Source organism: Echiichthys vipera, assembly GCF_963691815.1.
Source record: "Echiichthys vipera genome assembly, chromosome: X".
NCBI lineage: Eukaryota > Metazoa > Chordata > Actinopteri > Perciformes > Trachinidae > Echiichthys > Echiichthys vipera.
This window is the reverse complement of record NC_139825.1, coordinates 17,468,554-17,612,732: the sequence shown is the minus strand read 5'-3', so window position 1 is coordinate 17,612,732 and position 144,179 is coordinate 17,468,554. Positions and strand designations below refer to the sequence as shown.

The following is a 144,179-nucleotide window of genomic DNA, read 5'->3' as shown; positions in this document are numbered from 1 at the left end:
AATACACCATCCTGTGATGTAATCCATCAGCACAAAGGCTAGAATTTGATATCCGTGAAAGAAGCAGTGGTCTAGCAGAACCCTGGGACCCAGGTGAAGCTGGTGGTACTGTGGCCTGTGGCCCCCCCGTGGCCCTGCTGGGTTTGTTTTAGCTTTAGTTTCAGCCCTCAGCTCTCCACATCTCTGCTGAGCTCCGCTCATCTTCCCTCCGGTGTCCTGCAGTTCCCATGGCCTTGTGCGCCCTCCTCCCAGGCCTCACCCTGAACCAGGAAGTGACTTCGCTATCACACACAGTTTTTGTGTTTGTGTGTATGTGCATGTGTGTGCATACAGGACTGTTGCAGGAGGGATGCCTCTGAAGTCAAGAGGACTCTGAACAGGCGTTGCTCTCAGTTTTGATCTCTGGAAAGAAATGCTAAGCACAACAGCACTTTCCTTATTTCCCCTTCTGCGCTGCAGGATCAGTGTTACTCTCTCGAGCTTCGCACTCTGCCTGTGACAAAGGTCAGATCAGGATCTCTGATAACTGCAAGGTCTTAAGGGTCATTTCAAGAGGAAAATTGAGAAAAAACAATGATAAACATGAACATGTGGTTTAGATTAAAAGTACAGATTTCAAATTAGGTTGAAGTTAATATGAATACATGATTTGTTGCTTAGTTTGAGTTTGAGGTTTTTTCATTTGGAAGAAACTTGATGAGAAATATATCCATTTGCATCTTAATTATGTCCTTGTGCTTTTTACCCATGGATATTACTGATTCGACAAATAGTAATTCACCTCTTTCATGTCACATTTACAGTCTGTTTTATTTGTGTTTATTTCACGGTCAGTTACATGGAGGTGCAGGTGGATTTTTGGCTTTAGACTCTTTGTGGCTGTTTAATGGTTGAGGAACATTTATTTACTCAGAAAACACTGAGCTGTCTTGGTTGTTTTTAAAGCCGGGAGGGCGGCTCGATCAGCTGGAGCTGACACACCATGAGATGTGTTTTCTCTGCTGTTCTGTCAAAAATGCTCTTGATAATGACATGAGAATGACACAAAAGATACTGTAAGTCGTCTCAGGTTTTGTGATGCCAGTATAACTTCTGTTGATCAGCAGACTGTCACAATTTATGTCACTTTTCTCAGACAGCTTTTACTTTTTCTTCTCCTTCATCTCTCTGCTGCTGTAAAACCCTGCTGCCCCTATAATTCATGACTGTCATCTGTCTCTGTCGTTGTGTTGTCAGCGAGGTCACGGGTCAGGCAGTTAGCTGCAGCTTTGCCAGATTGGAATGGCCCAGAGGCAAAGAGAGACAGAAACTGAAAGGGACAGAGGGAAAGAGAAAATTAAATAAATGAAATAGTTCTGCCTGGTGTGCATTGTCATATGACACAAATTAACTAGAGTACTTGTAACATTGCTGAACCAAAAGCAGATTAATTTATGTCACTCACTACATGACCAAAAGTATGTGGATTATTATACACACATGTGATTGTTGAACATCTCATTGCATCACCCTTAACATGCTGCTTTCCACATGATTTTGTAAACTGACTGCAGTGATAATCTCCCATTCAGCAACAAGAGCATTAATGATTTTTGGTGATAAATCATGCCGTTTAAAAGTATATGATACTAGTACCCTTAAGTTGATACTGATACCTATAGAGTACTTCATTTGATACCTTTTTTTTGTACTTCATTTGATACCCATCATTCAAACTTTTACACAAAAACATTTTGAAGGTGTTTAAATGATTAATATATGTAACTATATAACTGTAGTTTGACTGGAAAAGTTTCAATACTACATGGCACTGGGTTATTACGGCAAATACCTTTTTAAAGGTATTGCGTACTGAGAGTGTTATTTTGTGTGTTATTATTCATCCCAAATGTGTTAGATGGGGTTGAGGTCATTGCTCTGTGTCAGGACAGTCCAATTATTTCATACCAAATTCAGAAAACCATATTTGATGATTATTTATAGTTAAAACAGGAAAGCAGACTATTGAGAAATATTGTTGCTGTCTGTAGAATTTAGACACATTACATTTCATACTAAATGAGAGAGAAATCCAAAAATACACTGAAGTGTGTGTATTGTCACTTTTGGCCATATAGTGGTAATAGATTACTTGATTTTTACCTGTTTCCCAGTACAATGTCACTCACTCACAACACATCTTGCTTCAGATTGACTGCTACTTTGTGCAAGCTAGCTTTAGGATCTGCTGTCAAAGAGTCTGACCTCATTCAGCTTCCTGCTCAGACTAATTCATGTGGCATTGACCTTTCGGCCTCCACTTTACTGAGCCGAAACCTCCCCTTCTCTCGCTTCTTTTCACCCTTTTCTCTCTCACTCCTTTAAACTTCCATACTTATGTTACTGTGGACCTACAACCAGTGAAATGCAGTAAAAGAGACAGCCACCTCAGTGGAAATTGTATTGCAAAATCTTCTCCTGTCTCATCCTGTCAAAGCTGTTGTCTTATCATAGCACCCAACATACATGAGAATTTCTTCTGAACTGAGCATTGTGTATACCTCACACACTGCCATTATTCAGAATTACTTCTCCTGTTTTTTTCCCCTCTAAGCAGTTACACACAATATGCATGACATTGCCGCAGCAACAGCAGAGTGAGTCAGCATTAGTGGAGCCTTTTTCAGACATTTTTCCTAGAAACAATGTTACCTGTCAAGTTCCATCATTTGAGAGTCAGAGTCTCTAATGGCCACACTCTTCACATCAATGCCACATTCATCTTGTTCTCTTTCTATCTGTCTATCCTTAAAACTTGTCACCTCTTGAACTTTGTGCACAGAGAAAATTTCTGCTGCAACAGAGGCCCGAGGCACGTCACCATGTGTCAGTCTCCTGCATACCTGTGTCCTTATGTTGTGTGTGTGTTTGCCATTGTTTCCACAGGAGAGTTGACGGCTCGAGAGGAACCTGACGAACAGCAGTGTGACGGGATAAAGAGGATAAAGCTCTTTCTACAGAGCCAGGTGAAAGGGCAAAACTTCAAAGAAAAAAGAGTAAAGTGCTTTAGATGAAAAGTGTCTGTTATTGCAATCATCCCAGCAGCCTATGAAGTGTATAAACAGAATACTCTTAAAATAAACTCTGGCATAATGATACAATTGGTTCCCAATTTAAAGATTGTTAATAAGTGCATGTGAAATATTCACTTGATTTAAAGGGACACTACCCTTTTTAATCCAGGTCTTCCAGCAGATTTCCGGCATATCTCCAACTTCTGTCACAGAGACAGGCCAAGCACTCTTAAACTGAGCACAATGCAGACATGAAACAGGACTGGATTAAAATCAACAAAATATCTCTTTAACTGAATTATACAAAAAGTTTTTTAATTGACAAACATGCAGTTTTTGCGAAATCTTATATCTTTGTTGGTGTTGGATATTATCTGCAATTTGTCTAGAATTGTACAAAGATCATAACAGAATAATCTTTGGGAAAAATGTAATTTATGTTATGCTAATATGTGAGAATAATTTGATAACAACGCCATTAGATTCAAGTTTGATCTTATTTAAATCTCATTGTTCATTTCTTAACTGACTTCAGTGTTAATCATCTGACAGTTGCCCGTTCTTGCCTCGTTCACAGGGCTTCTTATTATCGATTCCAAACTCATCTTACTGAAGGTGAGTTTTTACATTTGTCACTGAAATTGAAAGTGGAATTGCATTACTCCCTTGCCATGCATTGCAATGTTTGTCTTTGTGTTTATATTTTTAAGAATAAAAGCTATTCATATCTGTTCACGGGGGGAAACTACCACATCATTGAGATTTAGCCTTAAACCGTGATGTTATTTATCAACTAATTTAAGTTCATTTGACAAAGAATTGTAAGGTTTTATTTTCCTTTAAATAAATCCAATTTAGTCTTTTTTTGCTGTAATTGTTTAATGCTAGAAGTTGTAAAAACAAATCAAACCATCTATATCTTTACTAGTGTATTAATCCCAGCAGAGTTCAATTCGTTCTGTTTGTGGCATTCATTCTATTGGACTGTAAAAGAAAGTGTTTGCATGTTAAGTACGCACTTCCTCTAACTGTGACAAAAACAGTTACATTGTAACAGATAAAGAGAACAGGAACTTGTCTATTTCTTCATTATTTCTTCCCTCTTTAAGATCAGCTGACGGGGAAAGGTGACATGGCTGCATATGGACAGACTCAGTACGGCCCTGCCCTCCAGCCTGCAGGGCCATACACTCCTTACACTCACCACACACAGGGCTACAGTATGCCATCTTACAGTGAGTACAAACATACACTTATATATATAAATGCATGCATTATAAGAAACAATCATACAGTTGCAGCTAAATCAAAGATTATTTACATCAGTACATTGTGTTACAGAGATAGATAGTTATACTTCCGTATTTGTAATCCCTACTGTGCTGTTGTTGTTTTTTATCACTCCACGGTGGAAATACAGACATACACAACAAATGATTACAAAAAATATTTACAAATGTTTTTTCGTATGAAATAGTAAATCTGTATGTTGGCTGTTTCTTTATGAATCAAACCAATTTATCATGATGACATCTCTTCATACTTAGACATTAAAACAGAAGATGGCCTGAGTCACTCTCCAGGACAGACGGGAATACTGGGATACTCAAACTTCAGCAGCACTCCTCCCAGTCAGAATCTCTACAGCTACTCACATGCACACGGTTAGTCTGACCCACTGTGTGTACTCAATGAATGAACACACATACACACCATCTTTGATTTCAACCTCAACGGAAGGAGCTTCCATCCTTGTGCTGTCATCCTCCTCTCCTCTCCTCTCCTCTCCTCTCCTCTCCTCTCCTCTCCTCTTTCTTCTTCTTCTCTCTGCCACACCTGTTCTCCATTAGCTGCGGTCTGGACTCCTGGCGTCAAAAGTCTCCCCACCCCTCCTCGTATCTCGGGGTCAGGCCCCCTTTCTTCACTCGGACCAACAACACAGCATGCAAGTGCTTGTGTCTGTTAGAGAGAAAGAGACAGTGAGAAAACATATAGACAGAGGTAAAGAAGAAAGGAAAAAACAACAGAGAGAATAAGAGATGGACAAAGGGTCTTTGCCAAAAAACAAAAATTAAGTATGTGCAGCTCTCTGCCCACGCATGGCTGTGTGTGTCTTTGTGACTGTGTGTGTGTATCTGTGCTGTACGCATTCCTCAGTCCTCCGGCGCCCAAAGCATGACTCGCTCAGTGCGACTTTATGGCTTTGAAAGCAGCGTGAAATTGACCTTATGTGTGAGAAGGGAGAGGTTAAGGTGCATTATACGGAGGTGAGTAGGTTTAATGTTGCAGACTGGGGGACGACCCTGTTTCGACTGTATGGAGGAGACAAAGGAGAGACGAAACCGGATTAAACAGCAAACATATGAGGTCTGGTTCTACATACTGTATTTATACTATATATATACGGGTATACTCTCTAATAATTTGAATATTAGATAATCTCTATATCATATTGGGTCACTGCATTCACATACCATATCTATTTTTTAAAGAGATAGTTTTTTCAATTTTTTTTCTGCTCTTTATTTTTGTAGGTTTTGGATTTAGCTTTGATGGGGTTATTGTTAAAGCACTGTACTCACCAAGTTACTCGCAGAGATCCGGGAACACAGGCAAGCACCACAATCAGACAGGGCAAGAACAGTGTTCACACACTCAGTGTTCACCAATAGTAGTAGTAATAGTTAATCCAAACATATTTGAACCACTTTATTTGGAGGGAAAACCAGAAAGTCAGGGTACTTTCTAATTTCTCAGGAAAACTGTTCACAAATAGAGTGAGTGTTAGTGGTTAGTTCTACAGTTAGAAAGACTGAAGTGAAAAAGAGAGAGAATAAATTGACGTAGCCAATTTTCCCCATTTTCTATTTATTTCTTTATATAAATTTATATATGAAAATCTGCAAAATAATTTGAATGCTCTTATACACTCTTGAATCTTAAATGAGGGGTCCCTGGTATATTCAGGTCTCAATTCTTTGGAAATAATCAAGGGCCAGGTTCCAAAAATGAGACTCAAGTTGTATCAGTATTGCTAACCCCAAGCTTGCTCAGTTGTCATGGAAATGATTATGTTGAAGTTGTTGCGTATGATCCTAGAACTGTCTCTGTTCTATTTGTTTTTTAGCCCTTCCCAGATAACTCTAGTTTTCCATATCCCATATCCCAGAGAATGTTCAGATGTCAGACATTATACGGGAATGTAAATATTCATGTAAACACATTTGTGATGAAACCTCTTACAAACGGCACAGCCTGACATGACTGTGCTCTGTTGGAGCATGACTGTTGAACCAACAAACAGCTTTTTTATCAGTGTAGTTTGAGTTTGAAAGACACTGTTCCTAAACAAAATAAATTTGTTTGAATATTTTTATGTATAAATCATTAACTGCAAACTTCAAACGGTAATAAACTGCCACAACAACCAAATGTTTGTAGGATTTCAAAATGTTTCCATGTCATCCATTATGTTGTACACAATGCACTAGCAAGCTCACGCACACACACGCACAGGCACAGGCACAGGCACACGCACACGCACACTCACACACACACACACACACACACACACACACACACACACACACACACACACACACACACACACACACACACACACACACACACACACACACACACACACACACATACACACACACACATACACACACACACACACACACACATACACACGCACACACATACACATACACATACACATACACATACACGTACACATACACATACACATACACATACACACACACACACACACACAAGCCATCGGAACACATACTGTACACTGTGTGTACAACTGAAACCAAATGGGGACTATGGGAACCTTTTCGTGTTTACTCGAGAGACCTCCTGTATTTTTCCTTTAGTCACTTTGAAGATTGTTGTTGTCCGGGGAGGTTTCTGTGTGGTTCTTCCATTGAATAATTTTCCTCCTGTTTGTCATGCACTGTGGAGAATAAGAAATGGGGAGCAAGTGGGAGCAGTAGTGGACTAATGGTACTGTAGACTTTAGGGAGTGAATCTTTAAAAATATATTAGGGCTGTTCATGTCAGAGAAGAGGAGAGTAGATTTTGATTATACCCAAAGATTTACAGCTAGCAGTCAAAACCAAACAGGGTAGGTCCTTTGCAGGAAAGAGTACAACTTCAACTTTAACACCTACAAGTGCTGAATGACATGGTACTAACTGTACTGTCTTACTGTGCATAACAGCAAAAAACACCCATTCAATAAACAATGTGGTGATGAACAAAGCAATTATTTGCCACGGTTAACCTGTTTTCTTTTTGAATAAAGATATTCTAATTGCAATGTACACAATTGTCTCCAGGAACAACTCTCAAGAAAGGTCTTGTCAATAACAGGCCCAGGCATCACACGTCTTCAGACAATAGCAACACTGGCGAGAGCTGTCTAGACTGTGGGAGGAGCACACACATGAAACCCACACAGGCAGCAGGTGCTGCTCAAAGTTTTCACTTATCGAGTGAACTATCTCAACATGATGGATTGGCACAAAATTCTATACAGACATTTATGGTTCCTAGAGGATTAATTTACCTGTAGTGCCAACATGAGGTAGAAATTTGTGATTCGACAGATATATTTTGACAACCTGAAATTTAGTTCAGACATTACCGCCAGGATGATATGAACTGGTGATCCCTCCACATTTCATCTAGTGCCATCAGTGTGAGGTGGTAAGCACTGCTGCCTCACAACAAGTAGGTCCTGGGTTTGAGGCTTTGTGTGAAGTTTGCAAGGGTATTCCTCCAGTTTTCCCCACTACAAGGATGCAAATCCTTTGGTGCATAAATATCTACCCAAATGCAGGAAATAAAGTGTTAAAAGGATGTATGTGCTCTTGCCCTACACCATAAAAGTACTGGCATTACCACTGCATTTGCCCACTGCTCCTACACATTCCTCGTATAAATGTCCTTGGCAAATAAAAAATTTCCTATTAGGGACCAGATTCCTTGTATCAATCCCAGCTGTACAAACACTTTCTGTCAGCAGTCGTGTTTAAATGTCACCACATGGTCAATAAGCACTGAGTAAGTTGGCCGATGTTCCTCTAGAGTGTACCATTCTAGACCTTCTGTAATACCCAGCTAGCTGACAAACAGGAGGAACGTGATGACAATTAGAAATGCCAGAGCTAGATAGAGATAAATTTACAAGAGAAAATATGAATTGGACAAACAAACAGCATTGACCGACATGACAGAAAGGTGCAGGCTGAGAAAGCGTCACTGTGGGTTGAAATTGCTTGGAGGAAGACATTCCTGCTTTGGCTTGATTAGACTGAGAAGATTCCCAGAGCAGCCATCAAGAAAGACAGCAGCTGCAGCAGCAGCAGCAGACTTTCCCACCTGTATTGTTATGTCAAAAATACATAAATCTCACTTCCAGCTCCTGCAGCACTGAGCTGTCATTGAGGAAGGAGTCAAAATTTACTGCTCTTTGCAGTTTCACAGATCAGATCGGATATTGTGAAATTATATCCAAAGTTGATTCATTAATGCAAGTTGGAAAACAGTCAAATGTTTCACTGGTTTGTAATTGTTCTCTATCCTGCATGATTAATTGTTTCCTGAAAGTTTGACCTTCACATAATTTCTCAGGTGGCGGTATTTCATCTGGAATTTTTCAAGGCACCCATGCAATCTCAAGTTCAACCCCATTCAACTCTGCCCAACAAGTGAGTAATGTACCTCTAGCAATAATAGCAATCTTGACAAATGACATCTTAACGGGAGACACTATGTATGAAACACTAACAAACCCCTTTGTAAAAATGTTGCAGTATAGATAGGCATATAGGGGCTACTGAGGTGGAGATTTCTGGCTGGAGTATGAGGGGGAAAAAAATCATTTTGAGAATTGTTTTATAAAATGCAATATTTTTGCCTGTAGAGTCTTATATCAATCCTATTGTTCACACTGACTAATTAAAGTCATCGTTTACATTTTGACAGGAGTTTTCAGCGTACTCAAGTTACAGTCAGAGTCAGTACTCGCCGTATTATAACTCACATCACTACAACAGCCCCTACCTAACCAGCAGCAGCATCAGCCCCCCTGCCATCACAGCTCCATTAGCCTATCAGCATCCAGAACACCCCGTCATGCTGCCCAATCACAGCCCAGATTCACACACAGGTAAGAAGTGCATTTTGTCTGGATCTTGATGACATGTAGATTTTTTTTTTTTTTTTTTTTTTTCCAAATGAACATATAATAACAAAAACACAAGCAATGGATATTGACTGCCTACCTGTCTTCAAACTCACTATGGAGTTATTTCTGTATTTTCTTTTGAATTACAGACATGTATGCATAATTCATTAATTAAATGTGGTCTGATCTTTCACAAGACAAATACACACTATGTAAACTAAAACACTCAAATAATTGTTTTTTTCTGAATTTGGGTATAATCTAATATAATAATCTTCATATTAAAAATCCTAATAGGAAATAGGCCAGAAAAATGCTTAGCTTTGCATTCAAAATAATGGTTACTGACACTCATCTCCTCAGTACTTCAGATAAAGCAGGATGGCAAAAAAACTATTTAAAAAGGTGAAAAAGAAACTCTGGTTGACTTGCAATTTACTGGCACTGTATTGACATGGAGTGTACTGTATGGGGTGTAACATATTCTCTTGATTGTGAGATCAAACATCAAGAGTATATAGAATAGAAAGACAGTGCCTGCCACATTAGTTTTAAAAGCATGTTCAATTTAATTTTGCCAGTTTTAATTTCGCTGATTTTTATCTCTTCTGTGCCATTGTTTTATCATTGTGGTGTATGTGGTATTAGAGGGACATTTCAGTGATATAGTACTGCACTTCCATAAAGTTTGGTGACTTTCAAAAGACAGCTTCTTTTTTTTTAAACAGTCAATATTTTTGCAGCAGAGACTAGTTTTAGTCAACTATACTTCCCATAATGCACCTCAAAAGCTTCCTTTGTTTGCTCCCTGACTAGTAAATCAAATAAAGAGTTCCCTTGTTAACATGCTCTTGAGTTAATGAATCAAAGTCTGAATCTTTGAAAAAGGTGGTTCTATCCGGCTGACGTAACACCCTTTCAAAATAACACCCTGTCCAAACGCTCCGTTGAAATAAAAGAGACACAACGACCGAACATGTAAACAATTACGATCACCTCTAACGTTAGCTAGGAATTTTTTGCATCCATAGGAAAGAGGTGAAATGCCGATTATGTCGTTTTTTAAAAACTCAGATCTGTTCAAACAACGGGGAGCACGGTACTGCCGGAAATCACATTTTGAAAGGGAATTACGTCACGACTTAACAGCCGGATAGAGACTGATGAGTAACTTTGTTTGTGTGTGTGTGTGTGTGTGCGCGCGCGCATGTTTGTGTGTGTGTGTGTGTGTTCTAGGAGAGTATCACCCGCCACCCAGCCCCCCCACGCCAGGCAAAGAGGAGGGGGTCCCAGCACGAAGGGGGTCAGATGGGAAGTTGAGAGGGAGAAAAAGAGTCAGCGACCCCGCTCCACCTTTGGATTCTGATATAGAGGTAAACACACACTCATACAGTGTTGAAAATTATCAGTATTTCTCTGCAATATGTATCTTTCTCTCTCTCTCTCTCTCTCTCTCTCTCTCTCTCTCTCTCTCTCTCTCTCTCTCTCTCTCTCTCTCTCACACACACACACACACACACACACACACACACACACACACACACAAACAAACTTTCACGAGGTTAACATTACATATCTGTTATTTCACTGCAGCGTGTGTTTATCTGGGACCTGGATGAAACCATCATCATTTTCCATTCGCTCCTCACGGGAACCTTCTCCTCACGATTTGGCAAGGTAGGGTGATACAGCCCCTCCCTTTGTCATTTACTGTAACAACTACGTGCTGTAGCTCATCACTGTTTGACAACAATTAATCATACTGCAGGTAGGCACAGTTTGGCAGCAAACCCTCACAATAACAATCTTGTTCTAGTCAAATCACCCTTTGTCTCATTGATCGAGTGCTTATTTGACTAACAGTCAAGGCTTTGGCTGCCTGAGCTAAGTCCACGACCTTTGGGTCTCGTCCCTGAGCATTTTCACACGCTGGCTGTTTTGCCTTTTTGCCCTCTTGTTTCTTTTCATAATGCACCGAGGCTGTTTAGCTACTCCGGCATCCTGCGGCGTGATTGACAGCCGGTGGGACCTTTACATAACAGACAGGCAGCTGATAAGGGGCGGACAGTGGTGTGTTTCTTGGTTTTGGCTGGGGATGCGTGTTTTGAATTCTCACGGTCCCCCTGCGGGTTGACACAAAGCTGATCGTAGTTTGAGAGCAGTGTTTCTGATCGGTTCAGCCCCTGGCAGGCCATGCATGCCTTTGTTTCTTTTTCTTTCTTCTCTGCCACAGAGAGTGGTGGGGCAGGGGGAGTAAAAAGGGAGGAAGAAACAATGAAAGAGAGAGAGTGAGAGAGTGGATGTGTTGAAATGTGACTCATGTGCCAAACATTCCTGATTCCTCCCACCACCCAAACACCCCGCTGCTGGAGCTCAGTTGGACAGACTCTGACATCAAAACTCAAACATGCAGCAGAGGAATGAAATGAGTGACAGCGGAAAAACAGATTAACAGTCCAACGCGTCAAGATGGCTTACAAGCTAGCAACACTTTTTTATCCCTTCCTCTCAAATTAGCTAACTCATCCTACTCTGACAACTTTAATGTCATTTTTTTTCTGGCATCAATTAACTCTGCTTTATGTCAACTTTCAACCCAGACTCATCCCATTAGGGTCAGCCTATTAAACGCTTATCGTAAACAAATGTTTTGGACCTTTAAGTAAAGACAAGTTTGGGCCTAGCCTGCGGGAAAGACTAATGGATGTGTTGAAAGACAGTTGTTTTCACCAGCTTTGTGTTCCAGAGGTGAATGGAGATCCACATGAGGAGCTGATTCCCTCCCCTGTTACAGCTCTTCCATTATCTCATCTATCATACAGCACCCCCCTCTGTCCTCTTGTGTGTTTTTCCATATTAAACATCCTGCATAAGAGTAAAGGTGGGAACTGAATGTTTTAGGTGCCTTTTTTTGTTTTATTTGCAAATTCTTCTCTGGGATTATCAGAAAGAAGCTTTTATTTGTCTCTCTGTATAGAGCAGCTTTTGTTTTTTTGAGGAAGTTGATTATAGACCGTTATCTCACTGGAAAGACAAGCAGAATAATCCTTCCTTAATCCTTAATCATTTAACCTCTACTTCTTCACCCATTCCATTCATCTCTTCCTCTGCTGTCCAGTGTTTTCTCCTTGTCATTCTCCTACTCCTCCTACTGAACTTTTTTCGCCCTTCCTCCTTAATTACCTTTTTTCGCTTTACACCTTTTTTCTTGAGGGAGGTGTTTTGCAATTGTAATTCCAGCTTGTGTCATCAAGCCCATGTCTTCCATTTTAAGCCAGAAGACATCACTGCTTGTCATTTCAGATGCACTAATCTAACGTTCACCTTTGGCTGACACCCCCTGCTTCTCCTGTCTTACTGCCAAAGATGAGACAACAATACGCCACACATTCACACACAAACCTGCTTTTGTAGTCTTGAACAACAACACGCCCAAGCTGTTTGTCAGCTCGCACATTATGATTCATGTGTTATTCTCTGGGTGATGATTTATGATTTGCTTATTAAAAACAAAACAGAGGCTGGTGTAACGCAACACCTGAGTATTTGTTTGGGGTTTTTTCCAATGTGCAAGAAAAAGAACAGAAAAACAGTGGTGAACGAAGGTGAAAGACCAACTTAAAAAAAAGAGCAATAACTGACCGAGTGAAATCTTCAACACCCTATTGTTTTAAAACTAATAAATCCCCTGCAGTTATATCGCATAGACTTTTATTTTATTCAGTCCATTGATTTACTGTGGTGTTAGCATGCTACAGTAAATACCATACCTCCACTTTCCTCCTAAGTTATTGTCATGCTGATGTTTACATTTAGGTCAAAGCACTGCCTCAAAGTCTGGTCAGCTAGCGCGGCTGTGGACTCTTAGTCTTGTTTGTGCATCTTTGCATGGTAAACCGATTTAAAAAACATTGGTCAGCAATAAATATTTGTAGTTTATGGAGCTAAAACTTGCAAAGACACTGATATGGTTGGTTAAGCCTTGAGATGCTTGAATGAGTTAATGAGTTGTTTTTTCATTAAGTTTGCTTTGGGGATAACGATGACCTGGACAAATGAGAACATTCACAGGCATTAAGTTTACGCTTAAAGTCAGCAGTGAATTCAATTAATAAGATTTATTTAGTCTGAGATGAAGAGAGCTAAAACAAATAAGTCAAAAAAGAGTTGTAAATTAGCGGAGAGTTTGATTGATGGATAAATGTTCACACCTGCTCCTCCCTGAAACCTGTTTATGTCAATCCAGTTGATGAGTTTTCAGAGGAAAAGAAAGTAAAGCTGTTCAGAGAGACAAGCAGGCGTCTGCACTGACAAGGCGAGAACCATAACAAGAGGAACCATGTTCAATAATCCAATAAAACTCACTGAACGATTTAGGCAATCAGTCTCAGCTTGAGCTCACGATTGTATTATTTCACTACTTAATAAAGGTGCAGCCCCGTGTTGTCCTGACATCTAATTTATTAACTAGGTCAAACCACAAGCTGTAGTTTAAAGACCAGTTTTCTTTCATTTTAATGTGTTGAAGTGTATGTGCCTGAGGGAATTTTGTTACCACAGTATATATATATATATATATATAACGGATGCAGAAGTCTACACAACAATTTTAAAACTGTGTAATGTGGCTTTCAAAGCAAGTTATTGTATTAATTCCAGGGTTGGTGTGTGTGTGTGTGTGTGTGTGTGTGTGTGTGTGTGTGTGTGTGTGTGTGTGTGTGTGTGTGTGTGTGTGTGTGTGTGTGTGTGTGTGTGTGTGTGTGTGTGTGTGTGTGTGTGTGTGTGTGTGTGTTCGTGTGTGTGTGTGTGCATTAGGACTCCTCAAAGGCAGTGTCTCTTGGTTTGTGGATGGAGGAGATGATCTTCAACCTGGCTGACTCGAGACTCTTCTTCAATGACTTGGAGGTGAGTTTTTAAATTTGAGTGATTATTGGCCTGTATTAAATAAGTTTGAGTGGAGCTTGTTTAGTAAAATTGCAGGATTAAAATCTGGTTTGGTAACTCTTGCCCCCTTAAACCTTATCCCTCATATATCTCATATACTCATTGCAGCCCTTCATCTCATCTTTTTTTACAACTTGGATATTTTTCTACATTTCATTCTACGGAGATGGAAAATAGCAGCAGTGAAAACATATCCAACAGTTTAAACTGGCATACTAGAAAACCTTCCCTGCAACAGCATAGCAAAGGGTTTGCCATTTGGGTGCTGTTTTCTTACCTGGCATAAAGCACAGTGGCAGTCATTGTAGAAATCCCCTCACACTCAAACTTCTATCCTCTATTAATTCTTACTACAGTATTTTTCCAAACAATTTACCTCCTCAGTTGAGCAAGAATATTAAAAGGAAGGGTGGTTAACTGCTAGAACACATGCTCCTACAGTTATAGTTGAAGCAGGTTAGCTTCAAAATCCACCAAAGTTAACATGAACAATGGTGAAACCACTAAAAATGATGACTCCTCAAAAGAAAATTTCATTAAGTGGTCATTAAAATGCTGTTTTACAACCTGCTAGTGAAAAGTTCATGCTGTATGTTCCTTCATCCTAAATACTTTGGCCTTGTTCTGTCAAAGAAAAAAGATTAGAGAGGGATGGAGAGAGCGAGAGAACAAGTACACGTTGTGCTGTAATTATAGGTGTGTGCCTGAGCATCCGCGAGGAAAATTAGTCAAATGGGAGGAGGAACAGTTGAGAAGAGGGAAAGGAGCCAACAAAGCCATTTGCAAACCTGGTTCTTATCCCCTCTTTTGTTGTCAGGGTTCAGTAAATCTCTAAAGCATAGGCTACAACGGGCTGACAACTGCTGTTAAGACTTGAGGTATAATTATGTTGTCCTTCCTATGTCAGTAGCTACATCAGTGGCTACGTGTATTATGGCTGCTGTCACAATTGTAATACCACCAGAAGGTCCCATATTAGCAAGACCACCTGATTAATCAAAGTCAGAATTCCCATTAGAAATGTTCCTCTAACTATGTGATTATTATGGCTGTATTTCACTTTATTTCCAGCCTTTCGAAACTGGTTTGAAATGAGAAATCTCTGTAGGCACTGAGTGGAGCTGCTCTGAGTTTCAGTGCATATATGAGGCTCTACAGCAAAGGGGTCACTTGTATTATATGGTCCGTCTGTAGCGGCTTTGCAGGGGTGGATGGCACCTGAGTTGCAGGGGGGTTGTAGCCCCTGGGAATTGAGTTATTTGGAGATGGAGGGAAGATGAGGTAGTGTCTCCGTCTGGCTTTAAGTTGGCTGAAAGGTGATAGTAGACCCTGTCTGCCCTGGGCCTCTGTGTGGCTTCTAGAAGTTATACTAGGACTCGTTTCTTTTCACAAACATGTGCATGTTTGTGTATCATGTGTATATGAAAGATAGAAGGTTGTGGGATTTAGAGGCTTGAAGCTGAACTAAAGAAAAAGAAAGAAGAGATATTCAGTCATTGTTAGACTTCCTTCTCCTGGCCGATGATGATGATGATGGCTTTGTGCTTCTCGTTTTTGTTTTCTGTCCTACAAATTTAACAACTGTTTTCAAGTTTCTGATTTAACTGTATTGCTGAAGGTGTTTTGGCCATAGCTACTTGTTTAAGCTACAGTGTGGTTAAAATCCCTGCGGTTTGGTTGGTTGCACAAATGTCCAATAGAGAGTAACAATATGCACCCACTGTGCTTGTCAAAGACAATGGGCGGATTTTTTTTAACCAAAATGTTTGTTGCACTATAAAAAAATGAAGATTTAATTTACTTGAATTTTCAACATGGTTTTATTAACTATCCTTATCCTGTGTCCCGACACCTTATTTCCTCCTTCCTCGTCTTTTATTTTAGCTGTTTTTTTAAATAATTTCTGTAACTGCTGTCACTCCCGCAGGCTCCTATAAAGAGGAGAGACCTGCCTGTACAGGGCTTCGCTCTGAAATGGATCTCTTGATATATCCGCTCTCCTTTTCATTTCCCAGGAATGTGACCAGGTTCATATTGATGACGTGGCATCAGACGACAACGGACAGGACCTGAGGTAAAGCGTCTACTGTGTTACTGTACATAGAGCTCTGCTGAGAGACTCTGACAGTTCTGCTGTGGCTTGTGAACCAGACTTGCCCTCTGGGTTTTAATGCACAGGAGGAAAAAAAAAGCAGGGAGATGGGACAAAGAGTTTGTGTGCCTCTGTGTTTTCATGCATGCAAGCATATGAATGTCTTTTATTTTCCCGACTTCCACAGCCATATAATATGTCGCAGGATTATCCAACGCTTTCATTTCTCATCAAAATATCTCTTTATCATTCCCTCCGTCTCCCTCAGTCCAGACATTTTATTGCATAAACTTGTTGAAGCACTTTAAGATACTTTTAGGAGTGATTTGAGAAAGAGCCAGACTGTACCAAAGTACTTTTTTGGAGTATTAATTTTATTGAACTTGGCCCTTTTCATTCTCAAAGATGTTTTTATATTTATCTTAGCTGTGCTGAATGTATATACTTCATGATTTCTTACTGACCAAGCTTTTTCATCCACGACTACGATTTTCAATTTTACAGCCTTTCTTGTCCCTGAAGTTTTTGTGGTTGCACTGGCTCACCTCCCTAAATGTGATGAATGGTTTAAGCACTGCCTTCTTGTCCATAACCTGAATAGCTTGAATCAATTCATACAGCAAGAAACTTTATCCATGAATATAGATGTACCAGTTCCTAGAGTATCCCCACTGAACCACAGATGATAGTGCTACTATAAGATGCTCTGGAAAAATTAATTTAGTGTCTTTATGATCTATATCCTGACTATTTCCTGTATTGTGATCCCGCAGCACTTACAACTTTGTGTCGGACGGCTTCCAGAGCCCAGCGGGGGCCGGCTCTCTGTGCCTGGGGTCAGGGGTTCATGGAGGGGTGGACTGGATGAGGAAACTGGCTTTCCGATACCGCAGAGTCAAGGAAATCTACAACACCTACAAGAATAATGTTGGGGGTAAGTTCCGCTCTTATTTTATTTAACATTGCTGTGTATGTTAATAGGTTATAAGGGTGTTTTGGTTTTCTAGCAACATAATCAGAACAAATAATGACAGAAACAAAGTGCTGCTAGAACCACAAGCTCATGTTAAATTTGAACTCCGCTCGGTTATACAAGCTTCCTGCTTCAGGAAAGTACATTTTGTATTAAAAAGCATATCACCTACTTTATTAATTGAATCATGATTTGGTGAAAATCGGAAGGGAAGGTCACAGGTTTATTTGTCATTTGGAATCATGAGTGAGTAGTTGTTGTTCAATATGGACCCTTGTGTGCTGCTGATTACAGCTGGCTCTTTTACCTTTTGGCTCGAGGATGTTGTGTGAGAATCGTCCTACCAAAGACCGCAGACAGAATTGAGATTTGGCAACGTCTCAGTGAATTAAATTTCTTTATGCGTTGGAGCTGTACAAGTTTACATCCTCCTTGTTTTGTTTCAAAGACTGACCATCAAGCGTGTGCTTCTCCCTGATGGGCAGGTTTGCTGGGCAGCCCCAAGCGAGAGGAGTGGTTACAGCTGAGGAGAGAGATGGAGGTCCTGACTGACCTGTGGCTGACTCAAGCACTCAAAGCCCTGGCTCTAATCAACTCCAGGTCAGTTTGTGCTGTTTTGGCTTCATTTTCATCAGCAGGCTGAATGATATTAGCTGTCAGCTGTACACTTTTTTTGTATTATTATGATTTTTCTCAATATCTCATTATGAGTTTTATGTCTTGTCCTGTTCCAGACCTAACTGTGTGAATGTGTTGGTAACCACCACCCAGCTCATCCCAGCCCTCTCCAAGGTGTTACTGTACGGTCTGGGTTCAGCTTTCCCCATAGAGAACATATACAGTGCCACCAAGACAGGTGAGGAAAATTTAGGAATATGACAATCGCGATTAATCCAAACTCCAAGTGTTTCTTCAAAGGTAATATTTTAAACTTTCATTTTCACTCTTTCCAAAGGCAAAGAAAGCTGTTTTGAGCGTGTCTCTCAGAGGTTTGGTCGGAGAGCAGTGTATGTGGTGATAGGAGACGGAGCCGAAGAAGAGTCCGTGGCCAAGAAGGTATAACTCAGTCTGTTTTTTTTATGACTGTGACTTACAAAAAATGGACCTCATCTAATCAGTTAACTTTAAGACACACTCAATTTCTTCTGCTTCTGTCTTAGTATTTTTTTCTAATCTTTGCATTGAAATGTCTGACTTTTCCTGGATTTGGCAGTTCAGCAAATCATTCTTTTTTTGCATTAAGCTTTTGTACATAATAGGCCAACATGTTATCCACATGTACTTTGTCAATACTATAATCCCCCTCCAAACCACAGTCCATAATTCCCATCTGCACTGCATGTGTAGGAGTGCTGTAACTTGCTTAAGTATTCCCTTTCCCTATCTCCACTCTCGCCCAAGACGACTGCGATTGGTTTAGAGAAATACAAACAAATCCAAGCATTTTTTTCCCCCTATCCCAGAATGATATGCTGGTGTAGCCAGATCATACTCTAGCAATGAAGTATGGAAATTCGAGATTTAGTTTGCTTGTTTACATTAAACATAGATATAATTCAGATTTTATTTTTGTTTCCTCAGAAGAACATGCCGTTCTGGAGGGTGTCCTGTCGGGCCGATCTAGAGGCTCTGAGCCATGCACTGGAGCTTGACTACCTCTAGAGGGGGCCAGCTGTCACGCTGTGCTCTTCCACCCAAATCAAATCAAATCCTGAGTGCAGCCTGTAGGTGGAACTGCACCAAGAGACTGATTCAGAGTCAGCATGAGCACCCAGGTGGACAATTTCACTTTAAAGCCAAAGGAACTGTGAGGATTTCAAAGCGAGGCTGCAGTAAAAATGACACACAAACAATGAGGCCAAAAGCGCTGGACCAAAATAACAGACCAAAGACAAATAAGGGACCAAAGCTTGATAACTAACCCAAAGGAACTAATAGTAAAAATACTTTTAAAAAAAACTTTACTTTTTTTTAAAATTCAGTTCATCTCTACTTTATGAAAGGTGTCCCAATTTCCTCTATAAGAAGGTGATGCACTGAATGCAAAATTGTACATCCTGTCTATTGAACACAGTGAGTATGTCTGCATGGATGCAAAGCTCAGATTGTTAGATCGTTTGTTCTGCTGTGTCTTTTTTTGTTAATGTGTTGTGAGACTAAACCTGTTTTCCACTGACCAATACTATTTTAAAGATAAAATTAGAAACAAAGTTAAAGTTATGATGTTGTGTGGGATCGACTTTGCCTTCATTATTATTTTGGAATTGTATTATTCATATGTTGGCTAGATAGATGTCAGATAATATTCTCCTCATAGGTAGAGGCTATTGCAAATAGTCTGATTGTATTTCACCATTAAAATGTGAGCTATTTATTATTGGTTAAATTCACAACACAGTGAGGTCCCTCAGCATAAAAATATCCCCTTCAAAGACTAAAACTATGTTCTTGTAAAAATGTTTTGATTAGAAGTTGTCTTGAAGATGCTGTATTATAGGCTGGTTCTTGAATCCTTGCTTTTTTTCCCTTTTCTGGGTTGTATATGTTGTCATGTTTTAACTCTACTTCTTTTCTGTCCTTGTTTAATTTTTCTAATAGCCTGTTTGTAATATAGATGAACTGGTATGGTTGTGCATGTGCTGATTACATTGCCTGTCAGCTTAGCAATGATTTGTATATAATGCTTTATTGTTGATTATTTTTGACGGACAGTTAAAATAGATGAATAAAAATAAATTAATTGCATTGTTGGGAACGGTGAGTTGAGTTTCATTACATTACATAGTTACTCAACCCAGAGCTGTATTAAACAAGAGGGACTGTATTAGAATGAATTAAGAATAATCATTGTGTGAATTGCAAGTAGTTACCAAAAAGGGTATGAAAAGCATTTAATTCAGCTTGAAATACAGTGACCTCATTGTAGGAAAGTTCCCCCTCTTCAGGGCAGAAAAAGAACTGCAATAACATAAATCTTTATACTTTGGGTTTAACAGTCAGAAGAAATGTGACAAAGTGTGAGCAAAAAGCACAACCCTAGGAAAAGTGTTTGAAGGAAAAACAGTGTTTATTTCATATCTTGAACACATAAATAACAAAATAAATAATCAATAAATATAATTTACATTCACAGTTCTATCATACAAAGCAAGACATAAAGAACAATAAAGTGTAATACCCAAATGTGACACCAAAAAAAAAAAAAAGCATGTAAGCTCAGTTAATAGAGACCATCTTAAAGCCTCTGATAGTGGAGTTGATGTTTGAGAGGGACAGGCTGGCCTGTAGCATCTTTGTTCCAACCTTGTTGGGGATGAAGGTGATGTGCTGTGTCATGCTACCTCCTGGGCGCAGTGGGAGCATCCTGCAGGAAGACAGAGCAGAAGAAAAGAGTTCACAAAATGCCGAAGTGCTATGAAGTGATCTCAAATGGTTGACTCTGGCTCCAATTTTATTTTAATCTACAATTATTACCGTGTGAATGTAAGATTATTTTGTCAATAATCACATACTAATAAAGTAGCCTTAAATAACCCTGCTGTGCCTGGACATAATTATCTGCCACGATCTCCACAGAGCAGCAGAACATTTTGTTGATTTTCCTAGCCACGCCTTACTGAACACAAACATAAGTGGGACAATACAAGTGGAACAAGCCTACATTCCTTCAACAAAGACACACTGCACTGTCATGTACTGCAGCTACATGTAAACAGTGACACTCCTATGTTTGAGCATTCCTAAGCTCATTGATTTTGCAGCCATCCATGATGTGCATAAAAAAACTAAAGACAAGAAATAATTCTTACCTGAACTGAGCCTTGCCCTGGATCAGCCCTGCCCCAGCTACAGTCAGTATTCCACCCACTGGGTGAGAAAATGGGTTGGTGAAGGTCACTGTGGCAGTCTGCTCTTTTTTAGGCACAATGGAATCTTCATCTGCAATCTGAAGGAGAAACTGGTGTTAAATCAACCCTCAAATAACTCTGAAGTGAGTCAATGTCAATGTATTCTGTATGTTTGCTACAGAAGCTTTATGATGCTTGAATTGAGTGTATACATTATGACTTTGTCTGTGATTACATATTTAGTAGCTAAATGTTGGATTTTTTGCTATAAGTCTACTAAAGTTATGCATGTTTGAGCAAGTTTGTGAATTACTGTACCTGTATGGTGAGCTGTGCACTGGTGATATTGAACTCGTCTGAGGCCAAGAACCGCTCCCGACTGGCCAAATCCTCCAGGACTACTGCAAGATTGATCAGGTCGTCTCCCACCACATCCTCATACTGGACTGGGAGGATCTGCTGGTGAATAACCTTTCCTGGAGAGACAGAGGGAGAAAGAGACAGCAATTGAAACCACAACAGTCTTTCACAAGTGAAAATCTGAGTCTACAGATGAGTGAAAACTGTATTTACCCTCCATGGGTGCCAGTTGTACGACACCTTGTGTTTCCCAGAAGGTGTCCGAGGGGCTGTTGTTGTATTCTTTAGCCTGGGCGTTAATATACACCTTCATCATCTTTGCAAGCCTCTGCTTGTTGATGACTTTCACTGTGAAGCAGATAGGCTCCCCGGCAAGAGGAGCTTTATCCAGATTCAGGAAGACTAACACACCCTTGGATGAACCTGTGAAATAAACATGTGGAAAGTCAGACATGAGACGACAGGTGTTTAAACAGATCACAAGTCTGAATAATGTGTTAAAAATTCAAAATTACCTCTGCTCAATGTTGAGTCCTCTGATATTGTGGAGCTTCTTGATGAAAGTGTTGAAGTTGGGCCTGTAGTTAAAAAAAATCAAAAGAATAATGTGAGCATTTATGCCTTAGAGCACACATTATGAAGCAATCTCTAAAATAGCAAATGAGCAAATGAATGAATTTAATTTTTTCCCCTCATACTTCTGATGTATTTGTAGTCTCCTGTGATGTTCTGGTGTCTGGGAAAGCCAACAGCTTTAGTGCAGATAAGGGCTCCCACTCTTTCTGTGTCCTTACTGATGTTGACCACCCGACCCTTGCTCACTATGATTGAGTGGACGTCTGCGTTCACCTCAGCGTAGACAAAGGGGATATCAAAAAACAGGTCAATACGCCGATCCTTGATTGCGTTGACTGGGGCTGGGCCACAGCAGAAGACTCCTAGCACAAAAGAAGGAAGAAAATAAGGTTATAGCGATGTTTTTTCATGAAAACAAGTTCAGACAAGAGCAAAGAAGGGAGACACACCTCCGCTCCTCTCCTGGGGGGTAGGGTCCAGAACCTGCCAGCCATCCATTCCAGATCCTAGATCCTTGCGAGTCATCCAGCACTCCACCCACACATGGAAGTTCCTGTAAAGAAGAGCCAAAATAACATATCATAAAGCATGAATAGACTTTTGCTTCACGAAATAAAGGTCATCATCTCTTTCAGCGAATTCAAAAGGTGATTTTAAAGTCCCATATTGTAAAAAGTGTGTCTTCTTTGATTAAACAGCTGGTCAAGGTGCTATATATAAAAAAAATAATCAGTACGTATGTAGAAATTGTGCTTTTAAGCAAGCCACCAGGACTTCTGAGTGGTTTTGAAGTCACGCGTATACTATATATAGGTAAAAGGTGCCGCTACAGCGCTGTTACAGTCAAATGACTGTAACGGCACTGAGAGCATAGGTGTGGAGGACCCAGAAACACTGATTAATCAGAGCAGACAAGGCTATTTTGGGAGGGGGGCTTAGAAAAGAGACAGACGCTAAAACAGAGCATTTCCGACAATGGGTGAATATAGGTATATTCAGACAGACAATCTGAAAGAATAATGTTTTTTTGTTGTTTATTTACAGAAAGACATGTAGACATGTTCTAGTAGAATCCCAAAATACAAATATGAACCTGAAAATGAGCACAGTATGGGACCTTTAATTAGCCAGGGTCACTGTCATAAAATCAGTTGATCATATTAGAAACTGAAATTCATATTTACCATATGCTGTCTTTGTTGAAGTTCAGCTTCTGCCCTGTTTCACTGTAGTACTCCTCAATTACCAGATTGTCATTAGTGTCGTGAGCAGAGTTGAAGTTTGTGACGACACGGCAAGGAATGCCAAGAACTCTCATGACTGAAAGATGTATAATTAAAAAACAGACGGGTGTTAACAGACTGATGAACATATCTGAACATTGCGTAATGGATAAAAATGGTACGTAAACTAGACTGATAAGACATCAACCATGATGTCATCCTTTTTTGTACTGTTATTAAAGAATATATTAAAGTAAATAATAAATAAATACAATTACCTGTACACATGACAGCTGCAAACACCCAGCACTGTCCATACTTGACTGGGCTGTAACCAGACTCAGCCCACTGTGTCAAGATGTCCCCACTCCCAGTCCACAAGGAGGGATTAACTCCTTGTTTGTAGTCACCTTTCCATTTCCCTTTCAGCACACCACGGTCGTCTTCACAGTTGATCTGAACATAAAAGAGAAGATTAATATATATAATTAAATAATATAATTCTCCCTCTTTCCCAAACATCATAAAGCAAGCTGGAGCATCTCACATCTCCTGAGATGATTCTGTTTCACAGTGGCAGTTTAATAACTACCTTGATTGCCTTTTCTGTAACAATTACAGTGTGCATGCGTGTGATATTCAGCTTTTAGAACTTTACAGAATGGGTCCCAGTTCAAGCCACAGCATGCTTTTAATATGCAGTGGCGAGCCTAAGCATGGGCGAGGCTCCTTTATTGATATTCTTGATGTTTACATGTTCAATTTGTGTTTATACCCTGAATCTGTTTGCACTCACCATGGCAGACACGACCCGACTGATGTAGACAGGGTTGTTTCGATTCAGGTAGTCCGTTCTTCTGTTTTTTTGGTGCTGAGGGCTGACTAGGAGCAGATTCAGGCAGGCATCCAGAACGCCGGGCTCAAACTTCACAGGTAGAGAGAAAGAGAATTAAATTAAAATTGAATGCCAATCTAGAGCATTTTATAATAAATACATGCTTAATGTTTAATCCAACTGAAGGATTAAAGGTAAATGATATTCTGCAAGTGGACACAAGCATTGCTTTAGAATGAAACACCCTTTGAGGAAAATGTATTGTTTGTAATATCGGCCTGAATAAATAAAACTGACTTGACTTAAAATCCAACAGCCCTGTGGTAAATACTACATTTATCTATTATTTATTGGATATAAACTATATTACATGCTATTCAGACATCTGGTTGGATTGAATAGTTACAAATGATGGCAAATGACTTTAAGGTTTAGTTAAGAGAAAAAAATACCGGTCACATATCTAATAAGAAAAAATGTTTCAAACTAAAATGTTTTATAATTTCAATTGGACTTAAAGTAATACTGGGAAATATTAAATTGAATGGAAGAGGTAATGTTGATTTACATTTGTGGTAAACAAGTTTCATTCATCAGTAGCTCAGACCTGAAACACTGTGATTGATATTTAAGGGATAATAATTATATTATAAATGAACGACAGGAAGGCCATTATTCCTGATTATGGACACCTCATTATCCCATGTATATCATGGTCACTCACCAAAGTGAGTATTAATAATATTAATATTAATTTATATTTTAATGTGTTTTCCAAAATGTAGTAATGGGCATTACCCCTTACTTAATTTAGTAGGCAGTGTGCATATACTGATTAAGTATGAAGTTGAACCCAACCTAAGAAATTTCCACAGAGTTGAATCAGCACTTCTGCTGTAAATAACATGTTGATTATTTTCTTGAACATTTGCAAATATTCTGAACTACAGATGTCGTTTTCATACCTGATCAAACGACCATGGTCTTGACACAATGTTCATAGCTGTCCCGATAAACAGCAGCCCAGAGTCGTTCAGGATGTACTCTTCTCTCTGGTCCTCAAAGGGAATATACACAGTATCCTCTGCCAGAAATAGACCTGACATTTAGTACATCCAGTTTAAAATGCATCGCTGTATACACCATAAATAGTTTAGGTTTAGTTTTTCCTAAATATGCTAAAGCTGGTGCCAGACATTTGCCCTGATGAACCCTTATCTCTCAGGTATGAGAGCCAGTCACACATCACATCACCACTATACTGTGGTAATCAGACTTCCATAAGAGGAACTAATAAGTGATTAAAGGTGATGAATCATGAACTCGTTCAGCCACACAAACCATATCTAAGTAAATTTCTGCTTTGGTTTGCTGCAATATTTAAGCAACCAAAGTTCCGTCTGCAGAACTTTGTATGAACTTCATAAAAGCCATTCATCAATTCACTGGGTTGACTCACCACGACACCAGGGATTACAGAGAAGGATGAATTTGCCCAAAGTGCTGATCTTCTTGCTGCCTTTAGTGAACACACTCAGCGTAAATCTGTAGCGGCCTACTGAGGCAGAGGCAGGGGAGGAGATAAATATGGAGGGGTTCTCAGGGTTCAGGTCCTCTGGGTCAATATAGGCTTTCCAACGGGAGGAACAAACCTTCTTGGAGAAAGTGACTGGCATTACAACATACAGGCGGCCTGAAAAGAGAGGAGAGAAAGGTAATTAGGCAAAGGGATTTTAAATTGTGGTTCAGTCTGGTTGCATACAACAGCGATTCATAAAATAAATCTGATCTAAAGTCTAAATGTAAACTACCTAGCATGACTTTGATCCTGACAGAGTCAGTCTTAGGGTTGAAGGCTCGGCCCATCAGCTGCAGACTGACTCTGAATGGGGCTCCTCTTCGCAGCACCAGGGCTTTGGAGCTGCTGAAACCCTCTGTCCTGTGTCTCTCCATGTTTTCAGATTTTTCCAGGCTGACATTTCGTATTTTCAAGTCTGCAAATCAAGGGAAAAAAAGAATAAAGAATTTGCTAAAGGAAAGATAACACAAAAATCAGAAAGATAAAGAACAAAAAGGCAAGTTAGAGTTAAATGATAAAACAACAAAATGAGCAGGAAAAAAAGGAGCTTGCGTTTTTGAAAACAAATCTCACCTTCCATTTGTTAGTGTCTCTTTTTCAATGCAAAGCTCTTATGTCCCTGCTGTGATTATAAGCTGTGTTATATAAACCTTTGCCCAACCCTCTGAAAGCATGTCACACATGGTTATTTAAAAGTAAACTGGTTTTCTTCAATTGTTACTAAGGCCCTCAAGTTATGTGTACCAAAACATACCACAAAAAAGGACACCCCTCCTTGATTTTGCAGGTGTACCATTTCATACGTAAAATAAACTGTGTGTGAGTAATCAGACCTACCCAGTTCAACAGAACAGAGATGATTGTATCAGTTTGTTGGGCGTGGACTCTTGTAAGACGCTGCAACGTTTTGCAATACAGACATGAAACCTGTAGCAGCAGCAGTAATGCTGTTTTTATGAGCACAAGCTAACCTTATCCTAAACCAATCCTAATCTTGTGAAAAAAAAATGGTACGTAAACTAGACTGATAAGACATCAACCATGATGTCATCCTTTTTTGTACTGTTATTAAAGAATATAGTAAAGTAAATAATAAATAAAAACAACTACCTGTACACATGACAGCTGCAAACCCCCAGCACTGTCCATACTTGACTGGGCTGTAACCAGACTCAGCCCACTGTGTCAAGATGTCCCCACTCCCAGTCCACAAGGAGGGATTAACTCCTTGTTTGTAGTCACCTTCCCATTTCCCGTTCAGCACACCACGGTCGTCTTCACAGTTGATCTGAACATAAAAGAGGGTGATGCTTCCCAGGAAACCTAAACTTGTGAAAACTTGTGAAATCAATAAAGAATGCCTGGGTTGTATTCTTTTATACTTTTCCCTGAATGTTTTTCTTTGTTTGTTTGTTTCTTTCATCTTTAAATGTGTAGTTTCAGGGTTATAATCTTTTAGTTTATCTGCATTTATCTGTTATTCTGCACCTTTTGAGTCTGCTTGTTTCTAAATTAATTCAAAAATAATTTTGTAATTATTCATTGTGTGTAGATCTACTGTATATAGTTTTAGAAATGGGCATTGCCAGAAAATGTATTAATATTGATTGTTTATTTTCTATGACGGGCATTTAAAGAATGTCTCTTGATCACTATCACTATTTTTCTGTACTAATCCAGTGACCTTCTATATAAAGTAGAGCCATGATACCACAGATATGGTATGTACTCGTGCAGTGGGCAACATAGAATATATATTGAAATATACAGGAAATGTCTAGTTTTAGTCTTTGTCAATTTGGTCAAATTTGTCAACACAGTGAGCGTAAGGAGGCATCGGTGCATATGTTTATTGGAAATGTCTCTTAAATGCATGCAATGAAAGACAGTCAAAGTGTATCAGAAGGGTAATGTAGTTCAGGCCCCTTGTTGACTTACTAAGTCAGATTAGACTACCAAAAGATCATGCTAACTGTGAAAAGCTCACATCTTAAATTTGATTTTATTAAACAGGCATTGTTTTGATCCAGACCACAAAGCAAAAGTTATAGTTCCTTCGTGTCTGCACACAAATGCCCTTTTATCCACTGCCTGCTGCCTTGACATGGTTGCGCAAGGACAAAGTGACTTCTGCCCCAGTGTAAGCATGGGAGTTTACTTGATTAGTGTTTTCGTTGATGTTTAGACTTGCCTCAAAGAGAAAATAGCATGCATTCATTTATAATGACAGGTATGTACAGTATATTGGGTGGAAGGCATTTTTGGAGGATGAATATTGACTTGAAGTCACGACAGGGATCATTGAAGTATTAATGCAGAGTGATTTCCTTTCAGAGTGTTATATTAGTATGTATATTATTAGATTAACACTGTTGCATAAATATGTAAGCAGATCTCAGATATTGTAGCTGGTAAAGAGGGAGCTAATTTTATTTGTTTAATATACTGTTGGTTCATTTCTTTAAGAACTATAACTATAACTTAAGGCAAAGCTCTCAATCTACCGGTCAATCTTCGTTCCTACCCTCACCTATCGTCATGAAAACTGGGTCATGACTGAAAGAATGAGGTCCCGGGTACAAGCGGTCGAAATGGGTTTTCTCAGGAGGGTGGCTGGAGTCTCCCTTAGAGATAGGCTGAGAAGTTCAGCCATCAGTGAGGAACTCGGAGTAGAGCCGCTGCTCCTTTGCGTTGAAAGAAGCCAGTTGAGGTGGTTCGGGCCTCTAGTAAGGATGACCCCTGGGCGCCTCCCTAGGGAGATGTTCCAGGCACGTCCAGCTGGGAGGAGGCCTCGGGGAAGACCCAGGACTAGGTGGAGAGATTATATCTCCACACTGGCCTGTGAACGCCTCGGGATCCCCCAGTTAGAGCTGGTTAATGTGGCCCGGGAAAGGGAAGTTTGGGGTCCCCTGCTAAAGCTGCTGCCCCTGCGACCCGACCCCGGATAAGCGCCTCATAGATACAATTTCTTTGAACAACCACAACATTAGAATAATGTTTACACGTTAATGCATCAATAGCAATGCCGAGGGCATAAATACCTTTTAGTGCTTTTATTTTGATATTTAAATAATATTTTGTTGGTAATGCATTTTGAATGCATGGCTTTACTATGTGGTGTTACTACTTTTCTAAGTACAGAATGTTAATACGTGGTCGTACGTTAATAGGATGTTTAAAATTTACTCTCACATCATTTCATATATAATACCTAAATTAGAAATGGCATTTCTAAAATTACTCACCAAAGTTTGGAATGTAGTTTTACTGCACAACCAGGAACAGTAACGACATACATATGCAGTTCCCTCCCCTCTATAATAGTGAATACCTAAAACAATTAAATAAAACAGATCTTGTTTAGTCACAAAATGCAGACTTTTATTATTTACTTTTACCCGTGGCATCAACAACACCGCACTAGTTAACTGAGCTGAATTTACCTAGGAACCTAAGTTATAAAGCGGCAGTACGGCAGATTTTTCGCTGTGACACTACATTCTGGACCGTGTGTGCAACATGCATTTGCTTCCGGTCGGCTCTACCGAACGTCATGGCAGGTCCAGATTTGATAAAAACGCTCCTGTATACCGTCAATAATCTTCTGCAGCAGGAGAAGTACAAAGCGGCATTGGCAGTGTTGAAAGGATTCAGAAACGGCGCCGTGTGAGTGAAACATTCACTAAAGTAACCAACGAGCAAAGCTGCTTTACCACAGTTAACTTCTTCAGCTGCCCCGGAACCACCGCGGTGACCGAAGGCAGCATAGTGTTAGCACAAAAGCAGATTTTATTGACTATACTAAAAGCGCTCAGGGTACTTGTTGTGTTCTGTTATTTATTTTAAATTCTGAAGGAATTCATATTTTGGATACTGAAATATACCAATAAGTTTATAATTGTTTAAATTTAATAAATATGCACAAAATATATTATGTATTTAATAGGAATATATGAGAAATAGATCGTATTCTTTAAGCTACAATTGTTGAGTAAAGCTTGAAAAAATTAAGTTCGGAAAAAATAATGTATGAAAGAGGAAGCTGTTAACTAACAATGAATAATGGAGAAGGGCTGAGATTAAACAAGTGTATACTTATTCCCACTTCTTTTTGGACACGTCAAAAAAGAAAAGTCAAGCATTTGTTATTCATGTATCTTTATGCTTTCTAGTTGTGTAGTATTATTATTATTGTCTATGATCTTTTCTGTTTTCTCTTTTACATGTTTGAAATATAAAAAAAATCAGAACAATTATATCAAAGGTTGGTTGACCTCGTTTTGTAGCCAGTTGCCAGACACACTGACGTTAGTGTGTTTTCTTCCACTCAGATATGGGGCCAAAATCAGAGCACCACATGCTCTGGTAATGACATTTCTGTTCAGAAGTGGCAGGTAAGAATTTGAGCTTTAATTTACTTTTTTAAGCAACAGTACCTTGCTACTTACAATACACCGCATATCTCTTAAAGACATACAGTCACTCCGCTATTGTACACATTACACCAGGCATCTCCAATCCTGGGCGGCACAGTTATGTGGTGGTTAGCACTGTCGCCTCACAGCAAGAGGGTTCCTGGTTCCAATCCTCTTTCTTCTGTGTGGAGTTTGGATGTTCCCCCTGTGTCTGTGTGGGTTTTCTCCGGGTTCTCCGGTTTCCGCCCACAGTCCAAAGACATGCCTGTGTTAGGTTAATTGATGACTCTAAATTGCCCGTAGGTGTGAATGTTTGTCTGTCTCTGTTTGTCTCTATGTACCCTGTGATAGACTGCCGCCCCGACCAAAGTGTACCCCACCTCACGCCCGATGTCAGCTGGGACTGCGACCCCGATAGGGACAAGCAGTTGAAGATGGATGGATGTATCTCCAATCCTGCTCCTTGAGGGCCGCTGTCCTGCATGTTTTATGTTTCTCCCCGCTGAAACACCTGAGTCTAATGATTATCAAACCTGTGACAAGCTTCAGCTGCTTGATTACGAGAAGAGCATTAGACTCAGGTGCATTAGGGCAGGGAGAAACTTAAAACATGTAGGGCAGCGGCCCTCTAGGAGCATGATTGGAGATGCCTTTATTACACTCACACAACAGCATACACAAATAGGAGGGGTTGGGGGTCCAGTTCCCCACAGACTGATCTACTGCTGCCACCGTCTAAGTCTCAACAAGTTTTTCTTCTCTGATAGTTTGAAGGACAAGCTCAAAGCCATTTTGAAGGCCACGTACACCCACTCCCGCAACCTGGCATGCTTTGTTTTCACATACAAAGGACTGCAAGCCTTGCAAGAGAAGTGCCAGGGAAAGAGTTTGCAGTCTCACTCGTTTCTGGCTGCCTGTGTTGGAGGATGGTTAGTGTTTGGAGATAACAACAACATCAATAGCCAGGTATCATAAGTGCAAAAATCCCTTGTTGTAAAATTAGCTCATACCTTGATCCTATTTGTACATTTAAAAGCATTTTTATACTAAACTCAAGACTGTTATTTCTCAAGTAAATGTGTTTGATTTGTTAAAACTCTGTTCTTCTCTAGATCAACATGTACTTGCTGTCCAGGATCCTGTTCGCCCTGTCTCGGCTGGCTGTGGAGAAAGGATTTATCCCCCAGCCTAAACACGACCCTTTTCCACTCTTCGCCACTCTGGTGTGGGGCATTGTCTTGTGGCTATTTGAATATTACCCTCACACCCTCCAGCACTCACTGCAGTCCTCAATGAACTACCTTTACCACGACAGCAATGTGTGGCATGACATAACAGACTTCCTTGTTTATAATAAGCCAAGGACTGTTGCTTAGAAAACATTTTTTTTAGTATGGACCAGCTTTCTGCAAAACATGATTTACATTCTTGTGTTGTTATTAATAAAATATTGATATAATTAGTTAATCAGTTATTAGTAATCCAAAAAAGAATTGTGCCTTTTTTAAATTATTGCTAGATTATAGTTTGTACTGTTGCCTTTTTTTGGGGTTCATTGTTTGATTTAATAACATAATATATCTTGTGTGTCAACTCACACCAAATGTCCAGCTAGAGACCGGTATATTTACATTATTACAGTATTATTAGACAAATAAACAGGATCTACCTTAAATAGCAATGCATTTTTTTTCCTGTTGAGATTTTGGGTGATTGTACAATTTTCCAATTTAATTTCCCGATCTATGTCACCAAATACAGCTGTCACGGAATAAAAGAAAAAAAAGATGTTAAATGCTTAACAGGCTAAAACGTGTTATTTGTTCTGAACCTGCTGTTGCACTGAGACACAAATATGCCAATGTCAGAAATATCAGCAAGTGATTTGGTATAAAATACTATTGAGAGTTTGTGATTAGTTATGTATAATAGGAGTTGAAATAATTTGGTTAAAGTCCAACTGCCTCATTGGAGGACAGTTTTTGTTGGGTGTTGTTATGGACCACCAAATGCACTGATGAAGTATCTGGAGCAAATTTGTGAAATGTTACACTGTATGTGACACGAAAAAGGAAATTTACTTTTTAGCTGACTTGAATATTGATTGGACTGTAAGGAGTTGTGCACTGAGAAATAAGTTGCTTTCGTTAGCAGATACATATTACTTGACAGTAGTCAAAAACCCAACAAGAGTATATTGTGAAATTGATGGCACAAAATCAGAAACCTGTATTGATTCAATTTTTTACAAATTTGAACTATGTTCCACAGCTATTTCAATTCAATATATGCTTCCTTTAGGAAATATTATAAGGAAGCACTTCATAAATTTTCATTGTTATGCTGATGATACACAATTATATTTGTCGATCAAACCAGAAGAAACCGATCAGTTAGATAAACTTCAAATGTGCATTAAGGAAATAAAAAGCCGGATGACCTGTAATTTTCTGATGTTAAACTCAGACAAAACTGAAGTTATTGTACTTGGCCCCGAAGTCCTCCGAAACTCAATAGCTAAAGATATTGTTACTCTGGATGATGTTGTGTTGTCCTCCAGCACCACTGTAAGCAATCTGGGTGTTATTTTTGATCAGGATATGTCCATCGATTCTCACATAAAACTAACAACAAGGACTGCATATTTTCACCTGCGTAATATTGCGTGAAAAAAAATAAATATATATATATATATAGAATTGTTACTTCTAGGCTGGACTACTGCAACTCCTTATTATCAGGCTGCTCCAATAAGTCTGTTAAGAGTCTCCAGTTGGTCCAAAATGCTGCAGCTCGTGTACTAACTAAAACAAATGGAAGAGAACATATTTCTCCTGTATTATCTTCTTTGCACTGGCTACCTGTAAAATCTATAATAGAATGTAAAATCCTTCTCCTTACCTACAAAGCTCTTATTGGTCAGGCTCCGTCGTATCTTAAAGAGCTCATAGTACCATAATATGAATGTTTGTGAGGTATGTTGTACTTTTATTGTAATTTGTAAACCAACAAATGTAAGTTATGAAATTGTAGAGATCCCAGGAAGAGTAGCGACTGTCTAAGACTGAAGCTCATGGGGATCTTAATAAACATAAACTGTAGAACAACCTTTATATATATATTAGGCAGTTAATAAAAAACTAAAATGATTACTTATGTTTAAAAAATGGCAGCTCTTAATTTGTTTTTAGTCAGTGTGGCACTACTGAGCGTCTTACGACTAGCTGAATTATGGAGTCTTCTGTGTTGTAATGAAGCACTGCCTGTGTTATTACCAATGAAGCGAAAACTGCTGGCACAAGAAATACTGGATGTGCAAGTTTAAAATATTGTTAATGTACTGAACTTCATGTTTAAAAGATGAGGGTGTGCCATAATTATTTATTATATATATATATATATATATATATATATATATATATATATATATAGCTTTAGCTCTAGCAGGAGACCCCAAACTTCCCTTTCCTGGGCCACATTAACCAGCTCTAACTGGGGGATCCCGAGGCGTTCCCAGGCCAGTGTGGAGATATAATCTCTCCACCTGGTCCTGGGTCTTCCCCGAGGCCTCCTCCCAGCTGGACGTGCCTGGAACACCTCCCTAGGAAGGCGCCCAGGGGGGGATCCTTACTAGATGCCCGAACCACCTCAACTGGCTTCTTTCAACGCAAAGGAGCAGCGGCTCTACTCCGAGTTCCTCGCGGATGGCTGAACTTCTCAGCCTATCTCTAAGGGAGACTCCAGCCACCCTTCTGAGAAAACCCATTTCGGCCGCTTCTACCCGCGACCTTGTTCTTTCAGTCATGATCCGGTTTTCATGACCATAGGTGAGGGTAGGAACAAAGATTGACCGGTAGATCGAGAGCTTTGCCTTCTGGCTCAGCTCTCTTTTCATCACGATGCGGTAGAGTGACTGCAACACCGCCCCCCCTGCTCCGATTCTCCAGCCAAATTCACGCTCCATCGTCCCCTCACTCGTGAACATGATCCAGAGGTACTTGAACTCCTTCACTTGGGGTAAGGACTCATTCCCTTCCTGGAGTAAGCAATCCACCGGTTTCATGCTGAGAGCCATGGCCTCAGATTTAGAGGTGCTGATCCTCAACCTCTCCCCACCACGACTACGCTTCGATATCCTGTCCGTGAAAATCACAAACAGGATTGGTGACAAAGCGCACCCCTGGCGGAGGCCAACCCCCACCAGGAACGAATCTGACTTACTGCAGAGGATCCAGACACAGCTCTCGCTTTGGGTGTACAGAGATTGGATGGCCCACAGAAGTGACCCCCTCACCCCCAATCACACCTCTCCAGATGTCTCCATCATTGCCCACGTGGGCGTTGAAGTCCCCCAGCAGAACTATGGAGTCCCCTACCGGAGCCCCATGCAGGACTCCATTCAGGGTCTCCAAGAAGGCCGAATACTCTGAACTGCTGTTCGGTGCATATGCACAGACAACAGTCAGAGTTTTCCCCCCTACCACCTGCATGCGTAAGGAGGCGACCCTCTCGCGGCGCTCAGCCGGGGGTTTGTGAGTATCCTCACACCCGGGCGGCGCCTCACACCCTTGGCAACTCCAGAGAAGAATAGGGTCCAACCCCTATCCAGGAGTACGGTTCCAGAACCGAGACTGTGTGTGGAGGTAAGCCCCACCAGATCTAACTGGTAGTGCTCCACCTCCCGCACAAGCTCCGGCTCCTCCCCCGACAGAGAGGTGATATTCCACGTCCCCAGAGCCAGCCTCTGCCGCCCGTGTCTGGTCCGTCGAGGCCCCTCAACTTCACTGCACCCGTGCAGCAGCGCACCCGACCCAAGTGGTTCCTCCTGCGAGTGGTGGGCCCACAGGATGGAGAGGAGGGAGGTGCCACGTCACTTTTTGGGGCTGTGCCCGGCCGGGCTCCGTGGCAAACCCTCGCCAGCAAGCCCTCTGTCTGGGCCTGGCTCCACACGGGGGCCCCGGGCTTCCTCCGGGCAGGGTCTCTCTTCCTCTTCCTTGTTTGTCCATTGAGTCTTTGTGAACCATTCTTAGTCCGGCCCCTCGCCTGAGACCACTCTGCCATGGGAGACCCTACCAGGAGCACTAGGCTCCGGACAACACAGGTTCACAGGGACACACAAACCTCTACACCATGATAAGGTGATCGTTCGTGATCGTTCGAAAAGTGTGTGGAAATGTGTGACGGGTACTGTGCATGCATGTAAGAAATGTGATAATAAATAACACTTCACAACTGTCCTGCAGGAGCCCAGTGTTTAAATCATTTTATTACTGATTTTTTTCATTCAATCCAGTCCAATGTTACATGAAACCCATTTTCCAAATAAATAGTATTCAACCATTGACTTGTACTTATCAAAAAAGTTACAGCTTCAAAAAACAGTGATTACACTATCAACATGATTTACAATGCAATCAGTACAACTAAACACTATGTTGCATATTTCTATACATTTAACTGCTCCGTGATCTGGAACAAAGCAGTGATTAAACAGTGAAGTGGTTAATTCAGCCAGTTTGGAGTGTCAAGGTGCTATATTTTTAGTTGTAATCTGTTAAAAAAAATAATAATTCAACAGTAAACGTCAATCACAAACCTTTTTTTAAACTCTTCACATCTGCACACCAGTGGATACACACTGAGTTTTGTCTGTATTACTAAGGTAGGGTAGGGTAAGGTAAGGGGAAACGTCAGATAATGTGAAAAATCTGACACAATTAAGAATAAAGTGAGCAGTAACTGGTATTAACTGATGGGCAATAAACCTGCCAGGTCAGTGAGCTAGAGCTTTTTTTTTGTAGTACCAGAATTGACTTTATGAAATGACATACGGCCACATGGTCCAGACATGGGCGAAATTCATGTGCAACACTTGGATGGACACGGCCTCTTACATTTCACTGGGAACTTAAAGTGAATTTGCTGAAACTGAATTTGAAATTAAGATTTAATGATCTGGCATACACATTGGAATTGTGCAATGTACACTGTGCTGCCTACAGACACACAACACAACTTGATGCTTACAAATCATTAAAATATACAGATTTAAATTTTGTTCAGATTTTTGCATTCAAGATTGAAGCAGCTGAGCTACCTCGTTTGTACCCCACAGTGTTACCCACTAATATAATAAAGGACAACTAACAACTTCATAGTGACAACTGATGTGAAATGTGCAATCAATTATGGGATGTTAAGAATTGATTACACTTGGTGCCTTAGACTTAAATCAAATGGTTTACAAAAAAATAATTAAATTAAATCCTTTGGTAGAATGGTTCTATAGTCATTTTCTTTAAGTGAGAATCTACCTCATACTAAAAGAGAAACTTTAAGTCTGACGTTATAGGAGCTAATTTTTGGAAAAGACATGAAATATGCTAATATACTACTGTACAAATCTGAATACCCTATAAAACTAGGGCCACCTATGGTACATAAATTCAAATCTTAATTATCAGCTAATGCCTGCAACTCAAAGAGGTCCACTGCTTGGGTGAACTAAATGTATTAAGATATTAAACACATTTCTAGTTTGTAAGTACATTTACATAAACTGCATTAGTCACTTCACACATTAAACAGCTGGGATTCAGTATCTTCATTATCGGTTTAGGATAATACTTAATTCTGGACATCTACCAGAGAATTGGCTACCTTTCAGTGGGAATTCAAGAAATCAGTGTTCCCTGTTACACAATACACCTTAAAGCTCCCACTTCATTAGTAACAGCTCAGAATTATCAAGAAAAGTCTTCACTCTTTCCTGTCTTCCTGACTGGTAAAGGAAGTAACCATTTATGGTCAAATAGGCCGATGTTACATACAGCACAGAGTATTTTGGGAAGGCAAAGTTTTCAAATCAAATCACAACCAAACTAGTTTCACCATATACACTTGCAGATATGCAAATGTCCTCTATTTTATACAGAGAATTTAAATCAATTGTAAATGCTGAAACTTACCAAAGAGTTATAAAATGATCAAACAAATCAGTTTGGCTCTATTATTGGCAAAATTGTTTTCTACAAAACTATTGCACATAAAAATACAACCTCTCTTAAGAACAATCACAACCATCTTCCCACTCACTGAACGATGTGCAAACTAGTTCAAAGTTTCAACTTACTCACCCGTCAAAATTAGCATGATCATATTTGTCAAAGTTATTAAAGAAACTGCGTATGTGCTACAGGAGTCAGTCAGCTATTAAAAAATGCATCCATCCATCCTTTTTCTCATCAAAGAAAAATAAAAGCTGAGTCTGAAAAATCAAAAAACATATGTACCTTTGATGTAACTTTTAGATATGAACCTTTTTATTTTATGTCAAAATACACAAATATGTTTTTTTTTTCTTCTCTTAAATTATTAATTGTAGTGCATAGACCAAACTCGGCAGCTCTAAAGAAGTAACTACTGCACTGATTCACAGATGTACGTGTAGAAACTGCACTTGTGTAACGTACAAGTGCAGACATGACAGGGTGAGAAGGGCGTCTCTTCTGCCTTTGTTGCCTGATAGAGGGCTGACCAGGGCTAAGTGAGATCAGCTGCATTAGGGTGGAACTGATCATGCAGGTGAGAAGTCAAACAGAGTGAGGAGGATTCACAGGTCTCTTGTGGGATAAATTCATTTGTGACAAAACAGCTTAGAAACAGTTGTTACTGAATATGATAATGTGATAGAAAATAAAGATTTGTACCTCCATCTACCAGTTTATAAGGAGAATTTGAGAATCCATTTCTCATATCTTAAATGGATCTGGCTCCTCCAAGCAATCCTGCAGCTACTGCTCTTATTGCATCACTCCTGCCCAAAGCCTTCTGTCTCCTCTATTGCGAACATGAGCTTCTCCTTCAGCTGCTCATAGCTCTTGTAAGGAGGGAGGTCCAGACGATTAAAGCTGCATGAAGAAAAAAGAAAGAAAGACTCTTCACAGAAATGTATTGGATTATTTGTGTAATCTCCAACATTATAATGTTGCATCTCTTAACCCATACAGGTGAAACAAAGTATCTCAAATGATTATGATTACTGAACTTTCTTTTTTTTACATAACTGCTGATAAAATACATATTTTCGTGTTCAGTGTTATTTTGACTTATTTGGCTAGAAATGTTTACTTATTTCACTGCTGCACAAATTTCACCTGACACTGCAAAAGAGCATCTGCTAAATAAACACTGTGTAAACCATGTGTCTCAAACTGATTCACAAAAGTGCCACTAGGGCTGCAGGTTTTCATTCCAACCAAGCAAGAACACACCTGACTCGACCTATTCAATCGCATGAATTGCCTTCACACAGTTGATTTGTTGGCTCAGGTGTGTTCTTGCTTGTTTGGAATGAAAACCTGCAACGACAGTGGTCCTTTCATGGATTAGTTTGAGACGCGTGCTGTAAACTGTATTACTCAAGGTACAGCAACAATGCATTCTTACACAGTATTATACAACTTAAAATGCCGAATTAAAGCCTTACATAACGTAAGGCTGGTGACTGGTTGAATCAGAAATGACTAAGAGGGTTTGGTCATAAAGGTTTAATTCTGTCAATCAATCTGTACATCCGGGGCCACATGCAGAGATTATGTGTATGCACAAAAAACATACATATGCCTTATTTCACACATTAGCTGGCATTTATAGTAAGAATGTACATACTTCAGAGCAGCGATAGCTTTGGGTGATACAATAAAGAGCAAATTGAACATAAATTGACAGAAAACATTGTTTTTAAAATGTTTGCCAAATTTACTGTTATTATTTTAACTGCACAGTGTTCTGTAAAATGTCAATCAAAGAAGAATTTATAAAATTAACTTCAATTTAAAACTATTTACGTTTGGGCCATCATCTCCCTGTTAACCATTGTTTCATTTTATCCTGAATTGTGAAGCATTTTTTAAAGTCAGTTTCAACATGAAACCTACGAATGAATCATTGCTCACCCTTCTGACATTTAAAAAGAATGATCATTGAGATATTACCACAACGATAGTTTGCTGAAATGTGATGAATTAGTGGTTAGCACACTACAAATAGCTACAGACATGCGTAGTGACATGCAACACAGTCGGTGAAATTGCACCTTTTTGCCATACTGAAGGGGGCACAACTATCAATAGAGCGTTTCTACATCCATTTTGGACTGGTGCGGAAATAAGAATAGTGCATGTGCACCCAGTTCCACAATGATTTAGATTTATAAAAGCGGAATCAGACGTATGTGTGGCTTTATAAATCAGACCAAAAGCATCCTTTTTTTTTGGTCTTTGGGCTTAGTGAATACACTAAGGTTGTCACAAAACCAGAATTTAAAGCCTCTATACAATACTAGTATAATACATACATACATACATACATACATGTATTGTTTTTTAAAGCGTCGATACTTTTGATACAATCGAATGTGGACATATCGTTTTAAACATGGTAATGAAAAGTTTTAGAAAAGTATCAATACGTTTGACAACCTTAGACTGTACACAGAGATTTATGCATGTGGCACAAGGTCAAATACCTGAAGCCTGAGGACTTCTATGGAAGTAGAAGTAGAATAAATGGCCTTACCATGTGTGGCTTCGTGGAAGCCAGTTCTCTTTGCCCACTTTCTCAATGCAGAACTTTTGAGGTCCGTTGCTTCCTATATTAATAACAAGCATAAAGAAAATTAAATCAAGAAGTCAATCTGATGTAATAGACAGTGTGTGAGTGTGTATGTGTCAATTTTGCATACCCATCAGGTCCGCGAAGCCACCCACAGGAAGGCGACAGGTTCCTGTGACAAACTGCAGCAGTCTCATCCTCTTCTCGTTGTCCATCTCCTTTACAAACTGTCAACAGATCATTCTGTGTTAGTACCACTTAGCAAATACAGATTAATATACTTATATAATTCTCCTCAATTCACAGTTTTTCTTTGCTTTATTAAGAGTTTTGTTCTTTGTTCCCAGTAAAGTCGCAGTCTCTGAAGCAACAGCAAAAAGTCATCCAATCCTAAAAGGTTTTAGTCATGAATTCAAGGAGAGGCAACATCCAATTGCACGCCGACTGTGCAGTATTAATACTACTATAGCAAAAAAAACAAAAAAACAAGTGAGCAACTGTATGTACCAACCTGCCAGAACCAGAGGATCTGTTTGCTGCTTCGGGCATAGTGTCTGTAGATTGTGTTTCTCTGCCAGTCCACCAGGTCTATCTCCTGCATCCCACACAGCATCACCTACAGGCAAGATGGAAGCGAAATCTTAATTATGAAGACATCCCTGATCCCCGCAGAATCATCACTTTGAAGAACCAACACTGCCTCAAACATCAAACTTTACTGCATTAGTAAACATTGTAGATAATAAGTCTAGTACTTCTAATTCTTTTGCATCAAAGTATTGAAGGTATTGCTGCGGCAACACTTCATTGAAGCCCTCAAAGAATGACTGAGTCTGCTCCTCCACACCTCTGGACAGCCTCCATTCTGCCACCAACCTGCATACAGAAATATGAAGATAGACATAATGAGACAATTAAATAATATAAAGTATATCGCACTGAAAGAGTGAAGATTCATTGTTCATTGCATAAAAAAGAGGTAGATAACTATTCTAAGTTCTGTGATCAATTAAAAAGTGTAATATCTAATTAAAAGTTTGGAGTGATAATGTAAACTTTTTCTTCTTTAAATGCTGTCATTATACTGCTGTGAATGTTTATTTATTAGGGCTAGAGCACCGACGAAGTCGGCGAGGACCGTATTGTAATTGGAATGATTATTATTATTATTTTTCCTCTTAAATTGCATTTTTGAGGGCCTAAACATATATCTTTTTTTTTTAACTTTTCATAAAGATCAGAAGTGGTGAAAAATTGGCAAATTAGCTCGATAGCGTCCACTTGAATGTTGCCAAAGTCAAGCCCCTCAATACACTTTCACCTAATGTACATTAGGAGTGGAACGGTTCACAAAATCCACTGTTCGGTTCATATCACGGTTTTTGGTTCGGTTGTTTTTTTCTATTTCTTTTAGATTCTAAAAATACGATGTATCAGATCTATAGCCTAATAATTAGATTATTTTTTAATCAGATATTCTTAAGGACATGCAATCATGCAAAAACTGAAATAATGAGGCAGCTTGTTTAGAGATTACTGTAACAATTAAGGGGATGTGAGATTTTGAAACAGTAGGGGAGACTGCTGCATTTACGCATTTATATATATTTATTTGGCAATAAGGTAAAGAATTGTTTGCTCTTAGGTAATAATATAAACATTAAAATATGCACAAACAGCAATCACTGAACTGACTGCAATAGGCTACATCAGGGCTATTCAATTAATTTGGAATTGGGGCCGGTTGGCGAAGATGATCCAAAATGAGGAGCTGGAAACACACATACGACATGGAGTACATAAATTGTCTTTATTTTATCAGTGTAAATATTAGTCATAGGCCTCAAAGTGCAACAAGCTTGTCAAAAACAATCCTTGTTAAATGAAAAAGCTGTGAACTAAAGGTTTTCACTCAATTATTGGACTAAAGTACAAGTTTAAGGCTCTTGTCCTTTACTTGAGTATTTTATTTACATGCTACTCTATTCTTGTACTCCACTATAAATTAGTGGAAATATTCTGCTTTTTACTCCACTACATTTATCTGATTACTTCAGTTACTAGTTACTTTACCAGGCTGACAAGTACATATTAAACACTAGTTTATTAATAAAAAACTGGACTGACACAAATAGTGGCATGATTTTTCTGAAAATGTCTTATCCTCTTTCCACTCAGATATGGCTGCAGAGTAAACACAGGCTTAACATTGAGAGAAACTAAAACTTCTCTGTCCATTCACTGGTGAACTGGCGGTTTTCTGTGACAACCTTTCTTTTTTTCAAAGTATAAAGAGACATTGATGTGGTGATTTAACCATGGATTTAACCCATAGACTTTATTCAACCAGACAGAAACGACTGAGGACAACAACAGAGCGGAGCTTGGCGAGCTGTTGCCAAGAGGATTCAGAAACCCAAAAGATGAGCGTAGCGGGAGCGTGCGTAGTGATAGCTGCGCACCTACAGGGAGCGCATGGAGCAAGTCTCCCAGCTCGTCGGGATTTTACGCTCTGACTTGGATACAAGAAGGGACAGTGGTCATGAAGGCTTACGCTACCTTGCGCCTCATAAACCAAACGGTAAACACGTGTCCCGAACAGTGACATGCGTACTGAACAGGACAGATTTTTTTAATAAACCGTTCCAGCCCTAATGTACATGTATGAAAATTGGTAAGCATGTGAAGAATGCAGAGACACACAAAATATCTTCTTGGAGGTACGCCCTGAACACAACAAGAAGTCTGCCATTTAATTTGAAAATGTCATTTTTGGACATTTTTTTCAAAAACTTTGCACTGTACTTTAACGAACTCCTCCTAGAGATTTCAGCAGAATGACTTCAGAGTTGGTCTGTACACCTTCAAGACATAGGCGATGCTAAATTGCAGAGCATACGCGTTTTCATCAATCAGCTTGGCCTTGGCTGGGCCCTGCAGCACACCAGGTGCTCAGAACTTTTCCAAACTTCACATGTTTGATAAGACACCCGCCCTGAACACATAATTAGGACAATTTTGAATCACTTTCATAGTGCCCCCTACGGGCAATAGGAAGTTACATTTTATATATTTTGATGTTCTTTTCCTAGACGGTTGACCACATCCACCTCAAATCCTATCAGCACATACTTAAGACCTTCATGATGCTTAATCATGTAGCTTTCTGCTTTTCATCAAACTCTGTTGTTGTGGTGACTATCCCTCGCTGTGAAACAGGAAGTGGTTGTAACTTCAACATACATTGTCCAATATGCTACTACACCACATTTCCCAGAGATGAAAAGAGTCACGGCCTGAGGACAACTACATGCCAATATCCACTAACAGACACAGCGCCGCCTACTGGCAGCAGGGAAACAAATTGACAAATATCAACCAATTTACATGAAACTTACATTGTGGGTTCTACACTTGATGTAGGGAAACACAATGGATGTTTTGTGTATGTTGGGTAATGGCATGGCAGGCATTTTGTGACACTCGCCATAAACAGGAAGTCACTCTAACTTCAGCATATATTGTCCAAACTGCACCCCATTTCCCAGAGATGATTAGAGTCGAGGCCTGAGGACAACTACATGCCAATATCGACTAACAGACACAGCGCCATCTACTGGCAACATGAAATCAGACTTGTATGACAAAATTAATCAGAATTACATGAAATTCTCAATATCTAAAGCAAACTGCTGCGAGTGCCGGCAACCAGCAACCTCCCCAACATGCACCGGGTGCGAGGGCCTGTTCATCTCTGCTTGCAGCTTTAATTATAGTATTTATTATGTCCATTACACATCACAGGAAAATGTGAAAAGCACTTGGTTCACATACAGTACTGTCTATTATATTGTCAGAGTTTGACTGTAGGGCACATCAATGAGTTATCCTATTGAAAGTCAGCTTGGATAAAACTAGGGACTATAGTGTGGGGGTTGAAGACACATGGTGGATGATAAACAGCAGAGGATGCAGCTGTACCTGATGTATTCCTCCTTATTTTCCTCAGTTACTTGGATGTTCCCTCCATCTGGTTTCAGCTCGTGGGTGGTGACCTCCCCGAGGATCTCCTTGTCAACGGAGAAGAACATCTCCAGACCACACTCCTCTATGTTATTATCCCTGCATGCCAGAGAGAAATTATCATTATTAACAATAACAAAATCAACTTATCAGTACCTCCACATACATTTCTATGTTTGTTTGTAACAGAAGTGCATGTAGGGTAGTATACACAGCCACTGTGCCAGACAGTCTCCATTGGTTACCTAGCAACTGGTCCGGACTGAGCAATAGTCTGGCACATAACCCAGGTATCGAACTTTAATCTAACTCCTGGCAAAAAAAAGCAAATAAGCGCATTTCCCAAAATTGATTACTTTTCCTTTAAAACCTGTGAGGAACCCAAGATCCCATTCATGTTCTGCTTGTTAAACAGTTGATAGATACATTGCTATTAAACACATTCGGTGAGGATTTTTTATTTTTTTATTATCAAGCAGGAAAAACCTCTGAAAATTACCACCATGCCATTTTAAGTGACATAAACATGCTACCGAGTCCGTCATTCCACCTATGCAAACCCTCCCCATTTTCTACGTGTCCACCAGTTACCCACCAACAAAGTCACACATTATCTCTAGTATCCCAAGACCTACTTGATCCAGATGAGTGAGTTGTAAAACTCTGGATCTATGGACTCCAGGTCTTTGAGAGCCAGAGGTTTGTTCAGAATGCGCTTGTAGAAGGGCAGGGAGAAACCTGTGTCGATGAATTTGCCATGGAACAAGGCCTAGAAAGGAAAAATACAGGACAGTTGGGTGTACAAATTTATTAAAAACAACAGCCAGATACAAACAGAAAAAAACAGTTGGTACCATGGCAATGAAGCGTCCTATGAACTTGAAGTACTTGAGGTGATCAGGGTTGATGTAGGAGGCAGGGTTGATCTGCAGACAGTAGTTATCCTTGCCAGCATACTCAAACAAACAGTACATGGGGTTCAGTACTTCATGAGAGAGTAAGAAGAACCATTCCCTGAAAATAAAACCACAGATGACCATAAAACACAATTAAGTGAAAGTGGTCTAACCACCTCAACCAGTATGGTTGAGGTGGTTTGCAAAATCTTGTAGATCAGGATTTCAATGAGATATAAGGAGATGTGCTTTCATTACTACAACATCTTTTGTGAGGTAAGGACAGTGTCAAAAAGATACAAATAAGGAAAAAACACACCTTAGTAGCAGTGACACAATTGTAATTGTACAAAAATTCAGTTGACATTACCTGGCCACACCTCCATAGTCCAAGCCTTCCTCTCCAGGGAAAATTATCCACAGTCTCCGCCTCAAATCTTGAGGATGGAAGCTCATGATCTTTGAATGCAGAAAAATAATTATAACAGGTACACACCTCAAACATTAACAAGACAATACTGTTAAACAGAGAAAGAGAAAAAAGAAGACAGCATCTTGAGATGATCACCTGTTGGAATGAATCCTCAAACAAGGTTTTCCGGGAGACATTAATCTTAATATGCTGAGGCATCGACAATTGCTGAGAGTTGGGGGAAAGGGGAGGATAAGAACTTTACAAATACTTTCACATTTTAGACCATTTGAAGTGAACATTAACTTTATCTTTGCACATTCAGAGACATGACACAAAGTAGCCACACAACAACAATTGTGGGAAGTAACATTTTAACACCTGTTGTGCAGCACATACCTGACACCAGAACCTGAAGTACTGCACTTTGGCTTTGAAGTCTCTGACATATGTTATCTGTGGCCCATTCTCACTGTGGAAAAGACCAGAAGACCCATTTTCAATGTCCATTCAAGCAGCACATTTTGTTGATGTATCTATGGCAAGGAAAGTGATGTGAAACTATGCTGCCACTGAGCCTGTGAATGTTCTCATTTGTCCAGGTCATCGTTGTGGACCAGTCCCAGCCTGGTCAGATGCGTACATGAACTGATGAAGCCTCTTGGATGAGAGGTGAAACGTCTTCCTAGATAAATAACCAAGTCCAGTTGCTTTTGACTGAAATTGCTTTGGGGATATGCTGCCACTGTATAGCGTATATGCTGTTTAGGGATGCTCTAATCAGGCTTTTTATCATTGTAATAAGGATAATCCATGTGATACCAATCAATTCAGTTCAATTCAATTTTATTTATAATGCCAAATCATAACAAAAGTTATCTCAGGACACTTTACAGGGTAGGTATAGACCACACTCTATGATTGAAATCAATGATTTAAATGCATCTAATCTAAACTTCAGACAACAGCTCCTGGACAAGTATCAGTTTGGGAAAAAAACAAATGACCTGTAGCTCCACTTGTAAGCAGTGCCTAAAATTAACACCATTTAAACAAGAACTTACAGTGAAGATTTCCCTGTGCGAGGGTCAATGTAGGTTGTGGTTCGCCTGTTGTGGTCTACAAAGTAGGGAATACCATCCACAGTGAACCTCATCTCCCAACCCTCTGGCAGTGGCTTGTCATTCAGCAGCCTGAACAGTACAAAAACACATGAATATATACATTAAATACATTAATTGTTAAAGACATAAATGGATACACACAACTTACACTGCAATGAAATTGGTTAATCAAATTACAAAAGAAAATGTGCACTAATAACTGAGATACACAAACAGGAGCATTAACTATTTATGTACAAATAAAACAGCAGACATATTAATGTGTGAATATTAAATGGTCGTCGTGAAGAAGAATTCCCTAACACTGAGGTTTTCTTGATATAACCATGTTTGCCTGATATTTGACTTGTATTCTCTTCAGTGTGATATGAACATTCAATAAATTTCGATCAAATAATTCAAGAATGTGGAAATATCATAAATATCAAATATCTATAAGTATGCCCCATTAAAATTAAAAAAAACCTCCATACTGCTCAACAGTTATTAACTAGTGACATGAAACTGTTTGGTCAGATGCTTTCCTTTGTGGACACATAACGTCCCTTTTGAAGACTCTTATAGCAATTATCCCCTAAAACCAATCATGTTTGTGAATACTACCAATATATTTGACAAAGCTTTTAGTTGTTAAACGTTTCTACATTCTACAATTGTACACTTTCAAAATTGTTAGTATGCGTTTGTGCTGTCATTATCCACCATTTGTTTCTAAGCATAAAAGAATAACCACATGTGTGTCACTCCATCATTCTCCATACTTCAGTAGAAATACTGGAGCTGAGCAAGTTGCTGACACATTAGCGCCTCTTACAGACAATTAAAACTGTAGCTAAGTTAGTCAGCATTATTTATAGTCAGTTTATTAATAAGGTATGACAGTATCAAGATACACATTACAAAACACACAGGCTCAGGCATCTCACCCTTGTGTCCTGGGGTCCTCCCACTGTGTCGCCCGAGTCGGGTGATGAACAAAATACACTCTGCCGTTGGTGTCTGTTCTTTTCTCTGACATAAGAAAAACAATCAATTCAATGTTATGCATCTTTTCAGTGACAACAACAAGAAGAAATGCTCCAATGCAAGGTGCTGTTTACCCCAACCATGTGGCAAAGGTCCCAGTGGGTCAAACTCTTTGTTGGCTGTGGCTGCCAACTGGTCCTGGAGCTGAGCCAGAGAGAGAAAGGGACACATGCTGATAAAGTCTAAAAAATCTGCCTTTGACAAAGCCTTTTAAAGCAAACAGAACTGTAGTGTAGTTCAAATGTAACATAAAGCAAGTGTAATTGATTTCATCGCATTCGTATCTCTGTTCCCACAGTGTTAACATTTGAAGTTCCTCAACCAAGCGACCTAAAACATGCTAGCCATAGCTATCTATTGCTAGGATCATACAGAGAGTCATGCAGTCCTCCCCATTTGAGTCCATTTCAGACCTAAGAGCCAAACATGTTCGCCTTACTGTTACTTCACTTGGATATTGAGCTTTAGTATGCAGAACGATTTATGTGCAAGGTTCAACACTGAAATGTAGTTTTCACATTCATATTTATCAACACTGGGAGGTGGGGTGGGGGGTGGGGGGGGGTTTGTTTGTTTGTTTTTAATGGTAGAAGGAGAAGATGTCAATTATTACTCAAAGCAGAGTATTTCTGCTTGGTCATTGGTCATTAATCATGTCCGGACTGGATCTTTAAGTAAATTAAAACAAACTAGACCTGCAAGCAGGTATCAACGGGGTCCAAGCCCTCGGGCAACTCAGGCCCGTTGACCTGCGGAGGTGATGCAATTCGGACCTGCAGGTCCACAGGCAACGATACAAATCGCAGCTTCAGCGCAGTACAGACAGTAGTTTGAATTAGTATTTGAATTAGTGGATATTGCGTTTGTTCACAAAATGCATGCATTACTCAATTTTTCACAACGGCCCCAGCTTGTGTGGGAATGAGGTTGTCAGATTTTGCACAGACCCTCAGTGGAGCATGGGAAGTAACTTTTACAAGTTGTATGATAATCAGAGAAATTCTGCATAGTAACGCACCACTTCTTGTTTTGACTAAAACGCACAGGAAGTCCCCTATAACTTCCACATTTTGATAATTTTTGATTGTAGGGACAGAAAGATTATGTGTGCAAAATTTCATGCTGATGGGACTCTCGGCCTAGGATGAGTTTGCAAAAGTAGTTTTTGAATATTTTTGCATGGTTGGTGTGTTTTTCAATTTTGCTTAACAGCACCAACTAATGTCTGATTGATCTCAAATTTTGCACATAGCCTCAAGTTACCATGAAGAACTATCAGTCTGGGTTTGATGTTAATCGGACTAATTATTGCAGAGATATACACACTTCCTGTTTTGATTACAACATACAGGAAGTTCTTCCTTTCTAACTCACACATGTTTTGGACTATTACAATTCTTTTGATAACTTTTCATCAAGATTATTGAAAGATAATTCCTGCAAAGTTTTGTGGTGATCGGACTTAGCCTAGGAGGAGTTTAAAAAAAATTGTATTTTTTTAGTTTTTGCAAAAGAAATGTGCCACGGTCTAAATCCCAAGATTCAGCGCCTTACAGAGAACATGTGGACGTAAGAAATCTATATTTGCGATAAACGATGTAGAGGCCAAAAAGCCTTTTCCTTGATTTTAGCGCCACCTTGTGGTGGACATGTGTCAAGTTTGGTGTGTTCTGCAGGGGCCCCAGTCTATACATCCCCTAAAAGTTTTGTTTACATAACGGTTAATGCTGTGATACGGTGATATTCAAAACAGCTCCACCTCCTGGATGGTTGATGTCATATTTTTCTCAAAGCTTCAGACGAGCAGCAGAAACTATTGTTGTAAGTTTCTTGTTAACCTGACTTATAACTGCTATGACATGATGAATTCTGCATTATAGCGCCACCTAGTGGTTGGCTGTTGTCAAAGTTTGTAACAGGCCTCAGTAAGACACAGAAAACTAGATTACTAAGTTTTGTGTTGATCAGACACAATTTGGAGAAGATATGCAGCACTTCCCGTTTTGACTGTAATCTACAGGAAATTGTTCCTTTACAATTTGTGCCTGAACGCCACATATTTCCAGTTTAATGGCAAATTTTACAGACAAAACACAGCTGTGCCATGGGTTCACCAGTATCCCCTATTGTGGCAAATCTATACATGGGGGAGGTAGAGGACAAGGCTTTGAACTCCTTCAAAAGGAATAACACAGAGCCATTGGTTCAGATATGTGGACGACACATGGGTTAAAATCAAATCCAAAGAGGTGCCAACTTTTACCGAACATATAAACTCAGTGGACAGAAAAATCAAGTTCACCAGAGAAGAAGTCGAGGACAACAGTTGCCTTTCTTAGACTGTGACGTCCATATGGAGAATGACAGAAGCCTCCACATTGGGGTATACAGAAAACCCACTCACACAGATCAATATCTACTGTTTGTCTCCCACCACCCCCTGGCACACAAGCTTGGAGTTATCAGAACACTGCAGCATAGAGCTGATAACGTACCCACCAGCTCACAGGCCCAAGGGGAAGAACGCAAACACCTGAGAGGCGCCCTCACAACTTGTGGTTACCCCAGCTGGACATTTGTGAAAACAGCAGCTGCTTCCAGAAAGAAAACCAAAGTGGTTGAGAAAGAAAAACAAAACAAGAGAAACAACAAAGTCATCCCGTATGTGGCTGGGGTATCAGAGAAACTCAGGAGGATCTTCAACAAACACTGCCTCCCTGTGTATTTCAAACCCAGTAACACACTCAGACAGAGACTTGTACATCCCAAGGACAGAACACCACACACCCACAAAAGCAATTTGGTTTATGCTGTCCAATGCAACGAGGAATGCAAAGATCTCTTCATTGGAGGTGGTCTGAGATACCACTTATCTCCAATTTATAATGCTGCCCTTTCATCCCTTCCCAGGAGATTCAACAATCTGACCTCAAAGAACAACTGTTCACAAATGGCCTCCTGTGACTCCAACGACTGTCGTTAAGACTCAATAGAGCACTAACGAAGTCCAAACCAACTTCCCACCAACGACTGTCACTCCAACGAATGTCGTTGGCACTTGGAGCACAAAGGGTTCCAGTGACATCATCGGCCTCGTGCACGGCCTCACTAGATGCTAAATACCTGGATCTGCACATCAGTTAGTTGGACCAGTCCCAGCCTGGTCAGATGCATGAATGAACTGATGAAGCCTCTTGGATGAGAGGTGAAACGTCTTCCAAGACAAACAACAGAGTCCAGTTGCTTTTGACTTAAATTTCACAGGCTTTTGATCAGGAACATCAAAATATGATGTGTACCAAGTTTCATCTTGATCAGACACTAGGAGGAGTTTGAAAAAGTAGCTTTCACATATAGGAAGATTAAGTAGAATTTTAAATGTGCGAGGTACGATGTGGGAGTTAGAGGCAAAAACGAATTCCACTTGATCATAGCCCAGCCTGCTGGTGAACATGTTTCATTTTTGGTGTCTGCTGTGTGTGCAGGGGTCTGAACCAAAGTTCAAAGTCTCACCTCCATAACTTGTACAGTGTAGGCTGCAGTATGAGTTTTACCGATGGAAAAAAAAATGAATACAAATCCTTGCGAAAACAATAAGGTTCCCAATACCACTGGTACTGGGCCACGCTGGTGCTTGCATTGCATGGCCCCCTAATAAATGTTCAAACTGTGCTTTATGTGCAGTGAATGAAAAAACAGTAAAACAGTGACTGCTCTCACCCCATAAATGAACCTCTGGTTAAACTGCTGCATGGCTCCCTGCAGCTGGCTGCGCTGGTGCTGCCACTCTTCATAGTTACGCACCGACTCCTGTGTGGGGCGTTGCCACGTAGTAGTTCGGGTTATGTGGTCAACATAGTACACCCTACCCATCGGGTCCACCCTGCGCTCCCACCTACAGAACAGGGAAAGTAAAAGACAATGAAGGCTCCTGACAGCCATAATAATCTGTTCTAGTATCTTAATAAAGTCACTGACATTACATTTAAAAGGACAATGTGACTAAAAAAAAGAGTGTAACTCTTCAGTAATGATTCAAGTGGTTATGAAATATGCCTGTACTAATCGGAGATCATTTGTATGCTACTATAACAAAAAATAGATCAAATGTGTTGGTACCCTGTGGGCAGAGGATCAGGCCTTTCCCAGGTTGTCCTTTTCTCAATGTGATCCACATAGTACATTCTTCCGTTCTGGTCCACCCTTTGCTCCCACCTACAGAGACAGGTGAGTGAACAAAGACAAAGCACAGGAAGGGAGGTCAACTACAGAACAAACAAATTCTGTCATTTGAAAAACAGAATTATTTAAAATACCTAAAAATGTTGCTATCTAATACAACAACAACAACAAAGAAAGATTTTAAAAGCTGGAGTCTAATATGCCCGTTAACAGCAAAGACTTGCAGAACCAAGAGTAGTCACTTGCTCATTTACCCTGGTGGTAAGGGACCGTTAGTAATGGGTGTGATTCTGGGAGTTGTTGTGGCCAGTGCTGCTGAGGCAGAAGTCCCTGGTTTGGGGCCACTTGCTGTCTGTGAAGAACCTGCTGATGCTGATGCTGCTACAGCGCTTGAGTCATCCTGCTGATTTGAACACCCACTAGCTGACGCCTGAGAGGAGCCATCGGAAGCTAGACCTTCACTCAGCTCACTAGGGGAGGAACTGCTAGAAGAAGCTGGGGAGGGGAGAGGGAGGATGGCAGAAAAGAATCTGTGAATTATTTTGCAGATATTTATTTGCTTTGATTGAAGTCGTTTAACACAATGCACACACTATTTCTGTATATGAAAGAAAATCAACTATATGTGAGAATTTGAAATGACTGGTATGTCAAATTGTATATTGTAAAGTCTTTGATATCTTGTGTCGTTCCTACTTGGTGAGGCTGCTGGTCTACGAGGTGTATGAGGAGGAGGTCGGGCTGGTCTGGGAGGGCACGAGGCATTAGAGCCCCCTGGAGATCGGGAAGGAGAACCCGTACCATTGACAGCATTGCCATTAGGTACAATAATCCACTCCTCTGAGTCACTGGAGGGAGATGTGTCCCTGCTTGACCTGGGGATCAAGATATTTTCTAGGTCAGTTATTCTATAGTTATAAAATTAGTATTTTATATGTTAACAAAAAAACTTCATAAGATATATGCTATTATTTTTACCAAACACCTATCCTAAGATTTGCACAAAAAAGCATGTATAGGCCTGTAAAGTTTACTGAACCTGTTGCCAGTGTCGCCATTTTGTCTTGCATTTCCATTTGGAACAGAAGCTGGAATGACAGGGAACAAGGTGACAAGTGACAACAATTATAACTTGGGATGTTACTCCTGCAGCAGTTGGTTATTTAAGAATTGTGAGATATGTACTAAGTAAAAATAAATTTGTCAGTGCTTTCAGGCATATTATTGCCATTTCTGAAAACGTTCTTGTTACTTAACAGCTGACATATATATGATGATCTCTATATATCTGTGATGAGCCAAGATAGCCGATGTATCAACCAGGCTCTATAAAGAAGTCTAATCCGGAGCCAAATAAATTGATATCTGCAGTTGTAACAGACTTTTTTCACTAACACTGATGACTGTCGAATAAACTATGAAGGGAAAGGGAGGGAGAATCTCTTAGTAACTGCTAAATTACTGAATTATGTTTGTTTATGTTCTCCAAATGTTCATGTGGTCAAGCTAGTATAGTGGATTTTTGTCTGCGTGTGGTTCCGTACCATGTTCTTTCTCTGCTGAGGCAAAGGTTTCTGGATCTACCTGCATGCCGTCCAGACAGACTGACAGGTCACCTACAACATCCTGTGAGTCTCTGTCAGAGCACAGCTGCAATGTCTGCACCACCTCACATACTGGGGAGGGTACAGAATATATTGTTAAACAGGTGCTTATAATTTGCTCATAACATTGACCCATCACAACAAAATGAAAACAGATGATGCTACGACTGCTCTGAGGTCATTTACTCATTTTTCCCAATGAAAAATCTGAGATTAAAATTAAAAGACATTTTCACTTAGGGCCACCCTCACCGGCCTTTCATAATCGTCTCATTCTCAAGTGTTAGGGAAGAATTTATTATGATGCCGGAAAAGAAAAGAAAATGCCAGAGTCCTTTATGTCTGATACTGAAGGAGTTTAATTACTTGACCAAGGAGAAACAGAAGAGTCGTCAACACAAAGTAGTGCATAAAGCTACCTCAATTCTGAAACAGAAAACCCAGATTCTTATACTAGGAAGGTGGATCGAGACAGCAATGAGATGTGCTTAAATCTTGCTAAATGCATAAACATGACTTTAAGGAAGTGGCTGTGAGTGTTATCATTTAAGTCTACAGAGTCAGATTGGAGGCGCCAAGGGAATCGTGGCCTTGGCAGGCTCCAGGGAGTTGTCAGGGCAGCCTGACTGCCACAGAAATAATCAGAACAGATATTATACTACTATACTAACAAGGATTGGACATGAACCCAAACTGTCTAGGGAAAAATGTAATTATCCCTATAATCAAGGTTGTGGTTGCTCTTCTCAGTCCTGCTGGTGAAACTATGGGGCTCTAAAGACGGCAGTGTCAGTCAACTCTGTCAGCTCAAACCACTTTGGTCACAGTGGGGTGTAACAAGCAGCATGGTCGCAAGTACCTAGTAGTTAGGTTTTTAAAATCGTATTTAGTATTGTCAAATGGAAAGTAATTGGCAGCTTTATATAGAATATGGAACATAATTTAATGTCACATAGTTTGAACATGCCAATGTGAGTTATTGTACTAGGCGGTAATCAACTCCAAGCTAGAAGAAGGTCATAATTTAAAAGGTGAGGCCTCTACCGCAGTGAAAAAAATAACCCATTAAGTACTGTGTACATTGGTTGTTAAGCTTATCAAAGCGCAATAAAACATTCTCATAACAAACACAGGCACATATACACACATATAACACATATAACAGTGTGTTCAACATCTGCCAAATATAATATGCTGCTGATAAGACACACAAAATTAATACTGAAAGGGAGATTCCAAGGGATACAACTTTCCATCAACCTGAAATAGATAGACATGTGGTGGGAGCATTGTCCTGATTACTAGGGCTGCAGCTATTGAATCTTTTTTGTAATAGAGTATTCTACCGATTATCTCATCGATTAATCGAGTAATCGAATAAAAAAATATATATATTATGTCTGGGGTAGGCCTACTATGTGTGGTAACCTAACAGGTGTGTGTGTGTGTGTGTGTGTGTTTACCATGAATAAGTTTATTATTTCAACAATTCAAAGTGGTGCATAAAATTCTACGTGATGCACGTGTTTACTCAGCTTTCAAAGAAATAGCTTTATTTAGAAAATGAACCAGAGATAGATATTCTTAGGAAGAGCGACTCGCTGTCTTTCTGTTTACTGTTACAACAAGCAATAGACAAAATGCCACTGACACATTTCCTCAAACAAAAGTATAAAGACTGATCAGGTAGGGGACTTTTGATTTTAACATTCATAAAAAAGTAAACATAGAGGCATTCACGAGGACAGCTAATGTAACACATTCTCTTCCTGTTTCTCTGTCACTACGGCAACCGCCCTCCTTAAACCTGAACAGTGGCGCTTGGTGAAGTGGCGCCAATTACGGGCTGCTTTGGGCTCAGACGCTGAATCATCGATCTCGTGCTGTTGTGGAATAGGAGTTCTAGTTAGCAGTGGACACATTGCACCTTTTTGGCTTCTTTTTTAAGTGTGAAATGATCCTCTGCCTTTTCTGGATGTAGTGATGTGCATCCGCAAAAACAGTCCGTGTGGAACAATGATCCCTGCACTGAACAGGCCGCATAACGCGTGAGATAGGAATTAAAGGAATCATTCAGGAAGAGATTTTGCCTTTTTTGTAATCGAGTCACTCGAGTTATTGTTTCAGCCCTACTGATTACCTCATAATATTCTGTGGGAATCCACCGAAAGAGCCTAGAAATATTAGCCTCATACATACTTGACTTAAAAGATTCTTTTTTGACTTTAAACACAAGATTATCACTTACAAGAAAGAATGTAGTGGGAACTTACGTTTCAGGTCGTTAGCCTTGAGGGTCTCACTGATCTCCAGGATGGCCATTCCCAACAGGATGTCTGCTTTCAGTGTCTGGTGGCTCCAAACACGAAAGATCAGCTTACTGACCGGAGTCACAATTCTGAGGAAAAGTGAGAATAACACAAATTATTTATTTTTTTAAAGTTGGGGAGGTATTATATTAAGTATATATTCCTAACATATGTGTGTGAAGCAATGGTAAACCATTCCTTCTGGGATTTAGGGTGGTAATACACATAATCTATATACTTACAGATTTGATGCAATCTATGATTTTGAGATATAGTGCTCTAATTATATATGATATATATCTTTATTTATAAAATACCCCTGAGATAATTAGTTTTACCAGTAACTAACTCATTGGTACACGCTAGGACCTATTTCAATGGCACCATGATAAGGAAGTAAGTGTTGGGGGCATTAACTTTGTTAACTCAGCTGCTATTTTTATTCATATACATCAGATATTCAAAAAAAAACTTCCAAGTATTAAGTTTATCCTTATTGACAGAATCACCAAATTCCCAGCTCAGTAACTTAACACCATAAACAGACTGACTAAAATATAGACAACAAACATAGACTCTACACTTACAACATGCCAACTAAAATATAGACATAAACACCCACAATGCTTTATGTAGATTTAGTTAAAATAAAAATAACATTCCTATTATCAACTCGCACATCACCCAATAATTAATTCACTATTTGTTAAACTGATTTCTCTCTGGTGACAAACACGACAGTCATACTCACACTGTGACAGCATGCCTCCATTTGGGACTGTGTGTGTTGTTGCACTTCTCAGTCCTCTTCGATTGGCCATCCACGGCTAATTCAACATACGGGCTGGGACCAAACCAGTTCTTTTTGTTTTCCTTTAGCTTAGCTGAAAGCACTTGAAATCAGAAAACAACACAGTGAACTAGCTGTTATTTAACTTTCTGTAGATTTAATCATAATTTATTAGAGGTTGCATTTTGTAAAGATGCAGACAGCTTGCTTATATCATGAACATATAAATAAAAACCACCACTTCCTTTAGCTTCCCAGTACTGAACACAAAACACAACAGCAGTCGGTGACAGTTCTTAAAGTACGTTTTCACTATACTCGCTCCTAAGACAAAGTCAAACAGTACTGAAAACTACAGCTTTATAAATTTGTGTCTATTTTTATTGATAGATGAGCTTACAAATCTTTCAGTGATAACTCATAACTTACCTGTGACCTGTAATTGGGCCTTCATGGCTCATCCTTAACACTGCAGCCTTGTCGAAGGGACCTGCACCTGCAACCAGTGACGTCAGATGAAAACATGGGACACTCTATGCGGGTAACCTACATACAGAATCACTCTGCAACCTAAAAGTGATTAGGGTTAGGGCATAGCTTTGCTTGGAATAGCAATATCGACTGGTGAGACAATCTAATTAAGACAAGGGGATATGTTTGGTAGTTTCAGCAATCTGTAGATAATAAAATAGTATGTTTGTAGTGATTCTGACTCACTAACTTGTTGATCTTCAGTAAAAGCTAAACTAAATATTTCAGGTGAATTTGCTTCATAGTATGAATTTAAGCTAAACTGTATTTCATTTTAAGATTATTTCAACTGTATATGATCCCACTGACAGTCTTGTAATTATGGCCTGACTTTCTGACTCATCATATGCAGTATTACTTTAAAACTCTACACAATCTATATCAAATTTGTATAATTTAAATTCTTCAAAAATACAAACTTCACCAAAATGCACACCACTAACTGCGCTGCTTGTCAGCAGAAAAGACGGGCAACTGCTTGGGGCCCCAGGCCAGTAGGAGGCCCCCGAGGGCTGACAAACTTTAAACTACAGCAGTGACAATGCGCAAATATTGTGACTTTAGGAGACCTGACCTCCCTAAAGGTTCCCCACCTGACTCCACCCACTCTTGTTGCAATTTTGTTTTGTTTTTTTTAACCCGGTTGCAAGTTAAATACATGATTAAGTTTAAACAAACCTAATGACAACTAGAATATGCAGTTTTGAAATTCAAAAAATTACATTTTGCAATCGTTTTGTTGTCCGATTAATAATAACATAAAGATGATGGACGCTGATTAAATGGGGCCCCTTGTGAATTTTAGCTTTAAAGCCCCCAACAGACTCTAGAATCGCCTCTGCTTTTAATCTCAGCTATTTCAAGAAACCGCCGTGTAACGTTGCCTTTCATAACGGAAATCCCGTCCCCTAGTTTTAAAGCTAAATTAAGTCTCACTAAACCTCCCTTGCTAATCTTTGACAATATCCCTTGACAAGCCAGGGAGGTAGTTTCAAAAGCAATACAACGTGAGTACATACATATGTTTTAACAAACGAGAAAGACGTGGAATAAACAGCAACATCAAGTTGTCAAAGAGGCGACGTGTTCCCTGCACCATGAAAGTAGAACAACTGTAGCTTCATCTGTCAAGTTAGCAGGGGGGTTAGCCAGCAGGTTTGTTGTCAAGACAACTTAAAAAAAACACTAGCCTTTTGTAAGGTGACGGCTCGACTGTGCTATTTCTAAAAAGTATTATTGGCTACAATGTTATAGTTTTGTTAATAACAGAGAAGTTCCAGCACCTGAGGGCAACTTTGTTCGCCGACGTCCTGAACACCGAGAGGCTTAGTTAACGTTAGCTTACGTGCATTAACTAACGGTAGTCATGCAAACACCAAAGCGGTTACTTGAGCAGCTTCGATCGTTCAGTCGAGGTAATCTCACAAATTTCATTCAGTGAAAAACCCGACGGCCATACCTGACAGAAGCAGATAAAAGGACCAACCAGACTTCAGCTGCAGCCTCGGTTGTTGACAGGTAGCTGCCTCGGCACAGCCCCGTGTTCCGCTAGCCAGAACAAGACCAGCTTTTCCGGTGCGAGCTTTTCACAGTAAAATTCTATCTCCACAATAGACAGTATCATCTTTACATCAGGGGTCTTCAACGTTTTTAGGCAAAGCACCCCTAAGCTGAAAGAAACAAGAAGCAGGGACCCTATGGTGCGCGGATTTAACATTTAATCGAATAACACTCCTATTTGATTTAAGATATCGATTGTAGGCTACCATTTCTGCTAGTCAAAATCAATTCTTACTAATCAGAATGATAATTGAAGATATCCCCATTGATATTCTTCCTATCTACAATCGTCATTTCAGATATCCACAACACCATTCTTACGTCAAAATGACATTATGGATAACTGGAATGTTGTTGTTTTTTTTTTTTGGGGGGGGGGGGGGTTCTGAAATTAAAAGTTGAATATGGAGAATGAGCAGAACACCGCCATCTAGTGTCTCAAGATCGTAGTCACAACAACCAAAAATAATTCCACCACTCAGGTTGCCATGTTCGTCAGACCTGGCCCAGTAGCCTCCGGAGTCTGTTTGAACCCATCCCCTCCGTCAAATCGCACCATAAAAACAAGTATTGCAGAGGAGTTTGACTGACAACTGAAACTCCATTTCACCCAGTGCCAGCCTACAGTAGCTGCACCCAACAACAGACAACCCTTGCAACCCACAATACCGGCCGCTATTGGCTGGTACAATGTAGACTGAATGTGACAGGAATACATTGTCAAACCCATCAAAAAATGTTTCAAATATTTTTTCAGACTACATTTTTTTTATTATGGAAAAGCAATACTTTCATTCTGTACCCCTCAAATGCCCGTGGGTGTATTATTATTATTATTATTATTATTATTATTATTATTATTATTATTATTATTATTATTATTTCAATATAGCTTTTAAAGAAGATTCTACAGATTCAACCTTTGAACTTATGACTAGTAACAGTTGGATTGTATATCTGAAATGGGAGTTTTTCCTGGTAAGAATTACATTAGGACGTGGAATGTAATCTCTCTGTCGGGGAAGGAGCCGGAGCTTGCGCGGGAGGTGGAGCGCTATCAGTTAGATCTGGTGGGGCTTACCTCCACGCACAGTCTCGGTTCTGGAACCGTACTCCTGGATAGGGGTTGGACCCTATTCTTCTCTGGAGTTGCCAAGGGTGTGAGGCGCCGCCCGGGTGTGAGGATACTCACAAACCCCCGGCTGAGCGCCGCGAGAGGGTCGCCTCCTTACGCATGCAGGTGGTAGGGGGGAAAACTCTGACTGTTGTCTGTGCATATGCACCAAACAGCAGTTCAGAGTATTCGGCCTTCTTGGAGACCCTGAATGGAGTCCTGCATGGGGCTCCGGTAGGGGACTCCATAGTTCTACTGGGAGACTTCAACGCCCACACGGACAATCAGAGTGGTCGTCAGTTATTAGACTTCTGTGCTAGTCACAGATTGTCTATAACTGACACCATGTTCGGACATAAGGATGCTCATAAGTGTACGTGGTACCAGAGCACCCTAGGCCAAAGGTCGATGATTGATTTTGTGATTGTATCATCTGATCTGAGGCCGTATGTTTCGGACACTCGAGTGAAGAGAGGGGCAGAACTGTCAACTGATCACCATCTGGTGATGAGTTGGGTCAGAGGATGGGGGAAGATTCTGGACAGACCAGGTAACCCCAAACAAGTAGTGCGGGTGAACTGGGAACGTCTGGAGGAGGCCCCTGTCCGAGAGATCTTCAACTCACACCTCCGGGGGAGCTTTTCTGGCATCCCTGTGGAGGTTGGGGGCATTGAACCGGAGTGGGCAATGTTCAAAGCTTCCATTGCTGAAGCTGCAGCGGTGAGCTGTGGCCTCAAGGTCCTAGGTGCCTCAAGGGGCGGTAACCCTCGAACACCATTGTGGACACCGGTGGTCAGGGAAGCTGTCCGACTGAAGAAGGAGGCCTTCTGGGATATGTTATCCCAGAAGACTCCGGAGACAGTTGCAAGGTACCGACAGGCCGGAGGGGCTGCATCCTTTGCTGTGTCAGAGGCAAAGCAGCTGGTGTGGGAAGAGTTCGGAGAAGTCATGGAAAAGGACTTTCGGGCGGCACCAAGGTGCTTCTGGAAAACCATTCGACATCTCAGGAGGGGGAAACAGGGAACCGTCCAAGCTGTTTACAGTAAGGACGGTACGCTGGTGACCTCAACCAATGAGGTAACCGGGCGGTGGATGGAGCACTTTGAGGAACTCCTTAATACAACTAAAACGCCCTCTTTTGTAGAGGCAGAGCTGGAGGCTGATAGGGAATCATTGTCAATATCCCTGGCGGAAGTCACTGAGGTAGTCAAACAACTCCACAGTGGCAAAGCCCCAGGGGTTGATGAGATTCGTCCAGAAATGCTGAAAGCTTTGGGTTTGGAGGGGCTGTCTTGGTTGACACGTCTCTTCAACATTGCGTGGAAATCTGGGACAGTGCCAAGGGAGTGGCAGACTGGGGTGGTGGTTCCTCTGTTTAAAGAGGGGGACCAGAGGGTGTGTGCCAATTACAGGGGTATCACACTACTCAGCCTCCCTGGTAAACTCTACTCCAAGGTGCTGGAAAAGAGAGTTTGTCCAATAGTCGAACCTCAGATTGAAGAGGAACAATGTGGATTCTGTCCTGGACGTGGAACAACGAACCAGCTCTTCATTCTCGCAAGGATCCTGGAGGGGGTCTGGGAGTATGCCTATCCAGTCTACATGTGTTTTGTGGATCCAGAGAAGGCATATGACCAGGTCCCTCGGGAGATACTGTAGGAGGTGCTGCGGGAGTATGGGGTGAGGGGGTCACTTCTGTGGGCCATCCAATCTCTGTACACCTAAAGCGAGAGCTGTGTCAGGATCCTCGGGCAGTAAGTCGGATTTGTTCCCGGTGGGGGTTGGCCGTCGCCAGTGGTGCGCTTTGTCACCAATCCTGTGCGTGATTTTCATGGACAGGATATTTGTTGTTGTGGGGAGGGGTTGCAGTTCGGTGGGCTGAGGATCTCGTCTCTGCTTTTTGCAGATGATGTGGTCCTGATGGCATCGTTAGTCAGTGACCTTCCGCACTCACTGGATTGGTTCGCAGCCGAGTGTGAAACGGCTAGGATGAGGATCAGCACCTCTAAATCTGAGGCCATTGCTCTCAGCAGGCGACCGGTGGATAGCTTACTCCAGGTAGGGAATGAGTCCTTACCCCAAGTGAAGGAGTTCAAGTACCTCTGGATCATGTTCACGAGTGAGGGGATGATGGAGCCTGAGTTTGGCCGGAGAATCGGAGCAGGGGGGGCGGTGTTGCAGTTGCTCTACCGCACCATTGTTACAAAAAGAGAGCTGAGCTGGAAGGCAAAGCTCTCAATCTACCGGTCAATCTTCGTTCCTACCCTCACCTATGGTCATGAAAACTGGGTCATGACTGAAAGAATGAGGTCGCGGGTACAAGCGGCCGAAATGGGTTTTCTCAGGAGGGGGGCTGGAGTCTCCCTTAGAGATAGCGTGAGAAGTTCAGCCATCCGTGAGGATCTCGGAGTAGAGCCGCTGCTCCTTCGCGTTGAAAGGAGCCAGTTGAGATGGTTCAGGCATCAAGTAAGGATGCCCGCTGGGCGCCTCCCTAGGGAAGTGTTCCAAGCACGTCCAGCTGGAAGGAGGCCTTGGGGAAGACCCAGGACCAGGTGGAGAGATTATATCTCCACACTGGCCTGGGAACGCCTCGGGATCCCCCAGTTAGAGCTGGTTAATGTGGCCCGGGAAAGGGAAGTTTGGGGTCCCCTGCTAAAGCTGCTGCCCCCGCGACCCGACCCCGGATAAGCGGATGAAGATGAGATGAGATGAGAATTACATTACCGATGTCCAGAATATTCATAATAGATAATAGATGATAGAATTACATCTAAATGTAATTGTATGAAAGCCCAATACACATGAATGGCAAAAGTGGCGTCATTAGTACTGGCAAGAATTACGTTTTGGATATCTGAAATGACAATTGTAGATAGGAAGAATATCAATGTGAGTATCAATGAAGCTATGTTATGTTTATTTCTGTTGATTCCAAAGAAAAGGGAAGTTATAAATCATGGTCAGGGATGTAGATATTTTGTGTTGAGATGAACACAGCCTTTCAAATCACTAGCAATAATAGAATAAAACAAAAAATCTATGTATAACTATAGTGCTTAAAACTTGTTCTCTCTTAGATTGAACTTTAATCTACCAATGCCTTATCAATTAAATTCAATTAAATTGTATTTATATTGCCAGATTTAAACAAAAGTTATCTCAGAACACTTTGCAGAGTAGGTATAGACCACACTCTATGACTTATTTATGATTTACATAGACCGAACCATTGCTCCATAGAGTACGGTGGCAACTAAAACCTTCGGTATAACAGACAGGAACGTCAGACAGACCCAGCTCTGTGGAGGACGGACAGAGTATCTGGAAAAGTATTATTATCCCCCGGCAGACTAGGCCTATAGCAGCATAATTAAGTAGAACAAAATCAGCTTAAAAATAACAACATAGCTAAGGGCTCGTTAACCCTAGCAGTAAGCTTTATCAAAAAGGAAAGTTTTAGGTTTACTCTTAAATATGGGGACAGCGTCTGCCTCCCGAATAACACTTGGTAGTTGGTTCCACAGGAGAGGAGCTTGGTAGCTGAAGGTTCTGCCTCCCATTCTTCTTTTGGAGACTCTGGATACGACAAGTAGCCCTGCATTCTCAGAGCGCAGCGATTTAGTCGGGTAATACAGTACTATGAGCTCTTTAAGATAAGACGGAGCCTGACCAATAAGAGCTTTGTACGTAAGGAGAAGAATTTTAAATTCTATTCTGGATTTTACAGGTAGCCAGTGCAAAGAAACTAATAGAAGGTTGTTAGTAATTTTTACCAGTGCTGGCTCAGTGCTATGATTCACGCTAAATTCTGACTGAAAGTCCTCAAATAACTCATTATTATGTAAAAAGTCACACAGCTGATTGGCAACTAATTTCTCAAGGATCTTAGAGAGAAAAGTAAGGTTAGACATAGGTCTATAGTTGGCTAGTACCTCAGGATCAAGACTGGGCTTTTTAAGAAGAGGTTTAATTACAGCTACTTTAATAGACTATGGTACATAACCTGCTGATAAAGACATGTGCTAACTAAAGGTAACACTTGAGACGTGTAACCATCAGTGTTGTTAGTTGAGTCTTTGTCAGTTGAATTTTGAATTTACTTCCTTGATTAATATCAATCATTTGTATATTTGATCTTATTTATGTATCTATGTAAACAGGACCTTGTGTAAAAAAAAAGGTATTTATAACAAGGCATTTAAAAGAGCCTTTTGAAATAACTGAAAAAATAATAAATAACAACACATCAAAAACAGAAAGCTAAAGTTTCCCTTTAAGATGAGTAAAATAAAATATTTCAATTGCTTCAATATTACTGTGTAAATAAAAGCCATAGCTGTCCCCCTCAATTTGTACCTTCATTTTTAAATGTAGGTGCTAATTTATTTACAGTTAACAAAGATGGACACTGCATGAAGTTAAAACCATTCAAACTCAATAAAGCGGTGTGATTTAGCTTTTCAGTATCAATATGCAGTTTATGTTATTAGAGAACACAGCATTTTCAGGTCTGCTATTCAGTTACCTGTTTTTCAAGGTAGATGAGGTTACAGCTTCTATTTTGTTTTGTTGCTCGTTTGTTTTCACATTTTAAAAAAAACATAAATTATTATTATATCATCTTTATTCTTGGATTCATTTTAATTTTATTAAATTAAATTATGTTTGTTTAGTATAGTTTGTTCTAATTTTTCTCTGTTTTGTAATTTTTTTGAATTGTTCTCAGATTATTTTCAGATCTCCTGCGTTTGTCATAGGCTTGGTGCCTCAAAGATATTTCTCTATCTTTGTTTCTATTTCTCATTTTCATTTATTTTCTTTTGCTTTAGGCAAAGTCCTTTTTTATGTCTATGTTAAAACTCCTTCTGATGCAGTTTTGCAGCAGTAGCTTGGAAGGCGGAGGCCCTGCAGCATTTCTGTTCTGTGTTTACTCTGATAATTCTGAAGCATCAGACGTTATCACCATTAGTTTCATGAAAACACAATTGTCGCAAAATTATTTCCCTTTAATCAACAAACATTATTCATTTATAACCCAACAGTGGCTCAATGCAATCGCTGTTAGGCTCAAATCTCTTATTTATTCTCCTCTAAATGTGTTTGTGAGAGTTTTATAAACATGACCTGGGTGCTGGGACAGGCTGTCATGTTTTCGTTCAGTCACTGAATCTAGGTCAGATTTTCAGAAAACATTATTCTTCGGCCAATTTTCTTTTCTTTTGCCCCTCCTGTTCACACAAATATATACAGGCATTAATTAAAGCATTAAATATTTGAAATGCATTTAACTTTTTATTAACCCTCCTTTATTTAACTTCTATATTTAAATCTCTCCTTATGTACTTGAACATTCATTATTTTGTTAAAGCTGCAATTTATTTACATTTACTTTGATTTATTCTAATGCTCAATAAATGACAAGATTAAGCAACATTTTTTAAAACCCTGATTAGTATTGGTGTAATCTCAACAAAGGATGTTATTTTCATTTGAATCTACCACTAACGTAACATTTAATCATGTTCATTTTCTAGAGGATGAACCGATGTTTGCATTTGTCAAGGCAAATAGTTGAATAATCATAGTAATTGAATAATCTATTTCTAGATTCCATTGGTTTTTAGTTTTATCCTTTGGTTTATCAAATCTCATGGTTCAAGGAGATGCCCATGTCCCAAATTTCAGTTTAATATGATATAAAAAGCAGGAAAATCTCCATTATTTGAAATGCTTCAGCATTTTTTGCCATCTGTCATGAAATTTACTTTTAAGAGTAATTTTTTTAAAAATGTATTATTTTACTTCATTAATTTATTTCTAAATTCTTCTCCTATATATATATATATATATATATATATATATATATATATAAATAATTTCATATCCATATGCATATATTCACGCATCCATACAGCCAGTCACATACAAACCGCACAACACAAATACCAATGCAATGCAATTATTCAGTCCGTCACAGATCATGGGGTCAACACAACTTATTCACAACCTACAATACTTTTTTCTGCCCCCGTTGCTGAGGAGGAAAGTCGCAGATAAAAGGAAAGACACAAACTCCTTCACCAAAACTAACTAGCTAACTTAACCCCACATTTTCACACACACACACACACACACACACACACACACACACACACACACACACACACACACACACACACACACACACACACACACACACACACACACACACACACACACACAAACACACACACACACACACACACACACACACACACCCACACACACACACACACACACACACACACACACACACACACACACACACACACACAGGCACAAAGGTGATGGGTGATAGAGAGAGAAAGGAAAAAAATTAAGGAATACAATATGATCCATGTCGTCACAAGGCACCTGCTTCCACGATATTGGACAAACAATGTATGCCACGGGTCCCCTATAACAAAAACCCCATATAACCCACTAAATGAACGGATTTAACCCCGCCTGGGTGACTTAACCTGGTATTGGGCCAATTCTACCTGCTAGCTCAACAGTCCTACAGACTTGAACTGCTCAGACCTCTCAAACAGACTTTCACTGTGTGACAATCAAAAATGTTGATCGAACTGCTGGCTGGCCCTTGCACAGACTCCCACTGTGCGTCAACAACAAGTGGACTCAAACCACTTGCAGGGGAGGGACTCAAACCCTCATCTTCTGGTACCACAAACAGAAAAAAACTCACCGGAGAATTCGTTGAGACTTTTCCACAGGTTCCTGGACCTTGGCAGTAAAAGGGCCCCCTGGTTCTTGGATGTCCCCCACGTCTCAGCTGAATTTGTGGCGAGGTTGGGGTAGGAGCTTCACTCCACTGCGCACAGAGTTCACCTTCAGTCTTGCCCCGTACGCGCCTCTCACTCCTCAAGGTCCCATCTGGGGTGCCAAATTGTTATGGGAAATATCCATCAACAAAGATTAGACACAAGGAAGTCTTGGCTTTTCTCCGTGGTTTTATTTCTCAAAGCATTTTCTGCAGAAAAGGACTGTGCACACACAAACAGAGGCTGCTGGGAGACAGAGAGAGACCCCGAGCTCAGGGCAGTTTTTCATTTTATACTATACATTAATACATAATCAGCGTTCAGATGGGTGACATACAAGCTAGAGCCCTATCATTAGTCACATTCATATCATATGATTAGCATACGAATAGGCAATAACCTTCATCATACTTGAAGAATGTGTTTTGTTCTGTGTTTTAAAACCCAACACATGCAAATTGTAATTTCCACTACACCCCCTACTACAAATTTTGTATTAAATTAAGTTGCACATTAAATTGAGCCTAACAGCTAGGGCAAATTAAAGCCTTCACAGCTTGGTGCATACAATACTAAGATATAACAATTATCATTATTAACATATTCATATATCTATACATCACATTTTAATGTTAAATGTATATTTGGGAGGCATATAAGCCAGTAAGCCCAAGCTTCATCGAGGTTGTGTATATATATGAATTTATCTTTTGTATCTTTGATCATAATATGTTGCATTTATGTTAATGTCTATTATCAAACATATTTTTGGAAAAAGAAAAAAAAAATCTTTGTAAGATTAGCAAACAATTTGGGACCCCCTGCAGTAACTCTGAGGAACCCCCTAGTTGAAGATCTCCACCATAGACTGTAACATCTCTACACTACAGTATCCAAATATTGCCCCCCCCCCAAAAAAAAAAAACAAAAAAAAATTTAAAAAAATGAACAACTATAACTTTAACTCAAACTTGAAATACTGCGATGCATTTTGCTAATTTTAAATATGGAAGTATTCTTGGCCTTGAAAATAATAGTTTAACAAAACCATAGAAATTCAACCAATCTAGATTTCACATCAAGGTCTTCATCTGTGCATGGGGTTTGCTCTGCTGTCATGGATCAGTCTGGTTTAATTGTCTCATTAATCTGACTTGCAACCTCAGTAGTTGTTTAAGTATATCCCTGGGGCTTTCAGGACTGTGATACTGTTGGAAGATATTAGGTTGGGATTGTTTTGTCTAATTGATCAGAATATTTTCTCTTATATCACTTACATTAATGATTAATGGAATTTACAGTTTTGTGGCTGCATGTTTGTCACCAGCCTGTAAGGTCAATAAAACAGTTCAGTACAGTTAATCTTTTATTGACACTGTACTCATTTATAACACCAATAATGACAAGCCCAAAGCCTGTCTGAAGAAATGTGTCTTGCTGCTATCTTTGTCCCCTTTAAATCTCTTTTCTTGCATATCGGATATGTCTGTGTAGTTATATGTTATTTTATTGAATATGCTTGTCTTTTTCCAAAAATTAAACATCACTTACTTAGTAGTCGTCGCATTCAGTTTTATTTTGAAGGCAAACACGCCATGACGTTGAAACTGATATTGACGTCACGATTACAAAAATACACTTTCCATAATTAAATTATACAATAAAGAGCGATTGTATGCATTTGAACTATGCAATACCACGCAATCTACTAGCTGGTCTGAGCCCTACACTGCATGCTGTGTTAATTAATAACATTTAATTCATAATAACAGTACATTGATGGTGACACGGTAAATGGCGATTCTTTTTTGGCACGCCCACTCCTGTCGTCCTCGAGCTTGGTCTCGTGATAGCGTCAAGTCAGCTGACAGCACCTCCAACGTCTCTCTTATATACAAATAAAAAAACATTTGATTCAGGTAGTTAAACGAAAGCACAGACATTTGGATATTAATCTCAACCACCACTGAAGATGTTGTCTCGTCTACTGAAGGAGCACCAGGCGAAGCAAAGCGAGAGGAAGGAGCAGCAGGGTGGGTGACTGGACAGCTGGTTAGCTATCGTGCTAACATGCTAAAAACAAAGTTGATGGAGTGTGTCAGAGGGCCCCGTAGTACGTTCACTATGATGATTTACTTAATGATGTTTTTACTTACACAGAGAGACGCAGGCGTGATGCTATTTCTGCAGCCACCTGTCTGACAGAAGCCCTGGTAGATCACCTCAATGTTGGGTATGGGAATTCTGCTCTCCGACCCCCCTGCTGTTTCTGTTTTGTTTCCTGAGATTTTGCAGATTTTAGCCTGATGTTACATTTGATAGTTGTTATTGGTAATTGGCTATTGGGCTCTATTGACAACCTGGTACCCTCACAAAGAAGGGTCTTATGTCCTAAAATGATATACTGCGCATAATTCTGTGAAATACTTGCCTAATAATTTGCCCCCTGACTCATAGATACACCCAACATAAGGTAGCACTTGTTTTGAGTCTTAACTGTAGCTGTAAATCCTCTGCAGTAGCCTCTACATGGAGCTTTCATTATGTTTTTCAGGGCTGAAACTAACGATTATTTCTTAATTTATATAACCTTTTACATTAATGATTCCATATTTACACCCTTTGCACTCTGCACTATTGTCGTACAGTTTACGATTTCATACATATATTTATATCTAAATGCTTATGCTTACCAATGTTAAACTTTGTTGTCCTTGTTGTTTTTAGCTGTAGGTCTATGTCAGTGCCTTTACATCAAAAGCAACAAAGCCGTCAAATTCTATTTATGTGTTCATACTTACTTGGCCATTAAAACTTATCAATTTGCCAATCATTTTCTTGACAGTTATATGGTAATGTTGTAAAGACAGATAACACATGCTCATTATGTATGTGAATGTCTTGTTTTATTTGTCAAACAGTCCAAAACCTAAAGATATTTTGTTTGCAATTATATAAAACAGGAAATTGCTGCAAATCCTCACGTTTGGAGAAGTCAACACAATATAATGTTCTGTATTTTTGCTTGAAAAATGAATAAGGAATTCAAAAACAGTTACTTAAAAAGTTGATAATTCATTTTCTATTGATTGAAGTCCAATGTGTTTTTTTTTTCTAATGGCTGGTTATCTCCAGCCCACATAAATGGCAGAAAATCCTCACTTTTTAAAAGATGGAACAACGTACAGAGTAGCAAGTAAGCAAATTCTCACTTTGTTGATTCAGTAACAATGGATCAGTACTGAACTCCTGATTCAAGCGCTATGTACTAAATATGTTCTACTAAGTTCTCTTTCATAAACATTTTCCATGAAGTCACTGGTTTAGATTGTCTAGGTGCCATGGTTCCCTAAGAGATTACAGTCAAGCTGACCCACCAACACCTCTTTCTGAGCCAATATAATAAAGCAACCCATTCTTTATGCAGGGCAGTATTGGCCTAATGTGTGGCACAACCTTAGTATATTAAGATTTTTAACACTGTGAAAGTTGTGATGAAACCAAGACAATCAGCTTAAGAATGGTATGCAAATACCTTTGTAGTGCTGTTACTTCATGAAAAAGATTATGGTCAAAATCCTTTAGTTACTTTGTAAAATTTAGTCTAGTTTGAATATTACAATATATGTTCAGTATAAATTGAGAAATGAATGATTTAGACTTTGAACAATCAAATACATATTCACTCTCACATGCCACAGTGGATACATTTTACTTAATGGTTTCTTTTCATATTTTTATGATACTGTAATGCTTCTCACTGTCGTTCTCCTGTTTTTCTTTAGAGTTGCCCAGGCTTATGTAAATCAGCGTAAGCTTGACCATGAGGTGAAGACTCTCCAAGTGCAGGCGAGCCAGTTTTCCAAACAAACTGCTCAGTGGATCAGTATGGTGGAGGGTTTCAATCAGGCCCTAAAGGTAAGACACACGGCATCAGCAGTAACGTAATTCAAAAGCAAGGCCTTTCTGTCATGTAATCTGCTTATATACCATCTTTGATGAATATTTTACATTTTATAAATCAACAGCTGTCAAATTAATAAGTTTACCTACCTTTTTATTGCAATGTACAAATTTGTGTTGATGACACAAGGCTGCTGAAGGTCATATACCTAATATCAGTACTTGCAGTCACTATCACATTTACAGCCCTCCTCTTGCAGCTCCCCTCTCTGTCCTAAGCCCCTCCCACTAGACAGGCACGTGCATATGCAAGCGCTTCATACAGTAACCTGTACGAGTATTAGTCATTAATTTCCACCATTCCGATCGTTATTGTTAACCTGCTGTTACATATAACATAATGCCACCAAAAATGGTCTTGTTGCAAAATGACTCGTCAAAACTTTTGACTTTTGCTTTATCGGGTTTACTAAAACTAGATTTGTTTAATTTAAGGGCCTTAATACAGGTCCCAGATCTGAGCAGATTTGACAGGTGGCAAAAGCAATTACTGTATGAGTTTCCAATCCCTCTGCAATGATCCAGCTTATATCATCCTCACATGGGAGATGCCTGGAAGTGTTTAAAGCTTGCTTATTGCTGCTAGATGAACACAGTGGTGACACCAAATTAGTTCCTATACTTTCTTTTGAACAGGAAATTGGGGATGTGGAGAACTGGGCCCGCAGCATTGAGATGGACATGAGGACCATCACCACAGCTCTGGAGTATGTACACAAGGGTCAACTTCAGTCTGCTTCTTCAGGAACTTAATTACGGGACGTTTACAGCTGAAACTAAACACACTGGAATAAAACCGGAATCTAATTGACTCTGAACAGCAAAGCAGCAATGACTGCTCATCTGCATGCTCCTCTGAGTGAGATAATGCTGACCGTTACTTTGTTCAGAGAAATGTTGAAAGTCTGAAATAGGTCCAACAGCTATTTAGCAGTGACTTCAACTGGTTATTGAATAATTGGCTATTTCATTATGGAGTTTTGAAAGTATGTACAAACTTAGTTCACCTAGTTGTTATAGCTTTAAGAGGCCACAGACTAATTGGCACCTCTCTCCTTGTCTGTGGTGTCTCCTAAAAATGTTTAGGTTTCTTTTCAGCACCTGATACATAAATTATGTCTTTGTTTATGTATGATATGCAATGTACAATGATGACTTCACTGTTTTTGTCAGACTTTGTTACCATTTGGGGTTGTAACGTTCTTTTTAATAAAATTACACAATGCACTGGTGTTTTTTCTTAAGGCTATATATATTTTATCTAACAGGAAAGTGTGTATATACATAAGGCTTCACAACAGCTGAAATACAACAATAAAGTAAAAAGAAGGACAAGGAATAAGGGAAGCATGAGCAGGCTACTTCTTCACAAAATGTTCATACCCACAATCAGTGTCAGGAAAAGATTATATGGTAATTAAATAAGTGTAACAACTTTAAATGTTCAGGTCAGAAGATGTAGACTTGTTAAACAACTGTGATACTCAGGAAACTTACTTGTTGTAAAGGACTTCTGGGTCAAGGACTGGGGTTTGGTTGATGGTTTAATAATGACCGTTAAAAAAGCAATAGAATAGACTAGAAATAATTAGAATAGAAATACTTTAGTGATCCCAAGCTGGGAAATTGCAAGAGACAATATGCTAAATGAGAATGTAATAACATTAGACATTTTAAAGTTTGGAGACAAGGTTTTGCAACAAAACAACTGTTAAACTGCGTAATACTATAACTGGATTATTATTTGCCTGGCTAGGGTGATTGGACCATTCATGGAATGTGTGACCTGAAGGAAAGTTATGTCATGACGCACATGGCTTTTCACTCATTTAATTTCAGGCGTGTTTGGTAACTAATCGCACTTTCAATTCAGTGCATTCTATTGGGATAGAAAGCCAGTGTCAAGAACCAGTAGCGGTAATACACTTGACCCTTCTGTTTGCACATGGTATAGAAACATCTCTGTAGTGTGAGCTGACCAGTTGCCGGACAGTTACAGAGTATACTGCATATATTGTTTGAGCTTTAAAACTGGTATAATAAGTCAGTGTTCTCAATGAGCCAATGAGGTTAAACATGTTTTTTCACATGGCTTTAACATGTGGGATTATTATAAGTTTTGTTTGAACACTCTTAAAAGATAAAGTACTTATAACTCTGGGAACCATCAGGTTCTAAAAAAAAAACATACAAACAGGCAATATTTCATGTCAGATACTTGAAAGAATCTGTGAGAAGTTGGAATCTAAGAAAAGGGAGTCTAAAAAAGGCTCTGATATCCAAATTCAGTTGTCTACAGAAAGTTCTCGGTGTATTCTATAATTCCCATCACATTTTTTTTCATAAACACACACACATGCACAAACGAAGTGGTTACGGATTAGGGATTAACAATTGCGGACTTGTCTTAAAGGATAAACCAAAAGCCTAAAGCCTCTCTCTGACCAGCCTTTCTGAGTTAAGACAGAAGAATAACCTGAAAGGGAAAGGGAAGAGGACGGATAACTTGTGGAGATCCATCACTTCTCAAAAAGAGGAAAAGGTATGACACCATATATTTTTTATAATATCTCTCTCCTTTGAATTACAACAAAGTACTTTCTTTTTCTTGCATGCTCTGTTTTTTTTTCTACTGATTAACTTCTGGAATATTGCTAATATTCCTGTTGTGAATGTAACATGGAACAAGTTAAAATGCTTATAAGGAAAGCTGACAGCATATATTAATTGATGTGTTAAGTTGGAGTAGTTTACCTGATCAAATTATATTGATTTATATGAATATTTTTTATGATTCTCGTATATTTCTCGGTATATGTTAACTAAATCTAATTTGCGTAACCTGAGTTGTAATTTTTCAGTGTCAATTATGTTTTAAATAATGCTCTCGTGCTAACAGCAATAGTATGGGTACTGTATCTTCTTTTAGCCTGCAGATCATGTTGATATCATGGATAAAATAGCCCATAGTTGTATCTTTTTACTACTAATAAGCCATAAAACTAATTGGTTTTCAGCAATGAGCAGCTTAAGCAGCTCCGTCACAGGCATTAAATTTATGCTTTAAAACAATGCACTCCTCCCTCCTCAGGCCTGTTCCCTCACAAATGCCTTTTCTTTCTTCCATAAGAGTATTATCCAAAGATTTCTCATGTGCCCAAAGCAGTTCCCTGCCCTCTGTGAACAAACTCATTTTATCCCACAGTTATCGAAAACGCTCAATAAACCCTAAAAGATTATGAAATCAAGTTGGGATTTGCTTATATGGATTCCTGAAATAAGTCGGAGTATTTCTCCTTTCTATTAAATCGGATTCGGCAGTTTGCCATGTAACCTTTGCTCAACATGTTTTTTCAGCAGGTAATAAGTCCTCCAGGTGACCAAAGACCCACTTCTAATACTGGAAGCAGCATGGATACACAGTTTGTCTACGACATTTTAGGGTAAGACTTACAGATGCTACACTTTTTCTTGGGCAGTCATTTGGCAGCTGCACCTTATAACCTCCGAGGATACACATCTATTCTTCTCAATGTCAAATCCCTGCCTTCCTCACACTTCTCTCTGTTCTCTTTCAGGGAAAATGCTTGGTCATACATCACTGCTACCTTTGTAGTGTTGTGGATTATTGTTTGGCTGTACAGAGACAGCCTGGAGATTGAAGACTTCCCCGAAAAGTATGTCTTTGTGACGGGCTGTGACTCTGGCTTTGGAAACCTTTTGTGTAAGAAGCTTGATCGTAAAGGTTTCCATGTGCTGGCTGGCTGTCTCACGGAAAAGGGAGCTGATGAACTGAAGAGGGTGGCGGGGCCTTACTTGAAGACCATCCTGCTGGATGTGACCAATCAGGACAGCATCCAGAAAGCCATGGAGTGGACTAAGAAAGAGACTGGCGAAAAGGGTGAGAGATGATGCTGCATTATTTAGATGTAAGATGTTAATCAGATTTCAAAAGGCAGATCTGTAAATCTATTCTTCCACCTTTTGTCTTTCACTTCCTTTTTTTGCAGGACTTTGGGGTATTGTGAACAATGCAGGGCGCTCATTACCCATGGGTCCTTCAGAGTGGATGAAAGTGGAGGATTTCCACAGCACACTGAAAGTCAACATGAATGGAGTGATTGCCATGACGATGACCTTCCTGCCCCTCATCAAAAAGGCTCAAGGCCGTATTGTAAACGTAGCGTCGGTGCTGGGTAGGGTGGCTGCAAACGGTGGTGGATACTGTATTTCCAAGTTTGCAGTGGAGTCTTTCTCTGACTGCCTCAGGTAAGACACTTACACAACCTTATCAACATTATATAAGAGCACACTGTAACAACCTCTGTGTGTTATTAAACACAAAGGAAGTATTTTGACAGTTTATTTTTATTGACTGAGAGAAGCAAAAACTCCCCCAAATCCCCAATAATCCCTTTTCTATCACTTTTAGAAAGACCTATATTTTAATTATAAGAACAAATAGTCATTCAATGTCGTAATCTTCATATTGTCTTTGTCCCAAGAGGGAGATTTGGTTTTATATTAAACATTTTCTGACAAACCATAACACACATTTAGAGCAATAATAAAACATATTCCATGCAAGAAATTGCAGTAATTCAAACTGCCTCAGTGTATGCCAAGCAAACAAATATTTCCTCATGAGACCAGGCTCACTGTGTTTGATCACAAGATATACTATTGTGTTCTCATTTCTTACACTCAAGTTGTCATTTATCATCTAAAAGGGTGTTGCAAAGGTTTGCAGTCAGTGTTACAGACTTGTTTCAAGCTTTGTTGTTTTTATAATAGTACAAACGGTCAGGTACAATGCTATTATACATTAGTTTCTGTTTTCAGGAGAGATATAAACTACTTTGGCATCAACGTGAGCATAATTGAGCCGGGGTTTTTCAAGACTGCCGTGACGAACCTGGACCCCCTCGAGAGGGAGCTGCATCGCCTGTGGAACCAGCTCAGCCCTGAAGTACAAGCCAGCTATGGAGACAAGTACCTTGATAAATGTTAGTAGACTGCTGTTCTTTATTTTGACTCATCATGCAAACTATGATCACTCCACTGGTTTATTTGAAATGTGACACAAAAATACAAAAATCTGACTCTGTTTGGATTATTGATCACAATCAAGATGCGTTTAAAATTATAAAAATGTTGCCTTCTTTTTTTATAAATTATTAATAATATTCATCTTATTTATACATTAAGAAATACATAAAATGAAGGTTGTAGGACACTGTCAAGATGCAGGTTCACTGTGAATTAAAATTTCATGAATCTCACTCAATAATCAGTACATACATTTGGAGAAAAATGCACACAATATATTTGAACTGATTCTCAATTTCAGACATCAAGATCCAGCGTTTGATCATGAATTCTATCTGCGACACTGACCTCACCAAGGTGACCAGCTGCATGGAGCACGCTCTGACTGCTGCCTACCCACGCACAAGATACAGCCCTGGCTGGGATGCCAAGCTCCTCTGGATCCCGCTCTCTTACATGCCCTCCTGTGTAGTTGACATTGGGCTGAAACTGGTGCTGCCTCGTCCCTCAAAGAGCGTGTAACTCATGATGACTTTGAGGAAAGTTATCAAACTTTCAAACCGTTTTATGTCATTTTGATGCAGTACATAGGGTTACTTAAAGAAATTAATATTTTGCCTTTCAAAATACCTATATTCCTTATCTTCCTTGGCCATGCAATGATTTGATGATGCTGTCACTATTTATATGATCATAATCTACAGGGGTTATTTTCCTGATGTCTGCTTGGGACATGTAAGAAAATAATGAAACTATATTGTATACTGTTTAATTATTGTTCTGTTTGTTAACACTATGCTGTGCCTTTTGACAATATTGTTTTTATGTTCCTGGAGGCTGCTAACCATCAGAGGCTGAATAAACAGGATTTTACTATCAAGAAACTGTCAGAATGCAATTATCAACGTGTTAGAGTGGACACAAATAAAATATATAGCTAAATGCTTTACAAAGGAAAAACGACTACCCACAACAATGTGCATTTTCATGTTTTGAGTTTTAGTTGAACTGTTTCTCCATTATGGGCTGAGACACATTTTATCTAGAGATTTATGAAACATTTTGAGAAATTTAAAATCTCAAATTGGTCTGAAAAAAACAAAACATTTTCAACCAACATTGTGATATACTGTGGTGGAATCAGGTAAATATTTATTATGTTTGAGACCTCATCACGCACTGATATTATACATCTAATAATTTCAAATCAACTGTGTAATATACAGTATAGATATGTCTGGATAATACATTATTTGTGTAGATTTGATTTGGTATTTTATGTGTAAGTGCATTAACATTTAATTTACTTTTGTTTATCTTGATAACATTTGTGGTTTCTCACAGTTCAGTTCAGTTAGTTATCAGTTAAGACACTGACAGAATGTACAAAACAGGTTAAGCTGTTGGTGAATTTAATAAAATGAGAAGCCTGTAGGCTGCCCATGTCTTGTTACACAACAGGTCAAAGGCTTAATATCCCTGAACAGTGACAGATACCATGTTATCATCATCATAGCTAGAAGCCTGCTCTTCTCTACTCTGATATTGTTGGTCCGTTTCATTCACAATACTTGATTCTGTGATAACAAAACTTTACATTTATCCTAATATAAACCTCATGGCATAGCTCTGCTCTTCAAGTCAAGCCCCTGATTGGCTGCAGTATCTGTCAGTCAAGTGATAGATGAGGTGATGTGTCTTATAGACTGTATTAAACAAATATTGATCATACAACCTAATTGTTCAGGTGTAAAAGTACATAAGCTATAAGCATCAAAATACCTAGAATAAAATAACAAAATTTAAAAAGTGAAACTAAGGTACTCATTGTGCTGAATGGCCTATTACATGAGACTGCAAATTATATTATTGAATAATAATTATTGATGCATTAATATGTAGCCTACATTACTTCAGTGTTGCATTTGGTAACAGCGCCAGGTAGCTTGTGAATTGTAGCAAGGGACACATTAAGTATTATCTTCGTCCATAAAAACGCATCATTATTTATTTGCTGATAATAATGTATATTATCCATCAGAATCTGCATTATGTAGTGGAATAAAATAGCAACTGCATTTCCGTGTGAATTGCATGGACTGTAGGCTATAAAACAGCAGAGAAAGACGATTAAGTAGAAGAGAGCGGAAGTACTCAAGTAAAGTGTGGGTACCTCAACATTGTACTTAGGCACCGTACTTGAGTAAATGTTACTTTTACGCCATCGTTATCGGTTAAGTTTGCGTGGGGGGGTTCACAAGTCAAAACGACAAATTTCCCGACGGCACCTGAAGGCAGCAAAACTTGAGCCTGTCATCTGAAAGTCAGTGACCTCGTAGGAGCCGCTGGAAAACAACCAGCCAGCAGCGTTATCTCGCCTTCTTCCCAGTCAAATCAAGCTGTTAGAGTGGGTTGGTGTGCAGCCATGCACTGTCTGAGGGCGCTGCGTCTGTCCACCTCTGTCCAGCTGATCGCCAAACATACAGATGCGACTAAGGTTTTCATCATCCAGCCAGTATGTTGCCTGAGCACGAAGTCAACAACGACGTCCCAGCGGCCACTGCCTACACGCATCGATCATTTCCATCACAACATGTAAGTGTCTCTGTCTGACAAACACCCGAGTGTCCGGCTGCTGGTGTTTAATCCCTTTAAGGCGACTTCCAATTGTTTTATGAGTTTTACCTGGGCCTGTTAATATATTTACATCACATAAGAGGCATTTACTATGTAGCCTATTAACAGTGTGCCTACTGCTGTACAGGTGGTAACATCAGGTGTCGGTAACCAACATGTCACATATAAATTCGGCAGTCAGCGCTTTGATGTGAAAGTCCAACTGAATTTCAAAGAAATCTCGTCAAACTGCAGGTGCACTTGAAACAAAGAAAGACCCATACAGCCGGCTCCTGAAAATCACAACACATACAACATAAATAATGATTTTCTGTCATGCTGACTTATCTGTAAAGTTTATTTTGATTCTGGTATAGGTCACAGAATAGTGACAAGCAGTTTACGTTGAACTAATTGACATATTAATTTTATCACTGTTGACATAACTTATATATTATATCACAATATAATTACAAACATATTAGCAACATTAGAAAGAATCATAATGTCAGTCTTTTGTAGTGTATAATGCAAGAATGATCTTTTCTGAGACTCTAATCTTTACTTCATCAGGGATTTCCATCCAAAGTCCCACAGCTTGGGAGTGGAAGACATGCTTTTCTACACCATCACAGAGGGAAAAGATCAAGTCCCTGTTACATATTTTACTTCAGTAAGTAGTTACCAAAACACCCACAGATCTATCTATCTATCTATCTATCTATCTATCTATCTATCTATCTTTCTATCTATCTATCTATCTATCTATCTATCTATATCTATCTATCTCTACCTACCTATCTATCTATCTATCTATCCATCTACCCATTTATATATCTATCTATCTCTACCTATCTGTCTATCTATCTATCTATCTATCCATCTCTACCTATCTATCTATCTATCTATCTATCTATCTATCTATCTATCTATCTATCTATCTATCTATTTATCTATATCTACCTATCCATCTATATCTATCTATCTATCTATCTATCTCTATCTATCTATTTATCATCTATCTATCTATCTATCTCTATCTATCTATCTATCTATCTATCTACCTATCTATCTCTATCTATCTATCTATCTATCATCTATCTATCTATCTATCTATCTATCTATCTATCTACCTATCTATCTATATCTATCTATCTACCTATCTATCCATCTATATATCTATCTATCTATCTATCTATCTACCTATCTATCTATCCATCAATCTATTGTGCTTGGTCCACTGTTGTCTGCAGGCACTGAAGAAAACCGGCCTTCACCCATCAGATCCTCGTCTAAAGGACTGCATGGAAAAGCTTCGACAGGCTGTGAAGGAATCTGTTGGTGAGGTGATGATGGACAGAAACCTATTCCACAGGTGAGACAAGTGGAGGAGATGAACAATTGGTTAGGACTGAACATTTTGTGGTTTGTTGAGGTTTTACTGGCTCTACTACCAGACTGAGCGGGACTAAGAAAGTTTTTTTTTCTTTTCTCTGATCTTTGAGTTAAAGTTAGTTTTTGCATCGCCATGCCTCGATTGTGATGGTATTAAAAGCATGCATGCCGGGAGCTTTTAATAAAGCGAATAAGTGATGAATCAGACATCAATTATAGCCTAATTTTACACATAATCCATGATGATGAAGATACAGAAAAATAGAAATGCATGGCTAAAATAGCATGTTGTAGGTTTTCTTTGGAGCCAGTTGTAATACACAATGCTATAGCACAGATACTGATGTCCTGTGGTTTTCATTTCTGTGTGTTCTTTGTCAAAAGCCTCCAAATTCTGAAAAAAAATTGCATAAACTAAAGGATTGTAATACAGCAGATCAGCAACTCAAACACAGAGACACACACATGATGACTTTTGGGAAACTGAGCAACAGAGCAGCTGCAAGAATCATGGATTCAATCACATATTTGACAGGAAATATATATATATATAAATATATATATATATATTTATATATATATATATATATATATATATAAATTTGATTTTTTTTTTAGTGTTGCTCTTCTACAGTGCAATGTCCCTCAAAATAGACTTGTATCTCATTGCTGGTTGTTTTGCTTTCCATTCACTAGGCATGATGAGACCCATCTATTTTTATACTGACCTTCCAACAACAATCCATTCTAATGAAGGATTTGTTGTATGTGAACTGCTGCATGTTTGTATCTTTCTTTCTCTTATCTTTGCTGGTCTCACACATACTTCGCATTACTGAATATATAAAGAAATGTATTGACTTGATTAAGAACAATTTGAAGAATGTGGAGGTAGTCATAACTACAGGTTGTTGACACAGCAACATGAATAATTCATAATGTAATGCTATAGTTTGTATAACATAGTCAATACAGAAACTGCTTGAGATTTTTAGGTTTTGCATACAGTATTAAATAATTTCACCTAATCAATGTGTGGGAAACCCAATAGTTCCTAGACCTGATGCAATCAATCCATATTTACCAAAAAGATGACAAAAAGCAAACCACAAAGATATTCTCTTATCCCTGTTGTCTCGCTGTTTATTAATATAGTGTGGCTACTGTTGCCAAACAAGACAGTAAACATTCATGTAAACTTCAGTAAAAGCTAACATGTGTGCATAGACAGTCATAAATTGTACATGAGGAGAACTATTCCTTTAATTTAATTAGCCAAAACCAGGAGGTGTGAAAGTGTTATGTAATTACTGTGTTAGTGTGTGTGTGTGTGCGTGTGTGTGTGTGTGTGTGTGTGTGTGTGTGTGTGTGTGTGTGTGTGTGTGTGTGTGTGTGTGTGTGTGTGTGTGTGTGTGTGTGTATGTGTGTGTGAAAGAGAGCGAGAGAGAGAGAGAGAGAGAGAGAGAGAGAGAGAGGGAGAGGACATATCAGCTTCATTCCCTGTCATGTTGTTCAAAGCAAAGGCCTGTAGCTCAGACTGATGGCATGCAGCTGCTGCTCTCTCTCTCTCTCTCTCTCTCTCTTTCACACACACGTGCACACACATATACACATACACCCACGCACGCACGCACGCACACACACACACACACACACACCACATGTACTATGTTACAGTTATTTTCAGTAAGTGCTCCTTAGTGCATTATGTTGTTTTTCGTTCAGGTGTGTCGGTGGAAACATCGTCCTGCTGATCCAGGCCTTCAGAAACAGATTCATCATCCCTAAGTTTGATGTGTTTGCACAAAAAATAAATGAAATCTACAGCACAGTGCAAAACCAAAGTGATGGGAAGGTATGCAGTTGTTGTTTGTTTTCTTATTGTATAGAAATAGAAAATTATTTTTATCATAACTTGAGTAAATTTCACATATAGTGGAAAACAATGTGGTACATTTTAGGGGGTCAAAGGTCAAGGTCACTGGGACTTCCCATAACAGATTTTTGGCCATAACTCAATAAATCTTACACTAATTATGAAAACATTTCACACATGTCTAATAGTATAAAATGATGACGTGATGACCATTTATATCCAAAAGGTCAAAGGTCAACTTCACTGTGACATTATTCAACTCCATAACACAGGAACAGAAGGGGAGACATTTGGTCTGATACTGAAATGGTGACACTAATTTTGAAACAGTTTAACTGAGTTAAATATTTGAACTTCGATCACTGTTGTAGCTAACAACTATTAATTTATTTTAAGAATTTTGAGAATTAATAATACATTCCAGTTTCTTTCCATAATGCCCCTGTTGTTATAAAAAAAAATTGATTTATTTTCTCTATACTATGCTCTATACTATGGGGAATGTTTTTTCACAGTCTGGGATATGTCAATGATAAGCAATAAAGTTAATGATGATGCATATAAACACCACAGTGCTCCATAATTCAGCAGCAATAACCCTAGTGGTCCCACAGTTTTGAAGCTGGAACTCTAGGCTGAAAACCTGATATAATAATGTATAAATTGTATGAAATTGTGATATTATGGCCGTGGGGATCAACAATTGTTGTTTTAAAGGGTTTCAATCATTTTTATCCTTAAGGGTCTGAGTGTCTGTATTTTGGTTACACCATTTATTATAGACTTTTCAAAGGAGCTGGGGTTAAACTTTCAAAATTCAGAAAATAAAGATCAATCTGTAGTGATGCACAAAATTTAAACTGTGATTTAATTGCCACTCTGTTTTTCTTATGTTTTCTGGCTTTAGGTTGCTGACTACATCCCCCAGCTGGCCAAGTTTAGTCCAGACCTGTGGGGTGTGTCTTTGTGTACAGTTGATGGCCAGAGGTAAGAATTACAGATTTGTACTTTACAAAAATAGTCTCACCACAAGGTCCATTTAGTTTACCTTGCACAGCAGCTGGTTCTTGTGATAACACAAAATCATGTGCTGGCAACAATAGCGGCTGCTAAAGACATTAGCATAGATGCTGCAAAAGCATCAGTCAATCAGAAGAGAATAATATTTATTCATTGGGAGAAGAGCATAGAACTGCATTTTAAATGTTCAAATAAAACATTTCTGAGCACTTTATAGACTGCACATCCATATTGGCTTAAAAGTTGAGATTGATTTGTTTTCACGGATGCTGAGGAAGACTGTCTGATATGTCTGATATCGAAAGCTCCAGAATAGCTACTCAATAAACTTTGGGGTTGAAATTGTTATATATTATTGTTATTTCCAAGATTTGAATGATTAGAAGCGGTTTATAAAATCACATTTTTTTAGTTTCACTCATTACAGTTTAAGTAAGCCTGTGAATGTTCTCATTTGTCCAGGTCATCGTTATCCCCAAAGAAATTTAAGCCAAAAGCAACTGGACTTGGTTGTTTGTCTACGAGGACGTTTCACCTCTCATCCAAGAGGCTTCATCAGTTCATTTATGCATCTGACTGGTCGGACCAGTCCCAGCCTGGTCAGATGGCCAAGTTTCATGAAAGTTTTATGAAAAGCTTCATTCATGGCAGAGCAGTTTACCTGGAAGTAGAAGTCCAGCACATCGATCATATCTGCTACCGGAGGGAAACACTGGTGAAAGAAATATGATCATTGTGACTGTTTGATTGACTGAAGTACACTGGCGTAGCACTGTTTAAATATATTAGGATTTCTCAACCGGAAAAAAAAGGCTATCTTGGTCAGGTCATAAAGCTCTCACTTAGTCCTTACATAGGATCCAAAGGTCATGAATAACGCCTCTGACACAGAGATGCATACAGGAGATGTATGGATAAGCCACCGAAAAGGAATGATAGCTGCCAAGTTCAGTTGCTTTTGACTTAAATTTCCTTGGGGATACAGTTTAAGTTCTCAGCCTGTTAGCCCGACATTTGCAATAGTGTCAGAAACGTAGGACAAATCTACACGTGACAGCTATAAGCAGTGCTCACTCTTCCTTATATGTATCATTGAAACTGCCCCAATGGTGCTGCTGAATAACATCTCACTTCATATGACTGTGAGCAATTCTGCCAGAGAACCTCAGTACATCTTCAAGGTGTGATTGTCAAAGTGGATCTATTTTATGTTCAGTGAGACTGGAAACATTCTTCTTCTTCCTCCAGGCACTCAGTCGGTGACACCAAGCAGCCGTTCTGCCTACAATCATGTGTGAAGCCCCTGCAGTACGCCATCGCTGTCCATGAGGCGGGAACAGAAAGTGTTCACCGTTATGTCGGCATGGAGCCCAGTGGTCTCAAGTTCAACATGCTCTCGCTTGATGATGAAGGTGTGTAAGGCCTCTATATCGCTGTCCTGTTGGACTGGATTTCAAAACATTATATATTTTTACACCTTATCTTATCTGTTTTTTGGTACCAAACAAGCAAGATGTATGTAACTGTGGCACAAATTAAATTCAAAGTTAAATTTCACATTAGAAGTGGAATCAAAACTATTTCCTTTCTTTTACTCAACGTAAAGTGTAAAGTTCAGGCCATTGCTGCACAATGAATATGTTCACCTTTGGAGGTGAGCTATCTCATTGACGAAAAAAACTATCTGAAAATGTCAAATAGTGAATTTATTACCTACTTCTAAATTGGAAATGTTGCACATTAACATAAATTTGTGAAAAGCAGAAAACGAGAGTTACGAATGTAACTATGGTTCTATGTACCCCTGCAAAGAGAACTGTCGCCTGGTGTGATCAGCCTGGACAGTTTTCTCAAGCATCTGTAGAGCAGCTGTGCCAAACATCTCCCCAGGTTCCACCGTTCCTACACGTTTCGGACAAGGGTGACTGTGCCAGCCAGACTTGAACGACAATGGACATCAAACGCCCCAGTTCCCTAGACATTGAGGCAAGAGCCTGCAGTGAGGCATCACTGAGGCTGATGGGGGATGCGTCCACTACTGCCCGCTGCAGGGAAACTGATCGGGCAGAGTTTTTCAACCTTGGGGTCCCGACCCCACGTAGGGTCGCCTGGAATTTAAATGGGGTCGTTGGAAATGACTATTAATTTATAAAATATTACTGAATTTTTTTTAATTACTTTTTTAAAAATTAAAACACTACAAATTATCTTAAACTGCCTTCTTTACTTTCACTAATTTAAAACTTCTTCAAATAAAATGCAGCATATACAAATATCTGAGCTTTGACCGCCGCGATCACTGCTCAGTTACGTTACTTAAGTTACGCAGGCTTCAAACAAACTTGCAGTGAGAGTAGGCGGGAAAAAACAAAAACAAAATGGAAAGCATAATTTGCGCCTGGCCCTGGCTCTGCAAAAACAGCTCCAAGAGGAACAGATGGACAGACAATAAACAGACAGAGAAAATATGACCAAAGTTTCATTCAAGTGTGATGGAAAGCAATGAGGAGAAGCCGAAATGTTTGCTGTGTGGTAACGTCCTGTTTGCCGAGTGTATGAAAGCCAACAAACTCAAAAGACACTTTGAGACAACACACAAGGAGCATGTCGGCAAACCAAGATCTTTTTTTGAAAAGAAATTTGCCGAGCTGAATAAGCAGCGAGTGTACTTCAAAAAGGCTGTGACTGTTAGTGAATGGGCCTGGAAAGCGTCTTTGGAGGTGAGCTATCTCATTGCTAAGGCTATGAAGCCGCATATCATTGCTGAGACATTAATATTGCCAGCTGCCATCGAAATGGTAAAAACGATGTGCGGTTGAGGAAGAAGCTCAAAAACTGAAGGTGATACCACTGTTTGACAACACGGTGAAAAGAAGGATTGATGCAATTGCTGATGACCGAGAGAGCACGCTGATAGAAGAACTTTGCAATTCCCCAGCTTATGCTCTTCAAATGGACGTTAGCACAGAGGGAAAAATTTGTTGGTTACAAGAGATATTTTGTATTACCTCCCTCTCCCTGGACATGAGACTGCACAAGCAATGTACCATGTCCTTCAGGGTTATATGGAGAAAAACAGATTTCCCTGGGAGCGTATGGTGGGATATTGCACAGACGGAGCTCTGTGTATGGCAGGATGGCAAAATGGTTTGGGGACACTTATAACTCAGATGACCCCATCTGCAACATGGAATCATTGCATGATTCACTGTGAACAACTGGCATCTAAAGAACTGTGTGCGCCCATCGCAGACATACTGCAGCAGGTCATAACCATGGTGAATTACATAAAGCCACATCCTCTGCGCGCACGTCTGAGAGGTAAGGTGTTGGAGAGGTTTTTCAAGCTGAGAAACGAACTGTTGGCATTTTTCATGGATGTGAAAAAAAATGATTTTGTCAACTTTCTGTGACCAGCAGAAAATTTCCCTCCTTGTATATGTAACAGACATCTTTAGAAAACTTAACAAATTTAACATAAGCATGCAGGGGAAAAACAAGAATGTCAGATGCAGATGAGTGATCATATTGATGGATTCAGGGAAAACTGCATGTGAAGCTGGATTTAGTGCTCCATAGTACCGTTCACGACTGTTTGTTACATCAGAGATGAGATGCGCTCTGTCTACTACAGCACCTGACTTTGAAAGGCTGCAGCGTGGTGCGCAGGCTCAGCCATCCAATTATATATGGTGAGGTGACTTTCTTTTTTTCAAATGTTCACCGTGGCGAGGCTAAGATGCAGCAGTAGTTGTTTTTTGTTGTTGTTTGTTTTACATAATTCCGTATATGAGAGAGATTGTTTGCTCAGTAGGCCTTTTCGTTTAGCCTTGTGAATGCAGCCACCTGGATCAGAGAAAATACAATTGTCATTTTGTGCACTAATCCCGGCTACTCTGTATTTTCAACACAGTATAACAAACATGATCAAAAACTAATTCTAGAGAAAGAAATGTCCCAGAAATGTATGATATCAAATTGGGGTCACTTCCCAAAAAGGTTGGGAACCACTGCAATAGGGCAAGCATAAGATGCGAGAGTGAATTGCCAATACGACCCATCCGTGCCGTCATGCCATAGGCCTTATGAAGAAGGTCATCCGTGACCCAACATTGCGGGCTAGGGCACCTGGCATCTGGCCTCAGGGCCTCGTTGGGGGAAACTATGAGGGAAGCAATTGTTGGCTCAGTCTCTCCAGCATACGTGCAACTCCCTCAGATATTCCTCAGAGGGAGGAACGGTGAAGGTGGCAGGGGCCGGAGTGCACCTAAAAAAAGCACTAGCAGGAGCTGGCTTTGCCTGCTGGAGATCTAGCTGCAGGCGTGCCAGGGCTGCACGAATGATGGATCCCATGAAGCCATCTTTCTGCACCAGAATGGAGGGACAGGAGGAGAGACTTCATCTAAGCTAGCTCTGTCGCCAGCAGATCCACCTTCGAGGACAGCTTGTCTGACCTAGCTTCCTTCCCGGAGGGAGCACCGGCAGCTTCCATGGCACGCCGCTTGGGACGGGCATGCAGGGCTGGGGACGACCGCCCTGACAATGTGGAGACAGCATCGGCCATCAGGCTCTCAACCTCAGCCAGACTTGCAGCTCTCACAGTTAGAGGCATGTAACGGCAATTCATGCAGGCGTCTTCTGAGACACCCTGCTTCAGCTGGACGAGGCCAAGACAAGAGGGACAATGGTGATGGCCATCTTTGGGCTGAAGAGGAGCCATACAGGAACTACAGGCATGAGAGTCCATTGTGGCACAGGCGCGTTTACAGTCACCCCCCTCTCTTATATTAATATTCGTTTTGAAGACAGAACGCAAAAAATTCTTTTTTTATTATTTATTTATTTATTTTATTTTGTATTCATTTATGTTTTACCTGCTATAGTGACAGGGGAGCGAGGACACACCCCTTCACTAATGTGGCAGTTATCAATAAGAAGCCAGCACCGAGCACAAGCTCCTGCCAGCGTAGCCCCTTAAGGCAGCCTGAGCGAGGGCACTTCGCCAACCGTGGGTTCTCTTTTAACAGAAACGCGGACAGTGGTTAAAGCTACCGTGAGTGGGGAGCGCCTCCACTGATACGTCCGCTGTCAATAACAAGCTAGCGCCGGGCATGCACTCCTGCTAGCGTCCTTTCAGAGCAGCCTGAGCGAGAGCACTCCGCTAGCCACTACAGGACATGTAACAACAAAGTAACGTAACAAAAATTAGCTTGCTTAATTAGCGAAAAACCCCATGAAGTTAGAAAACAACGATACAGGCGAGGAGAGGGGAGCGAGAGCCCTCACTTCACTGATACCGTATCAACAAAAAACAAAAAGTAATTTTACTATAATCCCCCTGACAATCAAACAAACAAACAAAAAAACAGACAAATCAGCCAAACTGAAACATTATTGGTGGAGGTAATCATTTTTAGATGAATGAGCAGGCTCATATCAGATGTGTGCACTTTGGTTGTACTTTATTTTCCCATTTTCGGTTTTCACAAATAAGACTACAGCTGAATTACAGCATGTACAGCACTTTGAATCTCAGTGAATATTATACTTTATTATGAAACATTATTTATTTAGTACAGGACTTTTCATTAACGTTTTGTCTTATCTTATTGTCCTTTCTCCCAGAAAAGCCACACAACCCAATGGTGAATGCTGGCGCCATAGTGATCAGCTCTCTTATCAAGGTAAACAGATGGACATGTAGTGTGTGATAGTTGAGTCAGCTCATACGGTTAATCACACTCCATTTGGTAGAAAGTCAGGGACAGAACATTTTATGAACATAAAGAGTGTGGAATATCATTAAAATCTGCTTTACTCCACACATGAAAGTCAGCGAAAATCATTGATTGTTAAAGATCATATGATTTGAATAAACTAAAAAAAATGTCTGACTGATGCAGTTGCTTATTGTTATTCTTTTAACATTTATTCACACATTTGTTATTACAAAGAAGTGTTTAACTGAAAATATTCATAATAGTTTTGACTTGACCTGCCAGCTCCATTTGGCACTATAATGTGCAGTATGCTCTCGTTTAGAGACTGCATGTTGTTGAGTGAGTCTGATGATGTGATGAAAATATCATGACGGGACAGTTACAAGTTTTTAGTCTATCTCAAAAACATCCTAAATTTGTTTGAGAAATCTTAACCTGACTGATTTTGTTGATTGTATTCACAGTTTTCTGTGCTCCTGTTTTGAGAAATACTCTCTGAACTCCACCTGAGGTTTACGATCAATGCCTATCTTTCCTCTTGTCCTGTACCTGTTGATAATAGGGCACTAAATTATGCAACTCTTGCTTTGTTTTCAGCCTCGTTCAAATAAGGCAGAGAAGTTTGACTATGTAAGTAGTATGCCTCTTCTCTGTTAACACCGTGAAAGTGAAACATGATTGATTATGTCATTGCTCAAAGATGTTGCAGTACAATTAAAATACTTTCTTTGTTCTCCTAGGTTATGGAGTTTGTGAAAAAGATGGCAGGCCAAGAGTATGTGGGATTCAGCAATGCCATGTGAGTTTACTGTTGTTTAAATTTGAGGTATTTTAAGTAAATATATCTTTAGCACACCAAAGTGGAAAGACAGTGTCAGGCAATCTGCCTGTCCACGGCTCTGTTGCATTATTGATGTTTCAGTATTGACCCTCTCTGCTTCTCTGTCTCAGGTTCCAGTCAGAAAAAGAAACAGGCGACAGAAATTTTGCCATCGGATACTACATGAAAGAGAAGAAGGTCAGTCACAGACTGCTGAAATATGTGAGATTATAAATGCTTTTTTAAAATTACTGTGTCCTCTTTTTGAGATAAAACTTAATGTTAGAAACTCTGAGTGTTTTGTATTCATGAAGTTTCTTTAAAGAGACAAATGATTAATGTATTTGTGTAAATTCATTACATATTAATCTTCCAATTATTTTCATAAATTTATCTGATTTCTGATTTATCATCAGAAATTGTAAAAATAAAAAAATCTAAAAGCTTTGCCTTTAAGTGATTACTTAAATCAAATTCATTTTTAAAAGAAAAAACAACAAATAAATTTAAAAAAGAAAAACTTGCTTGACCATTATATTGTTTTCACTATATTGTGTTTTCTTTTTGCTTGAAAGGGTTTTATGATCCCAACATTCCTACAATTATCTCTAGCCACAATACAATTTTATTTATTTATTAATCTATATTTTTTTTATTACTCCCTCCATTTTTGCTACTGCCATCATTTTGCAAGACCAACGAACTGAAATTCCTCTTCGTCGGCTTATCCACACATCTCCTGTATGCATCTCTGTGTCAGAGGCGTTATTCATGACCTTTGGATCCTATGTAAGGACTAAGTGAGAGCTTTATGACCTGACCAAGATAGCCTTTTTTTTCCGGTTGAGAAATCCTAATATATTTAAACAGTGCTACGCCAGTGTACTTCAGTCAATCAAACAGTCACAATGATCATATTTCTTTCACCAGTGTTTCCCTCCGGGAGCAGATATGATCGATGCGCTGGACTTCTACTTCCAGGTAAACTGCTCTGCCATGAATGAAGCTTTTCATGAAGAATCATTAAACCCATAACCTTGTGCATCCTGATATGTATTATATAAGCTGTAATGAAAATAGATTTTGACCATGTACTGACCCTCTATTTGTCTTAGCTTTGCTCCATAGAGGTGACGTGCGAATCAGGAAGCATCATGGCTGCAACTCTGGCCAACGGAGGGATCTGTCCAATTACAGGGGAGCGTATCCTGAGTGCCGAGGCAGTGAGAAACACTTTGAGTCTCATGCACTCATGTGGGATGTATGACTTCTCCGGCCAGATGGCTTTTCATGTGAGTTTACCATCACACCTCTGACATAATCAATTCAGTGTGATCACTTCTCCTGGGTTGTGAAGGAAATGCTTGTTAATTTGTTGACCTGAAACAAATTCCACATTTCACATCTCTCAGGTGGGCTTGCCGGCCAAATCCGGGGTGTCCGGTGCTATTTTGCTGGTGATCCCCAACGTCATGGGAGTGATGTGTTGGTCTCCTCCTCTGGACAGAGTTGGAAACAGCGTCCGGGGAATACACTTCTGTCAGGTTAGACCAAGACACAAGATTAGTTTTCCTTTTGTGCCTTTGCATTTACACTTGGTTATATTTTACTATATCGTTTAGTTTTTTTTCTTTAATGTAGGCTATCATTTGCTAACCTGACTGCGCCAGAGGGATTAACTGGGAACTCTCCGTTGGAGATCTCTTTGGGAAGGGGCGAAAATACTGGTTGCTGATTGGATAAACCATCAGCAACATACGGGCCAAATCAACCAGTCAGATCAACGAAGCGTACGACGTACTAACAGTGTTGGGGCAAAGTTCAGAAAGTAAACATCATATAACGCAAATTTACTGATAAAAGGCACAATTTCAGGTGTCTGGTCCATATTGCAATAGAAGAATCCAAGAGACAAAGGTGTTAGCTTTATAGATGCGCTCATCTCATCTGTGGAAGCCGCCAAGTTTTTTTTGTTTTTTTTCTTGACCGCCATGTTGTTTACAGTAAACAGTAGCGTTTCGTTGCGTCACACTCAAATCCGCCTCCAACGCTGATTGGTTCGGTCGCTTGGAAAAGACAGAGGACCCAAAATGGCGCCCCATTCATTCCTTTGGAAAGCCGCTCAGTGGCGCAGGCTCCCCTAAGGACGGCGCCATTTGGTTTAAGACGGATTCGCGAGTAAAATACAATGGAGCTCACAAGATCAGGATGGTCTCACATGGCTAATCATTCACCTCTATTTTACATCTTCTGGTCTTGCATATATATAGCATGTGGAAAATGATAAACAGAGAAAAGCATAAGCAAACGTATAAGCTGTTAACGTAAAAAGAAAACACTATGGCTAATAATAATAGCCAATGGCAAAAAACTTATCCTTAATATTTTTCAGCAAAGACTTGTGCTATATTTATACTTTTTAATTGCACTGTTAAAATTATTCAAGTAGTAAGAGTAGTAATATGATACCTATCTCAAATCTTAAATCTGTTGAAGCTAGTATGCTGTGTCTGAACTCCTGTTTCGCATTGCTTTGTCAGGTTATGATGAGCATTTGATAAGAAAATTTGTCATTAGCTGTTATTATGTCACAATACAAACAACAATACTGTAGAATAACAGAATCCTTAAAAAATGAATGCCGCTGTGTTGCAGCGCTAGGAAAGCAACGATGACCTGCTAAGTTAGACAATTGCTTTATATTTGTTCTACCAAAACTGGACACCTGGAAAAACCCTGGGAGTGGCTGTGGGTCATGGGATAAAGCGGATTGTCCACTGATTGCAGGGTTGGTGGTTAGATCCCAGGCTCCACATGTCAAAGTGTACTGAAGCAAGACACTGAACCCCAAGTTGCTCCTGATGGTTGGTAGCATGCTGCCAATGGTGTGTGTGTAAATGAGAGCGCTATATAAATGGAGCAAGTTTCAACTCAAACAATCAATATCATCCAGATGTAAACTCTGTAACTTACAGATAAGACAGTGTGGAAGGTAATATCCATTACTGCGAGAGCAGGGTTATTTTGGGACAGAAAACCAGCCCCCTGTGAGCAGCTTCAGATTTTACATCCCAATGACTTCATAGGTTTACATTTTCTGTTGTTACATTTTCTGTTAAACCTTCATCTTGTTTTGTTTGTAATATAGTTTTCTTTATCTTAAAGTTTAAAAAGAATATATAAGCTCTCCAGTGTTTTCCTCTGCTAACAATTACACTGTTTCTCATCACCCTCAGGAGCTTGTTTCGCTCTTCAATTTCCACAATTATGACAACTTAAGGCACTTTGTCAAGAAGCAGGACCCTCGGAGACTGGATGGTGATGACAGGGTTTGTTGCTTTGTTAGTCTGTTCTTGCTGGTGTTTTTTATGTGTTTTGTGCCTCTGTGTCTATGTTTATATTATGTCTCTGTATTTGCAGAACAAATCTGTTTTTAATTTGATGTTTGCAGCCTACAGTGGAGATGTGTCTGCTCTCAGAAGGTACATCACCACCAAACCTCATTATTGTTTGTCCTGTATAACAGATGGCCTTCATAATGTTAACACCATCTGTGGGTACTGTAAAACATAAAATGTCTTAGGAAAGAGCAGTAAACTGCTTCAGTGCTGCTTGACATAGATTTTCAAGATGTAATTTCTGCACTTATTTCTGTCTGGTTTGTAATATATCTCAGAAACATAAAGTTGTCTAGTAATCATACTGGTACTTGCATATTGATTAGCTCAAATTTAAGTACAACGCTAAAATGTTTATTTGTAGTTCTATTTTTATATCACTATGTGAACAAATTACATTGTAATGCATCAACAATGATGATGGTGAACTGTACTTTTATTTATTCCTTTAGGTTTGCTCTCTCATCCATGGACATGGACCTGAAAGATTATGATTCTCGAACAGCGCTGCATATCTCTGCTGCAGAGGGTGAGCTCCATGTGATCTGTTCATCTGTGCTCCTGATATTTAGTGAATGTGCAACATTAAATCAGTTCCACTGGCAAACTATAAAGCTGTCAAGCAGCAAATATGTATGACAGCTCTTAAACGTCGTGTAGCGAAAAGATATGAACTCCAATAAAACATGAATGAAACATAATAAAAACACACAGCTATTAAATGGTGCCCTACTATATGCACCTATGGCAAACCTACACAGGGGTTTTCACTTTTTCTGCATGATTTAACCTCTACATCTTTCTGACCCTCCTTTTAGTATAGTCGCACCCATTACACAACGGGAGAAGTTGCACCTTAATTACTCTTATTTCTTCATTAACGTTTATATGAAATCTACCTGATGTGTAGCTTCGCATTTTGTTGGCACAATTTTGGAATTCGGAGATACACCATTGTTCTTATGGATTTTTTCTTAAGATAACACAAAGTTATGCTTCACAACAAACTCTCTGCAGCTCCTCTCTTACTCAAGTTTCACACCACTGTCTGCTAGCAACAAGTTATCTTGTGAAATTTCAGAACAAGACTTCACCATCTTTCCAGATGACAGTGAGACACATTTAACAAAAATCTGAGCCTCTCAGCAGAAAAAACAAACACTTTTAGTGGATGTACATTGATGGTGAACACTTGCCCCATGTGATACATTGCAGCCTGTTTCACAGCTGCCGGGCTGCCGGGCTGCTGGGCTGCCGGGCTCCTGAGCTCCCGCTCAACACTGGAACAGTTTAAATGTCTTTCCCATTAGTCACTCAGTCACAGTACGTAAGTTATATAACAAAAATCTGTTAAAATAGATTAAAATAAGTCAATAAGTCGTGTTCAGATTGCTTTCACATGTGACACATACAGCGGCCTTGTGGGTTAAGGTTCTATGTTTTTCGACCCATCCATCCACCCAAACCCCAAAGCACACTGTCGCCTTTTCTTTATACTACGTGACCTGACTTCCTCCTTAAAAGCCCTGCATATCCTGTGTCACGATTCAAAGGTTGTGTATTATTATTTACAAATTATAGTACATTACTCTTAGGTAGGTAGGTGTGGCACTTTCGTTGGAGACACTGTGAACTCTGCTTGTAAATGTTGTTTAGCTTGTCAGGTTACACCTGTCCCATCCTGTCCCAGTGGATGGAAACAGGACAGGTGGATAATAACAATGATGGGGGGAGACAACATAAAAATTCTGTCACACACCCCCAAACTCCAGTTAAACTTACTTGAGAGGATAATTGTATTTCACTTTCATTGTATGTTCACAGCTGTAATTAGTGCTAAGTTAGTTTCACTTCATTTAATTAACTATTAAGGCAAAGTACCTCTGGCTCACATTATACAAGACTAATGAATCAGCTCACAGACACCATATGCTTCATTATTTATCTTCTAGTGCTCTGAGTTGATCCAGAGTACAGGTTTAACGCTCCGCTGCAGTGACATTTTTCAAAAAGAGCCTTGTAAGCAAGTAATTTGTTTACAAGATAAAAAATGGTAGTAATGTCATTTTTTTTTCCCAAATGAAAATGGCAGAGCTTTGCTCTCCTAAATCTGATTTTGAGTTGGATTGGGACTGGATGGAATTGTCCTATATCTTTTTTACCTCCACATAATTTCTATTTTTAGCAGCTTTGTTTTCTTCATCCACATTTTTTCATGCTATTAGACAAATCCTGAAGACCTTGCTAGTTCGGCACAGCATACCCTCAAAACTTGTCTTTTCTCAGGTCACATTGATGTGGTGAAATTCCTTACTGAAACTTGCAGAGTGGATCCATTTGTAGAAGACAGGTGAGAGTGGCATCTGCAACAAACTAACTTCTGTCTTCTTATTATTTAGCTCTGCAGCTTCACTGCTCCTTATGTTTGGTGTTTGAGCACAAGTTTTCCGCTCTGTTTTATGTTGTTTTTAGATAGAATCACAACCACATCTTTAGATGCTTCTTCTTCTTCTTCTTCTTCTTCTTCTTCTTCTTCTTCTTCTTCTTCTTCTTCTTCTTCTTCTTCCTCTTCTTCTTCTTCTTCTTCTTCTTCTTCTTCTTCTTCTTTCCCATCTGATACATATGTGATGTGCTTTCTGGTCTTAGTGGGGTCTTATGTGGTTTGAAATACTTAAATGAAGTAGACTGTAACACTGAAAATGTTCCCATAAATGTGGCTATTCGGACATTTGTCTAACTGCAAAATCTTGTGCTTTTTTCTTGCAATTCAAAAACTTGCTGACAAACTACAGTATTTAAGCTCATTTGGTGTTACTTCTCTAGTATAAATACGTTCTAAATGGACAGTCTCACATGTTAAAAACAAAAAAAACAATGTTCATTCATATGCCGTTTTGTATAAAATAGAATAGAATAGAAATACTTTATTGATCCCAAGCTTGGAAATTGCAGTAAAAGACTAATAAATCAGCTCACAGACACCAGGTTAGGTATAATACCTATATCTATATTATTATATTATTTATATCTATAAAGATATAGATATATATATATATATATATATATATATATGTATATGATCCTAAATGTTTCAAAAAAAGTTCAAACCCAAATAAATATGTAGTTTTTCTTCACATTTTTTGTCAGTGTCAGGCATCATATCCTCTCGTGTGCATCAGCGATGGGGTTGTCTGCCAGAAGTGGTCATAAATTTACTTTGTTTTAAGGCATATTTTCACGATAGTCTTTAGATCTTGGTTGTTTTTAACTTTATATTTAACTGAATGAAGATTTTTCGACCTAAGTTTCAAAGAAACAAGCTGAGTAAATGCTCACAGCTGGGATGTCCTGTATCTACCGAATTATTAGTATTGGCAATTATTAGTATTGGCATTTTAAATGTGAAACTGCTTTGTTCAGAGTGTTTACTGGTTTGAGTGAACCTTTGAACTTAATTATCTTAACCACATTTAGTTGATCTAAATGGCCGGCTGTGGCTTGGTGGAAGAGTGGGTCGTCCTCTGTTCGAGAGATTGGTGGTTCGATCCCCATCTCCCCCCGGTCCACATGTCGAAGTGTCCTTGGGCAAGACACTGAACCCCGAATTGCTCCCTGTGCTACGCATGGGTGTGTAAATGTGGTGTGAATGGTTAGATCAGATTAGATGGTATGTAGATGTCCACTGCCATCAGTGTGAATGTCTGTGTGAATGGGTGAATGTGACAAACACTGTGAAGCGCCTTGAGTAGTCAGAAGACTAGAAAGGCGCTTTATAAGTCCATTTACCATTTAAAATGGAATACTTAAATTTGCACCACTGAACATGCTCATCTTTATCATTTTTACTCATTGCTGTGCAGGTGGGGGAACCTACCAGTCGTTGACGCCATGCAGTTCGGACATGACGAGGTGGTGAAGCTGCTGAAAGACTACCAGCAGGTCTGCAGGCAGCAGGAAACGCAGCACACTAAGGCTGAGCATTCCCCGAAGCTGGACACCATCGAGGGCATGGTGTGACGTATCTGAATAGAGTCCCCACACATGGGGCATTTGTGTAGTCTGTCAAGTTTTGAAATATGAAGGTCCATTTTGAGCAAATAAAACAGACAAAGACCAGAATATGACTATATAAATATATATAAACTGTGCCAACTGCAGGGAAGGAAAAGATCAGTGAGTGAAAATGAAAACGGTCGAAACATGCAAATAAGCCCAACAAGAAAATACAATGCAAACAATAGGAAAAGAAAAAATACTAGCATAACAAGCCAATAGAATACAACATTGTGGGTTGTGTAAACAATAACATATTCTGCAAACAGACTAATTTAAAATAATAAAACAGCTGGAACTCGACACAGTGTTCATGTTATGGTAACATTCATGTGAAGTTAAATGTAGCAGAGGGTGTCAGTATTGTTGAAGAGGTATTTGATTAACTCAAAAGATGGATATTTGTACTCCCAATGCTTCACAGTATGTATTTCTATTATTCTAGTGTGCCTTGTTGAAATATTTGAATACATACAACTATCTGACATGTTTTGATATAAAATCTTGAATTTGGCGTAATATAAAAGGGAGACAAGGGAATGAATTGTATCCAACAAACCTAATGTTGGATATATTGTATAGATTATGTTTTTCAGCTGTAAATTTCTTGTCATAACATTTAACTCTGCATAAAAAAGAAATTCCAAAGAGTAATTTATGTGGAATATTTTGACATTGAAGACATCAATTGAATATATTTTATTTATCTGCCACCGATACTTTCATTTTGTTTTTATTTTATTTTATTAGGGTAATCAATGCGTCATGCAGTCAGAAATGTTTTATTGCAATATGAAGCAGCAGGTAGTGTGGTGTTATTTGAAGGTGGACATCATTATTTAAATGCCATTATTACAAGAGCATGATTTGTATGATTATTATACAGTTTTATTTTCTAGGAAACAAAGAGTAGAAAAAATAATATAGAGACATCCAGCTGTGGCTATGAAGGATCAAACTAATGTATGCTGAGTCATGATGAGGTCATTTTAACAGACTTTCCCTCGTCTATATTCATAGATTTAGAGATAATCAGTGTTGACAGATTGTCCCTTTACTGACCTGGTTCATGGAGTTAATAAAGGCTGAGATGCTGGCAAACATTTGCAGCCACATGTGCTTTAGTTTTCCTAGCATCCACCAGATGGCACTGTGCCCCCATCCCAAGAAAATGTCTGTAAACCCACAGCATCAGTGATGCACCAACCAGGGTGGCTTACAGTAGATCCCTGCAGTAAAAGAACATTAAGGAGCAAAATGAGAGCTTATATAAGAAAAAACCTGACATCCAGAGAGACCACCGACACCTGAAGTGACCATAGTGTTACTGACAATTCCAACACCCTCCATCAGCCTGGCAGGCAAGACACCACAGCTAACAAGAAAATTAATAAATGGTTTATTTCAAATTGCTTTCAACTTTACACATTGTGTTTATTATTTCAAATGTCACTGTTTTAGTCTGTTGGACGGCTACTACTATTTTGACATCCACCATTTTGAATGTTTGAAGGGGAATTCTGCTTTCCACTATTATGACAGTCCTGGAGCCAGTATTCGTCCTGAACAAAATGATTTGGGTCTCTTCATCACTATGGCAACATAAAATGACCACAATGAGCTGGAATTGGAATGAAACTGGAGCTCCTAAACTTTTAAGAGTTATAGTAAGTATGAATTAAGTGAACATTGTTATTGTTTTAATTATGTTTTGGTGTGTAATTTTGGACTATCATTGTTAAATTTAAAAATCCATATATACCCCCAAAAAACATTTAGGAAGGGTCCAATCCCTCCTAGCAATGAATCACCCAAAACCACACATACAATTTTAATTGTTGTGTCACAGTTTTGAGACTCCTTGAGAGTCTTGAAATATTTAGGAAGGTTGTATACCACATCCTAACAGATCACCCTGAAGGTGTTTGAAGTAAGATCTGTCAAGAAACTTGAATAAGGTCCAGGTGCTGATTCCCATACATAGTGTAATTTTGTCTGTGAAAAAATGTTGCAGCAGTATGGCTATGGCGTTGATGATAGCTTGACATCCTACAGTAAATGCCTGTCATACTGCACTGCTGTAACACAGACAGCTTGAGCTTGTGTAAAGTGGAACACCAACTGCATATGTAAAGAATGAGACAAACCTTCAAACTTGTTTTTTGAACCTCAAGTGTCCAAAGGAAAAAGTTTATTTGATACTACTGAATTATTATTATTATTACTATTATTATTATTATTATTATTATTACTGTTATTGACATATTTACACAGAGGAAGCCTTTTCATAGTTTAGCTGGTTCAGGTTGGATATATTTTTGGTTCTGTTGTGAAATAAAAGTATAAAGTAACATAAAAAACTCAGCTGCAACAAGTATTGTACCGAGAAGGGAGAGTTGGAATTGAGAGTCGGATAGTTGGACGCTATATTTTGGATACAACAATTTCAAGATTTATTTTTTTATTATGTACTAAAATTTACGTACGCTTATGTACGTTTTTGATACAATATATACTTTGAATGAAGCTCTAACAAAACAACAATGTCTCTTTAAATATTTATTATTGTCAGTAAATCATTTTGATATATTCAGTCAAGACTGCAAAACTAATTACTGATACATGAGTTAATCAGCACAAAATGAATGGCTAACATTTTTTTAGCCCTTTCTCAGCTGATGGAATTAAATCAAAGGGTCACTTTATCTGTAATATCTCTGTGAGGAGTTTATAATTCTGACTTTAATGAGAAACTAATTTAAACCCATCCATTATTTTTTTCTGATTGATTAATCATATCCATGTGTTCACCAAGGTTCCCTCTCAATTTAACACACTGTCAGGGGTAAGATATATTATATATATATATATATATATATATATATATATATATATATATATATATATATATATATATATATATTCTCACACTGTTACATGAGGTTTTGATACATTCGTGTTGACTCATTTGTCCATGGAAGGCACCCTTACCTCCTACTACAGCTGGGCTCCCTGCCAGCTTACCACATCTTGTCCCACAACAACCCTCTTGCTAAATTACTGTACACACCTCCAGTTGATCAAATCAATCATCACTAATGTCAGGGTGGGAAATACTGTGAATAGGAACTAGAAGACAAAACACCATTAAGAGCTGAGCTGTGTGTTGGGATATTTGCAAGTTGATAACCTGCTGCTTTGGAAGATAATTTGCAAGTAATTGGAAGTATTCAGTTGTGTTGTAAAACACAGAGTTTCTGTTAATTATTCATGTTATAATTGTCCCACAACTTCATTACCAGCACGAAACATCAGCTGCTCCATTATTACAAGATAAAGACTAAGACGGTCATTAAAGTTATTATAATTCATCCAGGAGAGGACATGAATGTGTGTATAAAACTTCATGGCAATGTATCTAATGATTGTCAGCCTAGAGGTAAAGTCAAGAGAGTTAAAGTAATTCAGATCCATCCTCTGGGGACCATGAATGTCTATGATCTATGTGATGATCTAGGTCTGTGTGAACGAATATCATCCAGTTGTTGAAATTGTTCAGATTGGTCGAAAGTGATAGACTAACAGATCAACAGACCGACATCCCTAGAGCATCATCGCAAAAATGGCTAAAAACATCAACGCAAATGCTAACTAATTTCCTCTCTAACAGTTTATAACCACAGAGATGGATGACCCAACCAACCCTAGGTGTACCATTGTTTTGTGAGTTAATTTTAAATGTTTGTGAATGTTCTCATTTGTCCAGGTCATCGTTATCCAATCGTTATCCAAATTTTAAATGTTGTATCATGAAAGTATCACTGGAGACACTGGCACATAGTGAACATATTGTGGTCTTTAGGTTTCTGAAAGTTTATCTCAGAAAGGGTAAATAACCTAATAAACTGAATAAATGTTGTAATTAATTGAATAGGGTATCTATTATTCTGTTCCTTTATCCAGCTTCTTCCCACAGTCCAAAGGATGTGTAGGAGACATTTCCCTATTTGTTGTTGTAAAAGAATGGGGACACAATTTGTGATGACGCCCCTAGATGCCAGTCTGATCAGAAATCCCAATGCCAATCAGAACTGTCTCTCTCTCTCTCCCTGGCCTGTCTGTGAATCTGGATGTTTGACCTTTTGGAGGAACCTCAAACTCTTTCATTGAAGAGTGAACAACATTACGTCAAGGTCATTATATGAAGAACCTTGTAAGACTAATTTATGAAACAGGAGCAGACACTGTCAAAAAGGGAAATGTATCTGTTAACTAATGGAGAAAGACTTCAGTCCCACTACGTTCTCCCTTTTTCAAGTGATACGTTTATTGCACCCTGACTCTAACTCAAGACCCCCGCATTCCTTTCACATGGCGACTATTATCTGATCGAAGGAGCCAGAGACTCACACTTTAATATGTTCTTAAAGAAAACTATTATAGGAAGTATAAACTGTTATAATGTGTTTTTATTAATCTGTAAAGAAAGTCGTGTTGTTTGGAATGACTCTGCTCGTTCTATGATCAAGATTGCCAAAGTTACAGAAATGTGGTGATATTTGACCTGATTATGTAAGTATTGACATTAAGGATCAACCAAGGATTATATTTTTAAGTTTGTCCTAGTCTATATGCATGTATCATTCAATAATACCGTATATTATCATTGAATATCTTATTTTAACACATTATCAAAATATAATTAGACTACTATCACAGAATTATTATTTTAACATATGAAAATGTTATTATTTGATGTTATTGTGCCACTGACATTTCCAGAGAAAGCTAACATTATGTGTTAATGTGTGTGTATTCACTGTTAAATTAATACTTGGCCTGATTTGTATATTTATATGAAAACTGATCTCTTGTCTTTGGAGACAAAGGTAAGTGGGAAAATCAATGCATCTCATTTTCCAGGCCACACCTTTAGAGTTAAAGATAGTAGACCCAAGCTGTCTCCTCAGATTTCTTGAGAAGACTTCTAGAAGATCTCCTCAGATGATTTCCTCAGACTTCTCCCTTCTTTGCCCTTCTTAGTCTTGTCTATTGTACAGTCTTTTATTTTGTAAAATATATCTAGTTTATTTTTGTCTTTATTTTTACAAGTAACTTTCTGCCTGACTTTGTTACAACGAAGTTCAGTGTTTAATTTGATTTGTTTTATTTGATTTATTTGTTATTAACCAGTCAAACATCGTTTTAAGTTAGTGCTCGTGTTTTTGAGAACAAGCTTATTTTTATTCCAGCCAGAGAAATTAAGCTTTAGTTAACAGCGAGAAGTTACCTTTTAAGTTTATATCAAAGTCCAGTATTCACGCAGGAGCTTGAATGTGACCAACTGACTCTCATCCACCTAACTCAAAGCTGTCGAAGATGAAGAATACAGAAATACTCTTTTTGGCTTAAAGCTGAAGATTTAGGGTTCACAACAAAAGTGACCCTTTGACGCTGGATATCTGTTGCCACGGTGAAACGTCCCCTATCAAGAGGTTATTGCATGGCGCCCTGTTGGACAGCCCGTCCACTCCTTGGCCTCTGACAATCCTCTGATGACCTGGTTCTGCCAGCCTTGCACCTCGGGAGAGACCTGGTGTTCTGCACGCCTGAACGACTGCTCTGGAGCTGTGAATACATCTCCTTCCTCTTAAATCCCCCTTCTACAAAGCTGAGTTGGGGAGATGGCATTTTTGGTACTTTAATGAGCAGATCTGGTGACCACTGGCTATTTGATATTAAACTTTACTTTCCATAAAGGTATGATTAGAAACCCCCCAAAACCCCAGCTGTTGTCTGTGAGCTTTCATTCTGTCTTGCAAAGATTTGAGGTCACTATTTTACAAGAACAAACAATTTCAGATTGGGTTTGAAAGAAATTGATTAATACAATTAATTGATAAATAAATAATTAATTATTATAATACGTGTATTATAATAATTGTGTAATTCTCTCTGCTTATCCTACACAAATGTTGGGTTAATTGATGACTCTAAATTGCCCATACACTGAAAGAAGGATAACCTTGCTCAAACTAAAAAAATGATGTCCAGATATCACATCTAAAATATTTGACTTCTTATGACCTGATTATTTTATGTTGATGTAAACAATAATACTGCACTTGAGTCAACCTTAATTATTTGCCTTGATCCAAATTATTTTCTTAACATTTTAGTTATTGAACCAAACAAATACATTGAAATTGAACCAACCTAATGTATTCACTTTTAACTGAATTAACATGAATTAATGTTGGCATTGACAATAGTTAATTAATTCACATATATCCAAACTGTGTATATTTTTCACATTATATTTGACTTCAAAAATAATTTCTGTTTCCCACCTTATAAACTCTATAAAAAAACACTTGGCCAACAGATTACATTAAATGTATTTATTAATCTTTAACATATGAACCATATGCAACATATTAACATTAGGCAATAGTCCTTAATTTGTTTTAATCTAAGAGAGGGCAGATATATGTTAGTAACTCTGGCTAGCCACTGCCAAAGATAGCTAACTAGCCAGCTTAAATTTGGCTATTCTTTGCAATTTTGACAACACAAAATTTGAATTATCAGCAACTTCACTGCTACTTAGGTTTATTTCATTTTTTAAACGATATCCACAATGTCAAGCATGCCCAGAGGGAGCTATTGGACTTAACATGTGCTCTGACTGTGCAGTGTGCAGTGTGCAGTGTGCAGTGTGCTGAGTGCATTCTCAATTTACATTCGACTCAAACTCCCGATGTCTGCTGGGATTGGCTCCAGACCTCCATGACCCCGATAGGGACAAGCGGTTGAAAATGGATGGATGTTCCTTTATGTGCATGTTTATGTGAGTATACTCACTAGATATTGTGCTTCTCTTCATACTTTTGATGTTTGTTTTTTCATCTGATATCCAATTAATCTTTTCTGAAAGATATTTCCTCCCTCTGTGACTCACTGCTGCAGGTTGATATATTTAACTTCAGATTGACTTGATTATTATTAATAATTTTTAAAGCAACCAATGGGATTTTCTATGCTTTGATATGGTGATGATTTGACAAGCAGTTTCACACATTTTAAATGTGTGTTTTTTCTTGTTATGAATAAGGCATCCATCTGAGAGGCATAATTGCATAAACGTTTCTGTGAGTTTCCTGCAGGGACTCAAGACCATCCAAGACCCTTTAACATGAACAAGCACATACTGTTATAGAGTAAGCTCACAAGAATACACTGCATGAGAATTAAACATGTGAATCTTTTCAACCTCTATGACCTTCTAAGGCAATAATTATGTGTATATTTTAAATCAGTAAGTAATGAAATGCCAATCATTTTATTACTACACTAGCAATTGAATTAAACCTGATTATTGTTGGTATCCACGCAACACCTGGGTATGCAGAAACTGAAACTCTGTATTAGTTTGTTTAGCTTATGTTGATGAACTCATTTGTACAATTATAAATCAATTATATGCAACTGACACTGTAAGTGGGTTATGAGGGTATTCTAGAGTACTGAGCTCAGCTAGATTTCCTCCTCCTCACAGAAATGCATGTTACATTTTGCCTTTTAATTGGATTTTCTTTTTTCTTTTGTTTTTTGTTTTATACTTTGTTTCAAGCATTTTCCATTTTGTACAACTACTTAATAGTTAAGGTAATGAGCTTTTCTTAACTTTAGTTGACTTACCCTGAAGTCAACTCATTTCGAAAAGGGAATTTACCACGGTCGATGGTCGATGTCAACATATTTCATTAACACTGCTGTCTGAAAAGATCTTCTGCACTCATCCATCTAAATTATTTTTAAAAATCTTAGGTGATCAACTGCCTGATGTCTCCCACACAAAACACAACACAAAAAACATGTAAAATGCACAATAAAGGTAATTTTATTCAGAGTTGTGCGGAAACTAAGATGAATCCAGAGTGTGCTCTTGTCTCCATGGAGATCGATCTTCTTCTCAACCCATTACCTAGTAAAAGCAAAAACAAATTAATCATTATGTGATCATCCTCCATAAGATGCTGCACAAATTCACATGCATTTGTAAGGTGGATGAATGCACGAAATAGTGAAATAGTGCATGAAATAGTTACTGCATGTAGTGGGGTTTATAAATACACTACTTTAACTGAAATCATGCATGACCTACAGTAAAGAGTTTTTTTACTCTTCGATTCATATGAGTTAGTTTTTAATACTGACGCTGTTCATCCAGTTGATGTAGGCAGAGACACGGGTAAAGACGGTTGGCCTCTTGTTGGCGTTGCAGCCAGAGGAAGACACAAAGCTGGTCACACCGTGGACGACCCACTGGCCGTTGACACTGCAGTTCAGGGGGCCACCGGAGTCACCCTGGATACAGAGAAAACAAAACGCAGTCGTACCTCAAAGCCATAAATTCATAATGTTTTAGCAGAGTCTGGCGCAAATACCCCATCTTACAATGCACTTAACTTGTTTCTGCCCTGACCCCTTCTGATCTCAGACAGCCTCAAGCAAGTTTGTGCAGAACATGAACTTGCAAGACTTTGACTACTGTAATGCTCATTATTCCTGCCTAAGCCAAGATGCTGTTGCTCGGTTACAGTAGTCCTGGACGGCAGCAAAACTACTCACTAAGGCCTTATATCGCTCTCATATCACCCCGGTTCTGATGTCACTTCACTGGCTTCCGATAACATTTAGAATTCAATTGAAGATCCTCAGCTATAAGGTTTTGAGCGGTCTTGGTCCAGAATATATTAGTGAACTACTAATAGCTCTGTATACCTCTGTTAGGCCCCTCAAGTCCTCTGAACAATGCTTGCTATTTGTACCTCGTACAAGACTGAAAACATGAGGGGACTGAGCCTTTGCTTTCCAGGCTTCCCCTTGGACTCAGATCAGCAAACTCTCTTGGAAGTTTTGGGGCACAGGTCAAGAAATGTTTTTGTCTCCAGTGTTTCCCAACCTTTTTCTCTGGTGACCCACTTTTCTAAAATGACAAACTATCACAATCCAAGTCACAATAAGCCATATCTGTAAATTGTGAGAAAAGTGAATTTGTGCATGAATGAACATTCCTAAACATCTTTTACTGCCATCTCCTTATATTATCTCAAATAGGTAAAACAGCCATTCAGAAGATATATATGTTCGATAAATCACATCTTTGTTTTATGCTTGTGTTGTTGAAGACATGGCATGTTAAACACTATAAATTAGACCAATTAATGAATTAAGGCAGAGTAAACAGGCTCTCATTTTAATTTCCTCTCATCAGTAAAAGAATATATCCTACACATAAATTAGATAAAATAAGTGTTTTCTCCTCTTCCTTCTCTCATCTGTAGGACAATATATATCTTATATATATATTTTCAACCACAACAACATCTGGAATAAAAGACTATTTAAATTCTACACATTTATTTGGAAACTCAAATTAAATCTCCAGCGATCCATGTACGGGTCGCACCCCAGTCTCTGGCAGTGAATGAGGTACTTTATTTTGGTTTTGATGCCTCTAATTGTTCCTGTTTTTTGTTTTTCTGCTGTTGTAGAATGTGTGCTGTGCTCATATTTTGTTCTTTAACTTTTTATCATTCTGTAAAATACTTTGTAACCTATGTTTTGATAGGTGCTATGTAAATAAAAATTTACTTCCTTAATTTGTGCACCTTAAGCACTAGCTTGGATCACTGTAAAGGACTTATGCCCCTGCTGATGCAGCAAGTAATCCCATGTGTCCTCGAAAATATCTTCCTTGACAGGAATGGGACAGGCATCAGCTCAGTGGGTGACTGCTCAATTTCACGTTGTCATGGAGGAGTGGGACTGAATTTTGACGAGTTGTTTTCCCCACTCTTCTCATATCCAAACATCTTCCCTGCTGCCCTAATCGCAGGGTGACATCATGGTTTGGGAGACAACTGGAGACACTGGGTTCCGAGCTGGAAAGAAACTGCCCTTCTGAAATAGCACCCTTTATAAAGAGTTTATATGTTGTAACCAATGGCTTTATAATTATTTCATAAATCACATTCTAATGCTTTATAGATAGATGGATACGTCATTGACAAAAAACAATTTTGGGTTTCTAGGATGAGACAAATCACTTAGGTCAGTGTTTAGCCTTTGCATTCTGTAATGATGCGGTTATATTAACATAGGCTTTATATGTAAATGGGAAAATAAATGGATATTGGTTCAAATCCTCTGCAGCTCTTTTTCACAAAGTAAGCAGTCATACAGTCCCAGTCAGTCAGCATGATTAGCCTTCTAATCTCTTCTTTTGTTACACTTGAGTATTCTTTCAAGTCTTACAAAAGAAATAATTAATGTGAAGGTATACACAATCCTGTCTAAAACCTCATAGGCTTACCTGGCAACCAGAGTCCCTGCCACCACCAGCACAGACCATGGAGTTCTTCACAGTGCTGCCCCACCATCCGTAGCTGGAGCAGGTCTTGTAGTCAACAACAGGCAGGTAGGCCTGCTTCAGCTGGGCAGACAGCTGACCTCCAGCTGAAGGGGAAAACATCATACGACTGTGATAAAGCCTGTAATAGCAGGATCATACACTGCTGCCTCTTTGAAATGTCATGTTATTTAGGGATTACTTTCTTACTCTATGTAAATACTGAACTGGGTTTTATTGTAAAAATGTATCATGATGTAACACTCACTCTGGGTGCGACCCCATCCAGTGATGTAGCAGGGGTTGTTGTGGGGCAGGACCTGACCATTGGGGGGCAGGGCGCCGAGCTGGACGTAGCTGTTGAGAGAAGCTTCAGAGGACAGACGCAGGAGAGCGATGTCCCACCTGAGGGACAGACAGACATGCTCTTGTAAGTAATAAACCTTTTCCATGAACTCATAAAGACTCATTGTAATGATTTTGTGTCAGACTGCGCCGTTGTTTGTCTTTAAGTGGGAGTTGCTACGTTTCCGACTTCAACAAACATTTATTTTCAGTATCGATTAATCTGCAGGTTACTTTTCTGGGTTATTCTGTTAATTTCTTGGTTTGTCACAGTTTACCAAAGCCCAAGGTGATGTATGGTGATGTCAACCCAAATATGTTTAACTGACAATGCTTTAAAAGCAGTAAACTTCATATTTTGGATGCTAAAAAGTATGTTAATTTAGTTTGGATATTACCTAAGCAATACTTTGATTATTAAAATAGTTGCAAATTAATGAATGTTATACTGTAAGATCTGATGTGTTTTAATGTGAGTAATAAGTCTAGTAGGAGTCAGTTGGCAAAAATAATATTTGAGTAAATCTAATTAAATAATTTATTATCAACTTATAAAATAATTTAATAAACAGAAAAGCACATATACTACATATCTATACCATGCATCTGCTCTATCAAACACTATTTGCCAAAGTTATGATATACATGTTTACAAAAAACAAAATGTTCTTATAATATGTGATGTACATGTATACTACTGTATTTTTATTGTACTATATCAGTATGAGCTATTTTTGTTTGCAGAAGTGGGTGAAAACATGAGCAGTAGCCACTAACCCTCCAGCAACGTTGTTGGAGTTCCAGTTGGGGTGGAGGTAGACGCGGCTCACGCTCATGTACTGCTCTCTTCCCTCATTGGTGTTGATGTTGTGATCTCCAAGAACAACACGCCAAGTCCTGGACCTGGAGACATACAAAAAATTATATTATCATTCTACCACTCATACTTTCTGGCAGTTAATACCCTCTAGTAGCCAAAGGATATCGGTTTAAAATCAATATTTTACACAGAAACTATTAGTTCTGGAGGAAATTTTAGCTTTTACTTGATATAGTAAGATTGAAACAGATGGCTGACAACATTCCCTGATACATTTCAACATAAAATGTCTTGGCTACCTGGAAATACAATAAAATACATTAGTGTTAATGTTCAGCTCTGAATGAACATATCCTGCTACTTCAGTCATGTCTCTATTAGTTTTAGGCTCAGCAGCTGTCCTGTGATGCATGAAAGTCCCACCTGTCCACACAGTGAGCAGCGGTCATGACCCATCCTCTCCTGATCAGGGTTCCTCCACAGGTGTGGTGGAAGTTGCTGCCAGATTTGAACTGAAGAGAGATCTAACGAAACAACAACAGAGAGAATTACAACTACGAGACACTGAACCATTCACATTAATGCAAAATGCTTCTTGGCAGTGTTCCCCACACTGAAAAATGCTTAAAGGCATCACAAGGAAAGTCTTTAGAGCAGTGTTGTAATATTTCAGTAATATTTATTAAAAAGGGGTGGAATAAAATAAGTTTACATTTATTTTTCTCTCTGTTTTTTCCCTTTTCTTTATGACTGCCCATTAATGTATGATAATTTAGTTTTTTCACATATTCAAAATAAACTATCTAAACTAAAAACTAAAAAGTGTTGTAAATAAACAAATTACATTTTAGAAGCACTGTATCTATGTAGAATTTAGAGGCACTTCACTTTACCAATTTGTGCTGCTTTAGGAGTGTACTCCACTGCATCTTTAGAAAATATTGTACTTTTTAATTATTATTACTTCATTTATTTAACATCTTTAGTCACCTGATACTCAAATTTTACACATAAAGCATGAGACCAATATGATACATTACAGGCTTTGCATACAGATGCAGGTGTTTTCAGTTATGGGGCATTAGAAATATTATGTTGGAGTTATGCCGGGGTTTACATGAGGTCCCCATGCACTAATAAGTATAATGAAGTCCTGAATTTTTTTTTATTATTTTTAATTTGTTGAACAAGATAATAACTTGTGTGCATAAGATTGATAAATCAGGTGGAAAAGGAGTATGTGTACTCATTGCCAAACCTTTACTTGTAAAAGAGCATTTTCACATTATGGTATTGCTATTTTAAATGAATTAATTTACTTAAAGGATCTGAGCACTTCTCGCTCCACTGCTGTATAGTCAAACCAAGCATAGAGTACCTGCCAAGGCCAGGAGTTGGGTCTGGCCACCTCCCCTCCTACAACTCTCTCCTCAGCAATGTCATCCTCCAAGTACCTGGGCTGAGGCGTCAGCTCAGCCAGCACTGAGCAAATCAGAGACACAGGAAGCAGATCGGTCAGACATCAAATATTCAAGTGTGTTAATGCAGAATGTCAAAGCAGAAGAAGAATCAGACAGTTCTTACCGAGGGCTGTGAGAGAGGTAAGCACAAGAAACCTGAGCATGTCTGCAGTCTCCAGAAACTTTCGGTAGTGGAGACTTCTACCCACCACTCTTATATATCCTTAGACCCGTTCCGCTGATAGTGTGTGTGTGTGTGTGTGTGTGTGTGTGTGTGTGTGTGTGTGTGTGTGTGTGTGTGTGTGTGTGTGTGTGTGTGTGTGTGTGTGTGTGTGTTCCATACCAGTACATGTCCACCTGCGTCTGTCTCACAGTTATCTCTACAGTGGGGAGATAACTGTGCCACACACTACTGTGTGGTATGAGATTGTTCTATACCCTATGTTTCTTTCAGCTTTTCACTATTAAACCTTTGTATATTATGTTCGGGTAAAGTAAGTTTTGACTGTACATACTGTGTGTACCTGGTGCATCATTACCCGCTCATAAAATTACCAGCTTTAAGGACAACTTATCTTTTCTAAGGTATTGAGGGAACAACATAAAACAGAGATATTTTAGCCTTTTAACACCAATATTCAGATGTTTTTTTTATTTTGTGCAGTCAGTGTGAATCTGATTTAGGTTGTCTGGAAAGCCATTAAGATTGGTGAGATAAAAAAACAACATACTGTAACGGACTGTAGTGACTATTAATGTTAATGTTAGAATGTGTCACTGTTCGAGTCAATCACTGAGATGTCCCACAGGTCAGTGAAGTTACATGTTGTTTTTTTAGGAAGGCTGGAAGCCTGTAGTTAAAAAAAGACTACTAAAAACATGAGTTAGAAGGTTGTTGGCCTCGGCTGCGGCCCACAGTAGCCATGTTCAGTTAGAAAATAAAGCGCAACAAACTGGATAAAGTCTCACCGCCTGATCATTGAGGGACGTTACACTGGTGTCAGAAGTTAAAGGCAATAGCATTAAGGACGTCGCCATGGAGCCATGGGGTCACGGGGCCCCTGTTAGCCGCGATGGGCTAACACGGGCTGCTACTGTGACCACTCCACAGAAGAGATGCGGCGGGGGAGTTACTCGAAGATCAAACGGGAGGGAGGAGCTGATGAGCAGGATTATGACAGCTCTGCCTGGGCTCGGAGCGCGGCGGAGCACAGAGAGCGGGTGAGAGACAAGACTCTGAGAATGGCTTCTGATGCGGGTTTTGGACACTCCGCCCGCTAAGACGTGGAACAGGCTGCCAGTGAGGGAACAGCGGCGGCCGAAGTCACAGCTGTCGGGCCGCCCTCAATAAAGACTCCCATGTATGATAGCAAGACTGACTGGGAGGCCGTTCATGCTCAGTTTGAGTTGTTGGCTCGGGCAGGCAAGTGGTCAATGGAAGTTAAAGCCCTGCTGGGGATGCTCTTTCGAGCTTGCTGCTGCTAAGCCCTGATGATAGGAGTGACTATGATGCGTTAGTTCATAGTTTAAAGAGGAGGTTTGGACAATGCTCAGCAGCTAGCCTGCTCTGCTTTGAGCTCTGCAGTTGACAGCCACGACCTGGGGAGGCGCTTAGGGATCTCGCCAATGACATAGAGGGGCTGGTCCACCGCACCTATGCACATATGCCCCCCACCATCCAGAGTGAATTAGCCCGAGACAACTTCCTCCAGGCGCTGTTGCCTACCGACCTGCGTTTCCAGACGCTGCTGGCCCACCCCAAGTCGCTCTTGGAGGCTTTGGAGCTGGCTTCAGAGAGGGAGATGCTGTGTGCTGGACCCCTGGGGGCTGGGAGGGAGGCGGAGTTGAACGCAGCAAGGCCTGTCTGGGTAGAAGAACTAACGCAGCTTGTGCGGGCTGCCACGCTGCGTGTAGAGCAGCGCCCCAGGTCACGTACTTTGGTTTGCTGGGGGTGCGGCCAGCCTGGCCACCTGGTCCGGCAGTGCCCTCAGGTCTCTAAAAAGCAGGGAAATGGGGCGGGGTCCGCTTAGTTGGGACAGGGCGGATCCCCGGGACAATGTCCCATCCCTGCACAGGTGGGGATATGGTGCAGCATGACCTGGTGGGGGCGTTGCAACCGGCAGATGATGTGGATGGCCATCTGGAGGGAAGTGTGATGCTGGGCCGAACCTGGTAGGCCCCAGTGACTATTGGAGGGATATGCTGCTCTGCACTGGTGGATACAGGCTCCTCAGCAACCCTAGTGAAACCAGATTAGGGGAAGAACAGAATAACAGTTATCCCTACCATAGTGAAGTTGCAGACAGTCACCGAGGAAACGGGCCCCCATGGTCGGAAAGGCACTAGTGACTCTGGGGTTGGGAAAACAAACTATACACTGCCCGGTGTGGGTCGCGGACCTGGAGGACTGCATAGTGGGGCTGGATGTTCTTGCGACATCCTGTATCATTGACATCAGGAGAGGAGCGCTCACTTTTCCAGACGGACATGTCATCCAGTTGGCTTGACATCCACTCAAGCCTGGCTGTACCGCTGCCCACACCATAGCTGTGCTAGCGTCCGAGACAACAACCGACATGGCTGCCTGCTGCCCTTCTCCAACAGACAACGTGCACCACTCCCCCAACACCCTACGGCCGGTTTCTACACATGCCAACTGCACCCCCACCGACATGCTACCTGCACCACCTTCCATTCACCCAGCTGCTAATCCACACCCCGTGGACCATACATTGCCTAGCGGGGGAGAAAGAGAGTCCTGGCTGTAAAGGAGGTCTGGCTGAAAAACTGTGATGGACTGAATATCAGCGAACAGGGCCTGTTGTGGCAGCTCCTATTGGAGTTCAAAGACTGTTTCTCTCTGTCAGAGGACGATGTGGGCCAGACGGGTCTCATCCAACATGACATCGCCACAGGAGATGCACCGCCCATCAGAATTAGACCTCGACGTCTTCCGCTGTCCAGGCAGGAAGCAGCTGACAAAGGGCTGCATGAGATGCAACGGGTCGGACTCATTAAGCCTTCCACCAGCCCGTGGGCCTTACCAGTAGTCATGGTCCCAAAAAGACAAAGGATGACTGGCGGTTCTGCGTGGATATCAGACCCCTCAACAAAGTGACTACAAAAGACCCTTACCCACTCCCACGCATTGATGAGGCCCTGGACACAGTAGTGGGGTCCTCCTGGTTCTCTTCCTTGGACATGCGCAGCGGATACAGGCAGGTTCCCCTCGTCTCAACTGCCAAACCAAAAACTGCCTTCATCACCAGCGGGGGGTTGGGGCAGTTTAAGTTCCTCCCATTCGGCATCTGCAATGCCCCTGCTACGTTTGAAAGACTGATGGACAGGGTGCTCTCTGACATCTCCCGCCAAAAGTGTGTCATGTATCTGGACGACATACTGGTCCATGGTGACTCCTTCGGATCAGCCTTCAGAGCCCTTAAGCGGGTGTTGGAGATGGTGGTGGCAGCAGGGTTGAAACTGCACCATCAGAAGTGCTGCTTTATGAGACGGGAGGTTGTGTTTCTGGGTCACAGGCTCGGAGGTGGCGGCGTCAGCACCGTGGATGACAAGGTACAAGCAGTGAAGAACTTGCCCACCCCGAACTCTGTACATGACCTGAAAAGCTTTCTGGGACTGTGCTCCTACTACAGGAGGTTCATGAGGGGGTTCTCCTGTATAGATGCACCCCTGTTCCGGCTGCTGCGAAAGGGGGAGGCGTTCGTGTGGACGGAGGAGTGTCGCACAGCATTTTCCTCTCTGCAGACAGCCCTCGTGGAAGCCCCCGTCCTGTCCCCACCTGATCTATCCCTGCTTTTCGTGCTTGACATTGATGCTAGGAGTGTCAGCGCCGGGGTTGTATTGACTCAGGTGACACCTGGGGGAGAGAGGGTGGTAGCCTATCACAGTAAGACGTTTAACAATGCTGAACGCCGCTACTGTGTCACCAGACGGGAGCTGCTCGCCATTGTCAGCACCATCCGACACTTCAACTATTACCTTGGGGGTCTCCACTTCACTGTCAGGACTGACCACTCCACCCTGCAGTGGCTAATGTCCTTCAAGGAGCCAGAGGGCCAGCTGGCCTGCTGGATTGAGGAGCTGCAGGCATATGACTTCACTGTGGTTTACAGACCGGGGACACAACACTGAAATGCAGATGCACTGTCCCGTGAGACCTGCATCGCAGATGATTGCCGCTATTGTGAGAAAAAGGAGATCCTGCAGGGCAAGCAGCTGCAAACAGAGGTGAAATTTGCAGCGGGGCGGCCAGAGGGGCTGGCGGCGGGCCAAAGGCAAACAGCTGTGGAGGTGGCGGAGTGGGGACACGAGCAGGGGGAGGACGATGACATCAGGCCAGTGCTCACATGGGTGGCATCGCAGTGCCAAACCACATGGGACGAGGTCAGCATGTGCTCTCGAGCTACAAAAGGACTCTGGTCCACGTTCGACACCCTGTGTCTGTGTGAAGGGGTGTTAGAGAGGGGGTGGAAGGAACCAGCTGTGGGGGAGACACAGGGGCAGGTGGTGGTGCCAAGGAGCCTGCGGGAGAGGGTTCTCCAGGCAGTGCATGGGGTCCCTGGGTCTGGCCACTTTGGGGTCGGAAAGACACTTCGGCAGCTCCGTCTGAGAATTTACTGGGGCCAGCACAAGCGGGACGTGGAAGATTACTGCCACCGTTATGACAGCTACACAGCGCGTAAAGGCCCTACAGACAGGTCTCATGCCCAACTCCAACAGTTCCAAACAGGGTGTCCTATTGAGAGAGTGGGTATTGATGTCCTTGGGCCCTTCCCCCTGTACTGAGAGAGGTAACGGCTACATCCTCACTGCCATGGACTACTTCACTAAATTGCCCCGAAGCGTACTGTTTGCCAGATCAAGAGGCAGTGACGCTGGTGGAAGGAATGTTCAGCAGGCTTGGGGTGCCCAAAGTCATTCACACTGACCAGGGCAGGAAACTTTGAGTCCCGTGTGTTTGCTGTCATGTGCGAAAAGCTGGGCTCCCACAAGACCTGCACCACACCCCTCCAACCTCAGAGTGATGGTCTGGTTGAGAGATTTAACCGGACACTGGCACAACACCTGGCCATAGTGACAGCTAAACATCAACGAGACTGGGACAGCCATGTGACCCTTGTGCTGATGGCATGCCAGTCTGCTGTGCAGGACTCTACCTCTTGCTCCCCTGCTCTTCTCATGCTAGGTAGGGAGATCAGGACTCCAGGCGAGATGATGATGGGCAGACCTCCTGATGACCTAGGTGTTCCGCCAGGCCCCGAATATGCCAGGAAGCTCCAGGACCGCTTGGAATCAGCACCCGACTTTGCCAGGAACCATCTGCGGAGCGCTTGGGCAAGACAGAAGCAAAACTATGACATACACAGTGTATGGGTGGGACCTTGCAGGGTCCTGGAGAGACTGGGTGAAGTCGTGTACAGGGTCCAGCTGCCACCGAGAGGGAGAAAAGTCGTGCTACATCGGGACAGAAGGGCCCCTTACCGGGATACGGCCAGCCCTGCAGACACACTTGGGATCCCAGACACTGCTCAGACTTCCCCCCAGGCCCCCTCCGGCAACTTGAATTCCTATTCCGACATCCCTCAAGATGGACTTTTTGCCGTTTCCCATGTGTCTGCCTCTGCCCCCCCTGCATATCTCCCTTCCCCGTCCCCAGTTCACGCATGGCCTTGGAGGAACCGCAGGCCTCCTGCCCACCTGAGAGACTTTTTCGGTCCCCTCAGGGACGAGGGACTTCGAAAAGGGGGGGGTAGTGTAACGGACTGTAGTGACTGTTAATGTTAATGTTAGAATGTGTCACTGTTTGAGTGAATCACTGAGATGTCCCACAGGTCAGTGAAGTTACATGTGTTTTTTAGATAGGCTGGAAGCCTGTAGTAAAAAGAAAGACGAGTAAAAACGTGAGTTAGAAGTTAGAGGGTTGTTCTTTGTTGGCGTCGGCTGCGGCCCACAGTAGCTGTGTTCAGTTAGAAAATAAAGCACAACAAACTGGATAAAGTCTCACCGCCGTACATTTTAGTTAGCTATTTTGTGGAAAAAAAAAAAAAAAGCATCTCAAACACACCACGATGTCACGAACTACAGGTGCATTCTGGGTGCGCCTAACATGCTAACTTTAAACCTGAAGCTTGTGGAGGACCTCCCGGTTCAAAATAGAGCTCACAGACTGCCGTTCAGACCATAAAGACAGTCTATGGTTCGGAAAGGCGAGTACAAAAACAAACTTACTGTAATTTGCAGCGGAGAAAGTCAAACAACCAGTGCGCAGTGTTTGTGTTGTTCTACCATAAACTGTATGTGTGCTACACTGTGTGCCAAAATTACAGGCTGTTTTGCTTTAATGTGCGTGTTTATTGACTGTAGCTGCTGTAGAGCTTATATTCAAACCTATTTACATGTCTGTGCTATTTGTGCTTGCTGGTGCTCTTAAAGTGATTACGGTACCGGAGCTTGGAGCAATCAAAAAGGACAGTAGTTTCTCCTATGAACCAAATAAAAACAATATTTTGTAACACATGACTTACAGTAGTAATTAATTTATTATATTAAATACGTCTTGTTGACTATGTTATATGATAACATCTAAAAAGTAGACCTTTTTTCACTGTATACGCTACAAACAATTTCCTCGTCGCTATTAGAAATGTCATCGGCTCCAGCCATGGACCCACAATGGTTTAAAAGGGCCAAAGATTCATCAGCCATGAATAATGGGTCTCATTAAGCACAGACATTCAAATGCATAAGGTAGAGAGGAACATGCAGAGAGGAGGTACTGTAATAAGATTATGATTTGTGTTACAAGCTGCATGTTGTTGATTAATAAAGATAAAGATCAGTGTTTCAAGCTTACACTAACAACCCCAAGGATACAACAGTATTCCACATAAAGCCTTTTAAGTATTCCCAAGGCCCAGTGGAGAAGCTACTATGACTCTGTGTGTCCCTCAGTGTTTTTAGTGTAACAGAAAGGGCTGCTGCACAGATATTGGTTTAGGGAAGAAAGGTAATTGTGTTGGACATGTAGTTGCTCAGGCAACAGTGGAGTGAAATTATGTCCTGATTGTCTTGATTCTAAGATTTGGGACTAGTACTAATATTTTACATATGTATTTATTTCATTATATTCAGGCAACAGAATCAATATTGGGTTGTATTTTTGAGCAGAACTTTAACAGCTCATCTATAAAATGCTGCATGCAACTTTGTTATTAATTGGATTTCTGCAAAAATGTTGTATGTTAACTTCTGTTTATTGCATGGTGGCTTTTTGATCGAGGCAGGTAATCATTACTTAGAGACTTAGACTTAGACTTCTCTTTATTGCCTTTGGGATGACTCACACACAGAAATTGAATTTCCAGCAGCTTACAAAAACACATGCGTAGTTCATTTATCACACCAGACAATGTGTGATGTGACCATTAAATCTGTAGAGCATATTGTAGTGCGATTTCTTTATTTCAACTTTAAAGAAGCTTTCAATGAACATCCACTACAGCAATCATATAATAATAAACGTCAAGCAGGGAGATTGTAACTAATCCATCTACATTAATGGTGGTTACTAACTTCCCTATAGGCTCTGTTTTAATCTTATTTATGGAAGTTACTCTAGTGTTTAAATGTGGAAATAGTAAATTCAATGAAATAATGGAGAACTGGTTAAGAAGTTCTAAGGCACATTGAGTGCAGTTGGTTCCTGCAGTCAGGGCAGTCTATCTGTCTGAGCTATTTCCACCCTGATTATAGCACAGCTGCAACATGTGTGCAGTTCCCACTATAAGTTGGCTTATCATGCATATGCTGTACTGTACCCTCTGATCTTGTCTAAGTGCAAACTTAGCTTTTTCCTTAAACAATTTCACAAAACCAACAGAGACTCAGCAGAAAGGGTAATGCAAACCTTCTGTCTATTAAACACCAATCAGACTGTTTTTATCTGTACAGTTTCAGATGGGAGCATAGCGAAAACAAAACCTTAATTTGAAAATTGACAGGAACAATACCAAAGGACGGGCCAAACAAAAAACTACAAAATTAATGTCAGCATTCATCAAGCACTGCTGGCTGTTAGGGCTCAGAATCAGATTAAATTTGTATTATGTCGTAAAAACAATAACAAAAGTGTATCCTAGTACGTGCTCTCACTGCACCATCTGTCTGTCTCTGTATTTATCTCTTTTCTGTGACAGAGTTAACTTGCTGAGGGCTGACAGTGCTCACATGTTACACTGAAAGTGAAAATGGTGAACGTGAAGTTAGGTGATTTATCCGAATGTCAGGGTTTATTTATGTTAGAGATGTTCCATTTCTCCTTCTTGATACCAAATCTGTTACCTGAACGTATATTGATACTGAGTACAGATACCAGTGTGGTAATAAAAACATGACTTTTGTACTCGCCGATACAAATATCTGCATTTCAAGTAGTATCTGCACTGGTATTGGAACAACTCTCAAATGTCTCTGCCAGAGAAATATCAAGAGCAGTGATGAAGAGCAATAAGAAATGCAGGACATGTAGGCAGTCAGAAATAGTTTAAAATATTGATTTTGATACATTTTATTTTGACCTAGCCAATGTAGCCAGAGCCTACTCCAACACTGACACAGTGCTGTGGTGATAGGTCTGACAATGTGAGACAAAATTCTATAAAATACTTTATCCAAAGGGAATAATAATGTACAAGTAGAACAACAACCTCTCCGGGAACCATCACCTTATCATGGTGGAGAGTTTTGTGTGTCCCTGTGAACTTGAGGGCTGTGTTGTCTGGAGCCTAGTGCTCCTGGTAGGGTCTCCCATGGCAGAGTGGTCTCAGGCGAGGGGCCAAACTAAGAATGGTTCACAAAAGGCGCACTCACACTGTCCTTCCGCACTGTGCTTTAGGGTACTTGTGCCCCCCCTCCCTCTCCCCCCGCGGGCCAGGCCCGTTTGTACTCACACTGCCTGTGCCTCAGCGAATGCTTCTTGCCTGTCCATACGTCATCACGCCGTAACACGTCACACGCATTGATGACGTCATTGCGATGCGTCGCTTTGTTTACAAATCTTTCCATAGACCTCAGAGTTTTTGTGCGTCTTGTCCGACTGTTTTTAAATATTTTCATAGACCAAATCTGCAGTAAACACTTCACCTCTGCATCACACCAATGTGAACCTTTCGCCACCATAGTTGTTGTTGTTTAATGTCCGTGCATGGTCCGTCTTTTTTTTTTCTTCTCGTCCGAACAGGCGCACATAAATGACGTGATAGCCGCTGTAGGCGTCGTGCTCGTGCTCGTACATGTGCGCACGCTCGTGCTCGTACATGTGCAAACGCGCTCTACAAAAGCCCACGTCTCTCAAACGGGCTGTGGACGGCCAGCTAGCCGCAGCTAGGTGCGGAGCGGTTGCACTCACACTGGTCAAACATACTAGGCTTTACCCGTAAACCCTGTTTTGGCCCGGTGCGGAAGGAAGAGAGGCCGGGTTTGCCATGGAGCCCGGCCGGGCACAGCCTGAAAAAGTGATGTGGCACCTCCCTCCTCTCCATCCTGTGGCCCCACCACTCACAGGAGGAACCATTTGGGTTGGGTGCGCTGCTGGCTCTGGGGACGTGGAATGTCATCTCTCTGTCGTGGAAGGAGCCGGAGCTTGTGCGGGAGGTTAAGCGCTACCAGTTAGATCTGGTGGGGCTTTCCTCCACACACAGTCTCGGTTCTGGAACCGTACTCCTGGATAGGGGTTGGACCCTATTCTTCTCTGGAGTTGCCCAGGGTGTGAGGTGCCGGGCTCAGCCGGGGGATACTCACAAACCCCCGGCTGAGCACCGCGGTGTTGGAGTTCACCCTGGTGGACGAGAGGGTCGCCTTCTTGCGCCTGCAGGTGGAAGGGGGGAAAACTCTGACTGTTGTTTGTGCATATGCACCGAACAGCAGTTCAGAGTATTCGGCCTTCTTGGAGACCCTGAATGGAGTCCTGCATGGGGCTCCAGTAGGGGACTCCATAGTTCTGCTGGAAGACTTCAACACTCACATGGGCAATGATGGAGACACCTGGAGAGGCTTAATTGGGGAGGAAAGGCCTCTCTGATCTAAATCCGAGCAGTCGTCTGTTAATAGACTTCTGTGCTAGTCACGGATTGTCTATAACTAACACCATGTTCGAACATAAGGATGCTCATAAGTGTACGTGGTACCAGAGCACCCTAGGCCAAATGTCGATGATCGATTTTGTGATCGTATCATCTGATCTGAGGCCGTATGTTTTGGACACTCGAGTGAAGAGAGGGGCAGAGCTGTCAACTGATCACCATCTGGTGATGAGTTGGGTCAGAGCGGGTGAACTAGGAATGTCTGGAGGAGGTCCCTGTCTGAGAGATCTTCAACTCACACCTCCGGCAGAGCTTTTCTGGCATCCCTGTGGAGGTTGGGGGCATTAAACCGGAGTGGGCAATGTTCAAAGCTTCCATTGCCGGTCAATCTTGTTTCCTACCCTTACCTATGGGGTACCACCATGATCTATGCTGGCATCAGGTCATGTCTTGACGTTGCTGTTCCACCAGCAGGGGCTGGTGCAGGTCTCATAGTCGACAACAGGAAGGTAGGCCTGCCACATTATGTTTTGCATACTTCCACCATCTGCAGCAATACAGAGTAGAGACAAACATGTTCATGGAGACAGAGATGACTGCATGTGTAAGATACTGAGTCTCTGCATATTTTACAGTCAGAATTCTGACTGTGTGGAATTACATATGACTCACTCGAGGTGCGTACATACCCAGTTAGGTGGCAGGGGTAGTTATGGGCCAGGATCTCACCAGAAGGAGGCAGACGCATGCATGCCACACGCGTGTACAAGGTCTTCTCGGTGTCAGATGACAGCTGCAATGTCATTACTAAAGGTCAAAGATTGGGACTGTTTTAAATTATTCTACTGTAATTGTAACATTAAATCAAAACACAAATGGAAAGAGCGTCAGGAGATACATGCTGACCAAATAAATTATAGTGATTTTTAAATAATGGGTTGAAACAGAAGACATCACGCCGTCACGAATGTAATTCAAAGGCAACAATTAAATACGTCAACATTAACTCTAATGTAAAGCACTGTAAAATTATATGGAATGCTATTTAATTCCAAATTAAATAAAACAAATATGCCTATTTAATAACTCCATGTGGCTATGAAAAAAAAATCTGAAATAAATAAATATATAAATGCGGCAATAAATAATTGAATAAATAAGTCAAATAAGTAAATTGGTTATTACTAAAATAACACGTCAAACAACTCCTTTTTTCTACTTTAGTTTCCCAATGCTACATTTATTTCTCATCTGTTTTTATTTCCATTTCTTATACTCAAATGAACCTATTTATTTATTGAACTATACTGACTCATTTATATATTTATATTTACTTGTGTTTTTATATTTAGAGGCCACATTTATTTATGTGTGTATTTATTTAAATTTGAATGAAATGGAATTCCATAAAAGTAAGGCCTGTAAGATAAAGTCTGTCTAAAGATAAGTAAGATAAGTAAGTCTTCAGCCTAAAATAAAGTAAATTCTGTAGTCTATGACAATAAGACAGATACTAGAGTGCAATAACAGATACACTGGAGATGCTGTTATTGTTCCATTCAAGATGGATATGAATGTTGATGACACTCCTGTATTCCTCTGTTGGCTGTAGTGCAGGACGAGATCACAGAGGACCACACGTATACAATGCTGGAACGGTTTTGGCTTGGTTTAGTTTATTTGTTTCCACAGTAAAACATTAAGAGAGGTGAGAAACAAAGATAAGGGAGAAAACACAAAACACATTCCCTGTAAAATATGTGTAGGTTTATAACACTTACTGTGAATAATAGAAGCTCTATTATATCTATGTCTCTGTTACCTGTACACAATGTGAGCAGTGGTCATGACCAATCCTCTCCTTTCTGTTCCTCTGCAGAAATTGTGCTTTGATCCATCAGAGTAGAACTGGAGAGACACCTGGAGCAGGATTAATATGATATTACCTAACATTATAACCTTAAAAACATTAAAGAAAAATATTTTCATTCCCACAGAATCTTTATGTTGATCTCACACTTGTATTAGCATAAAGTGGCTGTAGTGAGTGTACAATATTTTTGTAACAGATGCAATTATGTAAGCACGAGCAAGACTTTTTTAAATCTTAGAAATACATTATCCCCTCTTTTCGTTTTCTTTTTTTTCGTTTTTTTTTTCTTAAATCAATAATTTGACATTGTGGGAAACACTCAAACTAAGGTTTTTGCAGAGAGTAAGATGGTAACACTATCATACCTTGTATACTGAATAGAAATGCACTGGATTTGGATATCGGCTCCTATATTGAGGGATTAGCTGGATCAGATATCAAATGAATGAGGCCGATCCAGCATTCTGATTCAGTCATTTCTTTTTTATTAATATCATAAAGCGATACAGTTACAGCGATCAAATCACTTCGATTCTATGTTTGCAACACTGGTTAGGGTTTTATATTACATATTAAAATATCTTTTTGCAGTGCACTTTACATGGAAGTGGTATTTATTTATTTTTGCTGCTAATGTTCACTTTGTTATTTGTTATAAATTATATTAAGTACATTTATATCTGTGCTAATTTTTCACCTGTTTTTAACCAGGCTAAATGTTTATGTCAAGCCTAATGCCTTCACTCACATGGACAGGAATAGTACAGTAGGATCGGATAGGTATCGGGTATCGGCTGATCTGCTCAGCGTTCGGTATCTGATTGGATCGGAAGAAACTGGATCGGATCTAATACTGAGTAAGACACTGCATCCAGTTAGCTTAGCTTAGCATAAAGACTGAAAACAACCAGCCAGGTTCCATCTGAAAATAAAAAAATCCACTCAGTAGCACTTCCAAAGCCCACTTACTCACTATCACATCATATGCCATATATAACCTTGTTTAATCTGATACGTATGGAAACAATAAAGTGATTATGGCAGATTGTATTATCCCCAGACAGTGGTAACTGTTTCCCATCTGTTTTTCGTTTTTTTTTGCTAAACTAAGATAACTACCCACTGGCTATGGCTTAATATTAATGGGCAGACATTAGAGTGATATACATCTTCCCTTTTAGCCCTCAGCAGGAAAGACAAAAACATGTATTCCCCAAAATGTCACTTTATTTCATTAAGAACATTTTTGTAGCCTTGTTCTCCTGTAGAAAAAGCAACAAAGTCTTTTGTCAGAAATGGGTCAAGAGTTGACCTGTAACCTTTCAAAAAACTATCTGAATCTTCAAACCTCCCAAGTGCACCTGCCAAGGCCAGGAGGAATGATGAGCCACTTGTTCACCTCCCACAACTCTTCCTGCAGTGCTGCTCTTCTTTTAGCTGGACTGAAGCTCCAACTCAGCCAGTGCTGAGTCACAATGGAAACTCATCAAAACACCATTTAATCATGGTTTTAGTTTCCATTTGTGTCAGTCAGTCTAATTTCTAAGAATTTGTTAGCAGTAGATTATTATTTAAGTACAGCCTTGATATTTCTTACCGTGGCTGTGAGACTGCTGAACACCAGGAACGTGAGCGTCTGCAGCATCTCTTCATTTCTACATGCACGTCTCAGTCTTTAATATCCTGAGCTGACCTTCACTCGATGTTCATCCTCTGCTGAGCTTGGCTGTGCTCAGAGAGACACCTGTGGTCAGTCTCAGACTTTATCTCAGTCCTTAATAGTGTGTGAATGCTGGATTTATTGAAACATAAAAGGTGTTTCCTAGAACCTCCAGTGAAGAACATTTATTTCCACATTCCCTGGCCACACTTAAATTTGAGTAGTTGTGTTCTGCATGAAATAAATCTATGATTTTGTATTTTTAGGTATCCTTTTTATACATGTTTTGTTGAACTGTAGGATGATAGTTTGATGCCCAAGGCAAATAAAATGTCACAATGCTGCACATAATTATGGTTGTATAAATGTTCAGATAAAAAATTATTCATCACTCAAAGTTTTATTAAATTTCTTTATATAGAATGGATCAGACAAATAAGAAAGCACAGTAGATCAAAACATGGTCGAATGTGTGCTCTTTCTTTATGTGCTGCAACACAGCTGACTCGTCTGTTTAAACCATGATCTGGAAGAGAGAAGAAGCGAATAATGATTTCACATCATATATAACTTAAATTCCATAAAACATAAATCTATACAAGCATTGCTATATTGATGATGAGTTTAATTTTCTAGCTCAATAGATATGATAGAAACGCATATCGCTAATACTCACAGAGTCCATCCATTCGATGTAGGCAGAGACACGGGTGAAGACCGTGGGCTTCTTGGGCGCGTTGCATCCGTATCCAGACACAAAGCTGGCAATACCGTGGACGTAGTATTTTCCATTAACAAGGCAGTTCAAAGGGCCACCAGAGTCACCCTGAGAGGAACAAGATTAAAGAGCATCTTCAGACTTGTGGACATAATGATTCAGTCGTGGATATTCAATATAAGTAACACCATTAGAGTTAGTTTATCAGTGGGTTCAATTTGTGCAGGAGTTTATTTAATGTTTCTTCACCAAATTGATCACTCCACAAGTCAAATAATTCATCTATAATAAGACCTTTTCAAATATATTTTTCACATAGGAGGAGACTCACATTGCATCCAGCCTCGGTACCACCACCACCACACACCATGGTGCTCTTGACCGTGCTGCCCCACCAGCCAGGGCTGGTGCAGGTTTTGTGGTCGACCAGAGGAAGGTAGGCCTGCTTCAGCTGATAAGACAGGGACCCACCAGCTGGACAAGGTGAAATTGGAAAGTTGAGATACTTTGAGCTTGACAGAAAAGTAGTAAGCTGAAGGGTTTATGCAAACAACTCACTAGAAGTGCGTCCCCATCCGGTGATGTAGCAGAGGTTGTTGTGGGGCAGAATCTGGCCTGTGGGAGGAAGAGAGCCCAGCTGAACGTAGGAGTTAAGGTTGGCCTCAGAGGACAAACGCAGCAGGGCAATGTCGAACCTGAGGAGGAACCAAAAATAATGTTGTTATGATATTACACTCCTAGTCCTATGTCATTGGGTTGGAACACTACTTTCTTATGCTGACATTCCCACCCATTACCAGAACATACTTTAGCCAAAGATATTTGGGAAATGAAAGAAATGGATTCCCTTCAAAACATAATTATAATTTTCTTAAGCATCCTTAAAACCGTATGAATGTAAGAAAAAAATACAATCTTCACCCATTAGAAACGCTGCCAGAGTTCCATCTGGGATGGATGTAAACACGGCTGACAGTCATGATCTGCTCTCTGCCACTGTTGACATTTAGGTCATGTTCGCCGAGAATGACTCGCCACGTCCTATTCCTGCAACATTTTTTTTTTAAAAAGAAGAAAAGAAAAAAAGAGAAACAAGATATTGTAAACAAGCAATGATTAGTTGTGACAATGGCTGGCCGATATGATCTATTTTCAGATTATATATAATTATCAAGATATGACGTTATATATCAGTATAGGAGATTTTGGCGACATTGCCTAGCCCTACTTTTAGTCTTAATAAAGGGCAAACCCAACTTTCATCAAACTTCCCTTGTGTGTCCAGACATCACCACCCTTTTTGCATGGTTGTCTTGGTAATGTAGCTACGCTGGTGAATAAGTTTTCTAACGCTGATGCATGAGCAAGCTAGCTAATTAGCCAGCCAGCCGCTATATGAGTCAAATTCAACATCTAAATTCTTCATCCACATTCTTGTCAGAACACAGGAAAGCACATTGCTGTCCCCAGATGAATGACAACTTTGTTCAGCTCATTTTTGGTAACATTAAGCTGTTACGAATGAAAGCATGGAGGAATTGGCAAGCTAGACAACTAGCCAGCTGTGAATAAGCAGGCAGTCACTGACAAGCTATATCTTGTCAGTGACTGCCTACAGGAGCTCAGGGTATTCTGTTTGGTAAATTCAAAATGGATTTTCATTTTTTAAATATCCTTAACCATGAATTTGAATTAATTCATAAAATTTCTTTACTGCTGACTAGATGTTGACTTAATTAATGACTTCATTGCACGTCAGCGTAGCCTCATGGATTCTTTATTATAGTAAATGATGTAAAAAGTAAAGTAAACCAGGTGACTCCTGGTTATGTTCATGTTGTGACTCCATTGTTTGAAAACTTCTAATTCAATAAATGAACTCTGTTGGTACATTATGTAACCGTTATAAACGAGCCTGTAAGAAGTTTCCTCATGCTGTTGACATTTGGAAACACTAAAACAAATCAAACCATGTCTAGGCCATGGATATATTCAAGTCAATGAAATCATACACAAATGCACCTAAAAATCATACAGCCAAAGGATACTGAGCGTATAGTCAAGTTAATCAGTATGTTACCTGTCCACACAGTGAGCAGCAGTCATAACCCAGCCTCTCTGGATCAGGGTTCCTCCACATGTGTGATAGTACCTGCTGCCAGATTTGTACTGAAGAGAGATCTGAGGAGGCGAAATATCAGACTTATGTACTGCATGTGTGAAAACATTAACAAGTGTAATTTTATCTAGTGATTGGAATTCTTTGAAGGGGGTCGAATCTTAGAAGCTCTGTTCCTTTCCACTCAAAAAGACCATTACCATAGAGATTTACGTACGTCATTGGAGATATCTGCAATGACATTTTGACTAGTGGAAAATCATTTTTTGCTATAGTTCAACTCTGACAAGTTATAAACAGAATTGTAGATATCTCACATATAATTATTTATAATTGTATTTCAGATGTCTTAAATTACATTTGAACTAGGTACAATTCCAAGCCAACATATCAACAATTCAATTTTGACTAGTCAGAATTCAAGACATCTAGAATACCAAATATAAATATCTGCAATGAACAGGAATTATAGATATCTGTGATTCAGTTTTGAATAGAAGTCAATGGTAAAATTTGATTGTTGATAGTTGTAATTATGTTGCAGATATCTTCAATGAACATTTCTATTAGTAATAAATTATTAATATGCTGCTAATTAATGTTTTGTGACAGATAAGGAGTAGATATCTTAAAGAAGAAGAAATTAAAATTGCTCTAATCAAAATTACATTAAAGATATGTTGGCTTTGAATTCTAATTATTTACGTGTTACATTAGATTACCTGCCAGGGCCAGGAGTTCGGGCTCGCCACCTCACCTCCAACAACTCTTTCAAAGCTGTCTTCCAGGTACCTGGGCTGGGGCTCCAGCTCAGCCAGCACTGGTTCAAAACATAAAAACAGAGGGCACAATTTCTACATGGTTTAATAGAGACCTCATAATACATTTTTCTTTATACAAAAAGAAGAAATAAGAATTAAGGGCACCAAGAATGCGCTGGTAGAGCAGATTATGTGGAGCTCCTAAAAAAAATGAGTGACAGACTGGATGACAGAAAGACTGACTGACTGATAGAGAACAGACAGAAAGAGATCAATAATGAATGGCTATACAGTGCAGTGTGTGCAGTCATTTTCTTACCCAGGGCTGCGAGACTTGTCAACACCAGAAACCTAAGCATGTCTGCAGTGTGTCGGAATTTTCTGCAAGGAACGGATGCTTCTCTCCTCCTTTTATACTTCCATTTGACCTTCAGTTGGTCTGGAAAAGTGCTGCTGTTCTTTCCCCTGGGATAAAAGCTGGGTATGCAGCTGTGGTCTGTCTCACATAGTGTTATCTTAGTCGGTTACCACACAAAGTGATTCAAAGGACTTAGAAAGGTGTTTATCATTATCCACCACATCTATTTTGGGCGTTGTTTATGGAAAACTCAACACATTTTTGTCGGAAATTTGGCCTGAAGGGGAGATGTTACCTTTTTATTTTGACTCAATTTTTCCAAAATGGTATTTCATGAATATGCAAAAAGTTATTTTTTGTTGTTACTCTCCAATGTGAAACCTTTAAAATTAATTTTCTGATGTAATTGAGTGCAAGATCTTGAGAATATTTTCATCAGAAAATAATCACGTGTCCATTTGAACCAACATTAATTATGAAGTAAGCATGGGGAAATATGTTTCTGTCCCCTCTCTTGTTCCGAGTGGCTCTCTGAGAGTAAGTGAAGAAAAAGAAAACAACGGTAGACATGCTATTTTACAGTACAACAAAATTGTAATGGCATACAACAAAACTACTATAATTTTTCAAATAGGAAAAAAATCTTCTTGTTAAATTATTTATTATTCAGTGACTTCAGCTGTGTAACTGTATGTGTTTTGTCTGTTACAACAACATTTTTTCAAACACCCAAGGAACATTGTTAAAACATTTCATAGATGTTAAAATCTAAAATACCTTCATACTTTGTCTGATTCCCACTAGCTTCGGCTCATTTTCCTGGGGTCCGTAAAAAATAATACAAAGACATCAACATAACATATGCACATCAACTGACTTACTTTCATTGTTCTTGTTGCATAGTCAATCTTATTAATTTCTTTTGAGTGTTTCTTTGAATTATATATTTGCTTTTGATCAGTTAAATATTTGTAGGTGAAGAATTTCACTGTCTAGGGTCTATAAATGACTGAGGAAGTGTCTTGTACAATGATTATGCAGCATACCAGCTGGTACAAGTTGTTCTACAAAGAAGGTTGGTTTACTGTCTACTTTTGACTTTCTGGCAAATATGAGAAGATTGGATGTTCATTTGTCCTCAATAGTCATCCATGACAGATTGCAGTGCATCTTTGCAATATCAGTTTTAAACAAGCAATGAAGTGAAGACGTAGTCTTTCTGGAGTTTTTTTTCTTTTTTTGCTGCAAAAAATAAAAATCAAAAAATACCAAATCTAACCACACATCATGGAAATTAAAATATAAATATATACTACAACATTACTATAACCAAATATTCTGTATTTTTGTTTTTGAAAATTAAGTGTTACTTTTATTGTCATTCCTCTCCTAACAGGTTATGCAAAGCAGGACCATAGAGCAATAAATAGACACAGGAAATGAAAACAATAAAAAAAAGCATAGGACAATAGAACATAAAAAAAAATATATCATAGGATATATATATATGATAATATATCATAGGAGCAGCAAAACTTATATTAAATTATATATATATATGTGTGTGTGTGTGTGTGTGTGTGTGTGTGTGTGTGTGTGTGTGTGTGTGTGTGTTTGTGTGTGTGTGTATACAGGCTTTCCTTTTACAACCCTCTGTGTGAATATCTTTGATGGCATGGAAACTGGTCCCAGTGATGGGCTGTCTTCACACCCTGCTGCAGTAGCTGAAATTAATATTTTAAAAGTCAGAAATGTAAAGAAAAGTTCATACTCAATTCAGTCATATTCAAATACTGAGTAAATAAAGGAGTGGTGGGATTCAGTGTCAGTCTAGAGGACATTTTCTGTGGTTATAATCAATTTATGCAACTGAATTTCTTCTTAAACTAAACAGTTATATAAATAAACTTTGAGATGGTTTCAGTCATTATCATTTACTTTATAAAATATAGAGCAGTTTGTGAATTGGGACATAATTCCGATGGACAATATACCATAGGAATATAACAAATAAGACAGTGTCACAGCCCAACACTAGATGGGGCTAAAGACTAAATAAACACACAGAGTCCCTAAATGGTCACATAGGGTTATAAAGGCATTTCACCTGTATTTCACAGAAGATGTATCCCTGGGATTTACTTTTTAATGTAAAAATCTTCATACAAGCCCATTTTAAATACAGATATTTCAGTGTAATACACTGAGATAAAAAAAACTCTTGAACACAAAGTCAAAATCTACATTCCCAACTTGAAATATTTAAATCCAGTCTGAGAACCGAGTTGAAGAAGATTCCCCTCCTCTGCTTCGCTCTGACCTCTTCGACATTGAACGGTTAAATCATAGATGGATTACTTGATGATTTATGCACAGTGAATCTCTAGGTAAAATATATATTTTAATACTTTTTAAAAGCTAATCACTTTTTAACTGGTCACATTGATGTTTCCAACAATAGATTTCTGGACAATGGGAAGGCCTCATGTGTGTCCTTCTTTTATAAAACAGTCCTTAATTAGACAGAAAGTCATTAAAACTGTATGGATTTTGGATTATTGCCTTATCAGGCTATTATAGAGATAGCTTCACTGGCTGGTAATTGAGCTGGCCCCATGACACAGAAAAAAGGTCCTAATGCTGCAGCACATCCTGATCAACAGGGGCTCGACAATTTAGCTATTTTCTCATAGAGCGTCTTCGTCCCCTCCAAACTCCTCGTGTACCCCTCCACCACCCCAACCTTTTCTTGCAGAGGCATAATTCAAATAGGGAGATCAAAGACAGGAAGTGCTGGGGATTTGTTAATTAAAGATGTTTGCTCTTGATACAGCTTCCCCTCGTTAATGAATAGTAGATTTGGTTCCCATAAAGATGTCTCACACACACAGGCAGGAAATTGAGGTTCCCAAAAAATAAATTAATGGGATGCACTGATTGGGTCTGTGATACAAAGTCTTGCAGAGTTATCACAGAGTAACTGTTGATTATACCAATGTGACACTATTTGAAAAGCTCAAACTGTTGCCAGAGTGTAACTAAAAGATTTGAACCCCATTACGATTAGAAACTACCATTACTGTGAGTATACAATCATTCATTAGTGCTGCAGTATGATGCTGTGAGGCAAGTGAGTGCATATTAAAAACTATATTAATTGATTTTGTTTTGGTCCTTTGGTTGCAGCAGAACAAGCTGTAAATATTCTTATACCTGTATTACTATTGGAGCAGCAGTAGCTCAGTTCATATAAGGTTTTGGCTTGGGAACCGAAGGGTCGCCAGTTCTGTAGGGACCAAGTAACAGCGTGGATTAGTAGTGGAGCAGAGAGGTGCCATTCCGCCCCCTGGGCACTGCCGTGGTGCCCTTGAATAGGGCCCCTAACCAGCAACTGCTCTTAGCACTTTTCCATGGTAACCCCCTTCGCTCTGTAATCTCTCCATTAAGTGCATACATGTATATAGTAGGTCCAGTTCGTGTATTGGATTTCTGAAGGCTTTTAACAAGACATTGCAGCACCTACAGGTAGAAGTTAGCTGTAAGCATTACTTGAGCAACAAGTAAAGCTTTCTGTCCATCAGGAAACTTTAACTCAGAGAGTCAAGGCAAAGCAGCCTGAGTACATCAGAGGCAAAACCAGAAAACTTGTTTAAAAGTTCAAAGGCATTTTTTAATGAAGCCAGCTGTTTCTCATAAGGCATCTAGATTGTTATCTCAGTCACTTACAAAGCGATCCATGCTTTCTATCTTGGGCCAACAATTGCACAAGAGTCCTAGATTTTCGAAGAAAACAACACCTCCTTAAATGGCCCTTTGTGTCCACACCCCTGTCTTGCCCTTTGCTGAGCATTTGTATTGTTAACTAAACAAAATCAAACAGATCATATGTCTACATACAATACATATAAGGTGAGGTTGAGTAAAACAGACTTCGGAAATGTCAGCATCAGAGAAAGATGTTAAGAACAAAATGGTAAAAGTGACATTTGAATGTCAACATGAGGGCAAGAATCTCATTGAAATGCACTTTTCTTAATCTGTGTCTTATCTTAATTCCAGGAACTAATCTTGCTCAGACCTAACTAGCTCCCGCTGATACTTCTCCCTTTCCCCTGTTTGTGGCTGTGGTGTTATTTGTCAGTAAAAAACTCCTATATGTAATGTATGATGTTGCAGCTCTAAATTACTGCACACCATGGCACTAATCTACAGTCTACAGGGACAGACAGTGTATTAGCACTTTCCCCTGCTGGCTGAGGAAATGTGTAAGGATGCATCGATGCTGCTGTGTGTCCTGCTGGGTGACAGCAGCAAACTGATCCACTGGGCTGTTTGCAACCTTTAATTGCGATTATACCCCAGTGAAAACAATCAATACATCCTCCCATTACCCACAACCTCCCCCCCCCCTCTCTCTCTCTCTCTCTCTCTCTCTCTCTCTCTCTCTCTCTCTCTCTCTCTCTCTCTCTCTTCCCTCTCTCTCTCTCTCTCTCTCTCTCTCTCTCTCTCTCTCTCTCTCTCTCTCTCTCTCTCTCTCTCTCTCTCTCTCTCTCTCTCTCTCTCTCTTGCTTCCCCACCAGCTCACAAACCCTCTTGTGTTTCCTTCCTCGCTTTTGTGTCAGTCAGCCTATCTCTTTATATCTGGCAAAAAAGTTCCATATACTGTAGGCTGTGGGACGATGTGGTTTATGGGGGTAGGGAGGAGTTGTTTGGCAGCCCGTTAGTGAGTACCTGATTGATCCTGTGGAGTAATGTTCATCCATCTCCGTCCTCCTGTGGCTGCTGCTGCTTTCACCTCTAACTGCTTGCCTGTTCCCTCTCCCCAGTTCCCCCTCTGCTCGGGTCTCAGCTGCCTCCATGCTGCCGGTTCCTGGCCCTCGGTCACAGCAGGGATAGAGTCTACTGGAGTGGAAAAGTAGGCTGTTGCTCCAAGCTCCCCTTGCTGAGTGATAAGGGAAGAGGAAGGTAATTAAAAACTGACACACAATGTTGCTTCATCCTTGCCACACTGTGTGTTGGGCCATTAGAGCATCGTCATGATCAGATACTCTGGAAATGCTCGTTAAAAAATCCCAGTAAAAAAAAAAAACTGAAATAAATCATCCAACCCAGCCAGAAACAAGCAGATGAAATTAGCTCTAGTATGAACTGTGCATGAAATATTGAGAAAGTGATACAAAGCAGCATGTATGGTGATATCAGTGTTAAACTGACATCTAATTAAATCAACCACATACAGTAGTGAAGGGAGTGTGTGCAGCTGCTCTGTAAAGCACATTTTTATTGCACTGCACATTTATACCTGTCAGTGGCTGTCTACATAATTATTCCTCTGAGGGAAAGGCGAGAAAATAACTATATGTCAATTAGCACAGTTTAACAGAGAAAGTGTCAGACAGTTTGAACAAGTGTGCTGTGATAACGGTAACGTGTTAATGTGAAGCCTAATGTGTCCCTGCACAAATTTTTAAATTAATTCATATCACTAAGGCGTTTTTCATCACAATATAAGAAACCATCAAAGGTAGCATGTGTCAGGTATGTGTCAGTAAGGAATGAATGTGGTGCAACCGGGCTGTTTGATGTGTTTGAGTTTAACAACACAGTTCTGTCATTAAACAGACCTGAATTGCAAATCTATTGCGTATTCTGTCAATCATCATTTACTACTGACAATGCGAAATACAGAGTGTAATCTCAGAGCTTCTCTGTGCAACATTACTTTCATGCATGACTATATGGAAGTTAGAGAGGGGGCAATCACCTTGGACCGCTTGGATCATTTTTAATACTGTAAGGAAATTAAGTTTGAGTGGTGAGTGCATGGATTGCCACAATGTTGTTCTTGCTGATGTGTAATGCACATGCTTAAAAGACACTATCATTCTCAGAAAGCAAGTTCTATTATCAGACTTTTGTATAAAACTTTATATCATTCATGTCTCACCAATGCATGTTACTAATTCACTTCTTCCCCGGAGTTGTTTGTGCTTTGTCGTCTCACAGGTCTCTGATGATCGTGGTGGTGCCTGCTGCTGTGGTCCTGCATGACGCTTCCTGCTACAATTATAATCTATAACCTTAGCTGTGCTTGTTTCTACTAGTCTGCTGTATTAACTGCCATAACATATAAGTCATATTCACATTACTATAGATATTAGTTACTGGAAGTGTGTTTGTCTTTTCTTTCTTCCTCTCTCCTTTTCTTCCTCCCCAACCGGTGCAGACAGATGTCCGTCCTCCATAGAGCTGGGTCTGTCTGACGTTCCTGCCTGTTATAGGGACGGTTTTCGTTGCCAGCGTACTCTACAGAGGAATTGTTGGGTCTATGTAAATCATAAATAAGTCATAGAGTGTGGTCTATACCTACTCTGTAAAGTGTCCTGAGATACATTTTGTTATGATTTGGCACTGTAAATAAAACTGAATTGATTTAATTGAATTTAATTGAAAATATTTTGATTTATATTAAAGCTAGCTACTGCAAGACAGTGGTAAACTTACTGCTTGCATAGTGTGTTGGTGCAGGATGCAAAATGCTTGCTCTCCTTGGTACACTCAAATATTTTGTCTGGTTTGGCTGAAAGCAGATGCTGATCCCTTCTTAACAGTAGTGGAGGTCTTCACTCAGTTCTTGACTCTTTTCTGTCCTACAAAACTAACAGTATGAGTTAAAGCTATTGATTGGGACCCACATGGCCAGCCGGCTGTTTGGTAAATCATAAAAAGGGAATCTCAACATTAATATATCAAGAATATTCATTTTGTCTCTCTCAGAATTGCATTGGAGCAAAAGAACTGCAGGTTCCCTATTGATTTTATTGGCAAAGTTCCTTGGCATTTGACATTTGTGATTTTAGATTTAATATTGGACTTGAAAATCCTGTATTTTACGAAAGTATGCATAGTGGTCAGCTAAAAAAAGGAATGCTGGTAATTTAATTCTCAATTTTATCTTCAATAAAAACAAATTCCTTTCATGTCATATTATAGGCTAGGTGCCCATTTTGCTAAGCCCATATCTTATACATGCAGTGGCACAATACAATTGACTTTTTCCTTCCTCTCATGTACAGCAGAATACTGTGCAACGGACCACCAGTGAAATAAGAGACAGAGACAGAGAGGGTGTGGCAGGGTTAGATTGGAGCTGAATATTTAATTAGTTGTTAATGAAAAGAAGTCATTAGGATTAATTCCTCCTTAAGGCTAATTTAAATGTTCTTTTGCACTGCTTTTGGGAGTAGAAGTCTATGCAAGGGACTGAGGTGGAGTTCCCAAAGCTATCCCATAATGAGCCTGCATGCTTTGAACAATAGCCAATCACTCAACACTGTGTAGCATTAATGAGCTCACTAGTCTTTACCAAATACAACATTAGCAGTAATTCTGAGCAGCATGTTTTGCTCAAAAAATATATATCATTAGCTCACGTTTTAAAATGTATAAATGTAAATGTGTTGTAGACGTCAGTGATGGAAGAGGATCTGCCTGCAAGACAAAATACTTGCAAAAACGCATTTACTGAAACATTTCACTGGTTTTGCTTTATCCCTAGATCTGTTAAAATGTCAACACAGTAAGTAGAAAATAAGTGTAAAGGCCTTGCATTACTAGCTCTCCAAATATCTCATGGTGCTCATCATGGATCAAGCGGGAGGCTGCAAGTGCACAAAGTTTGTGGATGGTAATTCTGAAACTTTTTCTTCCAACGGTAGAGAATCAATCTTGTAGCAGAGAGACCTGATGCTGTATTGAACTGGAGACACAGATGAATAACCCATGTTCAGACACAATCAACCACTCTAAGAGGGGTAGAAATAGCAACGATGAGATGGCACTAACTCCTTACCGACAAATTACATTCCACCATGTCCTTCATCTGTGTCATCTAGACACTAATATCAAAGTGCCTTGAGATGTAATGGAGACCTAGACCTTTAAGCAATGGCTCTGAATTACTTTATTAGACTTCTGCTGCATTCACTTGGTATGGGCAGATGGTAGACATCAAACTGGAAAAAAATAGCATCCAAAGTTAAAATATTTTAAAGGAACATGGACATAATACAACCCACTCAGTGTTTTGTGGGGTGCCTAAATCAGAAAACATGGACTTCAACAAGCTATTCAAATTTGATCATCCTTACTATAACATTAGAATATACCGCCCCCATCTGAGTATCTCCACTTACAGCTTGGGAACTACCTTTGCAATGGTGCACCATATCTTTCTCACAGGCAAATCAGAGCAGAATGGGAGGAGGGCTTAAAGAGACAGGCGCTAAAACGAGGTGTTTTAGACAGAGGGGGAATACATGCATATTCAGACAGACAATATGAGAAAAATAATGTGTCTATATCTGTTTACATAAAAAAATGGAATAATTGTATGTCATATATTTTATTCCATTCTTTGTAAACAATACATCACCATTGCGAAATACTTATATTTTTGCCAAACTGCCATTTCGTCAGACGGTTTTTCCTGTGCCCTCCAAAGGATGTTGTCTGCCGTCTACTGTCTGCCTGAATCCATATGAATACAGCATTAGTCAACAAACTTTGGATTCAAGGAAAGAATGGCCATTTTTCTTAATTTCCTTGCAGGAATGATTGTGAACTTCCTGCGAGCATTAGCTTGACACAGTTTGCTCTTTAATTTTCTCAGGAACATTAGTTTACAGGGCCAGTGAAGTTGAAAACCATTACCCTTTCAAAGTTATACATGCCTAAGTACAACATCACTTGAGGACAAAGGCATCTTGATAAAGTGCTTTGGTTCAGTTGTGGATAGCTTTTTGCTGATGGACTCCCGTGATGTGTCCTTGACTGATAATGACTGATAATGACTGATCATAGCCTACTAGGGTATTATACATTTGTCTGAGCTGGATCCTGCAGATACTCATTATTAGATCTAATGACCATCTGTCTATGGAGACCTTGCCTGTCACCTGCTGATGATACCATCCTGCGCCAAGACAACAGGTGCTTGGGAGCTGGTTCTAGGTGTGGGACGGAAACAGATTCAGGGTCAAGAGCCTCTTGCTCCCTCTGTGTACTGCTTTTCCCAATGATAACTAAAGAGTCTTGTCAATGGGACCCCAGAGAGTATTCATATTCTCAGCCAGCTCACACTGAGTTGGTTGGCTCACAACATAGCCTTGGCCAAAGAAGAAGCCAGTCTGCATGGAGTGAGCTAAAAGGAAATGAGGACGCAAGAGAGAGAGGAGAGGAGAGATTGGACAATCTCCAATGTGTGTAAACCTTCTTTTACCACTAGTGTAATCCAAATGAAATATTAAAGGAGACTCGACTTCACAAAGTATTATGGAGAGGAACATCTTGTTGCCTTAGTGCTAACATGAACCAATTTTCCATACTCTACTATTCTCTTGTATACACAATACATATATAACATGTGGATCAGTTCACATTTATAACAGTTAGCTAATATGTTCTGGTAAGAAATTTTTAAACAAAAGTGGATGACAAGTAAAGTACTCAAGTAAGGTAATGTATTCTAAATGCTTTTTGGATTACTTTTAGCTTACTTCAAAATGGTCTAGTTGAATGTGTTTATCTGGGACACTGATTTTGGTTCACACTTGCATTAGGGAATGATCTTATTCCGACTTAAGAGAAAAAGTTCTGCAAATAAACAAAACACAAATGTGGTACGTTTTGTCTGCAACTGTTCATCATGGGTGTGAGGTGGACATCCTCAACAATAAACATAAAAGAAAAAAACCATCTCCCCAGCAAGGAGATAAAACACAGCTATCTGTCTGTTTTTCTCTTTCTGATATTTGACATATATTGGCTTTTATATTTTGACAATAGCCGCACTTGCACCATGAATTGCAATACAGCCCGCTATCTATGACACATACACTAGATGCTAATCTGGAGCACCGGGAGGATTCGGGCCATGAGGATCGATGTTTTACAGTCTATGAGCATGGTACTGTGTTGATCTGGTGTAATCTCCGCTAGAGACACAAGACTCCTGTTTAATCAGCAACGTGTTCTGTTAGCCTAGCTCCCGGTCAGTAGAGCTAATGTGAGCTAATGTGGCTAATTCTGTAAACGTCACCCAGACAGACGTATCTCCCTCCCCCCAACGTCACATCTATGCCCTTTTTTGGTATGAGGAAAAGAGGAATAGTCAAAGTCTGACAAGATGGCGACTCCCAGAGGCGAGTACGATTGTATCAAGTTGAGAGAACGGGATCCGGTGGAGAGGCTAAGTCCATTTTTTAATATAGTCTATCGCTACTCCTCATAATTTTGCTCAGTACCACCTTAGGTCCCCTTTGGATTCAGTTAAGGTTTTGAAAATGTCCCTAAACTTACTTAAGAGCAGATAAAGCTGCTGTACTTTGAACTCTAGAATCTTGACACCAACACAGTAGTTTTTTTTTTTTTAAGTAACTTGCAATAACACAAAATTTTAATAACATGCTTTTTGGCTTTGGAAGGAAATTAATGTATGTAATAAGCTATGTGGCCAGGTATGCTAACATTTGCAGCTTACAAGACACAGATTAATCAATTTCCTACACTTCTTCTACTTTTTTTGGAAAGGTGATTTTTTTTATTGAATTTTGCAGACAGGCAAAACAGTTGTATAGTGCATCAGCACTTTTGCCTTAAGGTGAAAAAGAAAAAAACCCAACATAAATCCCACTATGCTTCCTAACAACTCATATCAGACGTAGTTACAACAACCAACTAAGTAATTAAATAACATATGACATAAGTAATTGAAAAAAAAATAGAGTAAAAAGAATAGCTAATAGCAAAAGTTATTAATGTAATTCAAGAAAAAGAGAAAAAAATAAGGGGGGGGGCTCTATTTCCAAGTATCAGGAAGCATCATCAGGAATAACAGTAAGACTATTATATTATTTACTAGAAAATTCTGCAAGAAATTTTAACTGTGGGCTTGAAATCTTGAAATGTACCCGTACTAATACGTGGTGCACATCCCAATGCTAAGGTCAAAAATAGTAAAAGCAGAAGTTGGCTAGTGGTAGTAGTAGTAATAAAAAAGGCTGTGATAGTACATAATAGACCAGAGGTGTCCAATCATGCTCCTGGAGAGCTACAGTCCTGCATGTTTTAGGTTTCTCTCACGCCTCCCATGGGCAAAATTTTGCCTTGTGATAATTTTGGCTGTGTTAAAGCTTGTGGCATACATTTTTGTAAGAACTCTTGTTTTTAGCCACATTTGTGAAATGTTTTCTTCACTGTCATGTCTTTTATACTCTAGTTCTGCATTTAGCCCCCTTTCGAGACCTTCATGGCTGAAAAATGGACACGCACAAAACAAACTATAAAATCATCATATATCAATACCTTTTTCTGATATTTTTTTCATAAATCTCTTAAACAACTTCAAACCTGCTCAAAACTACCAAGCATTCAATCATTTTCAGGATTTGAACCCTTTAAATGCCAGTTTAATTATTTTAAGTTTCAATTATTTATTTAAAAAAAACACAAAATATGAAATATTTTCTATATAATAAATAGTAAGAAGATGAAATCTTTTCTGGTGATTAGAGTCTTGGTTTTGTCAAAGAGTAGCAAAAAAATAATTTGATTGCATCAGTATTTTTTATGTGGTTAAATATACTGATGCTGGACACCATCGTGGCTCATTGACTTCCATTATATCCTCATTTTTTAAAATCTCACTGCCATTACAGTATAAAGTGTGTGTGTGTGTGTGTGTGTGTGTGTGTGTGTGTGTGTGTGTGTGTGTGTGTTTGTGTGTGTGTGTGTGTGTGTGTGTGTCTGTGTGATCATCTTTAAATCCACTGTTTCCGTTTCACCAACATCATTGAAAACTTGAGAACACGTGAAATATGAACACATTTTAAACAAAAATACCCAGGCTCTGAATATGATGTGATGTATGTGTGTGTGTGTTTGAAAGAAACATATATAAATGGATAAATGGATTGAGAAATTGTGTGTAAGTTAGTTAGTTAGTCGGTAGGTTGATTAAGGGTTTCAAGCAAAAAAAATGAGAAAAAAATATTGATAAATCATGATTTTATAACAGTGTTTTGTGTGTGGACGTTTTCAGCCACAAAGGTCTCCAGTGTAAGTAATTTTGAGGGAGGCATGAGGGTAATACTATTTTACCTAAATGTAATGTTCTGCTAGTTATCAAGATTAAGCTGCTCGATAACAAGCAGATCATTACACTCAGGTGTGTTACAGCAGGAAGAAACCTAAAACATGCAGGAGCAGGTTTGGACACCCCCTGTAATAGAAAGTTAAGAAATCTGTCCAGACGCAGGATATAATTTCATTTGTGGCACTTTGGCATCATCAACAACATCCCCTCTCTCAAAATTCAAAAGTTGCATCAAAAAACACGTTTTACTGTGAACAACAGGTGGCTTTACTGAAGATGCTGACTTTAATGTTAACATCAGCCTCATACAATATAAAGTCCAAGCAAAAATACAAAGGGCCAATGAGAGATCTATTAGAAATGTCAATTGAGATTTGTCCTGTCTTCTGTTTTTCCAGCAACTGTTAAGTCATTGGGTCACTGTCTCCATCAGTCATGGTGACAGACAGCAACTTATGTAGACAGGTCAGAAAGTTCAATTAATGGAGATTACACCTCTCATCAACATCTTTTGTTTTAAAAAATGTGAATCTAATGTCCATAATATGACTGTTGCCAGAGAGACACTCTTCTGAACACGTTGATATCATGTTGATGTCTGTGGGGTCAAATATGTGAGAACCAGAGCAGGTCAAAAACCTGGCTGTCTACTGTAATCCAGAAAATGTCTTGTCTCAGTTTGTATTGCAGCACAATGGGCAACTGGTTGGCACTCCTGTCACTTGAAGGCTCATAAGGTTAAATGTGTACGCCTGTTGAATCCCATAGTAACATGTATGTGACAAATTTTCCAGTGTTTTGAATTAAATTGATGCAAGAAGATTGAAAATTGTGGAAGATAGATCAAGATTTTTCAGAATATTTTACAGCTCCTCCACACTCGAGCTGTGATGTCACACACTCTAGGTCTGACACCACACATACACAACCATTATGAAGTCTTAAACTGCCTGAATATTTAACAAAACCAAAACTTTGATTACATGAAAACTGTGCTTGATATCAAAATGAAGCATGGCAAATCTTTGTGGCCTCAAAGAGGGAAGGTTTTGAGCTTGGTCCACGACGATTTCCCATTTGTTGTGTATGTGGAAATTTGGCCTGCAGAAGCCAGCTCTGTGAGAGCCAATCAGAGGCCAGCTCTGCCAGACCCAATCAGATGCAAGCTCTGTGAGAACAAATCAGAGGCCAGTTCTGTGAGAGCAAATCAGAGGTCTGCTCTATGAGAGTAATAAGAGGCCAGCCCTGTGAGAGCCGATCAGAAGCCAGGTCTGTTGGAGCCAATCGGAGGCCAGCTCTGTGAGAACCAATCAGAGGCTATCTCTGTGAGAGCCAATGAGAAGCCAGCTCTGTGAGAGCCAATCAGAAGCCAGCTCTGTGACAGCTCAACAGGAGCCACCTCTGTGAGAGCAAATAGGATTTCATCTCTGTGAGAGCCAGTCAGAGGCCAGCTCTGTGAGCAATAAAGCTCTTATTGGTCAGGCTCCATCTTATCTTAAAGAGCTCATAGTACCGTATTACCCGACTAGATCGCTGCGCTCTGAGAATGCAGGGCTACTTGTGGTTCCTAGAGTCTCCAAAAGTAGAACGGGAGGCAGAGCCTTCTGCTACCAAGCTCCTCTCATGTGGAACCGACTCCCAAGTGTTATTCGGAATACAGACATTGTCCCCATATTTAAGAGTAAACTTAAGACTTTCCTTTTTTGATAAAGCTTACTGCTAGGGCTTACGAGAAGCCAGCTCCGTGAGAGTCAATCAGATACCAGCTCTGTAAGAGCCAATCAGAAGCCTGCTCTGTAGGAGCCAATCAGAGATCAGCTTTGTGAGAACCAATCAGAAGCCAGCTCTGCAAGAGCCAATCAGAGGCCAGCTCTGTGAGAGCCAATGACAAGCCAACACTGTGAGAGCCAATGCCAGATCTGTGAGAACAAAACAGAGGCCAGCTCTGTGAGGGACAATGAGAAGACAGCTCTGTGAGAACTAAATAGGGGCCAGCTCTATGAGAGCCAATCGGAGGCCAGGTCTGTGAGAGCCAATCAGAAGCCAGCTCTGTGAGAGTCAATCAGATACCAGCTCTGTAAAAGGCAATCAGAAGCCACCTCTGTGAGAGCCAATCAGAGGCCAGCTTTGTGAGAACCAATCAGAAGCCAGCTCTGCCAGAGCCAATCAGAGGCCAGCTCTGTGAGAGCCAATGACAAGTCAGTTCTATGAGAAGCCATCAGAGGCCAGCTCTGTGAGAGCCAATCAGAGGCAAGCTATGTGAGAACCAATCAGAGGCCAGCTATGTGAGAGCCGATGAGAAGCCAGCTCTGTGAGAGCCAATCAGAGGCCAGCTTTGTGAGAACCAATCAGAAGCCAGCTCCGTGAGAACCAATCAGAAGCCAGCTCTGTACAGAAATCATTTATACACCTTAAACTCAGAAAACCCCACTTTATAAAATTGATTTCTCGAACAAATCTGCCAGCTCTGTGTGAGTTGATCAGATGGCAACTCTAAGAGCCAATAGGATGCCAGTTCTGTGAGAGCCAATGAGAGGCCAGTTCTGTGAGAGTCGATCAGATGGCAACTCTAAGAGCCAATTGGATGCCATTTCTGTGAGAGCCAATTAGAAGCCAGCTGTGTGAGAGTCGATCAGATGGCAACTCTGAGTGCCAATCAGAAGCTGGCTCTGTGAGAGCCAATTAAAGAGCAGCTCTGAGAGAGCTAATCAGAAGCCAGCTCTAAGAGAGCCAATCAAAGACCAGCTTCGTGAGAGTCAATCAGATCACAACCCTGAGTGCCAATCAGAAGCCAGCTCTGTGAGAGCCAATCAAAGACCAGCTCTGTGAGAGCTTATAAGAGGACAGCTCTGTAAAAGCCAATCATAAACCAGCCCTGTGAAAGTCAATCTGAAGGCAACTTTAAAAGCCAATGGGATGCCAGTTCTGTGATAGCCAATCAGAGGCCAGCTCCTTGAGAGCCAATGAGAAGCCAGCTCTGTAAGAACAAATCAGAAGCAAGCTCTTTGAGAGCCAATCAGAGGCCAGGTCTATAAGAGCCAATCAGAAGCCAGCTCTGTGAAAACCAATCAGATTGCAACTCTGGGAGAGTCAATCAGATCTCAACTCTGAGAGTCAATCAGAAGCCATCTCTGTGAGAGCCAATGAGAGGCCAGTTCTGTAAGAGCCAATGAGAGGCCAGTTCTGTACGAACCAATCAGAGTCGAGGTCTGTGAGAGCCAATGAGAAGCCAGCTCTGTGAGAGTCGATGAGATGGAAACTCTGAGTGCCAATCAGAAGCCAGCTCTTTCAGAGCCAATCAGAGGCCAGCTCTGTGAGAGCCATTCAGAAGCCAGCTCTGAGAGCCAATCAGAGGCCAACTCTGTGAGAGTCGTTCAGATGGCCATCCTAAAAGTCAATGAGATGCCAGCTATGTGAGAGCCAATCAGAAGCCAGCTCTGTGAGACCAATCAGAGGCCAGCTCTGTGAAAGCCAATCCGAGGCCAGCTCTGTGAGAGCCAGTCAGACGCCAGCTCTGTGAGACCAATCAGAGGCAAGCTCACTAACAGCTAGTCAGAAGCCACCTATGTGAGAGACAATCAGAGGCCAGCTTTGTAAGAGCCAATCAAAAGACAGCTCTGTTAGAGCCCATCAGAGACCAATTAGAGGCAAGCTCACTAACAGCTAGTCAGAAGTAATGTGGGCTTCGTAAATACCAGGAAAACCTGGTCTTATTAGGAGAGATGGTATTCATCCTACTTTGGAGGGTGCCGCTCTCATATCTAAGAACCTGGACGCAGTTGTTAGCGGTCTTAAACCATGACAACCCAGTGTTGGGATCAGGAAGCAGAGTCGCAGTTTAATACACCTCTCTGCGCTGCCCTTATCGCAGGTGCCCAGGAAGCAGAGTGGCAGTCTTACACACCCCTCTGCGCTCCCTGTGGAGCATTTTCCAGCTCAGTTTAGTATACAAACATTGTCTGCCCCACGATCATTTAAATTAAACAGATCAAAAATGAACAGAAGAGGAGCTATAAAGAAAAACTTGATACAAATCAACGCAAAATCTGCGACTATGCAACAATATCAGAAAATAAAATGTGGACTTTTAAACATCAGATCTCTGTCATCTAAAGCTGTATTAGTAAACGATCTGATATCAGATAACCATATTGATTTACTCTGTCTGACCGAAACCTGGCTGCGTCCCGAAGAATATGTTAGCCTTAATGAATCCACTCCTCCCAGTCATATTAATACTTATATTCCTCGAGGCAGTGGTCGAGGAGGAGGCGTTGCAGCTATTTATGACTCAGGCCTATTAATAAACCCTAAACCTAAACTAAATTATAATTCATTTGAAAGTCTTGTTCTTAGTCTTTCACATTCAACCTGGAAAACTGTGCAGCCAATTATATTTGTTATAGTGTATCGTGCTCCTGGTCCGTACTCTGAATTTCTGTCTGAATTCTCAGAGTTTCTGTCAAATTTAGTCCTTAAATCTGACAAAGTAATCATTGTAGGAGATTTTAATATTCAGCGGTAATAATAGTCTCAGTATCGCGTTTATCTCTCTATTAGATTCGATTGGTTTTAGTCAGAGTGTACATAAACCTACTCACTGTTTTAATCACACCCTCGACCTTGTTTTGGTTTATGGTGTGGAAATTAATGACTTAATAGTCTTTCCACAGAATCCTATTTTATCAGACCATTATTTAATAACTTTTGAATTCATATTACAGGACTACTCACCACTGGGTAAAAGTGTCTACACTAGATGTTTATCTGATAGTGCTATAACTAAATTTAAGGAAGCGATTCCATCTGCATTTACTTTAATGCCTTATCCTAATATTCAAGACTCCTGCACTAACGTTAGTTTCTCTGAAATTGATCACATTGTTGACAGTGTTGCAGGCTCTCTAAGAACAACACTCGACTCTGTTGCTCCTTTAAAAAAGAAGATGATAAAACAGAGGAAGTTAGCTCCGTGGTACAACTCACAAACCCGTGAATTAAAACAAATATCGCGAAAGTTGGAAAGTAAATGGCGCACCACTGAACTGGAGGAATCTCACTTAGTTTGGCAAGAAAGTCTTAAAACCTATAGGAAGGCCCTCCGTAATGCCAGAGCAGCATATTACTCATCTTTAATAGAGGAGAATAAGAACAATCCTAGATTTCTTTTCAGCACTGTAGCCAGGCTGACAGAGAGCCACAGCTCTACTGAGCCATGTATTCCTATAACCCTCAGTAGTAACGACGTCATGACCTTCTTTAATGAGAAAATTATAACTATTCGAGACAAAATCAACTCGCTTGGCACCAATTTTTCATCAAACCCAGGAACCTTGCAAACTGTACAACCTGATATATTCTTGGACTGCTTTTCTACAGTCGACCTTAACAA

General features: G+C 39.9%; 8 protein-coding genes across 11 annotated transcripts in view; 5 read left to right on the top strand and 3 right to left on the bottom strand.

Annotated features, from left to right (window-relative positions):
• eya2 (EYA transcriptional coactivator and phosphatase 2) overlaps positions 1–20,006 on the top strand; it is a 27,919-nt gene extending 7,913 nt beyond the window's left edge. For 2 of the 3 annotated variants that reach the window (XM_083939466.1, XM_083939467.1), the window contains 15 exons: positions 2,926–3,005; positions 3,631–3,668; positions 4,163–4,288; positions 4,601–4,717; positions 8,703–8,779; positions 9,057–9,240; positions 10,495–10,631; positions 10,852–10,935; positions 14,074–14,163; positions 16,218–16,276; positions 17,068–17,228; positions 17,753–17,867; positions 18,002–18,123; positions 18,223–18,323; positions 18,849–20,006. In XM_083939466.1, coding sequence (XP_083795592.1) covers positions 4,186–4,288; positions 4,601–4,717; positions 8,703–8,779; positions 9,057–9,240; positions 10,495–10,631; positions 10,852–10,935; positions 14,074–14,163; positions 16,218–16,276; positions 17,068–17,228; positions 17,753–17,867; positions 18,002–18,123; positions 18,223–18,323; positions 18,849–18,929 — 1,431 coding nt within the window. In that variant the 5' untranslated portion in view covers positions 2,926–3,005; positions 3,631–3,668; positions 4,163–4,185 and the 3' untranslated portion in view covers positions 18,930–20,006. The remainder of the gene's footprint in view (positions 1–2,925; positions 3,006–3,630; positions 3,669–4,162; positions 4,289–4,600; positions 4,718–8,702; positions 8,780–9,056; positions 9,241–10,494; positions 10,632–10,851; positions 10,936–14,073; positions 14,164–16,217; positions 16,277–17,067; positions 17,229–17,752; positions 17,868–18,001; positions 18,124–18,222; positions 18,324–18,848) is intronic. The other variant, XM_083939468.1, reaches the window with a different exon arrangement.
• Positions 20,007–20,321: 315 nt separating this feature from the next.
• On the bottom strand, positions 20,322–26,345 carry tgm5l (transglutaminase 5, like). The gene is made up of 14 exons (XM_083938491.1): positions 26,262–26,345; positions 25,921–26,103; positions 25,569–25,802; positions 25,075–25,193; positions 24,071–24,199; positions 23,553–23,730; positions 23,236–23,371; positions 22,501–22,604; positions 22,174–22,413; positions 21,991–22,053; positions 21,689–21,898; positions 21,434–21,591; positions 21,077–21,213; positions 20,322–20,631 (listed from the first exon to the last, which is right to left on the bottom strand). The coding sequence occupies exons 1-14, from the start codon at positions 26,266–26,268 to the stop codon at positions 20,484–20,486; spliced, it is 2,046 nt and encodes a 681-aa protein (XP_083794617.1). The 5' UTR covers positions 26,269–26,345; the 3' UTR covers positions 20,322–20,483.
• Positions 26,346–29,226: 2,881 nt separating this feature from the next.
• On the top strand, positions 29,227–31,805 carry pxmp4 (peroxisomal membrane protein 4). The gene is made up of 4 exons (XM_083939488.1): positions 29,227–29,354; positions 30,020–30,082; positions 30,871–31,069; positions 31,216–31,805. Exons 1-4 carry the CDS (start codon positions 29,242–29,244, stop codon positions 31,477–31,479), a joined length of 639 nt encoding a protein of 212 aa, XP_083795614.1. The 5' UTR covers positions 29,227–29,241; the 3' UTR covers positions 31,480–31,805.
• Positions 31,806–35,390: 3,585 nt separating this feature from the next.
• On the bottom strand, positions 35,391–58,156 carry itcha (itchy E3 ubiquitin protein ligase a). 2 transcript variants are annotated; one of them, XM_083938980.1, is made up of 24 exons: positions 58,075–58,156; positions 56,514–56,580; positions 56,046–56,187; positions 55,259–55,383; positions 52,926–53,057; positions 52,421–52,469; positions 52,078–52,256; positions 51,636–51,876; positions 51,319–51,414; positions 50,920–51,094; positions 47,274–47,343; positions 47,100–47,184; positions 46,114–46,242; positions 45,449–45,521; positions 45,206–45,277; positions 45,008–45,096; positions 44,596–44,755; positions 44,377–44,510; positions 43,700–43,840; positions 40,474–40,594; positions 40,230–40,334; positions 39,849–39,945; positions 39,683–39,755; positions 35,391–38,013 (listed from the first exon to the last, which is right to left on the bottom strand). In XM_083938980.1, the coding sequence occupies exons 2-24, from the start codon at positions 56,536–56,538 to the stop codon at positions 37,914–37,916; spliced, it is 2,613 nt and encodes an 870-aa protein (XP_083795106.1). In that variant the 5' UTR covers positions 56,539–56,580; positions 58,075–58,156; the 3' UTR covers positions 35,391–37,913. The 2 variants fall into 2 exon arrangements, with proteins under 2 accessions (XP_083795106.1, XP_083795107.1); XM_083938981.1 differs by having other exon boundaries at positions 56,514–56,574; positions 58,075–58,112.
• Positions 58,157–67,951: 9,795 nt separating this feature from the next.
• On the top strand, positions 67,952–71,282 carry bloc1s1 (biogenesis of lysosomal organelles complex-1, subunit 1). The gene is made up of 4 exons (XM_083938834.1): positions 67,952–68,125; positions 68,253–68,325; positions 69,878–70,010; positions 70,692–71,282. Exons 1-4 carry the CDS (start codon positions 68,065–68,067, stop codon positions 70,806–70,808), a joined length of 384 nt encoding a protein of 127 aa, XP_083794960.1. The 5' UTR covers positions 67,952–68,064; the 3' UTR covers positions 70,809–71,282.
• A 2,184-nt stretch (positions 71,283–73,466) lies between these two features.
• rdh5 (retinol dehydrogenase 5 (11-cis/9-cis)) lies at positions 73,467–75,626 on the top strand (the record flags this gene model as incomplete). Its single annotated transcript, XM_083939671.1, has 5 exons — positions 73,467–73,498; positions 73,634–73,956; positions 74,066–74,324; positions 74,898–75,061; positions 75,406–75,626. 5 exons carry the CDS (start codon positions 73,467–73,469, stop codon positions 75,624–75,626), a joined length of 999 nt encoding a protein of 332 aa, XP_083795797.1.
• Positions 75,627–77,502: 1,876 nt separating this feature from the next.
• gls2b (glutaminase 2b (liver, mitochondrial)) lies at positions 77,503–96,447 on the top strand. The gene is made up of 18 exons (XM_083939296.1): positions 77,503–77,699; positions 78,294–78,393; positions 78,974–79,095; positions 80,841–80,970; positions 81,899–81,978; positions 83,260–83,423; positions 87,637–87,695; positions 88,329–88,361; positions 88,472–88,530; positions 88,683–88,749; positions 89,482–89,532; positions 89,667–89,843; positions 89,964–90,095; positions 91,788–91,880; positions 91,972–92,033; positions 92,402–92,478; positions 94,236–94,299; positions 95,810–96,447. The coding sequence occupies exons 1-18, from the start codon at positions 77,530–77,532 to the stop codon at positions 95,964–95,966; spliced, it is 1,797 nt and encodes a 598-aa protein (XP_083795422.1). The 5' UTR covers positions 77,503–77,529; the 3' UTR covers positions 95,967–96,447.
• Positions 96,448–104,204: 7,757 nt separating this feature from the next.
• cela1.6 (chymotrypsin like elastase family member 1, tandem duplicate 6) lies at positions 104,205–126,634 on the bottom strand (the record flags this gene model as incomplete). The annotated part of the gene is made up of 7 exons (XM_083939542.1): positions 104,205–104,372; positions 106,384–106,526; positions 106,688–106,824; positions 107,542–107,667; positions 108,008–108,108; positions 126,237–126,334; positions 126,595–126,634. The coding sequence occupies 7 exons, from the start codon at positions 126,632–126,634 to the stop codon at positions 104,205–104,207; spliced, it is 813 nt and encodes a 270-aa protein (XP_083795668.1).
• Positions 126,635–144,179: the final 17,545 nt, after the last annotated feature.

What these genes read in the sequence shown, in the direction of transcription:
- tgm5l (XM_083938491.1), bottom strand. An exon ending in CTGTAATCCCTGGTGTCGTG is followed by an intron (nt 25,194 to 25,568) that starts GTGAGTCAACCC and finishes TATTTCTGGCAG; the next exon opens with AGGATACTGTGTATATTCCC. An exon ending in CCCCCAGGAGAGGAGCGGAG is followed by an intron (nt 22,414 to 22,500) that starts GTGTGTCTCCCT and finishes CTTTTGTGCTAG; the next exon opens with GAGTCTTCTGCTGTGGCCCA.
- pxmp4 (XM_083939488.1), top strand. Translation starts at nt 29,242, where the DNA reads ATGGCAGGTCCAGATTTGATAAAAACGCTCCTGTATACCGTCAATAAT. An exon ending in TTTCTGTTCAGAAGTGGCAG is followed by an intron (nt 30,083 to 30,870) that starts GTAAGAATTTGA and finishes CTTCTCTGATAG; the next exon opens with TTTGAAGGACAAGCTCAAAG. An exon ending in ACAACAACATCAATAGCCAG is followed by an intron (nt 31,070 to 31,215) that starts GTATCATAAGTG and finishes GTTCTTCTCTAG; the next exon opens with ATCAACATGTACTTGCTGTC.
- itcha (XM_083938980.1), bottom strand. Translation starts at nt 56,538, where the DNA reads ATGAAGGCCCAATTACAGGTCACAG. An exon ending in GAGGACCCCAGGACACAAGG is followed by an intron (nt 46,243 to 47,099) that starts GTGAGATGCCTG and finishes TGTACTGTTCAG; the next exon opens with GCTGCTGAATGACAAGCCAC. An exon ending in AGATCCTCTGGTTCTGGCAG is followed by an intron (nt 39,946 to 40,229) that starts GTTGGTACATAC and finishes ATCTGTTGACAG; the next exon opens with TTTGTAAAGGAGATGGACAA.
- bloc1s1 (XM_083938834.1), top strand. Translation starts at nt 68,065, where the DNA reads ATGTTGTCTCGTCTACTGAAGGAGCACCAGGCGAAGCAAAGCGAGAGG. An exon ending in CGAGAGGAAGGAGCAGCAGG is followed by an intron (nt 68,126 to 68,252) that starts GTGGGTGACTGG and finishes TTACTTACACAG; the next exon opens with AGAGACGCAGGCGTGATGCT. An exon ending in GTAGATCACCTCAATGTTGG is followed by an intron (nt 68,326 to 69,877) that starts GTATGGGAATTC and finishes GTTTTTCTTTAG; the next exon opens with AGTTGCCCAGGCTTATGTAA.
- gls2b (XM_083939296.1), top strand. Translation starts at nt 77,530, where the DNA reads ATGCACTGTCTGAGGGCGCTGCGTCTGTCCACCTCTGTCCAGCTGATC. An exon ending in AAAACCAAAGTGATGGGAAG is followed by an intron (nt 80,971 to 81,898) that starts GTATGCAGTTGT and finishes TTCTGGCTTTAG; the next exon opens with GTTGCTGACTACATCCCCCA. An exon ending in GCTCTCGCTTGATGATGAAG is followed by an intron (nt 83,424 to 87,636) that starts GTGTGTAAGGCC and finishes CCTTTCTCCCAG; the next exon opens with AAAAGCCACACAACCCAATG.